The 103,133-nt window shown below is 43.6% G+C and overlaps 1 protein-coding gene and 1 long non-coding RNA gene across 3 annotated transcripts; one reads left to right on the top strand and one right to left on the bottom strand.

Moving 5' to 3' along the window:
* The first annotated feature begins 3,060 nt into the window (after positions 1-3,060).
* Positions 3,061-89,481, top strand: C2H4orf19 (chromosome 2 C4orf19 homolog). 2 transcript variants are annotated; one of them, XM_045997891.1, is made up of 5 exons: positions 3,061-3,198; positions 71,030-71,079; positions 73,045-73,178; positions 86,663-86,716; positions 87,753-89,481. In XM_045997891.1, the coding sequence occupies exons 4-5, from the start codon at positions 86,685-86,687 to the stop codon at positions 88,666-88,668; spliced, it is 948 nt and encodes a 315-aa protein (XP_045853847.1). In that variant the 5' UTR covers positions 3,061-3,198; positions 71,030-71,079; positions 73,045-73,178; positions 86,663-86,684; the 3' UTR covers positions 88,669-89,481. The 2 variants fall into 2 exon arrangements, with proteins under 2 accessions (XP_045853847.1, XP_045853846.1); XM_045997890.1 differs by lacking the exon at positions 73,045-73,178 and having other exon boundaries at positions 3,062-3,198.
* LOC123937218 lies at positions 10,628-17,692 on the bottom strand. The gene is made up of 3 exons (XR_006817437.1): positions 17,020-17,692; positions 10,805-11,045; positions 10,628-10,689 (listed from the first exon to the last, which is right to left on the bottom strand). It is a non-coding gene; the product is annotated as an uncharacterized LOC123937218 (long non-coding RNA).
* Positions 89,482-103,133: the final 13,652 nt, after the last annotated feature.

The raw sequence follows: 103,133 nt of genomic DNA, 5'->3' as shown, positions 1-103,133 counted from the left end.
CTGATAATGGCCTACAAAATGTTCTGCAACTTGCAGGTTAGAGACGAGGCGAGACTCTGAGGATCACCAGAGGTCTTTGCAAACTTCCAGAAGTTTCAAGTAAACCACGAGTGCAGATGTATTCATTTAGCAAAGTTATTTGGTCATGCATTTTGCCAGGAATGCAAAGGTTAGTAAAGTAGCTTGTGCCTTCTAGGATTTCACAGTCTTAACAGGAAAACAGATAGGAAACATGTTCTATGGGTAAGTGCAAGGACAGTGTGCATCTTTCTGGGGCTTGGGGCCAAGGTAGGAAGAATTATAAGCAAGGAATCGTCCTGCTCACAAACTGCTTCCAGGTGAGAGGGCAGGACGAGAGGGAATCTTCCTCTCATTCCATTTCTTGCCTCTGGGAATTGAGAATCCTCTCTCACATACACACAATACACACACACACACACACACACACACACACTCACAAAAAATTTTTTTAAACAAGTTAGCAATGAAGAGCTTAAGAGAGGATAACTAGGAAATAATGGATGAAAACTTTATATCCAGTTTCATGAAATAACCATTCTCAGAGAAACTTAAAATCAAGATGTTAAGAAAAAAATTGAAGAAATTATCTATCTGGTTTCATCTTTATGTGACTGAGACGTATTTCTGTTTAGAGTTTATCCCCCTTGGAAACTCTCCTTAATTCCACTACCCACGCTGGGAATTCCTTCTTGGATTCTAATCTAAATCCTTTAGGCTGAAGGTTAAGTCTTCTCTTTCAGGTCGGAGAAAATGGATTGTCATTGCTTGCATAAAAGCATTTCATACACATGGAGTTTGTTGTTTAACAAACTTAAATATCTTCTTTCCCAGGGTCAGGAATGCAACAAATACCGTGAGTTTGTTTTGTCCAAGGCCTTGTGCTTATGCCCTAGGATGATCTGAAAGTGAGTCACGAACAACCCCTGCCTTCCAGAATCCTACAATCTAAAGGAGACACAACTAAATTAGATGTAAGACAGACTGTGATTAAAAAAAAAAAAAAAAAAGTTGTTAATAAAAGTGAACGGCAGATGCTGAGACTACACTGCAGAGGAGCAATTAACTCGAGCAATTAATTCAAAAAGAATGGCCAAGAGGAGGTGAGAGTGAAGGCTTAGAGGACAAATGGCACTTAGCTGTCAGAATGTCAAGAAGACATTGCAGGTGAAGGAAGCTGCGTGAGGACAAACAGGGAACAGGGAGAGTCAATATATACTATTGATGACTTCAGAAGCTATGTTGGCTTTTTTAAACTTGATTCTGGGGGCACCTGGCTAGTTCAATCCATAGAGCAGGCAACTCTCGAACTCAGCCAATACCATACACTTTTTTAAGTTCTGGGGTTTTTTTTTTAGAACCACACTGACAAATTTAGAAGTCTATCGACAAATCCACTCAAACATATTCGTTTTCCTATTTTCCATGACTCATCGGTTGGAACGATTTATATGCCAATGAAAACACGAACACACCTAAAACACTCACTGAATCATGGTGTTTCACCATGGATTTTTTTCCCCTCTGTGTTTTTCACAAGGGTCCCTTCAGAGCTGCATTTGGCATTCCATGGGATCTGCATGGAGTACAGATAACACATATATGGACATGTTGGGGGTTTCGTTTCAGTGTTTCCAAATGACAAATTATAGAACACCTAATTTAAGATTCCCGATACCACCACCACCTCCGGCTTTACAGAATCCCTGCCTTTGAGAGATGAAGGTAACCCAGCCAGCTACTTCAGCATATTCAGAGCAGTGGTTCTCAAACTGGAGTGTGCATCATTTGGCAAAACACAGATTGCTTCACCCTCCCTATCCCTAATGATTTCAGAATCTGTATGCCTGGGGAAGAGCCTCCAATATCTGCATTTTTACTGAATCCCTCCAGATGAGGCCGATTCCACCAGCCTGGGAACCACACTTCAAAATCTAAGATACATACCAATGTCTTTTTGGTCAGAGTAACTTAACTGATAAACTGATAAACGTATCAGTATTCTGTGGGCGTTACTAAAGCATCCACTAGAAGTTGGACACGACAACTTCTTTATTGTGACAAAGGATTTTACCAGAAAATGATGTAAACTAGCATGTAACTTCCCTCTAAATCTATCATTTTAAAGCATGCAGCTACTCCGCGACTGGCAAGATGCCCGAAAAATGAGTTTGCTCCCGGAAAAGGTGACAGACGTGTAAATGGGGCTAGAATCCCTAAAGTGGGCCCGTTAGAAACTAAGGACATTATGTCCTATTCTGCAGCAGCCTGTTTTATCCTCACTCTCCCTGGATAACTGGAAGGGGAAAGAAGAGGGTCAGCTAGATGGCGCAGTTGCTCAACACATTTTCCTGTCACTCCCAATTTGGGAGCACAGGTGAAAAGAACTTGCCGCACCTAAGCAGTATTTTCGGGTAAAGCCACCAGCTCGCCACCCTCCTTACGTGCGCGCACTGCAGCAAGGACGGGCGTGGAGCTCGGGAGGTGTGGACACGGTGTTGCAGCCGGGGTGCCAACAGCCCAGGAAAAGAGAGGGAAGTGGGGGCGGGGGAAGCAGGACCTCGTCGAGCTCCCACTGTGGTCTCGAGTGTGCAGGCGAGTGTGTGCAACTTCCCTGCAAGTTACATCACGACAGCGTCCGCACGGTGTCCCCGACCCTCTGTACTCGGATAGCGCGGGCAGGCGATAGCGCACACTACCAGGTCGAAACGGAAGAGGCTGGGACCCCAAACACAAAAATGCGGGGTGAAGGGGTACAGATCTATTCGCCCGGGGCCGCATTTCCGCATCTCCCCCACTGACGTCCCGAATCAGAGCAGTCTCCCCTCTCCCGCCAGCAGGACAGAGAAGTAGGCGCCCAGACGCGTCCCGGCACACACAGACGGTGGGCACGCGCCCGGGCCGTGGCTGCTCGGAGAGAGCCAGCCCGGCTCCGGGGTCGCACGGCCGGAGGCCCCCCGCGCGGCTCGGGGCGCGCAGGTAAAGGGTTACGCGTGCCGGGGAGGCTCGCCCGCCGGCCGTGCCACGTGACGCGCCGGCCCAATGACTGCGCCGGGGCGGCCGCTGCGAGCGCGGCGGGCTCCGGACTGCGCTGAGCCGCTGGCGTTTCCCCGCGCGGCCGCCCGAGGCCGGCGAAGCCATGGGCGCCGCGACCCCGCCGCCGCCGCCGCCCGGCCCCAGGTAGGGACGGTCCGTCGCCCCGCGCGCGCGGCCCCGTCGCGGGCTTGCCTCCTGCCCCGCTCGGCTTGGGGGCACTGTTTCCCCCCACTTTCTCGCAGGTCGTTTTTATTTCTTTACTTCCTTCTGACGGGGGGAAAATGGGGCGAGGCAGGGCTCAGTTTGATTGCTTCGGAAAAGTCACGGAATTCAACAAAGGCACGGAAAGGGAGGCCAGAGCTAGCGCCCGCGGGGTGCGGGAGGGGGGACGGCGGGCGCGGGCGGGACTTTTACAAATGCCCCAAACTCAACACCAGGACAGTTGGGAAAGCTGGCATCTCCGTGGCGTATGAAACAGTTCTGGTTTAAATCCCTAATTAATGGACTTCCAGCAGCGCCTGAGAACTTGAGTTGGAAAAACTGCAAGAGATTGTCCCTTATTTCTAAGTGTCTCCCTGCCCCATTTTTAAGCATCTGAGCGTTTTCGAATAAAACGGAAATGGAATGTTGACCGCCGCTGTTTCTTTGAAATGTCCTTGGGTCCCAGCATTTGCTCTGGCGGGGGTGCTGGCGCCCTGGGTGGCGGTGGTGGGAAGGGGTGGGGCGGGGAGGGTGCAGCGCTAGGAAGCGGCACGTGTTGAAGGAGCGTACCAGGTGCAAACTGTTAAATGGTCACAAACTGTTTGCCGAATATTTAATAATTAGGCAGGCATCTCCCGGGTCGATTGCTTGGGTCTCATTTGACCTTGGCAGCCCTGATGAGGTGAGATTTTCACAAACCACCACTGAAGAATTTTTCCAGTGATACAAGACAGATTTTTAAATCAGTGGGACTTTTTCCCCCTTCTCCAGGACTGTAATTTACCTTAAAAACAAAACAAAAACTCCCTTTAGTAACTTAGTACATTTTATTTTTCCATTGTGGTATAGACTTTTGCCTGGTGAATTTAGAGGAAGTCAGTGTTCCAGGAGGTGGTTCAGATCATTAAAGAATAGGGAAAAATAAAGAATTTATTTTTTTCCTGTCTCGGTGAGAATTACTGGTGGCGCTTTTCACACGGCTTATGAGTGTCCTGGGTGGGCTGTACCCACACTGTTGTGAGGAGCAAGGCTGTAGAAAAGATGAGAAACATTTGAGAGCTGAATCAGAAAGAAATAGAAAGTGGTCGCTGCTTTTAAACACAATAAATTTTGTTTATTCCCATAAAAATGTTCCACTTATTCCCACATCTAATCCTCCGGTTAATATTTTAAGGAGATAGATGGTCAGGTTCTGATGCTACACACCAGTATCTGTAGAACACCTCAGCGGTCGTGAGGCAGGTCTTTGAAACTGCGCTTTGAAGCTCTTTTTTTTTTTTTTTTTTTTAAAGATTTTATTTATTTGACAGATAGAGATCACAAGTAGGCAGAGAGGCAGGCAGAGAGAGAGAGGAGGAAGCAGGCTTCTTGCCAAGCAGAGAGCCCGACGCGGGGCTCAATCCCAGGACCCTGGGATCATGACCTGAGCGAAAGGCAGAGGCTTTAACCCACTGAGACACCCAGGCGCCCCCGCTTTGAAGCTCTTAAGGCTAAGTGGGACTCTGGGGTTCTTTATACTTCTGTGGCGTGTGAAGAATCAGATATAGGAAGCTGCCTTGATCACGGAACAGGAATGGAACAGACGTGATGAATACAGGAAGGTAGGGTTGGGCTTATTTCTCAGCTTTGCTCACTTGGTGTTCATCCTGGTCCTGCTCTGTGTGTTCCGTAAGTATGTGATAAGTGCCTGTCTCGTGGCATCTGGCCCCGGGGCCTGGTCCTTAATGGTTCGAAAAGTTTCCATTTCCAGTGACATCTAAAGATAAATGGGACCCATCTTTGCGATGTCCTAGAGTTTGTGAATATCTAGATTAAAACCAGACAGAAACTTGCATGTCATGTAAGTATGTTCAATAGCCCCAAAATGGAATGATTTTCCTGACTTCCCACCTCTTGTCTTTCTGAGCTTGGAAACACAACCTAGCCTTGTTCTGGCCAGAACCACATCCCTGCCCAAGGGCAGTGCAGATACTCGCCTTCCTTCCTCCTGGAACTGCCCTGCCTTTGGGCCCTCAAGAGCCCATGTACTGAGCTTGGAAGGGATTCCAGTCTCCCAGTAGCTGGGTTTCCTCCACCTGGCCTTGCAAATTCCTTTGGTTTCACAATGTTTCCAGTAACCCTGAATCTTGGGTTCTTTTGAGGTCTTGGTTAAATAATACCTAGCTCCTGCCTGTCTTTTTTTTTTTTTTTTTTTTTTGTGGGAAGGGTGGGTCATTAGATTACCTGGTTGCAGGTGGACTTTCTAGATACCTAGAAGAGTCATCCTAGGGGAGGGGAGACTTGAGCTGTCACCCATCTGCGGGTCAGATGGTTCACCCAGTTGTAGCCTTTCTTAATGTGGTCAGCACCTGAATACTGTTGTAAGAGAATGACATGAAAGTGAAATCTGTTATCTACTCACACTCCCTTTTCACCTGAGAATATCCTGGTCCCATAGAGTTTGGAATCTTCAGAAGCACCATATATCATCAAAATGACCCTATCCCGGGACACCTGGGGGGCTCAATCTGTTAAGCATCTGCCTTTGGCTCAGGTCATGATTTCAGGGTCCTGCGATCGAGCTCCATGTTGGGCTCCCTGCTCAGTGGGGAGTCTGCTTCTCCCTCTTCCCCTCTCCTCTGCTCGTTCGTGTACATTCTCTCTCTCTCTCTAATAAGTAACATCTTTAAAAAAAAAAAAAATGACCCTATCCTAAGACTTAACATAGCCATCAGGTGAACTTGTGTCCTGAAGCAGATATTTATGAGAAGTAAAAACACTAGCTCTGTGTGATCCAGCATCTTGGGAAGGATGTTCCTGAGCTGCAGCGAATATTAAAAGAAAAAGGAGTAGGTCTCAAATTTTACCCTGAGCAGTGAATTCCGTTCTATTCAGTGGACATGTGGCTCTCTGAAATGAAGGGAAACCCCTCCCTGACCTTGGAGACAGCAAGTTTGTAAGGCCAGAGATAATCAGACACACATTCAGTGGGGTGCCAGGGACACCCTCCTTGCCTTCAGGGACCTTGCCATCTTCAGATAAACTAGTGGAGCATTTTAGGCAGAGCAGCTCTGTTTTTAGAAAGTTCTCTCCGGCTGTGATGAGAAGACTGAAATGGGAAAGATCCCAGCAAGGCAGCTGCTGTAACACTCCACCAGAGAGAGGAGTGAGAAGTGAATTGATTCTGAAGGCACTTAGCGGGACAAAGGTATTGGGGACATCAAGCCAAGAAAATATGGGGGTGACTCAAGTCTCTGCGGTCAATTTCCATGTCTTTTCAAAATACATCTGTTGCAGGCAGGTAGCTGCATGCCACATGCTTTCCCTTCTACAGATGTTACTCTCGGGCTGCATGCCCTTTGTTTCTATCACGGGGAAAGGTGTTGATAAAGAATGAGCGAGGGCGCCTGGGTGGCTCAGTGGGTTAAGCCGCTGCCTTCGGCTCAGGTCATGATCTCAGGGTCCTGGGATCGAGTCCCACATCGGGCTCTCTGCTCCGCGGGGAGCCTGCTTCCCTCTCTCTCTCTCTGCCTGCCTCTCTGCCTACTTGTGATCTCCTGTCTCTCGCTGTCAAATAAATAAATAAAAATAAAAATAAAAATAAAAAAAAAAAAAAGAATGAGCGAAGTACAGTTCTCACTTTCAACAACCCAGCGCTGCTTCATGCAGGCTTAAATGTGTACATCCGAAGGCTAAGTTAGGATCAACGGTTACCCTCGTTTTGCATCTCACCGATTTAGCTCGACTCCTTCTAGGAATAAAAACACCCTGACTCTTGACTGGGTAGCCGTCGTCGAGGGGGACAGGCGGGCAGCGTGACCTGTGTCGCCGTGTGCAGAACTGCCGTGTCAGAGCGCCCCAGTGGGACACGTGAGGCACCAAGGGCCTGCGACAGAGGGACAGTCACCTCCGTCACTGCCCCACGCAGATCTCTGTCATGCAATATGTATTCGAATTTATGTGTGATTCACTTATTTCTGAGTCCCAGAGACCATCTCTATACCCTAGAGCTTGGACGTTCTTGTGATTTTGTTGGTATGTCTTCTTCCTTCCATTTGGTAATTGAGTGCAAACCTTGGGTCATTTACATGTGATAAAGATAAAGATAAAAACATCTGCATGTCACGGCTGTGGAGCACTAGCCCTCTTCTTCTGTGGTCAGACAGCCAATAGCCTCAGTCCTCCAGACAATGGCAAGTCTAGAAATGACTAGAAGTCTACCGGCACCTGTAAAGAGTTGTTAAGAACCACATCCTTCGACTGTCATCAGAACATATGTTCTGATATGATGTATAATATAATAATATATACATTATATCAGAACATACTTTCTGTTATAATGTATAATTTCCAAAGAGAAATAATCATTATTTCTCTTTGGACCCCAATGAGCTTGGCCATGTGGGTTCCTGCTCCATGGCAAGGAGGCTCACTTCCCAGATTCTGCATAAGGCCGTTAGGATCAGTGTGAGATGGAGTCATAACCAGCTGCTAAACACCGAAACCAATATAGCGAAGGTTGCCTCTGATGACATTCTGATTCGGCAAGACAGGAAAAACTGGGTTCAGAACCCTCTGTTAGCAAGGAAGTAAGTGTGGCATTCTGGAAAAGTGCACCCTCAATCCTTTTTAGAACCAGAAAAGAACTTTAAAAATCACTGGTTCTGAGCACCTTAATTTAGAGGAAACTGAGACTCCGAGAGGCAAAATAAGGTCATACGGTCGCTTAACACAAAAACTGCTGGGGCCACATCCGAGAATCCCAGTTCCCAGTGCAGTCACCTTCCTACGACTGGCCAAAAAGGACAGATTTTAGTGGTATGGGAAGTTGATTTTTGGTTAAGTACCTTTCCCCCAAAATATTATAACAGCCAATATTTATGGAGAAATTATTTACGTAGAATATCGATTATCTGTTGCTGTGTAACAAACCAGTCCAGAAACGTAGTGGCTGAAGATGGCTACTGTTGATTTAGTTTATGACTGTGTGGGTCAGCAGTCGGGGCCTGGTGGCGGCACTGGACTTGTCGGGCTCCCTCGTGCATCTGTCACGAGGGGCTTGTTCCCTTGTTCACCACCTGCTGGCCCGGGGCTGTATGAGGGAGCATGGAAGTCCTGCTCCTTGAAGCCCAGGCTGAAAGGGACGGGAGCTGCTTGCTTCTCCTCCAGTCTCCTCGAAAAGCCAGTGAGGAGGCCAGCCCAGATTCAGAGGGTGGAGAAGTAGACCCCACCTTTGACAGGAGGAACCGGCAGAATCAGCTTAGAGAACCGGGAAGGCTTTGGGAAGGAGTGGGGAATCATGGTCATTTTTGCAATCTACCGCATTGGCCAAGCACTCGCATAACTTAACGTAACTTAATTTTCCCAACAACGCTTGAGGTGAAGGCAGAAATCCTATTTTACAGGTGAAGACACTGCGACCCAGACATGTCAGTCTGAGTTAGGCAGGAAATGCAGCTGGCCAGAGATGGAACCAGCTTTAGGTCTCAGATCCGACCAAAGCCCATGTTTGTAGCCAGCGCACAGTTCTGCCTCTGCTGCAGGATGCGCCAGGCACAGGGAGGGATTGTGTTATCATACAACTCAGGGTTCCGTATGAACCCAATTTAACTTTAAGAATACTTCGGCTTGCTTTATGTGGTAAAAGAAATAAAATCAGGGATGACTGTGCCTTCAAAAAACGTATGGTGTGTGTGCATGGGCCCCAAGCTGTTTAAACAGTAAGATTCAGAGTAAAGAGAAATAAGCCAGCTGGATGGTCAGAGAAGAGTAGTAAGGGACAAGATAATGAGCTTAGGGGAGCCAAGGGAAAGACTGATTTGAAAAGAATCGTTATCTATTTATTAGTATCTCAAAGGATCTCCTATCACTTATATAAGACAGTTATTAGTCTCATTATACAGAGAAGTCACCCGCCCAGGGCCCCACAGTGAAGAACTGATGAAGACAGCGTTCAAGTCCATGTCTTCATGTCTCCAGAAGCAATCCTCCACCATTTTTTCCTTAGAAAGCCAAGACCTTTGTACTCAAAAGTGGTGTCCATGGACCGGCAACATGGCGGTCCACCTGGCAGCTGGTTAGAAAGGCAGTCTTGATGCTACCTCAGATCTGTGGAATCAGAACCAGCAGCTTAACAACATCCCCAGAGGACTCTTAAGTACAGTGGAGTCTGAGAACCAAAGCACATCCCCCAAGACTTGATGCCAACTTGCATTCTGAGGAAAGAAAAAAAAGAAAGAAAGGAAGTGAGATGGTTCTGGACTGCCAAGGTCTGAACTGCGTTTCCCACACTTTAAGGCTGGGATCTTACCTCTGCCTTCTTTAGCCCTGAAAAGGAAGATTCTTTCTGGTGGAATGGTAGTTTTGATTTTCTGTTTGCTTTCAGGCACCTTCTCCCACTCCTTTGAGTCATAGCAGTTTTTCAGCTTTGGCTAAGAAGTTTGGCTAAGAAGTTCAAACAAAGTTCCAAATATCTATCCCTTGTCCTTCCCTGTATATAGTGAAAGAATTGTTTTTGGCAGGCAGTGAGTTATGGAACAGCTCTTCCTATAGTTCTTCAGTTTATTAGATCTTCCCCGTGACATCTGTAGACAGGATTATTATGCTCCTTTCATAAGTTAAGGACAGTGAGAGGTCGGGATGTCACTCAGCTAAGACTTGAACCCCAGTCTATTGACTCCAAGCCGAGTCTTCTGACTAACCTGCAAAAACCCACTCTGCAGGTTTTCTGTTTGGTTTTTGGAGGAAATTATTAAACTTATCAGTTTTTGCTCTGGGGTTCCCTTCCTTCCTTCCTTCCTCATAGATACTGTGCCAAACTCAGATGCTTGAAAGTTTAAATTGGGGATTTTAAAGTAATTATTTCACAGAAACTTAAAAATGCCTCATAAAAACATTTTCTCCCTCATCTCTTTTCCTGATTGAGTTGAATCCCTGTGTTGATTGCAGTGGCAACAAATCACTTTATATTTCAAATGATGTAATTTTGCAACCTTTTCCTTTGATTCTTTCAGTGATAAAAAGATCTTTCTTTTCTCCAAGTAATTTTAAGCCAATTTTCTTAAGCAACTAAGCTAAGGCTCTGAAAATGTCTGTAGATTACAGAATCATGACCTGGAAAGGAGCTTCACTGATCCAAACACCTGGTTTTAGGGATAAGACTACCAAAGCCTGGGGAGAGAAAGCAGTTCTTTCTAGGATACCCAGCAAGTCAGAGGCAAAACAAAGGCAGGACCCCTAAGCTCCACTCCCCCGCCCCACTCCCCAAGCCCTGCACTCTTTGACTGAAAGACTTCAAAGCAATTCTTTCCCTGTTGTGTTTCCCAGCCTCTGCTGGGCACCCTGGGGAAGTTGGGAGAGCTCAAGTTTTAAGGTCAGGATGACCGACCTGGGTTTGAATCTTGGTTTGCTGCCTGTCTGGCATGTCCCAGGATGCATTTACTGCTGCAGTCATTTCTAAAAAGAATAATAAAACAGAGTTAATTGGCTAAACGGTCAAGATTTAGTTTACAAAGTCCAATTTGTCCGCATTCTCTTTTGAACTTGACGGGGCAGGCTTTATGATCCTCACCGGGATTTGGTTTTGGTGAAGGAGGCCAAACGTCCTGGAAATGGACACAGTAACAGTTTCAGTGCGGCACTGCAACCCAGGCAGAGTCCAGCCTCAGAAGATCGCTGACGGAGGCCTGACCCTCCCGCCTTAGGTTAGTTCAGCCTCCATTACTGATGGGCGGCTTTCTCTTGTCAAAGCTGAAGGCCAGCGTTTCCTGTGCTCAAGTGCAGGGCTGAGATGTGGTTCCGGGGAGGTGAGCCTGAAAACAAAGGGAAGGGGAGAGAGAGAGGTCACAGCCCACTGGTGTGGAGAAAGCTAGAGGGTTGTCTTCCAATAATACCCTGCTTAAATTCAAAGATTTAATGGGGCAAAAGGAATGTGACTTCCATGTAATCCAAAAAAAAAAAAAGCTTTAGTGTCATGAAGTAAAATTACTGAAATTGCACCCTTGATGAGCAGTTACCCTGTAAGAGTTAATTAGATGAACAAAAAGCAGAACAAGCAAACAAACAGGAAAAAAAAAAAAACCCCACTGAAGAATTTGCCATCCTAGCACTTTGCGGGCCCCTAATGGCAGGTGTGACTGGGTGAGGCACACGTCAGCGCATGCCTTAAGTCAGAAGCCGTCAGAATCATCCCCTCAAACACAGATGACAGCGTCCCATGCATGTTTGGTCCCATTAAATGTCTTTACTCACTTCTGTTTGCAAGTGCTGGCCGTCTGTTTAGTTCATGTGAGCCTTTTAGAAAGACGCTGGGAGCAAGGTTGTATTTTCTTCCGTCACTAAGCCATTTGGTTCGCTGCCCTTCCTAAGTGATCCTGGAGGAGTGAAGGCTGGGACCCACACTCCCAGAAAGCCCCGAATGACAGCTGGACCGTCATTAGCCTGAATCCCAGTTCTGCCATGTGATGTGGGACCCCAGGAATTTCACTTAATCTCCAGGCTTTCGGTGTCCTTACCCGTAAAACTGGGAAGCTACCTGAATGTTTCTCCTCAAATGCGTCCGCCCTTTGTAGACATGTAATAATAATTCTGAGTCTAAGCCTGTGGCCTCCAGTTTTCTCAAATGTAAAATGTGAGGTTTGGACCAGAGCAGCATCGTGGGTATGGAAGGGAAGGAGAGGACGGGGCTGGGGGAGGCGATCAGGTGACCTTCATCCCCCCCACAGCTCACTCCAGCTTCACCATCCATAAAAGCCACACGGAGTGACGGCAGACTTCACATTATAGATACACAGGATTTGCCCTGAATTTCTAACCAGATATATGACTTTCCTTGTTATAAAGTCACCATTGAAATGTCTATCTAGGGTCTGTTCTAAATGCTCTGTCTACCTCAAGCACAGAAAGAAACTGGGAGGGCGGGGCGGGGGGGATGGAGTCACAATTCCATGTTTATATTAGTGGGAAATAGGGAGGGTGCCAAGGACTTCATTAGAGGAGACAAGTGTGGAGCTCTTTGAGAAAGCAGAACTTAGTTACATGCTGAAATGATCATTCTGCAAGTGCCGAGACTAAAGGAAACTCTAAAATCGGGAGAAATGAGGCATGAAGATGATGACTCTTTCCTGGTCTTCGTTTCCGTGAAGGATTTTCAGAATAACCAACTTGGCATTTATAGTATTTAAAAGAGACGACCTTTGCCTCACCTTTGCTATTTTATAAATTCTGCATCCTTTACTTTGTGAGTTTGATTGGATTAGTTTAAGAACTTTATTGTAAAGTGTTTTCACTATAGCGGGCCTATTCTAGTTAGGGAACTTAGTGCCATAAAAAGCTTTTTTCCCCCCTCTACTAATGCTGTGTGGACTAAGATCTAAATGTTCTATTGAGCAAATGTCTGCGGAGCTCAGGCCAGCTGGCAGGGATACAAAGGTGAACAGAACAGACCTGGACACAGTCTCATAGTTATCAGTGTGATCACCACAGACGTGTCCCTCTACCTTCCTGTGTGGACGGCGGGGAGTGAGGTCCTGAGTGCTGCCAGGGTATGGAATGGGAGCTGGGGCCTGGACTGAGAGGGAGGAAGGGCTTCCCTGAGGAACCATGTCCACGTGAGACGAGAGGGTGAGATCGCAGGAGGCCTGGGAGCCCCCAAGGTAGGAGAGGGAACAGCGTGGTCACACGTCCAGAAGGGACAGTGTTCCTAGAAGTGTTCTGAGCACCAGGAGTACCGAGACGTAGGCAGGAGGCACAGGGCCTTGTTGGCCACGAGCTATGCGTAATCTGACCTCTACCAATGTGATCTGTCCTATTTACTTAGGGGTTTTTGGTGGATGTTGAAACCTCCACTATCTAGAGTTGAGTGAGGGTAAAGGTCGTCTTCCTACAGCCTCCCACGTGGTCCACAAGCAAATCTCCAGCCGTGCAGATTAAAAACACACGCATGCATCCCAGAGCCTATGCCAATGGATCGTAAAGCAAATTATAGACCGGACAGGCATTATAAGTCAGTGGACTTAAGAACAGTGAGAAGCTATTGAAGGTTTTCAATTTATAAGTCAAAAGATTTGCTTCTCTGGCAGTAGAGCTGGGGAGAGAGAAAACCAGTGAAGGGGCTGTGGTTGTAAGACCTGTGGTTGGACCCCACTTGAATGAAGCAGAGGTCCTTGGATGGAGAGAAGGGTACAGCTGGCTTCCTGAGACACTGAGTGACAGCACCGGGACCTGGTGCCAGACGGGAATGGGAAGAGAGGCAGGCAATGTCAAGACCGAATTTTAGGACATGGGTACACAAGAAATTTTATAGTGTTAGAATCAGTGTTTATAATCAAAAAGAAAAAAAAAGAGCAATTTATATGTTGTCAATAGGTGTTGGCTAAAGAAAGTACAGCTCACAGGCGCAGTGCAACACCCCGTACTAATAAACATAATGAGATGTATGTGATGACATGGTGGAAAGATGCCCAGGATATAATTTTAAAGTCATAAGAATTTGTTGAAGAAACATGTACTTGGCGTTCCATTTGAATACAGAGAGTAATGTTTATAATTAGCACTTAGCAATAGTAATGATTGTAAGTAGCACTTATAATTAAAATATCTGGAAGAAAAAATTCCAAACAGTTAATAGTATCTATCTGTGAAGCAAAGATTACTAGGGATATTGGCAATCTACATTTGACATTTCTGTACTCTGGGTTTTTTGCGACAGAGAAATCAGACCTTGTAGAAAATGAACGAACTACCCTAGTTCTATTATGGAAACTCTTGCTCATTCTACCCCAGAGTGATTACTCCCTCTTCTGAACACACAGGCCACATTCATTCCAGAGTGTGAGACCCAAAAAGGGCCTTAGCCGTCCTTTGATTCACTATCTCCATTTCATCTCCGAGGCTGCTGAAGCCCAGAGAGGTTAATGGCTCGGCCAAAGTCACATGACCCTGAATTAATAACGGAGCCAAGACTGGAATCCAGGAATACGCTTGCTCTTACTGTAAAATTCTTCCTCCTACAACAAGCTGAGTCTTCTCTAGCACACACTGTATCTATGAATAACTTGGCTTTTATTGGACTGTCCAGTAAATAAATCTTTGTCACTAAATGATGTGCTCAGACTCTGTCCGTGTCTGGCGTTCTGCTCTCAGTACTCTGTAAAACTCTCATTAAAGCAACGGGTAGGGGAGCCTGGGCGGTTCACTGGGTTAAAGCCTCTGCCTTCAGCTCGGGTCATGATCCCAGGGTCCTGGGATCGAGCCCCGCATGCTGAGCCTGCTTCCCTTTCTCTCTCTCTCTGCCTCCCTCTCTGCCTATTTGAGATCTGTCTGTCAAATAAATAAATAAAATATTTAAATAAATAAATGAATAAAGCAACGGGTAGACTGTAGACTTCAGATCCAAGAGGCAGGACTAAAATTTGAGGAGGACAAATACACTCACAATCCCCCTACCTCCACTCCCCCATTCTCTCTCTCACAGACACACAGAGTACGGACAAGTTGGGGCACTGAGCCACATGGCCTCCTTGCTTATACTGGGAAAATAGACTTTGGATTTGGGGAGGTTCAGCAAGTACCCTTCTCCCCTGCCACGAGACCCCCATATTTTGGACCTTCCAAAGGCAAAGGCATCCCTATTCCAGGATTCCTTTAATTAGTTGACCAATTAGCTCTCCCTCCCCTGGAGAGTGGGTTTCAGGGACTCTGACCTTATAGAAACTCAGCTGATCCTGGCCTGACTGTCGGTTCAGAGCAGTGGTTCAGATTGTCCACTGTGCATGGTAGTGGCTCAGTGAACTAGGTGATTCTGGATCAGGATTCATTGACTGAAGAGGGGATAGGGAACAACTTTGTCCTTAGACCAAGAGTTAGCTAGGGACAATTGGGGAGCTGCGTGAAGCAGCCAGTGGAGGGCTGTGTTTGGCTTTCCCACCTTCGGTGCCTGATTCTTTGCTCCTTCTCCCCTGAAGCTAATCAGAATTCTTTTGTCTATAATGAACTATACCCCGCATCTGGTGTTCATCACCTAAATGGGCCGCTGTCTCTCGGAAACTATTCTGCTCCCATTAAAAAAATTTGGTGAGCTTGTTTCCAGTGTTTTATTAATTTATTTCAACTCAGCATTTTCCATTTTTTAATTACCATCTGTTTGATTTTTTTTTTAGACTCTGTGCACTCGCCCCACCACCCCCCGACACACACACACACACACACACACACACACACACACACACATTTATATAAACTTAGTTTTAAGTTCTTCCAAATCAGTTGTTTTTCCTCCTGTTGCAAATCCAGAAAAGGATGCTGTATCTTTAAGTTTGGAGATATTTTATAATTGTCTTTGAAGTTTCAATTTTCATTTGTTTGCTTTGGGTGGGACATGGAAAAATATTTGCGTACTGTATGGTACTAACCTTCAGAATGCACATGTTCATGAATTTCCTTCTCTGAGAAAGGTGGCAGAGAGTTCATTGGTGATGCTTTCTCTTTTTAAGTGTTTGCAAGTCCGTGAATTTCTATACTAAAAATTGGTAAGTTCATTAAATATCAAGGCTGGACCTAAGAAGAGGTTTCTGAGACATTTCAAAAGTGTGAAACTTCAGAAATGAAGTTTTGGGTTTTCTAGGAAGTTCTATATTATCCCCAAAGCTACCTTAGTTATATGATCAGTATTTTCACTATAGTTATTAATAAGGCAATGATGAACTCTAATAATTTATTCAGAATAATATTTTTAGAAATTTTTGTTTATTTTTAAATAAGTTTTTTTTAATGTTTAGGTAATATCTTTAAATTATTTTTAAATTTTGAGTGACCTGAGTCAGCTATGTTTGTTTGTTTTCTTAAGGGAATTAAAATTCCAATAGTGCAAAAATTCTTAGTCACTCATCAAATATGTATCGAGCATTTCCCAGATGCCAGACCGACAGAGAAAGTGGAGGTCAGCCTGCCTGGGAACCCCACCACTGCGCATTTTTCACAGATATTAACTTTAACGGGCAAAGTTCTTGAATCCCATGCTCCCTACACCATACACTTGGAACATAAATCTGTTCATTATATATATATATATATATATATACACACACACACACACACACACACACACACACACATATATATATATATATATATTTTAAATAGGCTCCATGCCCAGCACAGAGCCCAGTGCAGGGCTTGAACTCATGACCCTGAGATCAAGACCTGAGCTGAGTTCTAGCACTGGATGCTTAACCCACTAAGCCACCCAGGTGCCCCTCATTCGTCATATTTATTGAGCACTAACTGTATGCTAGGCATTGAGCTATGTGCTGACCAGAATACAGAGGAGAACAAATAGAGTCCCTATCCTCATGGGGCTTGTAATATCTACTGGGAATGAAGAACATGACACAGTCACATAAATAAAACTAGAATTTCAGCCTGTGGTACAACAAAGGAAGGATAAAAGGGGTGTATAAGAGCCTTTGTGGGATCTGATTTAGACAGGCAGGGAGAGAGGTCAGGGAAGGCTTTTCAGCGAAAGTGACAGGCTGGAACAGGAAGAAAGAGGACAGCTTAGCCAGGGAGAGAGGTGGAGAAGAAAATTGGTTACCTTTTTTTTTTTTTTCAAGCGGGGAGCATGATTCTGGAAGCCAAGAAACCCAGTTTCTAGTTTAAGAGACGCTAGCAACTACCCTTGAGCACATCTTAACGTCTGGTTGCATTTTCCTGAACCCAGAGACTAAAGTTGAACGAAACTCTAGGATTTCTCCTCTGATCTCTGATTAGTACGGACTGCTCCCTTACCCGAAGCTCTGATGGCTCCAGTTGGGCCATTTCTGGAGCCGTCCCCATCCTGGCCCAGAATCCGTCTGTCCCCAGAAACTGTGTGTTGCGCGCCTGGCTGCCCGGCTGACCACGGGGCCGGACCCAGGCGGCTCCCTGCAGCTGCCCAGCTCCCTAGCTCCCTGCCCCACCCCCACCACACCGTATCTACCTTGCTATCAATTCTTTCCTCATTCCCTCCATTCTCAGAGGATAAGGTGTTACTTTTCCTGTTCAAGGTCAACCTGTTCACATGGACTCCTTTGCTTTTAGCCTCGGTCCTCTAGGGCATTGCTTCACCAAGTAGTAATGCTGTCTCTGTCCCACATCTTCAGGCTCTTAGCATACCCTTCTTTCCCCCAAAAAAGGAGTCCATGCTCTCCTCAGTGAACACACTCAAACCTTTTTTTTTTTTTTTTTAATTAAAATAAAACACAGACATTGCTTCCTTGGAGCCTCATTCCTCTCCCTTTTGGCTACATGCACCACCACCACCACCACCCTCCCCAGTTTCCCTTAAGTGGAATTTTAAAGAATTCTTGACTCATTGCTACCTTTAAATGCAGTTCCCAGTTTCTCACTTCTTAGTTCACTCTTTATTTATGGTTATTTTTTTCTACCCACACTGTGACATGAAAAGTTCACTGATAAAATTTAAATCTTGAATTTCAATTTATGACCATTTAGACGAACAGTCGTGGGGCACCTGGGTGGCTCAGTCCACTAAGCATCTGCCTTTGGTTCAGGTCATGATGATCTTGGGGTCCTGTGATCCAGCCCCGCGCTGGTTCCACACTCTGCAAGGAGTCTGCTTCTTCCTCTGCCCCTCCCCTGCTCATACTCTCCCTCTCTCTCAAATAAATAAATAAAATCTTTAAAAAAAAAAAAAAAAGACTAACAGTCATATTTCTTTTTTTTTAATTGCTTATTTCTTTTTTAAGATTTTATTTATTTATTTGACAGACAGAGATCACAAGTAGACAGAGAGAGGGGGGGAAGCAGGCTCCCCGCTGAGCAGAGAGCCCGATGTGGGTCTCGATCCCAGGACCCTGGGATCATGACCTGAGCGGAAAGCAGAGGCTTCAACCCACTGAGCCACCCAGGCGCCGCTAATAGTCATATCTCATCCCCGTGTTTTGTAGACTGTCCTGTGGCATTTTAAACTCCTGACACTGATGCTGCCTTCCTTTCTGAAATTCTCTGCTTCCTTGGACTTCTGTTACACGATGGCACTTCTCACTCCTGGCTTTCCATCTGCTTCCACGACCAGTCCCTGTTTGCCTGTCACCTGCTCTCAAGTTTAGAGTCATGACTGTGTCAGCAAGGAAGGGTGTGTGGAGAACTCCGAGCGCTATTGGATGGTGACAAGAATCATCAGTTCTGCTCAGTGGCAGGTTCTGCGGGAGGTGGAAGGATCAGAGGACCTGAGAATTAGCTGACTCGTAATTTGATTCTTGCCGACCGAGCTGAGAGGACTGAGACCTTTTTAAGGTATGGGTTCCGTGTTAAAGCAAATTATGTCCTTGTGAGATGGTGTTTTAACCCTGGGAAGGTTTAGAACTAAGCATAGGTATGATGAACTAAATAAAACCCAAAGTATTTAAAATTTTAGAGAAGTTTGTGAAAGAGCCTTTTATTCACTATTTTGAACATGTACAGTATTCACAGTGTGGGGTAATTTGTTATTTAACATGTTAAGCCTTATGATTCCACTTTAAAAATGTGTCATTAGCTGATTGATTTAGACTTGGGTTCCTCTAAGATGAAACTTTTCAGACAGTTTTTTTTTTTTCAAGATTAATTTTTATTTAGAGAGAGAATATGAGCAGGGGGAGGGGTAGAGGGAAAGGGAGAGAATCTCAAGCCGACTCCCCGCTGTGTGTGGAGACTGGTGTGGGGCTCAGTCTCATGACCCCAAGATCATGACCCAGCCAAAATCAAGAGTTGGGTGCTTAACCAACTGAGCCACCCAGGCCAAAACTGAGGTTTTGCTTTGTTTTATACTTGATCAAAATATTTATGACAGCTAAAGATTTACCTTATTTATGAGTTTATTAATTTTATAAAATGGCTGAAGTATTACAGAAGAGTTTGTTTATTGGTCACTGAGACACTTTTTTAAAAAATCAAATATATTACATTTTTAAATAAAATGTTTAACTGTCCTTTCCTTTAATTAACCAAGTTAGAAAACCACTCTCAAAATGATTGGCAGAGTTTAGAGAATCGCCCATAGGATATAAGATTTGCAGTTATCTCCGCTCAAGAGAAAGCTTCATTTTTTAATGTTATTTTAATAAATATCAAGCAAAAAAGCCCCAGATAGCCACCCGTCATGTTATCTGGGGCCCTGGGAGATAGCCCCACATTTTGCAGGCCACTTCCCCATTCCCCAGTATGGGTGTGCCCCGTGGCTCCTCCCTCACCCCCAGCCCTTTCCAGCCTCTAGCTCCCCAAAGGCCTGAGGCAGGGTGGGGGGGTGGACTCATCTCAGGGTGTGCACCACCACTCATGGCTCGGTGCCCTATCTCGGGCCCCACTCTCCACACACAGCTATAGATCCCTTGAGGACAGCTGCCTGCAGATCCCCAGACCCCTTTAAACTTAACCCATCTGAAACTGCAATCACCAATGCGCCCTCGCCAACCCCACTGATGCGCTCTCCCTCCCAATACCCTCAGTGGATGACGTCACCTAGTTTTCCTTCCCAGCAAGCTCAGGGACTCTGGGTCAGGGCACACTACCTGAGGAGCGCAGGCACTCAGACACAAAGGCCAGATAAGATACAGGTGACAGGATACATGTCTTATGGTGAGCGGGAAGGGCGAGGCCCCATATCATGCTGATAGTCGTTCAGATCTCTTGGTCAGGCCTGTGGGAATAGCTAACATTTACAGAGCACCGTCTACGTGCCAGGCACCCAAAATGATGTATACATGTCATCTAACTTAAAGGAGTGGCTCAGAGAAGTTAAGCAAGTTGTTCAAGGTGACAGAGCTGGGACTAGATCAAATTCTGTGTGACCGACCCGCAGAGCCCCGCCTCTTACCCCGCAGACTCCTTCCTCTGTGTCAGGTCCCTCCCCTCCCAACAGGTGCTTCCACACCAGGTCAGATGGCCCTGACACACCACTATGCCCTGCCATTACTGCTGTGCCTGTGAAGGCCAAATGACACTCAGAAATTCAGACGTTCGCTTATAATCGTCTAGCAAACGTTCTTTCATTTCCCTATAAAAGAACTCGCTTCACCATTTTAGACAGATCAAAATGCCAAAGCTTAATGATTTCAAAGATCAATACGGTCACTTCCTGAAGATACAGCAGCAGAACGTGTTCTCCCCGCTTTCCTGTTCGACCTTCTGCGCGTTTAGGAAAAATCCTTCTTAATCTTTCCATCCACTGGCTGACCAAGAAAGATGCGTTCCACTCCCTGTGGACACCAAACTTTTGGTTTAGAGGAAATGCAGCCATAACAGCACGTTTTAAGAAATAAAAATTGAGGGGGCGCCTGGGTGGCTCAGTGGGTTAAAGCCTCTGCCTTCGGCTCAGGTCATGATCTCAGGGTCCTGGGATCGAGCCCCACATCGGGCTCTCTGCTCTGCGGGAAGCCTGCTTCCTCCTCTCTCTCTGCCTGCCTCTCTGCCTAGTTGTGATTTCTCTCTGTCAAATAAATAAAATATTAAAAAAAAAAAGAAATAAAAATTGAGGAATCATCCTTCTAATACTTCCGCCTTCCCTCCTTTCTGCAACCATAGAAACAAGGCTCCTTTTCCTCGCCGCTGAGCGCTTCAGCCCCAGCATAAAATTCCTAAGAGGGGTAAAACTGGAACTGTCTCCACCCCACCCCCTCACCCCTTGGGAGAGTAAACCCTCCAAATTCAGGCTGCCGAGATTGAGACAGTGAAGATCCTTTGTTCAAAATACACATATCCCCAAAATTATGAGCATTCTAGTCTGCAGTGCTCATTCTTGAATTCACTCGGTCCCACCCCAAACTAGCTTGCTCCTTTTGTTAAGATTCTTGAAGTTGGGGAACTTTCATTTAGTTCTCTTCAGGAAACTGTGTGTGAAAATATGCCACCTTTAGCAATGTTTACAAAGTAGTTACTTAGAAGACCAGTTCCCTTCTATTTGAGTCACATATGCAAACTTGAAAACTGAAAGGAGTCTAGATAAAGATAAAAATCACATGCACAGTGCCACAGAACAGATTTCTAGAGAAGGGATTTTAGTGAGAAGGAACTCTCCTCTAATAATGTTAAACTAGAGCCTGAGGAACTTTAATTTCTAGAAGTGCTCCTGATGGTGGCCAAAACTCAAAAATAATTCTAAGTATAGCAGAATAACTTTTCTTCAAGTATGAAAAATAAAAGAAAGGAACTGTTTTATGTGAGGTGGAAAATAACCACAACCCCAAAATAAGGTAGCCTGCTGCATTCAGATAATATAGTAATTCAGGAGGAATTGGCCTCATTCTCTCAAGTGCACAGACCAAAAGGTGAACCCTTTTAGCACCTATTTTGATGCTAGTTAGGACTATAACCCTAGGACAATTAATGTCCTCATTCTTCAGGCAGGGTGATGAAGACGCTAGGTTATCCAGACTGATGTGAGACTCCTTAATCCCAAGTCTTCTTTAAATGGCTCTGAGGTCACAGAAATCTGTTCCTTAATCTCTCAACAGATAACACGTTGCCCGTTTCTAGAATCCAAAAGCCATGTCCCTTCAACATCTTACTCTTCATTACTAGATGCCAAAAATTCGTAGAGTTCACTTGATTATCCCATTTGATCTTCATATGTTTATCTATGCACCAAGTAGCCATCACGGCAGGATAACAGGATGGTGAAAAGCAGAAGCTTTTAGAAACACCCAAGGTCAAGTCCCAGCTTTCCAACTTAGCACCCCGGAGCTTCCTTCTCTTTGTAAAATTGGGGGAAATAATTGGGCCAACACTTAGGTATTATTATTGGCCTAGAAGCTGGGAATCAAATCAGTGCGTACACATGAGGAAATTGTGTTTGTTTAATTTGTATGACTTCTTTTTTTTTTATTTTTTTAAAAGATTTTATTTATTTATTTGACAGAGATCACAAGTAGGCAAAGAGGCAGGCAGAAAGAGGGGGAAGTAGGCTCCCTGCTGAGCAGAGAGCCCGATGCGGGGCTTGATCCCAGGACCCTGAGATCATGACCTGAGTCGAAGACAGAAGCCCATCCCACTGAGTCACCCAGGCGCCCAATATGTATGACTTCTGTAATCAGAAAACAATCTTAAAAACATATGTTAATAATACTGAAGTATACCACTTTATAGTAGCCACTCGTGAGAATGGCTGCCATCAAAAAGATGTGCATGACAAGTGTTTGCAAAGATACAGAGAAATTGGAACCTTCCTACTGCTGATGGGAATGTGAAATGATGTATCCACTTTGGAAAACATTTTGCCAGTTCCTTGAAAGGTTAAATATAGGGATGCCTTGATGGCTCTGTCAGTTGAGCATCTGACTCCTGGTTTGGGCCCAGGTCATGATCCCCGGGTCGTGAGTTTGAGTCCCACAGGATTCTCTCTCTCTCCTTCTCCCTCTGCCCCTCTCCACCAGGTTGTGTGTGTACATACTCTCTCTCTAAAAAAAATTTTTTTTAGTAAAAAATAAATAGGGTACCTGGGTGGCTCAATCGGTTAAGCATCTGCCTTCTGCTCAGGTCATGATCCCAGGGTGCTGGGATCGAGCTCCACACCAGGTTCCCTGCTCAGCAGGGAGCCTGCTTCTCCTTCTCCCTCTATCTGCTGTTTCCCCTGCTTGTGTGCTCTCTCTCTGTGTCAATTTAATAAATAAAATATTTAATGAATAAATAAGTACATTTTCAAAAAAAAAGTTAGACATAGAATTAACTGTATTACTCAGACATCCCATTCCTAAACATATACCCAAGAAAAATGAAAAAATATATCCACACAAAAAAACTTGAACACTCATAGCAGCATTATTCATAATAGCCCCAAAGTAGAAACAGCCCAAATGTCCGCTGACTGATGAATGGACAAATAAAATGGGATACAGCCATCAGCAGAACATAGGAATGAGAAACTGATAGGTACTACAGATGGATGAGCCTTGAAAATACCACGTGACGTGGAAGAAGCCAGACAGAAGAGGCCACATTGTACAACTCCATCTGTGTGAAAGGTCCGGAACAAACACAGAGACAGAAAGTGGACTGGTGATTGCCTAGGGCTGTGGAAAATGGGGTATTGGGAGCTCATGCCTAAAGAGGAAGAATTTCTTTGGGGGCTGATGACAATGTTCTGAAATTGATGGTGACCTTGGTCACACAAGACTGTGAGCGGTGAAGTATACACATTAAGTAGGTGAAGGGTAAGGTATGTGAATTACATCTCAAACTGTTAAAATGTAATTAGGTGACAGACTTCTACATAATTTCAGTAACCTTGGAGGCTTCGAGGTTTTTGGAGTGGAGGTCAGTAGGCATCTGTTAATTACCCCGTCAGAGATGTGTACCCAATCCACGGGTTTTGACTTGCCGGTCATTTTGAGAATCTTTGTTTGCCACAGCAGTCTAAACGTGAGAAGCTTCAACTCTGGTCTTTGGTTTTTTGGTTTTGTTTTGGTTTTGTTTTTTTTTTTTTTTTTTTTTTGGTTTTTGTTTGTTTTTAAAGATTTATTGAGAGAGAGAGAGTGGGGGAGAGAGAAAATTTCAAGCAGACTCCACGCTAAGCATGGAGCACAACTCAGAGCTCAGTCTCACGACCTTGAGATCATGACCTGAGCCAAAACCAAGAGTCAGACACTCAACCAACAGAGCCACCCAGTTGCCCCTCTGGTCTTTGTTTAATAAATAGTTTTATTGTTTAATCTCCTGATTGTAAAATTAATACATACAATTTGGAGGGAAAACTCAGAAAATAATGAGTTGAAAGCATAAGTTAAAGAAAACAAGTAACCTTGTGACTCTGAGAGCAATAGTCTTTCCTGACTCCTTTTCAGGTTGGAAAATCTGATCTTGAACTTAGGTTTTTGAGATGCAAGTTCTCACTCCATGTCCATATGCAAACTGCATTTTGACAGAACCTTCTTGAAAATGATCACTTGAATCTGAAGACCTCTTCCTTCTGAAGGTGAATTTCCAGTCCTGTACATTACACAGTGCCCAGATGTAGTGACAATCTGTAGTAATTTAAAAACACTTTGTTGACTTTGCACAGCCATTAGAGAGCTCCCCTATTTCACACTTTATACAATATTTTTCTTCCTGTGTTATTAACCTGTGTACCAGGTTGTGATCTTCTTCAAGATTTCCCTGATTTCTCGAAGCCCTAGAAGCAGACCTCTAGAAATAATGGGCTCTGAGGGAAATGCTACCCAGAGCTCCAGGCCTCTGAGACACTGGGATTCACGCTGTCCACAAACAGACTCTTAGTGTAGGGCTGACCTAATGCGACAGGTGAATATTGTAGCCCATTCTTTGTGAGGGTGAAAAAAAGGCATTATTTGGCTTAAGTCCACCAAACTAAGGTTAGCCCTGTAAGGAAACAAGTAACTTTCCCAAGCTTTGAATTGTCCTTTCAGTCAACAGCCAAAATAATTGTAAATATTGTTCAGATAAGGAATCGGCCCTCTTAACACTTCTGTTTGTTCACACAAGAAATACTTATTTGTAATTTGCCTTATAAAATTACTGTCCTGAGTTGGTTCTTTAGTACCAGGAAATGAACTGATGGTAAGGTGTGCTACTTTCTGTAGGGAACCCATTTCCACGAAGAAACTTAACTGGAAACAATCTTCTGTAACTCCCTCAGCACTTTCTGCATCTCGCTCCGTCAAGGCTCGGCCATTATTTTTATTGCTGATTATTCTTTCATGTGAGAGTGGTTTATTTTCTCATATGGTGGTAAATTTTTTCTTAAAGTATGTCCCATAAATGTCTTTTTATCTCCCACAGCATGTTATGGGAGGTCAAGCCCTAAATATTTCTTGATGAATTATTTGCCAGGAGGCATGGCTGGCGTTCCCGCAGTGTGGGCGCTGGTGAGCAGATTTCTTGGTCCTTCCTGTCTTTCTAAAGGAGCGATCAGAATCACCCTGTCTACAGTAAAGCAGGAAAGAGCAGCTTTTTTGGAGCAAAGTTAAAACATTAGGCAGGTTGCTTAATAGAGAGGTAATTGTTCATTGTCCCAGTCTTTTTTTTTTTTTTAAGATTTTATTTATTTATTTGACATACAGAGATCACAAGTAGGCAGAGAGGCAGACAGAGAGAGAGAGGAGGAAGCAGGCTCCCTGCTGGGCAGAGAGCCCGATTCGGGGCTCAATCCCAGGACCCTGGGATCACGACCTGAGCTGAAGGTAGAGACTTAACCCACTGAGCCATCCAGGCACCCCTCATTGTCCCAGTCTTTCATGGTTTCTACAGACGGAAACACTTCAGACATTTAAAAAAAAAAAAGCTACCACCCAGAGACGTGATCTTCACCTTTGGGGCACATGGGTGGCTCAGTGGGTTAAGCCTCTGCCTTCAGCTCAGGTCATGATCTAAGGGTCCTGGGATTCAGCCCTGCATCTGGCTCTCTGCTCAGCGGGGAGCCTGCTTCCCCCTCTCTCTCTCTGCCTGCCTCTCTGCCTACTTGTGATCTCTCTCTGTGTCAAATAAATAAATGAAAATCTCTAAAAAAATTTTTTTAATAAATAAATAATAAAAACAAAAAGCCACACTCCCAGTGAGCATCTGCCCATTTTCCATATTGTGAGGCTTCCCTGTTGGCTGTGCCTGTGGGATGTGAGAAACTCCATCATTGAGGTCTGGTAAACTGAAGGACCTTTTGGCCCGTTTTGTTTTCCACCAGGAGTAGTTATAACTTGCTCCTCCTGTTGGACTCTGGGTCCCACTTCAAAGGCTGGTTAGGCTGAGGCGTGCGTCCGGTCCCTCTCTGGCACCAGCGTCACTGGGATGGATAGTTGTGTTCATAGCTGATCTACATCAGTTGGGAAGCATCTGTGTAAGACCTTGCCCATTTTTTAAAATTGAGTTCTTCATCTTATTGAATGCAGGAGTTCTGGGTACAAATGTTTGGTTTAATTAGATGATATGTGCATGTTCTAAATACAGGTCTTCTGTTATTAAAAAAAAAAGTTACACACCCATATGTATCTCCAGAACTTATCCAATATCCTATTCTCTGTATATTCAACTTCTCAAATGGGGCGTTTATTTCAAAGAACGCTAAATTTCAGCAAATAAATGCATATTTATTTTTTCTTTTTTTAAGATTTTATTTAGAGAGAGAGAGCATATTCATGAGCAGGGGAGAGGGGCAGAAGAAAAGGGAGAGAGAGACTCTCAAGCAGACTCCACACTCAGCTGGGGCCCATCTGTCGTGGGGGCTTGATCCCACAACCCTGAGATCATGACCTGAGCCAAAATCAAGAGTTGGACCCTTAACTGACTTAGCCACCCAGGACCCCAACTACATGTTTCTAAGGACCCCAAACTTTTCCCTCTAGCCCTGCTCACTTTTTTTTCTTCATAAAAGTTCTTCATGTTGCGTTTCAGATGTGTCCTTCCCAAACCTCCATCAGTAATTTAACTAGCTGTTTCACATAAGATGTTCTACAAACTAAGAGTCTGTAGTCTAGAAGAGGAAGGTTCAGCTATTAACCAGATAATCCGTAAATGTAAACTTCCAGTAGTAGTAAGTGCAGTGTGAATCAGCAGTGGAGGGATTTGACCCAGTAAGGAAGGGACATGAAAGAAGCTTCTCGAGGAAGGTAAAGGGTGTTAACCAGGAAGAAAGTACAACAGGAGCAAAAGCCCTTTGGTGGGCAGGAACGAAACGATAACGTGGGTCTAAAAGAAGACCTGTGAAGATGGGACCCGGGGCGGGAGATGGTTTTAAGATAAGCTTAAAAATAGGAGTAGGGATTTTGTCTTCTTGTCTTAGGACCAGTGGGAAGCTACCAAAATGACTTTAAAACCATCAGGGTCAGGGAGCTGGCATGACCCAACATGTGATTGGCAAAGACTGTCCTGGTGGTATTTCTGCAGGGCAGGTTGGGAGTACCCTCCGGTGTGGGCACACCCGTCAGGAAGGTTTTGCAGCGTACTAAGCAACAGATGTGGGAAGTTTGGCCTGGGTCTCAGTGGCAGCTCAGTAGAAAGACATGAATGAGTTCAAGAAGTATTTCAAAGATAGTCATCAGGAATTGGTGTTGGGGGCGCCTGGGTGGCTCAGTGGATTAAGCCGCTGCCTTCGGCTCAGGTCATGATCTCAAGGTCCTGGGATCGAGCCCCGCATCAGGCTCTCTGCTCCACGGGGAGCCTGCTTCCTCCTCTCTCTCTGCCTGCCTCTCTGCCTACTTGTGATCTCTCTCTCTGTCAAATAAATAAATAAAATCTTAAAAAAAAAAAAGGAATTGGTGTTGGAGTGGAAATGTGAGGGAAAGACAGATGTCAGGGATGACACACAAATCATAAGAATCATGCTTCTATGTGAATCAGCCCATTAAAGACTCTGAGAAGTCCTGCAGCAAACAAACCTGGCTAACTAAGCCAGCAGGTCCCAAGTTCATCTGGGCCAGCATCCCCCTGCTCTTTTTCTGCTGACAGTTACTGAACTTCCTGGGAACTCTGAGTTAGCCTCTGTGGGCTTTTACTTTGAACAGTTCCAAATATTCTTTGCATTGTTTTTGTTTTGTTGTTTTGTTTTTTGAAACCCCTGCATTAGACCACTTGGGCTACCCTAACAAAACACCACACACCGGTAGCTTCAGCAACAGAGATTGATTTTCCCACAGTTCTGGAGGCCGGAAGTCTGCGAGGAAGGTGATAGCAGCTCTGCTTCTCGCGAGGCCTCTCTTCTGGGCTTACGGCGGGCATGCTCGTGACCTCTGCACGTGCTCGTCCCTTCCACCTGCTGCGTGCCCTCATCTCTTCTAATAAGGACACCAGTCAGACTAGACTGGGGACCACCCAGAGCGGCTCATTTTGCCCTATTACCTCTTTTTTTTTTTTTAAGATTTTATTTATTTATTTGAGAGAGACAGAGTGAGAGAGCATGAGAGGGGAGGTCAGAGGGAGAAGCAGACTCCCCCTGGAGCCCGGAGCCTGATGTGGAACTTGATCCCAGGACTCTGGGATCATGGCCTGAGCCAAAGTCAGTTGCTTAACCAACTGAGCCACTGAAGCGCCTGTGCCCTATTACCTCTTTAAAGATCTTTCTGAATGTGGTCTGCAGTGAAGGTGTGAGGTACTGAGGGTTGTAACTTTAACATATGAATTGATTGGGGGGCAGGGTGGGGCGCCACCTGAGCCCTGACCAGCCACAGAGGCATGGAGTTCTCTCCTAAAGGTCGCACCACCCTTGAGCCTCCAGAGCCCATACCATATCCAGAGCCCCATGTTCCTGTGTCCCGAAGAGTCCTTCTGCAAGGTTTCCATCATCTGTAGTCTCCCAGTACTCGCACTGGCAGGATTGTTGTTACTCTGTCCTGGTAGCAATTCTATTTAAAAAAAAAAAAGTAAGAAAAAGGCAACATTCAGTGCTCTGCTGATTGGCCCCATTCCCAAATCCTGAGGACATAGATGTTAGTGAAGGTTTCTGGATTTTTCTTCTAACTGGGTGAGACCAGCATTTCGCCTCGAGGGCACGGGAGTACCCAAGAGAGGTGAACAGCCATCTGCTGGGCCACACTGTGCCTGCAGCCTGGAGTGAGGCCTCCGTGAGGGCAGGCCTCTTGTTTGGGGGGTCCGGGGTGGGGACAAGCGGTTTGTGAGATGCCCCCTCTCTGCCCAGAAAGCAGGTCATTCAGCTTTTCTGTTTCCTCGGAGAGAATGGCTGAGATGACAATGCCAATAGATGATTCCATCTTTTAAAAAACAAAACACGGCCAGGACACTCTGTCCCTATAAAAATAAGGCAGCCCCCTATTTCCTCCCATCACGCTGGTATGACACAGCTGTATTGGATCAGCCACTCAGAAAATCCAGCCAAGAGGTGAATATTTTATTATCTTGTATACTATGTTATATCCCGTATTCTCCACCAAAGTCACCTTCGGTTTTCCTGTGTACCTAGTTTCATCCACGCTTTTAAATGTCATCACATCATCTTTATTGGAATTACGTCCCAGATGAATCACAAGCCAATGAAAACTGCCTGCTGATTTGCTGATTGTAGACAATTTGTGTTAGGGAATGGGCCAGAATTCCTTTTCCCGCTCAGTCCTCTGAAGTCTCAGAGTCTATCTGCTGCTTCCTGGAACCTGGATATCACTGAGTTTTTGTCTGAAATGCATCCCTCGTGTTATTCCAACAAGACAGGCAGAAAATGCTTGGTTTACATGTCAGTCAAGAATAGAGTACTTGACAGGAATAGATGGTTTGGCCTGGCTTTACAAAAACCACCCTTCTCTCCTTGATGACGGCACTAGAGGATCCTTGAGGGAAAAAAAAAATGAGGGGCGTCTGGGTGGCTCAGTCAGTTAAGCGTCTGCCTTTGGCTTAGGTCATGATTCCAGGGGCCTCAGATCGAGCCCCACATTGTGTTCCCTACTAAGTGGAGAGTCTGCTTCTCCCTTTCTCTCTCCATTTGCTTCTCCCCCTGCTCGTGCTCCCTCTCTCTCTGATAAATAAATAAAATCTTAAAAAAAAAAAAAGAACAGATTTCCCTGAAGTTGTTTGCCATAGGGCTGCTCTAGCTAGTCCAGTTCTGGTACATTCCCCTTATATGTAGCCAGTACTAATGGGCACCGTTTCATGGATCAGGTTTGATTATGGCCTCTAGCCATAGCTCAGAATAAAGTTCATAAAGAGACTGATGTGTCTTTCTAGGCTAGCTTCCTGTTTTGTTCCTAGTAGCTATTTACCTAATTCATAGATTCTTGCTAGTCCTATCCCAGCTGTGCCCCCGCTCCTAAGATCTCCCTAGTTCCAAGCCCGCTGTGATTACATTAGTGCCTTGGCATTTTGTCAGTCTCCGTTGAAGTTCAAAGGCTCTGACTCCTGGTTTGAGGTGGAGATACTGTATCCCTGCTCTCTCCTCCCATGTGCGCATGCGTGGCTCTGCAGGTGCCGGCAGTCGTGGGTTGAGGCAGCCTGGTAGTTACATTGTTTATTTACTAGTTTCACACAAACCAAAGCCATCCCAGGCAGCCTGTAGGGAAATAGATTCCAAAAAGCTTCAGTGAAACCACTTATTTATTGACCGTCAGAGACAATGAATCACTCTACTGAGCAAGAAACGCTTAGACCCAACAAGGAAAAAGCCAGCCTTTCAAACACCCGACCTTTGTCAAAGGTTTATTGAGAAGGGGAAGCCACAAAAGGGCTGGAATCCAAATCCAGGCAGCCTTTGTTCCCCGCCACTCTGCCAGGTGACAGGATCCTGCATGGGAAACGAGCTTCAGAGAAAACAGAAAAGGAACCAGGTTTATTTCTCTGCGGAAATTGGATTCAAGTTACTGTTCCTTTTTATGACCTACGGTGTGTATCTTCTTCCTAAAATATATTTTCCTCCTCCCGCTTCAGCTCACTACACCCAAATATACACATGCGCGCGCACGCACACACACACGCACACACACACGCAGTGCCATAGCTTCACAACACATTTGAATAATACATTCTCCTAAAAATACCTACCGTCACAGATGTTCTCTTCCTGTTGGACATCTGCTTGTTGTAGTCCATGGCTGTCTGGAACTTCTGAGACGTGACTCAGCCCAGAGCTTTTTGTTAGATGATCAAAAAATCCACTAATTTCTCTATGTGAAAAGAACGTGTAAAGTAATTAGTGCAGTGCCTAGGACGAGCTCCTGTGATCCAGAAATCGTGGTAGTGGTGGACACTGGTTGTCCCTCGGTGGAGCAGATGCGTGTGGCATTGTAGGACCCGTTTGTTAACATAGGACAAGAACCAGATGAAATGCTTTGCTTGTGTTAAAGTAGCGTTCTTTGCTCAAAGATGAACAAAATACTTCAAAAGGCAAAAAGAGATTCACCCCCACATGTTCTGGTTTTTCCATATGAATTTTTTTCAAGCTGCAGGGAAGTTGGAAGAATGGCGCACGAACCACCTCACCATCTAGAATCTGCAGTTAACATTTTACATCTTAATCACCTATTCGACCAGCTCGCTATCCATCAACCCATTTTTTTAGCTGCATTGTTTGAACTTTTTTCAGAGTAATATAGCCATCAGTTCATTTCAAACATTTCAGCATGTATTTCATTAACCATGAGTTCAGTTTTTCTTTATGGTTCTCTCTTTTTTTTTCCCCCTCTTCCCGACCTCTTCCTCTAGTATCATTTGCATACAGTGAAATACACAAGTCTGAGTGTGACATTTGTGAGTTTGGGCAGCTGCGTGCAGCCGGGTACCACAGATCCCCATCAGGATATACAGAGAATGTTAATGTTGCCCCAGAAAAATCCCCCTGTCCCCTCAATCAATCCTTGTCCCCACCTGCAGCAAGTCAAACACTTTTCTGACTTTTTTTCATCACCAGAGATTAGTCTGTTCAGAACTGCATATAAATGAATCCTACAATCCATACGTCCTCTTTTGTGTAAGGCTGCTTTTACTCAGCGTGTTTTTGAGTTTCATTCATGATGCTGCATATTCCTTTTTATTGCTCAGTAGTACTTCATTTATAGTATTTCAGTGTGTTATACTGTTGATGGATATCGGAATCATTTCCAGGCTGGGGCTGTTATGAATGAAGCGGTTGTCAACACTCTGGGACAAGTCTTTACATGGATATATATGTTTTCCTTTCTCTTGGGTAAATACCTAGGAGTCAAATTGCTGAATCATAAGGTTGTTCCATAGCCTTCATATCCATGCCTCCTGGGCTCAGATTTTCTCAGAATAGCAAATACCAATACATTTAAGTCCAGAATATTCTTTTCCACATACAGTAGCAGAACAAGGGGCAACAACAGTTGTTTTTAGACTCGAAATGTTCTCATTATCCTTTTGCTTGAAGACGGTGTATATCCCACCCATTGTGTTAAGACATGTTGGTAGGGGGGGTTTGGTGGGAGAAACAGTTCTTTGGACTGTAGGTAACTCTCATTTTTAAGAAGCCTCTACTGCACAAATACTGTTGATGGTAGACTCTCCATCATTTGGATATTATTCATCATGTATGTCAAGCAGAGAAAAGCAAACTGAGAACCTCTTTCTTCTATCCGAGGGCTAATTGTGGAATTCTGCTGGTCCTGCAGCATTGCTCAATGACATGTTTCTTTTGTCAGATCTCTCTGTCATCTTCTGTTGCATCCATTTTAAAACCTCCCTGATCAAATCTCAGAGCTGGTCCCCTTCCCTCCTTCACTCTTAGCACTACTTCATGTTATCGGAGCTTAGCCATGGTCCCTTTTGCCCCCACACCCAAGTGACAACGTCTTTGATTGTCATGTAATCAGGATGGCCGCTGCTAGCATATTAGAGAGACAAGGCTGTTGAACATCCTACAATGCAAAAGACTGTTCCCTGCAAGGAAAAATTAGGCATCCTAAAAAGTCAATAGTGCTGAAGTTTAGAAACGCTGCTTTACAGGGAAAATAGAAGACATTAAAACAGCCTTCTTAACATGTTTTCTGCTGTGGGCTGTTTTAGCAGTCTGTTGAAGCCTATGGACCCCTTCTCAGAATAATTTTTGTAAATGCATAAAATAAAATACAGAAGATTGCGACAGAAATAGAGTTACCGAGTTTAAAAACTTATCATATACTAATATGTGCTTCTTTATAAATGCATTAAAGAACAAGATGTAGCAACAAGTCTAATAACTATGACAGTTAATGAGGATAAACAGTATTTTGAAATTTACAGCAGCTTTTAATGTAATATGCAAACATCTGTGATTTCTATTAGAGACAAAGTCACGGGGACTGCTGATGCTGCTGTAGTTTGATGACTACCTTCAGAACTGAAGAAGAGCCAAATTTTAGTTAGTGGTTAGTGAAGAGGAGATGCGACTTTTTCTCGTTTAAGTTCACAGATGCCCTGAATTCTATCCCTGAACCTCCTGGGGGGCACTGCATGCCCCAGCTTAAAAACACCTACATTTGAGATGACCATCACCAAAGAAATGAATTTATCACATCTACACCCTTGTTTTCCTTCTCTCTTCAAACAAGAATAGATGTCCCTTGCTGCCAGGGTTGACTTGCAGAAAACAGAAATTACATTAGCGGTTTCAAGCGAAATGAACTCAATACAGGGAACGGAATGCTTACTACAATATCCTTGGAAGGGCTGGACTAGCAAGCCCAGGAACACTAACGACGCCACCACAGAACGATCTCTTCAGGACCCCATTTCCTTTTACACAGTCAAAAAGGAGGGGGATTGGGAAGGAACAGTGGAACACTTGACCCCAGGAACACTACCTTAGTGGGTATTAGCCACTGAGCTATCCCACCATCCCTGATGGATCCACCTTGCCACAAAACAAAACAAAAGAAACAATGCCCAACATTCTGCCTTCTGAGAGCAGCAAAGCACTTGCATGCTGGAACAGGACTGAGGAAGAGCCCAGCGTGTCCACAGAGGACCTGCCGGCAGAAAAAGCAGAAGTGGCCTTGGTGTAACCTCCGCCTCACTTCCTTCCACTTTCCCATCTGGTGGAGGATTGTCTGAGTCTAAGTCTGTACGGGCCCTTCCTGCGAGAGAGTCTGGGAGATGTTCCTTCTCTCGGTCTAGCCTCTGCAGAACTGGAAGGCACAGAAGACCAAGACACCGAGCAGTTAAGGTCCCTCTTCTACCTCCCCCATCCCCCTCCTAGGGCTCCTTAATACTTTAATCTTCCCTCCCGCCTGCTGATGGACCTTCATTATGCTCTTCATTATGCTCTGTGTTCAGCTCCTTTCTTTCAACAGACTCCTACCAGTATGTCCAAATAACTTGGAAGCTCTCCCGGCATAAGCAGTCCTCCCCTTAATCCTACTTCCTTCTTCCTGTCTCTCACCTTCCACACGTGGCCCACTTCCTTCTGAGGGTTGTGGGGTTTTTTTTTTCTTTTTAAATATATTTTTAAAGATTTTATTTATTTAAGAGAGAGAAGACGAGAGCATGAGCAGGTTGGGGGGAGGAGCAGAGGGAGAGGGAGAAGCAGACTCCCCTTAAGCAAGAAGGATGCAAGGCTCCATCCCAGGACTTGGGGATCAGGACCCAAACCAGAGACAGACGCCCAATGAACTGAGCCACCCAGGCTCCCCTAAGGGTTGTTATGCTTAGTGTTTCCTCTTCCTCCCCTCCTACTACTGGTAAATGGACAACCCTCTAGCTTCCAGAGGCACTCCTGCAAAAAAAAAACCTGCCTTCTCCAAGTTACCACTTACATAAACAGGTACACTTTGCTTTACTGCCCTTCTCCTTACTGCATTTTGCAGATACTGTGTTTTTACCAACTGAGGGTTTGTGGCAACCCTGTGTCGAGCAAGTCTATTGGGCACCATTTTTCCAACAGCATTTTCTTACTTCGTGTGTCTGTATCATATTTTGGCAATTCTCACAATTTTTCAAACTTTTTATTATCATTGTATTTATTATGATAATCTGTGATCAGTGGTTATGACTTGCTGAAAGCTCAGGTAATGGTTAGTATTGTTTTTCTTTTTCTTTTCTTTTTTTTTCTTTTTTTTTTTTTTTTTTAAGAGAGATTGAGTACTCATACGTGAGAATGAGCAGCAGGTAGGGACAGAGGGAGAAGGAGAGGAAGAATCTCAGGCAGGCTCCAAGCCCAGCACAGAGCCCAATGGGGGCTCCATCCCACAACCTCAAGATCATGACCTGAGCCAAAATCAAGAGTTGGATGCTAAACCAACTGAGCCAATGGTTAGCATTTTTTAGCAATAAAGTATTCCTTAGTCAAAGTATGTATTTTTTTAGGACATAATGCTGTTGCACACTTAATAGGCTACATATAGGGTAAGCATAACTTTTATATGCACTGGGAAACCAGAAATTCATTTGACTTGCTTTATTGCAAAATTCACTTTACTGAGGTGTTCTGGAAGCAAACCTGCAGTATCTCTGAGATTTGGCTATACAGCCCTTTCCTTACTTGACCCTTGAATGTCATTTAACAACACTGGAAAATCCTTACTCCCTAAGACACTTTACCTTCTTCATTTCTATACTTAATTCTCTTTAATTGTTTTCAAACCAATGATCTCATATATTTATTACTGAGCCAACCTACTAATACAGAGGCATAGAAACAAAGAGAAAAAAAAAGCCATTTTCCCAGTAAGACTTACCCAGCTGCCCAGATAGAGGTAATGTTTTCAGCTTGATATGGAAAGATAGATGCTAGTGACCTTGATAGAGCATAAATACTACCCAATTGGGTTCTTCTCAACATCTCCTCTTGGAGTCATACTAGATTTTCTTAGCAGGTTTCATCTGAACACATTGCAGAATGGGACAGTCCTGTTTTAGTTTCTGGGTCAGAAACCACTGGATCTTGAAAGCCTTATAAGAAGACATGGCAAGGAATGGAGTCAGCCCTCATTTTTTGCCCCCTACTCTTCTGACTGCAGTTGTGAAGCTCTTTGTGATTCTTTTGGTTTTTTGCTTAGTTTTTAGGTTGGTTGGTTGGTTAGTTTTTACATTAAGCAGTGTTCTTCAGGAATCAGTTTTTTCTTTACATACTTACTGCCTCTATTTTCTTCCTCAGTCTCATGGCCCTATTTATTACCTATGTTGTTGATAACTATAAATCTTTATATCAAGCCCACAGCTCTTTCCTAAGCTTTTGGCCATTGTATGCAACTGCCAACTGAACACCTACCTTTGAATGTTTATCAGTCACTTTAGATAAGGAATATACCAAAGTGAAATCTTCTACTCACCCCAAGCCTGCATCTCCTTATTCCTATCACCCAGAGATAGAGTGACCACAATTCTTGTTTACGTAAGATGCTTCCCTTTGACACTTGTCCTTTTCTGATTAATGTAAGTGCTGCCTTTATCCTCAAAAGCCACCCAGTTAATGCTGCACTTGAAAGCTCTCATTAGAACTTCATTTGGGCTCCAATTTATACAAATAACTTTTTTTTTTTTAAGATTTTATTTATTTGTCAGGGACAGAGAGAGAGTAAAGTAGGCAGAGTGGCAGGCAGTGGGAGAGGGAGAAGCAGGCTGAGCACTGAATAGAAAACCTGACATGGGGCTCAATCCCAGGACTCCAGAATTATGACGTGAGCCAAAGGCAGACGCTTAATCAACTGAGCCACCCACCCCACAAATAACTCCTTTTAAAGAGGAGGATAAAAAGAGAATATTTTCTCTCTTGAGGATTTTTAAAACACATACTTTGCAACATGCTGGAAAAAATTAAAAACAAAGCAAAAATTAAAAGCAGTCTGAAATCTGAAAATACAGGAAACAACTAGGAGGCATTAAGAAAATGGTGAAATAAGATAACAAAAGAGAGATTCAGCATATACCATAAATGTAAATGGCTTAATCTTCTTTATTAAAAGGCAGAGACTTTTAGGTTAAGTCAGAAAGGAGTAATGTCAGTTGCTATTCACTCAGAATGTGACAAAGAAAATAAGTAATGAAAGGAAAGACAAGATAAGGCAAATAAATGCAAAAAAAGAAATTAGGGACTGCATGTTAATATCAGAAGACATGCATTCAAGGAGAAAGAAAACATAAAATAAGTATTCTTCCAATTTTTGATCAAGAGTATAATGTCAAACAAAAAATAAAATTATGATTTTGTATATGTCAAATAATTCTTTCAAATACAAACGAAAAAAAAAAAAGTAATAAAGAAGAAATTGAAAAAAGACATGTGGAGGGAGAACTTAACACAACTCTCCCAGTATTCCAAGATATTGCCTGAATCTGTGTGACAGACAGGTATTTTAAAAATCATGCTTATTAATTCTGTCCAAAATGTGTTTTAGAAGAGTATTCTCATCCAGCATCATTTGATACATGCTCTCTTTATGTAGAGATTCCCAATAAGAATATTTCATGGTTGGGACACCTGGGTGGCTCAGTGGGTTAAGCCTCTGCCTTCGGCTCAGGTCATGGTCCCAGGATCATGGGATCAAGCCCCGCATCAGGCTCCTTGCTCAGCAGGGAGCCTGCTTCCCTTCCTCTCTCTCTGCCTGCTGCTCTGCCTACTTGTGATCTCTCTCTCTCTCTCTGTCAAATGAATAAAAAAAATCTTCATTAAAAAATATATATATATTTCATGATTAAAAAGAAAGTTTGCACAAAAATTATGAGTTCATCCTATCTACCCCCATGGGACTTTTGTTTTCATTTGGGTATATTCTCCTTGATTATTTGCATATGTGTTTATATTCACATATATGAATTGTGAAAATGAAGTTGAAATTACATTGTATATACATATCTGTTTTTTTCACCTAATACTACTTTTCTTTTTTCCAATTTATGAACATACCATTATTTATTTAAATAAATAATGTTTATTTAAATTATTAAATAAATAATGTTATTTAAATGTTTTTGAGCACCAAAATTGTTCAAAATGTCCTATAGTATTAAAAATAAAAACTAAGTGGAACACCTTTTTCAGAGATCTTTGTTCACCTCTTTCAGTCTCTGATTATGTTTTTTGGTTAGACTCTAATAATTGGAGTTTTGTTTTTTTTTTAATTTGTTTATTTACAGCATAACAGTGATAACTGGAGTTTTGAAGCAGAAGTTATTGATGTTTTAAAGGCTCTTTAATACTGGCTGTTATAAAAAAATGTCAATTTATTAGGCAAAAGAGTTATTTACATTCATTTATTTATATTCATTTATATCTGTAGTTGAATAATTTTTCATATTATTGGCTATTCTTTTAGTCTTTTTAAAATTATGTCCTTTGTTATTTTTTATTGGTATCTTTAATAAATATCCAACTAAATATCCTTTTACAGTTAAGGATAGTAACCCTTTATCATCTGTGTCAAAATATTCTTTCCTTTGGTCTTGCATTTTTGCTAGTGGTGTCTTTTAAGGCAGATAATGTTTACTTCTTATGTAATCCATTAATCTCTTACTTTGTGTTTTTTTCCAGACCTTTAGTAACTGAAAAGGTCCTCTTTGTTCCTAAATTAGGTAAATAATCACTCATATTTTCCTCTTCTTAATTTTTGTCCTCATATAATGTAACTCAGGATCTAACTTCTTCCTAATAGCCTATTGTCCCAGTACCGTTTATGAAGCAATAATAAAAGTTCACAGGATTTTATATATAGAGAAGCCTAAAAATTCCACCAAATAGACAAATCAAAAAGCCTGTTAGAACTGGTAAATTAATTCAGTAAAGTTATAGGATACAAAATCAATGTATAAAAATCAGTCTTGTTTCTATATGCTAATAACAAACTATCCAAAAAGGAAATTAAGAAAACAATTCCGCTTACAGCAGCAACAAAATAATAAAATACTGATGAATAAACTTAACCGAGGAGGTGAAAGACTTTATACTGAAAACTACAAAATACTGATGAAAGAAATTAAAGAAGATACAAATAAATGGAAAGTTAATACCATGTTCATAGGTCAGAATAATTACTATTGTTGAAATGTTCTTAATTCCCAGAGTGATTACAGATTCAGTGCAGTCCCTGTCAAAATCCCAGTAACATTTTTATTTTTACAGAATAAAAGAAAACAATTCTAAAATTTATCTGGAACCACAAAAGCTCCAGAAGTGATCAAGAGTGATCTTGAAAAAGGGAAACAGTGCTGTAGGCATCACAATTCCTAAAATCAAAATATATCACAGGCACCTGGGTGGTTCAGTCAGTTAAGTTTCTGCTTTTGGCTCAGGTCATGATCCCAGAGTCCTGGTAAGCAGGGAGTCTGTTTCTCCCTCTCCCTCTGCTCCTCCCCACCTGCTTGTGCTTGCTTGCTCTCTCTATCTCCCTCTCCCTCTCATGCTCTCAAATAAATAGAATCTTGTATATATATAAGATTTTATATCACAAAGCCATAGTAATTAAGCCAGTGTGGTACTAGCATAAAAACAGACATACAGACCAATGGAACAGAAAAGCCCATAAATAAACTCGTGCATATAGGGTGTCTTAGTCCATTAGGGCTACTGTAACAGAATACCATAGACTGGGTGGTTTATAAAGAATAGAAATCTTTTTTCCTATGGTTCTGGAGGCTGGAAAGTCCAAGATGAAGGCATCAGGAGTTCAGTGTCTACTGAAGGCCTGCTTCCTGATTTATAACTCTTTTCTGGCTATAACGTCATATGGTGTGAGCGGCAAGGGAGCTTTCTGGAATCTACTTTATAAAGGTACTACTCCCATTCGTTAGGGCTCTTCACTCACGATGTAATCACCTCCCAAAGGCCCCAGTTCCAGACACCATCATCACATTGGGGATTAGATTTCAACATGTGAATTTTGGGGGGACACAAACATTCAGTCCATAGCATGTGGTCAACTTATCTTTGGCAAGGGTGGTAAGAATACACAGTGGTGGGGTGCCTGGGTGGCTCAGTCGGTTAAGTGTCTGCCTTTGGCGTGGGTCATGATCCCCGGGCCCTGAGATGGAGCCCTGCATTGGGCCCCCTGCTCACTGGGAACCTGCTTCTCCCTCTCCCTCTGCCACTCCCCCTGCTTGTGCTCTCTCTCAGATAAATAAATAAAATCTAAAAAAAAAAAAAAAAAAAAATACACAATGGTGAAGGGATAGTCTTTCCAGCAAATAGTGTTGGCAAAACTGGATATCCACATGGAAAAGAATGAAATTGGACCTTTATCTTAGTCAACACCAATTAAAATACAGATACAAACATAAGACCTGAAACTGAAGAAGTCCAAGAAGAAAACACTGGTCTTAGCAATGATTTCTTGGATATGACACCAAAAGCCCAAGCAACAAAAGCAAAAATAGACAAATGGGACTACAGCAAACAAAAAGCTTCTCCACACTAAAGGAAACTATCAACTGAGTGGAAAGTCAACCTACAGACTGGAAAAAAAAAATTTGCAAACCATATATCTGGTTAGGAGTTAATATCCAAAATGTATAAGGAATTCCTAGGACTCACAGCAAGTTAATTGATTGATTGATTGATTGATTGATTTTTAAAAGTGGGAAAGGCCTGGGGTACCTGGGTGGCTCAGCCATTAAGCATCTGCCTTCTGCTTAGGTCATGATCCCAGGGTCCTGGGCCCGAGCCCCACATTGGGCTCCCTGCTCAGCGGGGAGCCTGCTTCTCCCTCTCCCCTATCCCCCTGGTGTGTCCCCTCTCTTGCTGTGTCTCTCTCTGTCAAATAAATAAAAATCTTTTATAAATAAAGGCAAAGGACTTGAACGGCCATTTCTTCAGAAAAGACATACAAATGGCTAACAGGTATATGGAAAGATGTTTACCATTACTCTTCATCAGGGAAATGCAAATCAAAACCACAATAAGATGTCCTTTCACACTGATTAGATTGTTCTGAAAAAAGCAAGATGTAACTAGTGTTGGTGAGGATGCAGAGAAACTGGCATCATGTGCGCTTGCTAGGAATGTAAAATGGAGCAATCACTATGGAAAATGGTATGGAGGTTCCTCAAAATCTTAAAAATAGAACTACTGTATGATCCAGCAATCCCACTTCTGGGTAAACAACCCAACAGAATTGAAATCGGGGTCTCAGAGAGGTATCTGCACCCCTGTGTTCTTTGTAGTAGTATTCACAATAACCAAGCTGTGGAAACAACCTAAATGTTTGTTGATGAATGAATGGATTAAAAAAAAACAAAAACAAAAAAAACCTAGATGTACATACAATTGAATCCTATTATGCCTTAGAAGGAAATCCTGCCATATTAAGAAGGAGCCTGGAGAACATTATGCTAAGTGAAATAAGCCAGTCACAGGACAAATATGGCATGATCGCCCTGACATGAGGTATCTGATTCATAGACTCAAAGTCCAATTCATAGAAACAAAGTAGAATGGTGGCTGTGAAGGTCTGGGGGTAGGGGAAATTCAGGAGTTGTTGTTCAATTGGTATAAACTTTTAGTTTTACAAGATAAATAAGTTTTAGAGATCTGCTATTGTTAACGATTCTGTGGTATTCTCAAAAATGTGCTAGGAGGATAGATCTCATATTAAGTGTTCTTCCCATAGTAAGTAAATAAAGTTCATGGATTCAAAATTCTGTATTTTTTATACACTAAATTCTTATATATTCCATGATCTCATTTTGGGGGAGGGGAGAAATATCACTAATATTTCACACACAAAAAAAGATGTCCAATCAATGTGTTGAATTAAACATGGAAAAATACATTAGTGTGCCTCTGAAGACTGGGGATAATAAAAAAGAATGAAAGGGTGCCCCTGAAAAAAAAAAAAAAAAAAGGAAGGGTGCCCCTGACGCAATCACTGGACTCCTTGACTTGGCACTAGCATGAGTTTGTCCGTGAATCCAGAGTGCCACGTACCTCTGGGAACCAAAGGAAAGCTTTATCGTCAGATCCAAAATGTTAGTGCAAACGAGTAAACTGAGATTTTTACCAAACAGGATTATTATAGTCAGTGAACAATATGTTCCTTGACTTTTTGAGATTGACTTTACCAAATTTGTTGTGGGACATTCTCTCCTCCCAGGTCTTCTTTTGTTCTAAAGACCAGGTTGCGTATCTTTAAAAAAAGAGGGAGAGAGGATGCCATGAATCCAAGGCCCTTGTGAATCCATTATGTTCTTTCAGTCTCTTTTAAGAGAAAGTATATTGGGGCACCTGGGTAGTTCAGTGGGTTAAGGCCTCAGGTCATGATCCCAGGGTCCTGGGATTGAGCTCCACATCGGGCTCTCTGCTCAGCAGGGAGCCTGCTCCCCCCCCCCCCCCGCCGCCTCTCTCTCTGCCTGCCTCTCTGCCTACTTGTCTCTCTCTCTCTTTCTGTCAAATAAATAAATAAAATCTTAAAAAGAGAGAGAGAAAGAGAAAGTATATTGAGGCACTGTTTAAATGCTCTACAGGTGTTAACACATAAAATTATCCTAACAACCATATGGAATAGTATTACTGTTTGCAATTTATGGATGAAGGACCCAAGGCCTAGAGAGATTCAGTGATGAATCTGCCAAGGCTAGGAAGTAATAGAATATTTGAACTGGGCAGTCTTCATTTTTCTCTTTAAGTCAGAGCTCTCTACTCACCCTCCCCATATTAATGTTGGTATTGTTTCGAGTCCTAGCATTGATCTTCCGTGACATGTGCAAGAGAGAATGTGAGTAACTTGGCTAGGCTACCAAGATCAGCATTGATTTTTAGCACAAATCTCTACCTGAATTTGTAGGGCTTTCCTCTCTTGTTCCCCCACCAAGTTCTCAAGCTGAGTTTAACCCACAAGGATGGATAAATATTAACTTTCAGGTCAGCACCAGCATGCGTCACAGGCCAGAGTCTAAGCATCAGGGATCTTTAGTCTCTTCCTCTGTGTGCAGAGAGAGAAATGCAGCCTCACATGTTTCTCTACAAACGGGTAGATGGTTGTGCCGCTTTATTCTCCATTTGGTACGATTAGATCATATCTCTGTAGATTGTAGATAATGCATACTAATTTTTAATGATCAGAATAATCAGAGGAATTCCTCCGTTGGTCATCAGGTCTCTGTGTGTTTGTTTTCACAAGTACAGAAACATGTTCAAAGAAAAAAGGCACACGTAGGGGTGAAGGGATCTCCGAAATTATTTAATGCAAACCTTTCAATTGATAAAAAAAAAAAAGGAAAATAAACAGCCAAAATATTATTTACCAAAATCATGTAGATGTTATTTTGAAAAATCACTCATGTGTTCACTCTCTGTATACTTTAAATTATTTTTTTTTAATTTTTCATCAAAGCTATATAGTAGGGTACAGTAAAAGGACCTCCTAGTTCTACAGGTTTCTCAAGAAAAAGAACAGTCCCAGTTCTCCTGTTCCTCAGTTCCTCTTCCCCAAAGAAACCACTTTCAACTCTTTGCCTGGTATTATGTGCACATACCTTAATGGCAAGCAAGTACCTCCTGACTTTTTTTAGTCTGGGGCACTATACTTGATATTCCTTTATGGAAGAGGATGTCTTAGCTCTTTATTCTTTTTATCCACACCATGCACAATCAGTTTCCATCCTCACAATATAGTTATATATTGGTTTTGATTAGAAAAATATTGAAGGTTTTGGGGTGCCTGGGTGGCTCAGTCAGTTGAGCGTCCGACTCCTGATTTCAGCTCAGGTCTTGATCTCAGGGTCGTGAATTCAAGCCCTGCACTGGACTCCATGCTGGGCGTGGAGTCTGTTTTTAAAAAGAGAGAGAGGAAGGAAGGAGGGAGGGAGAAGGAAGGAAGGAAGAGAGAGAGAGAAAGAAACAAACAGAGAAAAATATTCAAGGTTTACATTGACAATGCAGATGATCTTTGAACAACAGGAGTTTGAATTATGCGTGTCTACTTGTAGGCAAGGGTTTTTTTGACAGATACAGTACACTACTGTAAATGTATTTTCTCTTCCCATTCATTTTCTTAGTAACATTTTCTTTTCTCTAGCCTGCTTTATTGTAAGAATACAGTGTACAATGTATGTGTTAAAAAACTAAGTTTTAATCAGTAAGGCTTCAAGTCAACAGTAGGCTATTAGTAATTAAGTTTTGGGGGAGTCAGAAGTTATACATGGGTTTTTCAACTGCACAGGGGGCCAATGCCCCCAGTCACTGTATTGTTCAAAGATCAGCTGTATATGTTATTCAGAAATGGGGCGTATGCTAAACTCTACTTTTTTCTTGCACTACTTATCCTGAGAGTTTATAATGTTCTTTTTACCTGTTTATTTATTTTTGTATGTTTGTTTCTCTTGAGTGTGTGTTTTTTATGTACTTAACTATCCATCCAGTACTAAAATATTAACTGGTTGTCTAACAGTCTCTCAGGATGTTCCATGGTTCTATCAGTTTTATGTCAGGTGTTGTATCAATTCGACTAGGTTTTTACTTATGTGTTTAGGTTTTTAATTTCTGAGAGGTTCTTTTGTTTTGTTTTCTGAATGCCCTTTTTTTAATAACGTCATTTTCTTGCTTCATGATACAGTGTGTTTTCTTATATCTATAAGGTTTTTTCCCAGGATTGATTTCTTTATTTTAGAAAGAGGTGCAACTGGGGGAAAGGGTAGAGAGGGAGAGGGAGAGAGAGAATCCCAAGCGGACTCCGGGCTGAGCAGAGAGCCTGACACAGGACTCCATCCCTGGACCCTGAGATCATGTCCTGAGCTGAAATCAGGAGTTGGACATGTAACTGGCTGGGCCCCCTAGGGGCCCCTGCATGAGGTTTTTAATAATAATTTTTGAAATTTTCTTTTTCCCCCATAGTTCCTGATCCCTCTAGCTTGTTTCTGGTTTCCCGCAGCTGTATGATAATCATTGGTGTTCTGCTCACATGTAAGAGCAGAAAACTAAAAACTGAAGTTCTGAACATGAAGGGGATGAGGCGGGGGAGGGAGGGTTCACGGATGGTGGCTCGTAACAATCTGGCTGAGCAAGTTGTTGGGAAACTTCTAGTATCAGCATCTTTAGGGCTTTCCTCATGGATCCATTACATCCTCTTCTTAAGAAAAGTCCTCCAAGCTCTTCCCTGGAGGGTTGAGAGCCTGTCTGCCTGTTTGGGAGATGAGGGTGGAAAACAGACTAGAAGAATCCAACTGTACCTAGTATCCCACCCTTAGTATTACCTGGAACATCCCCCATTCTGGTTTTGCCCCCACCACAGGACGAGCTTCCAGGCTCCTGTGACACAGAGTAGGTGTTGTCCACAGGGAACGGCTGGGGAAGGAAGGGATATCAACTGCCTTTTTTTTTTTTTTTTTTTTTTAAGATTTTATGTATTTGAGAGAGAGTATGAGAGGGGAGAAAGTCAGAGGGAGAAGCAGACTCTCCAAGGAGCAGGGAGCCCGATGTGGGACTTGATCCCAGGACTCTGGGATCATGACCTGAGCTGAAGGCAGTCGCTTAACCAACTGAGCCACCCAGGCGCCCCTCAACTGCTTCTTAAACATAGTTCAGCCACGACTAGCATTCTGGCCTCGGCCTCCCTCTGCCTGAGGCACCTGCTGCCACCAAGCACTGGCCTTTTGAGGACTGTGCAGTATAAACTGGGAGGGCACAGCTGGCCCACTTCCAGTTTCTGGTCCAGGTTTCTCAGGTCCACTGAGTGAGTGGTCACTATCCCCCTGCTCTCCAGCTTGCAAACTGCCGTTACTGTCACCTCTCCGGGTTGTAGTAGTAAAAAGAGATACATGTATATAAGCATACATATATAATTATTTAGGTTTTTTTTTTTTTTAAGATTTTATTCGTTTATTAGACAGAGAAAGCAAAAGAGTGCAAGCAGGGGGAGGGGCAAAAGGAGAGGGAGACGCTCCCTGCTCCCTCCTCAGCAGGGGCGCCTGAATCCGGACTCAATCCCAGGACCCTGGGGTCACGACCTGAGCTAAAGGCAGATGGTTAACCAACTGAGTCACCCAGGCACCCCCAAATTATTTTAGTTTTAATAAGATTCAGGAGTAGACCAAAATTGTCCTTACTTGATGTTCTTCCAATACATATTCATATTTAAATAAAGATCGTAGGAGCGCCTGGGTAGCTGCGTCAGTTGAGCTTCTGACTCTTGATTTCGGCTCAGATCATGATCTCGGGGTGGTGAGATCAAGCCCCACGTCTGGCTCCAGGCTCAGCAGGGAGTCTGCTCAGGATTCTCTCTCCCTCTCCATCTCTTTCTCTCTCTCTCAAATAAATAAATCTTTAAAATAAACACACAAATAAATAAATAAATGCAGTATTTACCAAAGTATTAACCACACAGAGGTCCAAGAACATGTAATTATCTGCTCTAAGTAGTGATGAATTACAGGACTCCAAATAAAAAAAAAAAATTTTAATTGTTTATCAAGAAAAAAAAACTAATTTACCTGTGACCGTAAATTTTTCTTCTCTCTCACTTCTTAACATATGAGTCGAACAATCATTCTAGGCTTTATCAATAAATCCTTTCTTGTGCATCTGTTTGGCCCATGGCACTGTAGCAGGTTCTATGGAGCTTAAAACCCTCTCTCTCCCCTGCCACCCCCCTGAGAGAGATGTGTCACTATGCGGGTGATGACGGTGTGAGACTGTGTTTCATTCATAAAATGGCTTGGGAATTTTTACAGCTGAGAGGAACTATTTCTGTAACTACAGATAGTGTCAAGAAAATGAATACTGGCATCTCTTACCTGCCAGAGTCCCTTTGTAATTTTTTCTGTTTCCTCAGTGGGTACAACCAGCATTTTGAACAAGGGAATTCGCTGTTGTGATGGACAAGCCCAAGCATTATAATCTGGTTACACATAAGCATTAATTGCCATTAGTGTCCTGTCATTGAGACACTAAAACACCAATCCCCTCACACATTTCCAGATGTCCTTCCCATATTCCCAAGTGTCCCCTGTGGGGACAGAACATCCCCGATATTTTATACAGTTCTTTGAAAGGGAACTCGTGTTTTACAGCCAAGATCACAAGGACCCTGAGAGGTTAAGTAAGCTCCTCATGTTCACCACAAGCCAGCCCCTGATGTGAAAAGTCTGACTCCAAAGCTTGTTCCACCTCCTGCTCCCGTTGCTGGGGGAGTTCACGGAGGTTGTATTAGTCAGCTTGGCCTCCAGAACAAAATATCAGAGACAGGGTGGCTTAAACAATAGAAATTTGGGGATGCCTGGGTGGCTCAGTCAGTTGAGTGCCTGCCTTTGGCTCAGGTCATGATCTGGGGGTCCTGGAGTCGAGTCCCACGTCAGGCTCCCTGCTCACTGGGGAGTCTGCTTCTCACTCTGCCTGCCGCTTCCCTACTTCTGCGCTCCCTTGCTCTCTGACAAATACATAAATAAAATCTTAAAAAAAAAAAAATAGGGCACCTGGGTGGCTCAGTGGGTTAAAGCCTCTGCCTTTGGCTCAGGTCATGATCTCAGGGTCCTGGGATCAAGTCCCGCATTGGGCTCTCTGCTCAGCAGGGAGCCTGCTTCTCCCTCTCTCTCTGCCTGTCTCTCTGCCTACTTGTGATCTCTCTCTGTCAAATAAATAAAAATAAAATCTTTTAAAAAAATGTAAAAAAAAAAATAGAAATTTGTGTTCTCACAGTTTTGGAGTCTAGAAAGTCCAAGGAAATGGGTCCTGACGAGGTTCAGTTTCTGATGAAAACCTTATTCCTCCTGGCTTGTAGATAGCCATCCTGTTGCTCTGTCCTCCTGTGGCCTTAATGCTTGTGCACTGAGAATAGAGAGAGCAAGGGTTCCCTGGTGTCTCTTCTCGTCAGGGCATTAATCCTGTCAGACAGGAACCCTACCATTGTGACTTCATTTAACCTTAACTATTTCTTTAGATGCTCCTTCTCCCAGAAGAGCCAAACTTGGGCGGGGAGGAGTTAAGGCTTCAACATGTGAATTAAGAGGGGACACGAACATTAAGTCCCTAACAGAATTTGAAGACTGAGAACACATAAGACCAGTGGCTGGAATCCAGTCCTATCATTTGTATTTATCCTTTAATTGTTCATTCAAAGAAAGTTTTTGAGTATGGACTCTGGGTTCTTGTGACAAGATGTCTGATTACGTGAGCACATGGTACCATGGAAATCAGAGGAAGTATGATTCAAATCCTTGTTCCTCTGAGTGAGTCTGTGGGTTAGTAGCATTGGTATCACCTGAGAGCTTGTTGAAAAGAGAATTTGGCGGGGGGCGCCTGGGTGGCTCAGCGAGTTAAGCCTCTGCCTTCAGCTCAGGTCATGATCTCAAGGTCCTGGGATCGAACCCAGGGAACCTGCTTCCCCTCTCTCTCTACCTGCCTCTCTGCCTACTTGTGATCTCTCTCTCTCTGTCAAATAAATCAATAAAATCTTTAAAAAAAAAGAGAGAGAGAGAGAGAATTTGGGGCCAACCCTAAACCTTTAGAATCAGAACTTGCATATTAACAAGCTGCCTGAGAGATTCTTGAACACATTCCCGTTTGGGAAGCAGTGATCTAAATCAGTGTTTTCCAGTGTTTGGATCGTGTAGCCTATCAGTAAAAAGTTTGGCACATGTGTACGTTTATATAATACACATGTACTGCTAATATTTTTTAAACAATGTTACACACTGAGTAGACATTTTTAAAAAAGATGAGATAAATAATAGGAGTTATAAGTTTTTCTCCCAACCCCCATTTACCTTAGTAGCTTCCAGAGGTAGGAGTCCCCTGTCTGGACACCCACAGGCCTGAATCATACCAGGAGCTCACATGGGGCAATCCCGTGTGAGTCCCACTGGCCAGACACACGTGAAGACTGTCATGACACACTGTAGCATAATGAACAATTCACAAGGTGTCGTATATTTAAAATCCTTTCCTCACATTCTTAGCAAATATTGGTTGACAAATCTAACAGATCATTATATTTTGGCTTTCTAGAAATTAATATCCGAGTTTAAGGAACCATGATAGCCATTGTTCATTGAGGGGAATGGGTACTTACTCGCCTACAAATTGAAAAGTTGGCAATGACTTTTAAGAGACTAATGTAAAAAAATGTCCAGAGCTTCCAGTTCTAAGGATTCTAATCTATTAAAAATTATAAAGTGCTTATGTCTATGTTCTGATATGGAAAATATTCATGATATAATTTTAGGTAGATAAAAAGGCTAGAGGTGACTACAGTCGAGGATGATTGTCTTTGACTGGTATTTATTACACTTTTGCTTCCTCTGGATTTTCTAATTCTTTTGCAGTGACTATGTCTTATTTGTATAATAAAACAGTTGCTATCAGTGACTTCAGGGTACACCTTTACCCTTGAGTGCCTAGCAGGCGCAAAGAACAGTCCATTCTTCGCAGAGTTCTTGGAGTTTACCAGTCTCCACATAAGACTTAGTCTCAGTCTTTTGGGGCTGCTGTAAGAGAATACTATACACCGGGTAGATCATAAAGAACACACATTTATTTCTCAAAGTTCTAGAGGTTGAGAAGTCTAAGATCCGGGAGATTTGGTGTCTGGTGCAGGTCTGCTTCCTGGTACACGGCCAACCATCTTTTCCCTGTGACCCCACCTGGCCGAAGGGGGAAGGGAGCCCTCCAGGACCTGCTACAAAGGTGCTAATCCTATTCATGAGGTCCCAGAGGTCCCATCTCCAAATACTATCACACTGGGGTTTAGGTTTCAACATACGAATTTATAGGGGTGGGGAGGGAGGGGACAAACCTTCCAAACATTCTGTATATAGTAGAGACCAAAAAGAGGGTTCTATGCTCTCTGTGTTTCCCTGTACCAGTAAACAGAAATTGCATACCCGTGTATTATATGCATGTACAGGTCGCATTCCCATCTTAGTTGGGGCTGCTACAACGAATTACCACAGACTGGGTGGCTTAAACAACAAGCATTTCTTTTTCATTGTTCTAGAGGCTGAAAGTGCAAGGTAGGATCCCAGCTTGGTCAGATTCCTGGGAGGGTGCTCTCCTGGGTTCTGTGCTCACATGGCCTTTCCTTGCTTCCTGCCCAAGAGAAGGCAGGAGAGTGATCCTGGTCTCTTCCTTTCATGAGGGCGTTAATCCTTTCCTGCAGGTTCACTCTCAGGGCTTGACCTAGACCTAATCACCTCCAAAGGCCCCACCTCCAGATACCAAGGCAGTCAGGGTCAGGGCTTCAACTTGTGAACCTGGGACACAAATATTTAGCCTGCAACACTTCCCTCACAACTCAGTTAGCATTTGCATTTCAGAAAGAGAAAGTGGCAAAAAGAGTAACCCGTCAAGCAACAAGTAGTTCCTTCTTTAAAACACTTACCCTGCACTGGATTCTTTCCATCAGGAGGCCTTGGGAGAACAGGAAGCACATTCTTAATGTTTTGGTTTTTGATTGCTGCTAGTAAGTTCTCCCCAAAGTAGTGGTTTCAAGGACAGTCAACACCATCTGTGACCGTCTCTGTGGGTGAGGAGTGGGGAGTGGCTCCAGGGGGCCTTGCTGTCTCAGGATATCTGTCATCTTGCAGTGGACCCTCAGCTGTGGCTTCAGTCACTGAGGCGGGACTGGGCGCGGAACACACACTCAACTGCCAAGGTGGCTCAAGTCGGTGCCTCGCCAAGGGGCCTCCCGCCGCTGGTGTCCTCACAGCGGAGCTGCAGGCTTCCCTCAGAGTGAGCAACCCGAGAGAGCATCCCCGAAGCTGTCCTGCCCTTCCTAACCTAGCCTTGACTTACCCACCCTCTGCCATTGCTGCCATATTCCTTTAGTCACGCAGACCAGCCCTGGCTCAGTGTGGGAAGGGGACCACCCAGGGGAGGGGGTTGCTGGATATGGACAGGGAGGCAAGGGGGCCAGCAGCAAGGCTGGCTGCCACACCTAAGAACGCCCTGCTGTAGTTTCTCACCTTCGACTGCTTCGCAAAGAGATCTTTCAGGAAATGAAGGTTAACTAGGTACCCTCTTCCTAAGTGTATGAAGGCAGGTGACTGAGGTGATGTTGAGAGAGAGGCCAAAGCAGCAGTCGCTCTTGGAACATCCAAGAAGTGTGAAGGAACAGAATTTGGTTCCAGAAGGGTAAAGAGGGATGCTCCGTACTAGAAAGAGAAGGTAGAGAGGCCAGAGGACTCCAGCCTGTCTGCGGATTCAAAGGCATCCAGATTTAAGAGGGGGTAATTGTCAGTGCCAAGTCCACAATTCCAAATTTGTTCTGTCCAAAGACACTAAAATTGGACAGTACAAAGAGGTTATCCATGTCAGTTCTGCAAACATTTGTGTATTTCCTCTAGGACAGGAAAATGGGCCGTAATGGGACAGCAATGGGACAGTAACACAGAGGAGGGAAACTAACAACGCGTAGCTAACTGGGGTATATACACAGTTGTTTTTAATTTCTGTGGTATCCCTGGGCGGTAAGTGTTGTTATTCTCATTTAACGGGAGTAAAACAGAACCCGGAGGACCTGTGGTCAGCCACATAACCAGTGAGCAGGAGCCCAAATTGCCCTTCACTTTAAAATCATTCTTCCAGCATCTAAAAATCAAACTAAATTAGATCAAATATAGGTAACAGCAGCCACAGGAAAGCTGAAAGTGGATGAGAATTAGCCCCTTTTCAACATCATCCCTGCTGAGATGGACTAAAAACAAGTCTCAGACCAAATCCCCACACATGTATTTTTGAACCACATTTATTAGCAAGTGGGCACAAAACAATAGATGAGTCCATTTCGGAGACTTAGAATCCCAGTCCTCTAACTTTTAGGTTCTCCCCCAACCACCCTGCAGGAAAAACATCCTTGAGTCAGACCTGACAGTATTCCAGACAGTGTTCTGTTACCCTTGGAGTCAGTATCAGGCACCAGAAATCAGGTAATCCAGTGGTGGCTCCAGGACCAGGAATCTGGCTTCGGGCAACACGCCCAAGGGTGTAGACTCCAAGCTTCACTAGACTCCTACTCTCTGTTCGAATACACGGGGCCTGGAAAGGCCTCAGGCAAACCTTAAACCCCACAGGCAGTGTCTCTTTCTCACATTAATTTCCTGATAAATAAGCCGTGAATTTCACCACTGAAACCCCTCCCACTTGCGCCATTCACTAATTCATACCTTAATCAGTGGATAGCTGGCATTGCCTTTGGGGTGGTCTTCCTGATTAGATACGAGTTGATCACCTTTGGAGTGTAAGATTTTTACTACCCCTAGGGTTTAATAAACTGAGCATTTATATTGTACTGTTGGTAGGTAAGCTATAGACATCAAAGCAAAAGAGACCTGTAAATTCTTGGCCAGAGAGTGGCTGGAGACAGAGCTGAGTTGAGGCCTGAGCCCTACTATCCCATTGGTATCTAGAACCATACTGGATGTACAGTTGTCCTCACACTGCCTCATTATGTTGAGTTTGGCCTTTTATTCACATTATGAAATTCTTGGAAAAAGTGGGTCATACATAGGATTTTTATTTTTCCACAAAGGCTGTCGTGGTGCTGGATATATATAGGTACATGTCCGTGTAGAATAAATATTTTTAATGGTTAAAATCGACAGCAATATCTTATAAAATATTTGGGCCCGAGGATTCTGTATTTCTCTGGAAATTCTAAAGTGCCCCAATGGATGAATAAAACCTAATGACATTTAAAATACTGCCTGGCTTACTTGTGAAATTTAGGATTGCAATGAGTAATAGAAATGTTTGTGCATTTTGTATGGTTTTCTTTCTAGGTCAATTCGCAGCCTGGGTTCCAAGCTATATTAAGCTTCATCAGGTGATAAGCATAACGTATGAATTGTAATATCTAAATATAAATGGTACTATTTGGTTTCACTTCAGAATTTTTTGATTGAGTTTGTCCTTTTCCACCAAACTGAATCATGTCGATCATTGACCCTGGGGAGACGGAAGTTAGGACTCGGTTTGTCTTTATTCCAGGTACTGCTTGAATGCTAAGTTGAAAGGCACTGTAATATTTGACCCCAAAGAGCGTTGACTAAAGGGATTTCTTGTTTTCACTCCGGTCCCCAGCAAGGGGTGGCATCCACGTCCTTCTATTTAATATGTAATCACCACACCTGGCCTCAGTTAGTGCTGAGTGTTTGGTTTTGTTACACAATAACCCTGAGCCCAGCAGCCAACCTGAAGTCACACCCGGGCCGAGAGGGCTCAGGACTGGATTTTCTGTTTGGTTTTTAACCGTTGCACAATTGTGACAAGTCCTGAGGACCTGCTGGGACTTTAGCCTTGCCATTAAGCTTGTGGGGTGCCTCTGCACAAAGAAAGGAGAAGAATCAGCAGCACAGCCCTGTATAGGTCTGATGAGGTCAGAAGCCCCGCGAGGTAAGAAAATGCTTCAGGGAAAAAAAAAAAGTGTCTTGCAAGTGCACCGAGAGGGGAAGAAGCCCATATTGCTTCACTGAAGCGTTCTCCTACGCAGGAAAGCAGCCCATTACTTTGGGGAAGGAAGAATTTGAAGCTGAATTAGAAAGACGATCCCATAAATGTACTTTCCATTCCTTCCAAAGTCACATAAAACCATACAGCAGTACGTATTCAAATTTAAAAATACCATAGTTGAAGGAACTGTTCTCATGAACCGTTTTAGCCCAAGTGTACATTACGTAAACTCCATCAGGAGAGGAAAACTTCCTACTTTGTTCCAGTTGAAGTTTGCACATAGAAATACACACACGTACACACACTCATTTTCGTATTATTAATTTCAGAAATTCAGTGTAGGTCATCTGGTTCAGTGCTCATGGTTTGAGATTTTAATACTAACATTTGATTTATCATATTGTGAAAAATTTTTTCCATTTAGAATGTTTTCTCTGCAGGAACCTAGCTTGAGTTTTTAACGAAATGGGACGATTTAACAACTCAAGTGGAAATCTGAGTTTGAGTAAACTAACCTAACAATATGTTACCTGAAGTCCTTATACCTTAAAATGTTTCTAGGCTAAATTCTCTGATTTCCCCAGAAACCCATTATCAAACTGTCTTCAGTAACATGCCACATAAATATATTTATTATAAATCTAGAAACTTTAGAGTAATCTTTTTAATTTAATTTTTTAATATTTCTACCTTTGAGACTCGTATGTGTCCCTTCCTATGTATTTCCTCTCCAACCATATGATCATTTATTACTGATATCATAAATATCTTATACCTAAGGCAATGCTGACTCCAGGTGACTCTCTTATACCTGCGGTGCTCAAAACACTTCATTTTTGCTGACATTGCCTGTGACTTGTCAATTAGTCCTACATGTCCCTGAAATCCAGAATAAAGAATCGGGTTTATAACTGTGCATAAATAACAGGACAAGTGAGATTTAGAATCTCTGACCTCCTTGAGATTTGATCTGGTTAATAACTATCACAAGTGGGACAGTTCTCTTTATTCTTGGAAGACAATACCGTCTTCAAGAGAAGGAAAAAAAAATGGAGCCAATTCAACCTGCTTACCCAACCATGTAGAAGACAGGAGGAAGCTGACCTCTTCATAGGTGTTTTGTCTGTGCCCTGCCCCCCAAACCCTGCCTCCTCTCCGCCATTGACCTTAAGTTGATTTTGAAAGGAGGGAAGAGAGCAGTGTGCTACATCCAACAGCTGCCATAGGCGTATCCCACCCACGGCGCCCAGATGTGCTACAAGTATTTCATGCACTAAATCCTTTAGTTCATTGAATACAACCAACCTGTAAGATAGGTATTATCACACCCGAATCCATATATTTAAAAAGTAATGTAAGCCTTTTTATATATTGTATTGTTTCCCTTTGCTTTTTAAAGGTCTGCTTCAAGGGGAGAAATAACGAGAAAGAAAGGAACTAAAGAGGCTGGATTCTCGGAAGTCACCATAATTGTTCTAGGGCACCACATTTTTCAAAGTTATCAAAAACTCTTTAAAAGAGTTTATCTTTTATCTAAACAGGAGGGTCCCAAACAGCTGCTACCTGTGGTGATGTCACAGGAGAAAAATGAGTCTTCCTAACTTCTATATTCAAATAAAATGTGGAACTTTGCTGAGTCTGTAGGTGTTACATGGGAATAACACAAAAAAAAAACCCTGAAGACATTTTTCATCCAGTATTCAAAAACTACTCTGTGATTCAGAAAAGAATTTTCTCATGTCATTGACAAACAAGTGGCATTCCCACACGTGAATGCAAACATTCTTGTTTCACTTTTGTCTAACTTGTCAATTTAAATAATTCTATCAACTAACATTCATATTAGAACTATACTTACCAGTCATAACCATAAGTTAAATACTGATAGAAGAGTCTGGCAGGGGGCACCTGGGTGGCTCAGTCATTAAGCATCTGCCTTCGGCTCAAGTCATGATCCCAGGGTCCTGGGACGGAGTTCCGCATTGGGCTCCCTGCTCAGCTGGGAGTCTGCTTCTCCCTCTCCCTCTGCCCCTGCTCTCTCTCTCTCTCTCTTTCTCTCTCATGCACTCTCTCTAACTAATAAATAAAATCTTTAAAAAAAAAAAAAGAGTCTGGCAAAGCTCCGTTAAAGCATTCTGTGAAAGCCAATGGCCTACATAGACTTTATAACAGGAAGTATTATTTTATTATTATTTACAAATTGTGTTGCACACATCCTTTTTTTTTTTAAATGATAAACACGTTTTCCTATAGAACCAGTTGTTAAATACTTGCCTGTGGGGCATCACTGGTCTGCAAACTTGGCACCTGTCAGAACCGCAGAGCAAAATTCATGCCTTTCCCCAGAACATTGACATCCTTTTGGACATAATTGAAATAGTTACACAGCTTTTTATACTGCTGTTAAAAAAGAGATGCTAACAAGCATGCTGACTCCTTCTGGTATTGAATGTTCTGCATCTATCTATGAGGAAAAGAGAAGACTATCAGGAATTCTTTAAACTATCCCCCACCAGGTCACAGATAAGTGTCTTCTGAAGTGTCATGCATTTTGTTGCTGAGTGTACATATCTGTTTTTGGCTAATGAAGATTGTAGATCCATTTCCAGCTATCTCTGGCTTAAGCAGTAGGATTTTTACCCCCCGAGACGATAAGTCAATATACATTGCATGTTGGTGTATCACACTATGGAAACATTAAGGATGGCAAAAATGAGAATTGAAGCCGGTCTCACATTCACATAGTTGAGTGAATTCAAGGTAGGGTAAGAGCTTATCAGTTTCTGGTTTTGTTTTACTTCTACCTTTGCCACTCTCTAAAATACTCTAGAAATCTGTGGATTGTCATGCACATTTTTATATTCTCAGTTACTTAAATCTACTTTAATTGGTTCTGGACCGTTTCCACAAAGTGGGATTCTGTATTACATTCCACACTATAGAAGGTGGTCCTGTCCTATCAATTTCAGCTAATTAATAAGCAGATATTCTTTGGCCAAACCATATTTTCTTTGAGCAAACTGTAATATCCAAAATTTTGAGAATTATCATCCTTTTCACCTTACTATTATGAACATATAATGTTTGTTAATGAAAAAAAATGAAGGAAGGCAGGTAGGTAAAAAGGAGAAAAAGAAGGAAGGAAACTTAAGAAAAAAAAAAAAAACAACTGGGACCCTTCCAATATTTTGTGGAAAATTTCTTATATAGGATTAGGAATGCTGAAATAGAAGGGATAAAAATAACTGGTCAATATAAATATGGCTTACATTTGAAGAGTCATCTTAATGGAGGCAGATCCTGTCTGCAGAGTTCTTGGTTCCCTTAGAAAAGTAGGTGGAATGCCAAGTAATGGTGGGAAATACTTACAGTGCACATTTTCCTGGTGATTATTAGGCAGGATTTTTTTTTTTCTGGTCTTATTAAGAATACATCAGGTTCTTTATTTTCTTGAGATGTCTATTTTACCTAATTCATCAGAAATGATGTGGAAAAAAACCCTGACAAAGTTTTTATCTTTTGGGATTTTGTTGGTTGAAGCAATATGGATGTTTGTTTGTTGGTTGGTTGGTTTTGGTGACATTGAGGAAGCAAGATGAAATAAGTAGTCCATATAGAAATAACAATCTTTTTGTCTGTTTGTTTTTTAACTTTTGAAACTCACTGCTTCAAGAAACATACAATTTATTGGCTGCAGTCTAGACAAATAGATACAACTAGATAGTATAATAGATAATAGGTAGGTACCTATATATGTACATAGATACATAGTTAATAGATAATACTTGTCCTAGGGGATGAATGAACCTTGCTAAGGATAGGACATCGTGAAGAATTTAAGTCACAAAAGCCGTTGTCCAGGAAGATTCTGTTCTTTCTTTTTTTTTTTTTTAAAGATTTTATTTATTTATTTGACAGATGGAGATCACAAGTAGGGAGAGAGGCAGGCAGAGAGAGAGAGAGGAGGAAGCAGGCTGTCCACAGAGCAGAGAGCCCAATGCGGGGCTCGATCCCAGGACCCTGGGATCATGACCTGAGCGAAAGGCAGAGGCTTTAACCCACTGAGCCACCCAGGCGCCCCCAGGAAGATTCTGTTCTAATGTGGCCACAGTCGGGGCCTTGACCAGAGTCAGATGTCTTCCTAACCTTGAAGCCCATCTCTGGACTCTACTTTCTTTGATCTGACCATACTGTCCTGAATCTAATAGGATGAGGCCAGATTTTTAGGGTCAGTCATTTAACAAATATTTACTGAGTACCTCCTACCTTACAGAATTTGCATTCTCACATAGAATGGCCAAGAAGCTAGTGAAAATCTGTTCCTTTATTCACCTAAAATCAGTCGAATGCCTGGCATATGTCAGACACTCTTCCACATACCAAGGATTCAATTGTGAAAAATTCAGTCTTGTGTGAGAGGTGCAGACCCTGCAGTGAGAGTTGAAAACCAGAGCATCTAATCCAGCCTGGAGGAATCCAGGATGCTTTCCTTTCTGGAAGAGGCCTAGATGGAGTGAGAAGTCACAGTCAGGTAATATAAGGCAGGAAGGAGAGAGCTCATAAGCAACCTTAGTAAAACTCCCACAGTGGATGGGACACCTGCGTGGCTCAGTCGCGTAAGCGTCTGTCTTTGGCTCTGATTATGGTCCTGGGGTCCTGAGAGCGAGTCCCGCATTGTGACGGGGGGGGGGGGGGGGGGCACCCCTCCCCACTCTGCCCAGCAGGGAGCCTGCCACTCCCCCTGCTTGTGCGCTTGTTTTCTCTCTCCCTCTCTGACAAATAAATAAAAATCTTAAACAAAAAACAACTCCCACAGTATAAAAGTATGAGATATTTTTTAATAATTTTGAGGATTTCTTCTCATTGACCTGGTAGCTCATTGGGGGATTTCTGCAGGTGGAGTGGAGAGCTGCAGTGATGCTGAGAGCAGAACAGGGAAAAACAGGAAGTGGAAAAGAGGTAGGAAATGGATTTCAGTGAACCTTTTCCCTTCCCTCAGGCTCTCTTCCCTTAAGTAGCCCCTCACCTCTGTCCACCTCTGTTTGTTTTCTCATCTTCTTTCAGGTCTGCCACAGCTAAGGGGTATTTAGTCAGAAGATCAGTAAATCCCTTTGTTTTGATTCCACATGTACCGTGAGCTGAAAGTCGCTCTTTTAGGACATGCGCTTTTCCTCACAATAGCCCTGGGAAATAGGAAAGGGGCATCATCATCATCTTCTTCACGGCGCTATGGGTGAGGAAACTGGTTTCTTCTCCATGAGTGACTTTGCCGAGTCCACAGTTAAACATGGCGGTGCCAAGACTGGAGCCACGTATCCTGCAACTCTGGGCCCCAGGCAGTAGAGTGTGGCAGCTTCAGGGTATGTCAGAGCTTAAGTCCTGGTGCTGTCACTTGCTGGCCAAATAGTATAAGGCAAGTTCCTTAACCTCTTTAACTTTTGCTTTTTCCCTTATTATTAAATGGGCTTTAAAATAGTACTACCTCCTAGGATTGTTATAAGGGTAAAATGAGATAATGTAGATTAAGTGCTTGACACATAGTCAGGACTCAATAAACATGTATTATTATTATTCTATTAAAATTACTAGGCACTAAATCAGATTCTGACCACATGGCTATGGGATAGACTTGGAGTGAGCAGTTGGCACAATGCATTGATGTGGTACCATTTGGAGTTGGGGACAAAGGGTCCAAAAGTCCCTACAGAACAGATCACGATGAGACTTTGACCTGGGAGATAGAATTTCACTCACCTTGAAATAGTGAGCCCAGCCAAAAAGATGCAGTTGTATTAGTTTATTGCTGTGTAACAAACTGCCCCAAAATCAGCACCTTAAAACAAGAAACATTTCTTATTTCACAGTCTCTGTGGGTCAGGAACCCAGGCACTGCTTAACGGGACATCTCTGGCTCAAGGTCTGTCATGAGGCTGTAGGCAAGCTGTGGGACAGAGCTGTGGTCATCTCTGGGCCAAACTGGAGCTGGAGAATCTGTAGCCAAACTCACTCAGGTGCCTGTTGGCAAGCCTCCAAAGATCCACTTCCAAGTTCACTCACCGGGTTGCAGGAATCCTTTGGTTCCGCCTCACAGACTTTGTTTATCCTGTAGGGCTGGAGTCGGCCCTTTTTCTGTTGGGAGCCAGATAATAAATACAGTTAGGCTTTGCAGGTCCAATAACATCTGTTGCAGATATCAGCGCTCTGCTATGTAGCTCAAGGCAGCCCTAGACAACTCGTAAATGAATGGGCATAGCTGTCTTCCAATAAAATTTTATTTGCCAGCAAAAGATGGCCTTATCCTGCTCCAGATCTCTACAGGGACAGCAGCATGGTTTAGCAAAACTAATATGGGTAGTCACTTAGCTTCTCGGGGCTTCAGCTCCCAATCTATAATACATGTGGGTTAGATGAATATTTTCTCGCGGACTTCTCACCCCACAAATGCTGTGATTTTTATCTTTAATCTTTATTTATAGCCATTCATTTGTTTTCTGTCTCTGCTAAAACCAATAGCTTAACCAGAGTGTCAAAATCCTTCTCAAATCTCGTTCTAGAATGGAAGACATTTAAGGCAAGAGTTCAATGACGTGTTCAAGTCCCTCCCATTAAAGCAGGTGGTCTCAGGGACTCATGGTGTGACAGGCCAGCTTTGGGGCAGAGTAATGGACTCTGGGCAGCAAGGTTCTCGCCCACCTACATGAGAAAGAAAAGGCCCAGAAGCTGGAGGACCAGTAGCATCGTAATAACTCCTGGTAATGGATTGCTGACCTGTGCCCATTTAAAGCATGTCATCCATAAGATACGAGCTCTTGAAGCTTTTAAAATACAGATACTTAAGGAATTACAAACAGTGGAGTCTCTACAAGAGGTGAGAGGTGACCCCCACCCCCAAGAATTTCCATTAAAGTAACTGCTTAGAAAGCTGTCTCTAAGATTTACTTTTGCATTATACTTAATGGTGAACATACAGTCCGGTTTTTCTAGAACTGAAGGATAAGGGCAGGGTCTCTCAGACGTTGAAAGAGACCTGGATTCCTTTTCTGTTATTTCGGAGGCTCTCAATATATGAAAGTAGTAAAATAATGACAAAACAGGATTAGAAAAATTAATATTTTAAATGCTTACATGTACAAATGTGCGATTTTGCACACATGCATCGAGGTGATAGAATTTTCCTATTCCTAAGATAAAGTATTAGTTCATAGGGAACTATGGAAAAATGAGACTGAAGTTCGAAGCTGTGTGGTGAGTATTGTCTTCCCTCAACCCCGTGCATGTGTAGTTCCGGGCATGTACTTGGAGATACTAGTCAAGCGTCTACATCCGAGGCCCTTCATGAAAGGGAAGCCCCAATAAATGGGCCTCCTGTATCCCATATTCCCTGCCTGCACCCCCACTACGAAGCTTGGTTCATACATCCCGTCATGCGAAAGACTCCATGGCGTCAGTGAAAAAAAGCTTAAACTGAATCCTTGCCTCACCATGTGCTGGTTGTGAAACCTGACGTGAGTTAGTCGAGTTTGCTAGTCATAAAATGGAGCAAGTAATACCTAGTTCCCAGAGCTGCTGGTCAGAAACTGAGGCAGTAGGTGTACCATATCAAACACGTAATGGACGCCCAAGCGTCGGATGGCAGCAGTAGCTCCAAGTGCGCATGCGCAGGGACGCGCGCCTCCGTGCGTCAGATCTGCCCGTGCATCAGATCCGCCCAGAGCCCCAAGTTTGGGCATTGAAAATGCGCCGATTTCAAACGCTGCGTGCCAGGGCCCAGGGAGGAGGGTTGTGGCGACTCCTTCCATGAGCTCCAGTTCCCTGAGGAACCGACAGGACTAGGCTGAGGTGACATGGCCCCGGGGCTCTGCCTCCAACATCCTCCGCTGCTCCCCTCATGTGCCCCTCGTAAGTGAACGTGTGTGAGACGGTTAGCACATCTGAGAAAAATCTCTGATGCCACAAATGTGAGAAAATTGAGACGAAATAGGACTTTACAAATAGCAAACACAATCTCCAGAGGGCATTGGCGCGCCTACCTAGAGATTTCCAGGCCCACTGTGAGCCATACCTGCCTGCCTCCTCTGGGAACAGCTCCTGTGCAGAGAAAGAGGAGATTAATTTAGTGGGAGTGAGACTCCCGGGGTCTGTTGTGTGCAGCGTCTTTAACTGTCCGGGAAAGGAGGATTTCCGCTCTTTTCCTGGACTTCTGAATCTGAATTAGTAGTGATGCCTTGTGGAGCCAGCATTTCCGGGTTCATGATGGAGACAGTTTCCTGGCTGCCCGCTGAGGGCTGGGTCCTATGGGCTCATCTTTGCTTCGCATCAGAAGAAAATTTTAAACAGGAAAGGCAAGGAAAATCAAAATCATCTCACACATTATAATTATGTCACGTTTTTAGTCAGCACTGTAGACTTTAAACTTGGAAACTGCAAGGAGGGTGACATTACCAAAAATGGAAAGTTCCAGAAATGTTAAGTTTGGGAAAAGAATGGTTAATTAACTGCCTGAGGGTCACTCTCGGAATGATTTGCGCCATTTTAAAACAATCATTATGGACGTTATGGGTTGTCAAGGGAAAGGCTAGAAACAAAATGTTTAGTGAAAAAAAAAGCAGGGCATGAAGTTATTTATATATTGTGTAAAAATCAGTATGTAGATGGACATGAACTAAAATCCTGGGGGAGAAAATGAACACATAACACAGGATTAGGTTGCTGTGATTATTGCTGATAATTTTTTGCACTCTTTTACCAAATTTAGTGTGCTTATATGTCGGTGTATCATATCTGTCTTTATATATGTACATTATATGAATATGTATACATCCAAAAGTACATATCATTTTTTAATGAAAAACTTCTTTAAGCATTTGGAAAAGCTTGGAGATATTTGTGAGCAGAACAGATGCAAAAGGAAAAAAAAAGTTTTTATACTTAAAAATAGTACTTAGAATTTGTACCAAGCACTAAACTTTACAATCCATCAAATAGATGAGTTAATTTTACACTCTATACTGTAGATGATTGTGCTTTACTGAGGTAACTCGGATCTTTCTTTTTTTCTGTAGAGATTTTAGATATAAATCATGTTTTTGGTGTGGGGTTTTTTTTGGTTTTTTTTTTTTTTTTTTTGCTTTTTTGTTTTGGGTATTTTTGTTTTTGTTTTCTTTTTCTTTTTTTTGTTTTTTGGGGGTTTGGGGGGTTTTGTTTTTGATTTAAATATTCCTCTTTGATCACTGCTTCACACAATGAAAAGATACTTCCTTGTGCGAAGTCCTGGTTAACTTCTCATAACCTCAGACAACAAAGGGCCCCTGTGTGAGGACGCAGAAATTCCTCTGGAACACAGGGAAGGCCCCCAGCTGAATAGCATCCAAGGAAGATGTTGCAAAGCTTGCAAAGCCTGTTCGAAGAAAGGAGCCCAGCTGGAGATCTTTTCTTTCTATTCAGATATTGGCCCTGCCTGGGGGTGGGGGTGGGGAAAACCCTTAAAAGAAAACCTGAAAACAGGCCTGAATGCACTTACAAATTACCAGGAAAAGTTAATTCTGGCAACCGGTGTTGGTGCCAACTCAGGCTTATCAGATTTAGAATTTAACTCCACTTGGTAAGAAACTTTGTCTTTCTCCTCATGGAAGTTAAAGAAGATAACAGGGGTGGACTGCCCCCTGGGTTGTATAAACTCTGAGCAAAGGCTGGTTTGCGGCTGAGAGACAGGCTGGGCAGGCTCAGCTCACCTCAGCCACCTCTACTTGCCACCTCCGCTCTGGGCCCACCAGGGAGTCCAACACGCTGCCCCCTCGTCTCATCACGCGGGGCCCTTAGCACAGCATTCATTCCCACCCCAGCAGATGGAACTGCTGCCCATCCCTGGTGGCTTTATGTCCCACCAGGCTGCCTTTCCACACTCCCCAAGCCTTCCCCTCCAGCCACTTCCTCACATCCTTCCACTTCTCCTAGACCTTGGGAGGATTTATAGAAGGACATACAGTAAGTGCCACTGGGTCTGGTATGTCCTGGGCTTTCGATGAATGTCAGTGCCCTTCTCCCTTCCTCTCTTTGCCCTGCTTCGAACAGAAAATCTCCTTCCTGTTATAGGTGCTTCTGTTCCTGGTCAATGATGGATCCTTTAACAAAAGCCAGAAACCAGGGTAGTGATGCAGTGAAATGTGGAGAACGAGACTTCTCCTCCAATGTCTTCAGCAGCCTGCTTATTGCCGGTTGAAGATTAAGAACAGTGAGAAGACTGGCGGCTGCCATCTTGTGCTTCTTCCACTTGCTTATCCAGATCTATGCTTTCCCTGTGCTCCTCACATGTAAAAAAAAAAAAAAAAAAAAAAAAAAAACACAACAACAAAGGCCCAGAGAGTTTGAAAGATTTGCTCAAGGCCACAGAGCTAACAATTAGTGGTGCCAGAATTCAAACTTGGGAGTTTCTGTGTTCTCCGGAACTTTCCCCTTCTTCCACTATGCAAAAGTGTGTTCCCAAAGACTCACAGAGTGTGGTCACCAGCAGCATTTGTTCCCAAAATCTCTGCGTGATAAGGCAGGATCAGGAAATGTAAGAAATACCCTTTACTGGCTCCCTGAGTGGCTCCAGTTGAAAACTCAACCTCTAACAGTAAAAATTCCTTTCCATGTTCAGATAACTTAGCTGGTTAAATATCAAGCTCTGGAAAGCTTTATTTACTAATAGACCCATGGACTGTGATCCCTTCAGGGGTTTAATGTACTTGAAAACACCGTAAAAATCACCATTTAGAACCTCTAGATCAGCACCATCCGTGAGGAACACATTTTCTACCTATTTTGAGCAGTTGAGCAGTTGAGCTGGTATAACTGAGGAGTTGAACTTTTAATGTATTTAATTTTAAGTGATTGAATTAGCCACATGTGGCCAATAGTTACCATATTTGTACACACTGCTCTGGAATATTCTGAAAGTTTGATTGCTGGTCCCCACATTTTCATAATACTTTACGCTCTAGCATATCACTGGATCGTAATCACTTATGTTTTGCCTACCTCACTAGGTTATAAGCTTTATGTCTTACTCAGTCGGCTGTGATCATCTACTAGCACATGGCCTGGCCCACAGTACTAGATGTAGAGTAATTAATATAGGCTAAGTAAATGGACATGACTCGACTTTCGCAAAAGCATCGTTGTTACCGCTTGCTACCAGCTTACCCTGTCTTGAGATTCTGCTCTTAGGACTAGATTGAGTTCCACATCTTCAAATGAAGCCCAGACGGCCAACTTGTGAGCACATTTTTCTTTCGTCCAAGGAAAACCCTCTTTTGCGGGGAAATTTGCCTCTGTTTCTCTATATGAATGCTTCTGGTACCATATCTTGGTTTTCTTTTCTGTTTTAGACATCATCTTTCATTATGGAAGTTGCTTCAGCTTCGGTCCCCTGCCCCATTCCACCTAAGAAATGTTCCCAGGCCCCGCTGGGTACCTCCTCCAGCTTTAGTTTGGTGAATATCTATTAGAATTCTGTAAACACTGTAGATGCCAACCCAGGGAGAGAATTATAATTCCCTTCCCACATAGCTTTTCCTCTGAGGTCACAAATGGCTCACTTTTTCATTCGTTCAGTATTCTGTCTACTTCACTGATTCAAACCCCGGATTCTTTTCTTACTGTATATATCTGTCTCTTCGGGATCCTTAAGTGATTCTATCGATTTCCTCTCTTAAAAAGAAACTGCCCGGAGCCTTCTTGCCTGTCCAGTCTGAATGAGCTGTCCTTGAGGCTGTGTCCACTGCTGGTATTCTGGGACCTCAGCCACTGTCATCCTGGGGGACACTTTTGTCCCTTTCCTATGTTTAATGTCCTGTTTGCTATATCCCTTCCCTTCCTGTCTTGGTTTACTCCTTCATTTGTTTGTTACATTTTCCAGTAGCTTCATTCCCAGAAGGGGAAGGAGTATGAATGGTAAATATTTTGAGACCTTTCATATCTGAAAATGTCTTTATCCTACCCTCTCACTTAATTGGTCGTTTATCCTGGTTTAGAATGTGTGTGTGTGTGTGTTTAAGGAGTCTAAAAACCATTCTCTAAAACCATTTTGATCCCCAACTCTTTGCATATGATCTGGTTTTCTCTTTCTAGAAGTCTGTATAGGATCCCAGTTCTAAAAATACCACAACGGTGTGTCGTGGTGTTTAGTCTGTTTTTATTGATTGTGTTGGACACTTGGTGATTACTTTCATCTAGAAACTCATGTCCTTCAGTTACATGACGTTTTCTCAAATTACTTTGTTGATGAATTCCTCCCCTTTTATTTGTTCTTTATTTTTGGAGCTCTTATTACTCAGATGTTGGACTTCCTAGACTGATCCTCTAATTTTCTTTCATTTTTTCTATTTGATTTTCTATGTCTTTATCTGTTTTGCTACTTTATATGAGATTTCCTTATCTTTTCCTTCCAGACTCTCTATTGAAATCTTCATCTTTGTTGTCTTATATTTTTTAAATATTTATTTATTTATTTGAGAGAGAGAAAGAGAGGGTATGGGGGAGAGTGGGAGAGGGAGAGAGTCTCAGGCAGACTCTCTGCTGAGTGCAGAGTCCCATGTCACCACCCTGAGATCATGACCTGAACCAAAATCATGAGTTGGACGCTTACCCGACTGAGCCACCCAGTTGCCCCTGTTGTTTTAATTTCCAATTTAGTTTTCTTCTCCTTACTTCTTAAGTGGTTTTTTTGTTGGTTCATTGGTTGCTTGGGTACTTTCAGTCTGTCTTTCCTATTCGTGACTTTCCTCAGATGTCTGGAGCACAGCTGGAGGGTGAGTGCCAGCATTTCCAGAGCCAAGAAGGGGAGCAGACTGAGGCTCTCGGTGCTGCTGCATGTGCATACGCTGACTTAACTCCCAGGTTTGGATTCAGCACCCCTGCCTGCTGCTGTGTGTTCTCTGCAATGTTCCTAGTCCAGAAACCCTGCCTCATCCTTTCTGGACACTAAACTTACATTCTTTGGGGTGCCTGAGTGGCTCAATCAGTTAAGTGGCTGCTTTTGGCTCAGGTCATGATGCTAGGGTCCTGGGATCAAGTCCTGAATCAGCCTCCCTGCTCAGCAAGTAGCCTGCTTCTCCCTCTCCCTCTGCCTGCTGCTCACCCTGCTTGTTCTCTCCCTCTCTCTCTCTGTCAAATAAATAAAATCTTTTAAAAAATTTTTTAATAAAAATAAATAAATAAATAGACTTTCATTCTTTGGGTGGGATAAAGAGTGGCAACCACCCCAAAAGCTGGGTGGGCAGAAAGAGATTTAGGAACCTAACTGCTTCTTACTCACCTTCCAAATCATCCTGATTCTTGCCCTCCCCTCTGTCCCTACTGTCTAAAACTTTGAAGGAGTCTGCTAAATTGGGCTGGTTCTTGGCTTTCCACACTGCTGACTTGCTGGGTCAGTTACATCACATCCACGGGCTTTCTGTTTTTATCGACTGTTGCTGTCTCTGGGAGCATATGTGTGCCTCTTCTTGTTTTGTCATGGAAGGTAGCCAGCTGCATGGGTTCTGCCTGCACCTTTTTCTTACTGTCTCCCCACCCCTCACTCCGACTCAGTTGGCTAAATGCTGAACTCAGGCTCTCTCAAATACTACACATGGGCTTCTCCTTCCACCTGCCCTATTTGTGGAAACACTTTCTTCCCATTTGTCAGCCTCCAAGAATAGGAGTAATTTCAATAATTCCATCTTTTGTCCCACAGATCCCTTCTGTCATGGAGATCTGGCTTTTTATTTTTCATAAAACTCAGCACATATTTGTGGAAGTCCTACTTTGTATTTCTTTTTGAAGAAACAAAGATAGTGAGATGTAATCACTGGACTCAGGGAACTTCCAGTGAGTGGCAGGGAGAAAAACAGAAACTGACTGGTGGATGATGATGATAATGATGATGGTTATGATGATGGTGATGATGGTCGTGAGATGATGATGATGGTGATAATGTTGATGGTGATGATGATGGTGAGGATGATGATGGTTATGTTATGGTGATGATGGTCGTGAGATGATGATGATGGTGATAATGTTGATGGTGATGATGATGGTGAGGATGATGATGGTGGTGTTGATGGTGATGATGATGGTGGTGATGGTGGTGATAATGACAGTGGTGGTGATGATATGATGATGATAGTGGTGATGATGATGTTGGTGATGATGGTGATAATGATGGTGATGATTGTGATGATGGTGATGATGGTGAAAATGGTGATGGTGATGATGATGGTGGTGATGTTGGTGAAAATGATGGTGATGATGGTGATGGCAATGACCATGGTGATGGTGACAGTGACAGTGAATGAAAAATAATAGCTAACAATACTCTGCTGTGTTCTTCCACTTAACCCTAACTACTCTCTGAAAATACTATCGTAATTGTTATTTTATGCATTAGAAAACTGTTAGGCAATATAACTTTCCCAATACACTGTATATAATAAGTGTGTATATATAAACCAAATTGCTAAGAGAAATCAGGGCCAATAGAAATCAATGCTTAACTCAAAAACAAACCAAGGAAAGCTTAAAAAAATAGTTTTCCAAACTTGCTCTTTGCTTTGGATTTCTCTTTGATATCACCACACATCAGGCTCTTTTTATCTCATCACTTAATTCAAAGGATCAATTCTTAGTAAGTCTGTACATAACTCTTGTAATTTTCCCCATTTGCTGCTAGCTGGTGGTGCTTTCTGATATATTGTTGCCATCCTGCCATTTGCTGTTCAGTCACCAATCATGTCACATTTGGTCTTCTGTGCCTACTTTCAAGGGCCCCAATAACTTCACCACATATGCCATTTCCATCCCAAACCCACAAAATGGGCCTTTCCATTGTCCTTTGTATAAGTCATATTCTTTTCTACCCTTTTGCTTTTACTAAAACTGTCCTTTCATTTCTACCACCTCTTATGCCCCTATTTTCCCATAAAGCCCTTTCTGGCATCTCAATTACACTGGGATTGCTTCTTCAGAACTCCCATGATACCTAGAACTGATTGGCTTTACTAATCCTTGGGTCCTCACACATGTACAGCCCAATGTAATGTCAATGCTGTCTTGCCCAACATATAAATTAGTCATGTACCTAAGGCACCAACAAATGAGGTGTACCTAAATATTTTCTTTTGAAAGAATTTATTTTTAAAAAGTCATTCTGGGAGGGAAAGTAGAGTTTCTTTGAAGTGTCTTGTTTATGGTTATTGTTTTTGCTTTAATACATGGTCTTTATACAGTGCTTAGAGGTGATAAAATTCTTACTTCATCTCTGGATATTCTTAGTTTTCATCTTAGAAGTTTCTTGGGTAAATGGACCATGTCTTATACTCATAAAATATTCATATATAATTGGCTCCAAGACAAACACTCATTTAACATAGGATATAATTGGTAAAGTGTATGCATAATATATTCCTGAGATAACAAACAATAATTAAAATACCGTATTTTGTTGAATATTAGATGTCATAGATTATAACAGGTACTATTATCTTATATACCACAAAAATAGAAAATAATGCCACCAATTTAACCATAACATGCCAGTGATTGTAAGATACATTTCTGTTTCAGAAGTGTTAAAAGGCAGGGGCGCCAGGGTTGCTCAGTGTGTAAAACAGCCACACTGATGTTGGCTCAAGTCATGATCTCAGGGTCCTGGGATGGAGCCCCAGGTTGAGGTCCCTGCTCAGGGGGGGAGTCTGCTTCTCCCTCAGCCTCTGCCCCTTCCCTTGCTCTCACTCTCTTTCAAATAAATAAATCAATCTTTAAAAAAAGAAGTGTTAAAAGGCAAATGAATGCATATATGTCTTAGATTTGATTAAATACGTACACTGTTTTATAATACATTGGCATTAAGCATCTTAACATTTTCAGTGATACTTCTAACTCAATGATGAAGCCATGACCCCTCCCTACTAAAAGTTTACAGTCTAATGGAGGGCACATTACATAAGTGAATCACTATAACCAAAGACAAAAAGTGATCAGAGCCATCCAAGAAGTTAAAGACTCTACAGAAATGAAAAGAATGGAGTAACTACCTTTAATTGGGTTTAAAAAAAAAAAAAAAAAAAAAACCTATATGGAGGAGGTAGTATGTGCAATGAAGTTTGAAGGATCAGAATTTTGCACAAGATTAGTGGGCGTAGAGGCATACTAACTGGGAGAAATAATACATGCAAAGCCATAGAAACAGGAAAATATAAGCAGTCTTTAAAAGAGCAAAAAATCCAGATGGACTAGAAATAGGAGTAGCTGGAGAAGTTGCAGAGATAATCTAGCAGAGCCAGTGGTACCATATTGTAGAAGGCCCTGGATGCTGAGCTGAGGATGTGAAAGATTTGGTAGACAATGCAGAACTACTTAAGGCTTCTTAACCATGAGATGCCTTGTTGAGAGCTATTGTTTACATGGCTGGCTCCACCTCATTCTGTGGATCCAAGTCTAAATGCTCTGTCTTCAAGGTCCATTCCCCACTCTTAATAGGTTCTCATCTGTAACTCCAAACTGCCACATCCAGTTGGTTTCCCACAATGCACTTGGCACATGGCAAGTCTACCAACCACATGGCAGGGTCCAAGTTCTTTAAACACCAAGCAAACCAGAATTGTCCCTGTTTTGCATGTAAAACTGTCATTTTATAGGGCACACAACACTCCCATTCACCACAGTTTCCTGGTGCCTGGCACACAGTAGGAATTCAATTATTTGTTCACTAAATAATACTCCATCCTTTCCTGTGTCCTCTTTGTCATGTTCCCTCTACCTGAAAGGCCTTCCTTCCACATCCCGCCATCATTATGTTTCCATCTACCACGGTGTCTCTCAAATTTCAGTGAATGCCTGCTTCAGGTGCTGCCGGCCCCAGTTACACAAACCCCAAGCCCTTTTGTCTGTGTGCCTCTGATGGCATTATTTGTACCCTGCATAATATTTTAGTGATTTGTAAACTCTTCTTGTCTCCTTGGCCTCTACCACAAGATGGCTATCTCTCTGAGGGCTTGCCTTTCTCATGTCATCCTTACCAAGTAATATTTGAGTTGAATTATGAACACTGTGATAAAAACTAAGAATAATAGAATCATGGGGCACCTGGTGGCTCAGTCGGTTAAGCATCTGCCTTAGGCTCAGGTCATGATCCCAGGGTCCTGGGTTCAAGCCCTGCATTGGGCCTCCCTGCTCAGTGGGGAATTTGCTTCTTCCTCTGCCCCTCCTCCTGTTCATGTTCTCCCTCTCTCAAAAAAAAAAAAAAAAAGAATAGAATCATGTGGCATTTGGGCAGTATATTCAATTTTAACAAATTATTCAACAATAAGCAACAATACTTAGTGAAAACACATTACTGACAAGAAAATGAAAATGAGTTACCAAAAGGATATAACCTTTCTGATACTGCATGCCAAATCTGAGGCAGAAGTCATGATCTCACGAAGTGATTTACTTGCGAATGGGCTAAGAGCATTTCTTGAAAAAGTTGTGTCTGTATATAAGTGAGTTATTCTAATAATCACTGAGAAGTTGGTAAAAATCTGAACATTAGTTTTACTTTCTCAAATCTTATGTATCATTAGTTTCACTAAGCGAAGCTGTTTTCTAAATTATGTATTTTATTAAAATATTTCACATGTATTCATTGAAACTTTGACTGATATGTCTCTAGGAAGCAAATTCTTTGAATTATTTCTCTGTTTAGTTGAAACTTTACCCAGCAGAGGTGTGTTGTCATGTGATGTTTATTAAATAACAACTGTAATTTTCGGTTATTGAACAATCCCAGCACGCCCAGCCCGTGATAGACTGCTTCCACATCGTGCCCTTTAACTTTCACAACATTATTTTGTAGAGGAAAACACTGAACTTTGGGTGGATTGTTCATTGATTGCTGATTGGCAGCAGTTAGGCTATAGACCCAGGCCACTTGTCTTCCTGGGCCAGGAACGCCATTCCGCCACATCCCTGCCTAGCACCCCCTCGAGATGTGCTGTCTGCTCTCACTTCCAAGACGTAACTTGGCTGTGAACAGGAGGCAACTTGCAGACTCAATTTGCAACTTTTTTCTTGTTGCAGGAAGAGAAGTTAAACTTTGAGAGAAACCTAATGGACAATCTCCACAACAGGTAAGCTATTTTCTTCTTAATGCTTTGGGAAGAAGGTTCTGGTCTTTCTGTTTTCCATTAAATTTTCTATTATTCAGTCTTTCGTGACAGTTTTGTTTTTTTTTTTAATCAGAAACTTTAAAGCCAGCAAACTGAGCAATCCCTTAAATCCATTTCTCTCTGGCTTCATTCAGATTTGAGTAGAATTTCGTTATTTCCTTTTTTACTTGTGTTGTTTCAGGATACAGTTATAGAACATGTGAAATGAGCATGACCCAAATAAGTCTTCCCACTGAAAGATTTATATTATGAGGAACTGAAACAAGGTGGTGGAATATCGCCTTGTTTGAGTTTAGTAGAAACGTGCCCATCAGACAACTCAAATGTTTTGCCACTCGGCCCATGCCTGTGAGTCACCGTAAAAGCACAGTGAATATTTCTTCGTGGATTGCAGATAAATTTTAGCAAGTTAGATGAATTCAAACAAATAAGGAATCCACAAACAATGGGGATCAAAAAAAATAATGGGGATCAATTAGACCCATAGAACAAGTAGATTAACACCAGGTACCTAGGAAGCTCTATGTAAGTTTGATATTTTTATCATCATCATGATTATAATATGTTATTAATATCCTGAAGGCATTGGGCACCTTTGAAAAGTTTTATAAGTAAGGAGAGTGATATGATTAGGATTTGTGTCCTAACAAGATCATGTGACTTCTTTATGTCCAATGTGTCGGGTGGATGCTGGTGAGGAGAGGATAATGTTATGGGCGGGGCAATGGCAGTGCACATGGAGAGAAGAGGGTGGGTCTAAGAGAGACAGTGTAAGAGGCCGCATTCCTGCCTTCAGGTTGCATCCCCCCTGGAATATGGTCCTGAACTCTGCCAGCACCATTATCTGCTCTGCTCACCTTTCCCATAAGCCTTTCTTAATCTTCCCAGGATACTCAGGTGCTCCTTAATGCAATAGTGGGTGACGCGTTTCAGTTGTGTTAACACTAGACTAGTCATCTGCCTATGTTTTTTTTTGAAGATTTTATTTATTTTATTCGACACAGAGAGAGAGGGCACAAGCAAGGAGAGCAGCAGGCAGAGGGAGAGGGAGAAGCAGACTCCCCACTGAGCAGGGAGCCCAATGTGGGGCTCGAACCCAGGACCCTGGGATCATGACCTGAGCCAAAGGCAGATGCTTAACCGACTGAGCCACCCAGGTGCCCCATGCTTGTTTGTTACTTATACATTTTTCCCTTGCTAGACTGTAAATTCTTTCCAGATTCCTGAAATTGAATTCAGCGCTTGGCACATAATAGATGCTCATAAAATATATGTTGCATGATGGGTGGTGTGCCCTTTAACCAACAGCAAATATCTTCTGTCTCTTTGTGTCCTAATAACTAGCAGGGTATACTGCTCCCAGTTTGGTGCTGAGGGATAACTGAGGCCTTAGAACCATGTTTAGTCTCTTCAAGTGCACAAACTGTGTTTACTGTTCTTCCAAGACACCTTGGGGATTCAGTTCTGCGTATGGAGGAGTCATCTAAAGTATGAGACCTTCTGTTTTTTCTTGTCCTCTGACCAGTTTTTGCTTCCAGCCTTGAGTCCGGAGTACATGTGTAAAATGAGGTGGCTGAATGGGATGTTCTCTAAGATTCGTTGTGGTTTCGGGCAGTTTTTTAGATACTAGGACTTAGAGCTAGATGATTCCAAGCATCAGCTCTGAACTAGGCTTGCTCCTAAAGCTGTCGTTATCAGTAGCAGTACAAGACTGACCGTATGGTATAAACTTGGGTCCACATCGCCTCCTCATCATTGCCAGAACTTAGCTTTTTCTAAATGCTTCATGTTTATTCCAGACCTCTCCCCACTCCCAGATAAAGCTGTTTCCCAAGTAGGAGGCATACCGTTTGTCAGAGATATGCCCTGATTCCCATGCGGTTCCAGGGCGGATTCGCTCAGAACATCGCTCATTTCTATTCACAGTGCCTAAACACAACTAGCAGCCCATGGTTCCAGAATCTTCTCACAGACGACCATGAACATGAGAGCAGTCAACATTTAAGAACTTCCTGCTTACCAGACATGCTCTACCAGACCCATCACCGTGTTTAAATAATGTGTGTGTGTGTGTTTTTTTTAAAGGATTTTATTTATTTGAGAGAGCTTGAGAGAGAGAGAGCATGAGCAGGGAGAGGGGCAGAAGGAGAGGGACAAGCAGACTCACTGCTGAGCAGGGAGCCCGATGTGGGGCTTGATCCTAGGACCCCGGGATCATGACCTGAGCTGAAGGCAGACAGTTAGCCAACTGAGCCATCTGGGTGCCCATAAATCACGTGATTTTTTTTTTTTTTTTTTAAGATTTTATTTATTTGACAGAGGCACAGTGAGAGAGGGAACACAAGCAGGGAGAGTGGAAGAGGGAGAAGCGGGCTTCCCGCTGAGCAGGAAGCCGGATATGGGGCTTGAACCCAGGACCCTGGGATCATGACCTGAGCTGAAGGCAGGCAGCTTAACGACTGAGCCACCCAGGTGCCCCTAAATCACGCAATCTTAAAATAGGAACCCTGCGAGATTACCTACTGTGTTCGACATCTGATAACTGGCAAATTGAGAAGTTAAATGGCTCCCTGGAGGTAACCCAGCTATGAACAGGCCAATCCAGATTCTGACTCCAAAGCCCATTCCCATAATTACAGTGCTAGACTGTCTTCTGCATACTGGATTTCCAAGTTCTTCCTCTTCTTCTCCTAGACCCCCTTTATGATTTTATACACGTTCTTTGTCCGATCCTTCTGGTAATGTGGCCAGAAAATGAAAGCAATTATGTGCTAATGCCAAGGATGTCTCTTATGTTTCTTATGTTTCTAAGCAGATACCCTACTAAAGATGGGTGATGCTGGGCTTCCTATGCAGCTTGAGCCAAAGTCAGAGGAGCCCAGCACACTGAGTTGAGAAAAGTTTTGTCCTTTGATACTGTTACCATGATGGTCCAGACTGTGCCAGAAGGGGGGTCCCCTGATCACACATGAGAAAGACAGAACTGCACGTGTTAAGTGAAAACACATCATCTTCATTTCAGATTTTTAAAATCTTCTCAAAGAAACTATAATGCTATTATGTGAAGATGCTCCAAAATGCACTTGTTCAAATTCTTGGAAAGTAAAAGCCATTCAGAAGGTCGTGGTTCCCGCCCCCACCCCTACCCCCACCATCCTGAGTTGAGTCTGAATCTTGGTGCTGCAGTGATTATCCCTGACCAGCACACTTGGTTTGGTTTTCAATGGCATGGTCTATTAGCTCATCAGCCAACAAGATTCTACCCAAGGAACAGAATTTGGGGGGAACATCTAAGTCCACATCACCAAGGAAAATCTGTTATTTTCAATGAGATTATGTAGCCATTAATTGAGTCCATATATGGTCCCAGTCACTTTCTCCTCAGAGCTGTCTGTGATAATCTGCATTGACTTCCTCAGCATACACTGCAAAAGCACTTTGATAAGCCCAGGGGGATATCTGGATTACTGCTGCTAAGAGTTTTGGATATTTGTCTCAAGCTGTTGACTTGGAGCCTCACTGAAGCATTTAGGGGCATATTACAAATCAACTTCCTGACACTGTATTGATGATGGGCAATGGGTCGATACGGCCCAGTGCCTATACTAATAATAGGGAACAACTTCCTTATTTTACCAGCCATAAAGAACATCTGTAAGCTTATTATTAACCACCATCACCCACACCCATCAATGATGTTGAGTATTTTCATGAGATTACAAAAATAGCATGAAGGTTCTTCTTCCCTAATCCCTTTTCCAGTGGCAGTTTTAGAATACCCGTATATGGATATAGGAGAGGTTTAAGAGCTTGAAAGGGACGATAGGAGACTTGTAAGAAAGTCACATTGTACAGAAGACAGACTGATTTGTGCTGAGAAAGGGAAGGGAACTTGATGACAATGATGGAGGGACTCACGTCCCTTCCCCAGCCACTACTGACATTCCCCACGAGCCGCCCTGCATCAGGCGTGCAGCAAGCAACCATATCTACATTCGAGAGTACCAGTTTTTGCAGAATCCAATGCTGTCACCGGATATTCTCCGGTGGCTGAGCTAGAAAGCCTTTGAGCGGGATACTGTTTGTATGAGTCTAGGTCCGGTCAGAAACAGGAACCTCTCCTTTCAAACAAAGGGAAGTTAGAGCCACTTGGCAGAGCTGGGAAACCAACTGGTGAGGCAAATACAGAGATGGTCAAGGCAGGAAGACAGGAGCACCATAGGGGGAGGTGCAGACCCGGGTGCTGGGCCAGTAGCCGGAGCCCTGGAGGGCTGTGAAGGAGATTCGGTCCATGCCAGGATGGACTGGATACCGTCCACACAGCGAGAAAGAAAAAGAGAGAAATATCCTGCCTTCTCCCTCTTCCGCCTCTGCTCTTCCACCAGCACCTTCCATCCGTGGGACCCACCCAGACCCAGAGGGCCAGGACTCCTAGGCATTGCCCTGCCCTGGGATGCGGACCAGCAGGAGGAGGCAGGCGTGGACTCACAGCAGACAGGCCGTGGACCAGCCAGCCCCATGTCATGATCTGTGCCAATTATGTCCCAGTTACTAAACATGAGGTCATTCAAGTGGATCCCATATTTTGAGACACTTGGTTATTTTAGCTTTTCCCTGTTACAACTCCCATAGAGAAGGATAACAGACTGAATGTAATTTAGAAAGTGTTTCAATGCAAATTCTGAAAAACAGAGTTTTTAGAAACTTAAGAAGTTTGGAAAACTGCCCCAGTTGGGGATGGGATTGGGAACAGCAACGACAGGTATGAGTTTCTGACGAAAATTAAGAGGCCTAGACTGCCTTGGTATCCTTATAGCAGTAAAGCACCGGTTCTCGAAGTGTGGTCCCCAGAAAGCATGAGCATCACCTGGGTGCTTGTTAGAAATACAGGTTCTCGGGCCCCACCTAGACCCAGGTGTAGCCCGGGTCACTGCGGGATCCACCAGGATCCCCTCGCACACCCCAGCCTTGATTCAGTAAGGGATCACATCGCATCTGCTCCACACAGAAGTCTACTCTTAGGAATGTGCACTCCAGAGAACAGAGCAGAGCTACTCAGACTTTTCCCCTAAAACAGTTCCCACCAAGGGTTCAGGAGGATGGGGGCCTAGTGAGGTATCTAGAGGGCTGACCCAGACTACTCACAGACTGGAAGTTCCTGTATGCCTTCTGTCTGTTTCCAGTAATGCATGCCGACTTTGACTTTCAAACCCACAATATCCTGAATTTATGTTTAATTAAAAATAATGAGCTGCGTCCCCCCAAACATTCAAATTGACCCATGTGTTATTTTGTGGCTTGTCTTCACTTCCTAGTTCATGGCCACGTACCCTCATCCGAAAGATGGGTCTCCAGAACCAGCTCACACATGGGCTAGCCCGCAGGGTCTTGGGGGTGCACAGGGGTGGCCACAGGGAGAGGCAGCCACATGGACTGCCCAGCAGCACCACATCTAGGGGGAAGGAATTTTAACTCTGTACTCCACAAGCTCCTTCTTCCCTGGCCACTTCCACAGAATTATTCTCCAGACGTACAGGTGGGAGGGAGCTACCCAGACTCTCCGATTTGGGGATCTGATGAGCAGTCTTTCTGTCAACAGTGGTCTGTCTGTGTAGAATTGCGGGAGCCCTTTGACCCTACCACAATGTGGCCAGATTACAGAATAAACCTCGTGCTGGGCTGGAGATGCAGGAGGCCCTGCCATACAGTGGTGCCACAGCCACTGAGACTTAGAGGTGATGGTCCACTATCTGAAATATTTACCGCATCACCTACTCCCTAACTTTGCCCCAGAGCAAAGCGCCTACACTATTTATGCCCTGCACCCTGTCTCAGAGACCTTTCCCATACACAGTCCCCAGCCGATGTAGATTAACCAACTGCTCTGTACTGCCATCTGGTGGTCACAGAGGCAAGCACACCTCTAAAATTCTGTCCCAGCCCAAATTAATAGGATCTAGCTCCCTTTTGCAAAAGCTACTGGATTCCCAAACCGCAGCTTGTTGTATAATCCAATGGACTCAGAAATCAACAGAACCTACCAAGACAGATGCCAGGAAACGTTAACAATAATGAGAATTAGAACAGCAGCATTAATAGCTACACTGTACCACCTTCTAACTTATATCCCTTGACTTATCTATAAAACAGTGGTTCACGCCTTAAAGGATTGTTGAAAAGTTAAAATGAATGAGTACACGAAAGTTCCTAAAACAGGGGCGCCTGGGTGGCTCAGTCAGTTGGGTGTCGGCCTTCAGCTCAGGTCATGATCCCAGGGTCCTGGAATTGAGTCCCACATCGGGCTCCCTGCTCAGCTGGGAATCTGCTTCTCCCTTTCCCTCTGCCCCTCTCCCTGCTCCTGCAAGTGCACGCTGTCTCTCTCTCTGAAATAATTAAATAAAATATTTTTTTAAAAGTTCCTAAAACAGTACTTGATGCATAGTAAACACTGAAACTTAGAACTACCTGTTCTAAGTATTCGTAAGTACTAACAATATGCCAGACACTATAGTAAATGCCTTACAAACTTCTAGCTCATTTAATTTTCAAAACTGTCCTGGCAAGCTGGAACAGTTACCATTCCCATGTTGCAGATTCGTCAGCTAAAGCTTAAAGAAACTAAGAAGTTTGCTTCAAGGTCACAAAGCTAATAAGTGGCGGTGGGAGAATGGAAATTGGCAACTCGGCACCTAGATTGCTCCTTTAAACACCAAGCTGAAATGCTGATATGCTGTGATGAACCTTCCCAAACATTTATCTAAATCCTATCCCACCCCACCCAGATACCCCGCTGCCACCACCACCATACCCACACATTCTAGACTAGAAGTTCTCTCAGGGAGCACCTGGGCACCATTGTTTTCCCAGAACCTGGTCCAGTGCCTGGTACACACTAGGGATTCGTTGGAGAGCCATGGAATCAGTGGAGACACCATGTAATGACTGTGATCATTCACGAAACGTCTGTCTTAAGGACAGCAGACCAGTGACCACCTCAGGAAAGAAAACATGGCATCAGATTTTGAACAGAAGGAAGGGCCATAGACCTGTGTCTGTTTGTTCCTTTGTTTGTTTTTAAAGATTTTATTTATTTAACAGGGAGAGAGAGATCACAAGTAGGCAGAGAGGCAGGCAGAGAGAGGAGGAAGCAGGCTCCCCATTTGAGCAGAGAGCCTGATGTGGGGTTTGATCCCAGGACCCCAAGATCATGACCTGAGCTGAAGGCAAAGGCTTAACCCACTAAGCCACGCAGGCGCCCCATAGAATTGTTTTTAAGATCCATCAGAGAGATGCGGTTTGCCAGTCTATGGACCACAAGAAGAGGAAAATGGAGTACATTATCATTGTTGGAAAAGTCTTATTGTTCCACATTTAACACAGACACCCAGGATCCTGTGGCCCCAGCAATAGTGAAGTTATGGGACCAGGACCTGGCTTGTTCCCCAGAGCCGGTGCAATGAAGCACCGCAGGAACAGTGTAGACACCCTCCTCGGGTAAACACACCAGCAAGAACAGCCGTAGGAAAGGCCAAGGAGGCAGCCCTCTAAATAATACGATTTGAGTGGCCCCAGCACAGCCTCTCATCAAGATAGAGCTGTTTCAACCTGACATTTCATCCTCGGAGACTGACTGATTTCTTGGCTCCTGCGAACTTAACCTCCAGCCCCGGTGCCCATGCCTCCTCCCCTCCTGCATTCTCCAGTAGAGACTGGGGGCCCAGCAGCACACCTCCTCCAGCCTCACAGGGTGGTCCCCGAGATCGGAGTCCTCACGTCTCCCAGGAGCTTTGCTGTTACACGTCCTCTCCCCCGGGACTCTCTGGACAGAGGCTGAGGAGACCCCTGCCAAAAAGCCGCACATATGAGGGAATGAGCCAGAAAACTCGGGGCCTGAGGAAGCACAAAAAAGGAAAGCTTTTTGTATTTGGTCAGGACCCTAGGCTGGGCTGAGTGTGGACCTGGGACCAAGCATACCTCAGCAGGATGGGCATGATGTAGTTTACAAGCTACGAGAGAAACCTAACCCGCACCAGCATCCTACTGGTACCCGCCTTGCCTCAGGATTCACGGGGGCAACCGTGTGTAAACCAAGTTGAGAAGGGGGTCATGAGGGAAGTCCCCTTTGTTCACTGAGTCACCTTTTAGGTTATCAGATTAGGAGGAGAGCTTTGAGGTCATGGACTCCTTTTGCAGATAAAGAAACTAAGGAGTCGAGAGACCACAAAATTTCCCACGTCTGTGCACATGGTGCAGGAGCTGCTGCTAACATGCAGCTTTGCCTGGCCTGGCTGGTTCCCACCGGACGCCATATGACACTTTTAGTCTGAGTCATAAAGCTTCCCCTAATAATTAGAACTGTCATCGTTCTTACTAAAATACAAAACAGAAGTCTTGTTGGTTGTTAGTAAGTCTTTGGGCAGGGGGAATTCTGTGGTCAAATAATTTGGAGAGATACTGAGGTCAACAAAGTGAAATCGTTCTTTTTCAAAACCATGAATGTGTTCACCTTTAATTTTTTTTTTTAAGATTTTATTTATTTGAGAGAAAGAGAGGAAATGAGCAGGGAGAAGGAAAGAGGGAGAGGGAGAAGCAGCCTCCCCACTGAGTGGGAGCCCGATCCCAGAACCTTGGAATCATGACCTGAGCAGAAGGCAGATGCCTAACCGACTGAGCCACCCAGGCACCCTTCATCTTTAATCTTAATCTCTATGATTCCTAAACCTATCTGACCTGGGACCCCTTTCTGAGGGGAAAAACCTACAAAGACATCTCTGCACATCAGTATCCCATCGAACCCAGTTCTGGGCGATGCTAACATATATTGTAGCACATTGACTATAGAAGATTTTATTTATTTTTATTTATTTGAGAGATAGAGGGAGGGGGAAGGAGAGGAAGAGAGAATCTCAAGCAGACTCCCCACTGAAGGCAGAGCCCAGCTCAAGGTTTGATCTCACGACCCTGAGATCATGACCTGTGCTGAAACCAAGAACCAGGAGCCTAACGGGCTGAGCCACCCTGGCGCCCCGTACATCAACTATTGAGGATGTATAAAACAGACTCTTTGATGATGCTGGTAATACAAGGTCTTTGTATAGTTTTTCAGGTTCTCCAAAATCAGCCAAGCTCTGCCTCTTCAGGAGAAAAGGAAACACACCAAGAGTTTTCCAAGGCTATCCAGAAAGGAAGAAACAGATTGAGTAGTCTTAGAATGTAGCTTCTTGTCCCTTTTCTGTTGTGAATTCAGTAGTCAGGGAAGTTGGGCAGGCCATCTCCTATTTAGCCTAGAAAGCAGATTATTATCCTTCATTCCTCTTGAGCCCGGGAGCTCAGTACCCAGAACGACTCACTAAATATTTGTCAACTTCACCTGCTGCCCAGGTTACGTGAAATCCCACTGTTTTGTAAACACTGGCGAGTTGGTTTTTCAAAAACGGGAGCTGGAAATTTAAGTGTTTAATTTCGTGCCTCTCTCCCATGCATTCCAACTTCGATCAACTCAGACCACTTCCCCGAAGCTGCCTCTACCGCTCCTGGACTAGAACCCTTGGAGCAGAAGGCCCTTGACCCTGAGAATGACCCAAGGGAGGTTTTTCGGCTTCCCAAGCTGAAAGAGAGGAACTGAATCCCACCCATCTCTCTCAGCTCCTGCCCTCTGCTCTTTGTTTTGGGCCACTGGGTAGTGTGACCTCAGGTAGAAAATCTACTCATCCTTCATTCACTCACACCTATCACTCAGCAGGCACTCCTTCATTTGAATAGCAAGTTGCGAAGGGCCTGTGGGTGCTGGGTCCTGCCGGGAGTTAGGCGTTGCCTGTGAGGAGCTTGGGATGGGAAGGGGAGGCAGAGGGCAGAGGACACCAAAGCACTCGTCCCCTCGAAGAGGGCAGCGGAGGACAGGAACCATCCCTTCTTGGCCTCCAGCGTTCAGGTGCCTGGTACTGGTTACTGAGGGAAGGTCTTCAGGATATACTCAGAATAACTAAATCCAGAAAAAATTGGAGGGCTTTTGGAGAGCTCCATTTCAAAACCTTTCCCCCTGTGCTTCCTTATAGGGAATATCTTAATATCAGTGATTTCCCGCCAGTGGTTGGTCCTAGTCTAGGGATACACAGAACAAGAGCTGACATTAGATTGGGGCTTTTTTTTTTTTTTTAATTTCCCTTTTTTTTTCTTTGAACTTTTCATTTTGACAGTACGTCAGGTTTACTGAAAAGCTGTCAGAAAAGTTCAGAGAACCTTCCTATACACTCGACTCACAGTCCCCAAAAGTTAACATTTACCACATTAGCTTGGTCCTCTCTCTTTCTCTACACATGCACACACGCACCCAATTTTGTATCTAAATCATTTTAAAAATTACGGACACCATGCCCTTTCCTCCTTAATCCTTGCTTCTGTGTTTCCTAAGAACAAGGATGTTCTCTTATATACCCCAGTGCTCTGGTCAAAATCAGGAAATTAACACTGGCTTAATACTGTTACCTAATATATAGGCCTTTTGCAGATTTTAGCAACTGTGTCAATAATGACCTTTTAGCAAAAAGCGTGTGCATTTCATTTGGGCCATCGTATCTCCTTAGTCTTCTTTAATCCAGATGGCTCCTCGGTCTTTGCCTTTCTACTATAATTATTATTATTATTATTATATTCTAATATATTAATATAATAATATATTATATTATTATTATATTCTACTACTATTAAGAGTTCAGGCCAGCCGTTTTGCAGAATATCCCTCCATTTGGGCTTGACAGATGTCGCTTCGCTCTTCCACCCCGGTTACGTTCTTTTGGCAGGAAGACCAGTGACATGGTGCTGCGTTCCCAGCGCGTCCCATCCGGGGCACCTGGAGCTGGTTGGTCTTGTTGATAGCAGGCAGTGCTCCCTTTGGTTATTGGTCGCGGGTGCTGCTTGCTTGGTTTCTCCACGGCCCACAAACTGTTTGAGCCTGAAGCATGTGCCGGGGAGATGCTGAGACTAGCCTTTCTGCTCCCCTCAAACTCTTGCCCACTAGTCTCCGCACGCACTGGTTCTTGCTGGAATCATGCATTGTTATGATGGTGATTGTTCTGGTCCCATTATCCCTCGTGTGCGTGTGTCAGCTGGCTTTCTACTTATAAGGCAGAAGTTTCCCTTTTTAAAATTTCTATCAGCGAGATTCACAAGTCCTCGTTTTATGCAGTGGGTTATAATCCTTTGTATCCATAGTATTTATTTTGATTCTCAGTTGTTCCTGATTTGGCCAGTAGAAACTTTGAGAGCTGGTTCCTCTTTCCTTTGCCTCTGTCACTCCTTAGGATCGTCCCTGTACACAGGCACTGTGTCTCTTAAGTCAGATGAAGACTCGGTGTCTCTGCCCAGTGGCAGAAGACTGACTCTCCATGGTCTTCCCACCTCCCCCTACCCCCACCACGTTCCCGCTCATGGAACAGGATTTTCCAGCAAGGACACTTGACTAGTAACTGACAGAGCATTAGCGAGTCCATCCTCAAACACAGGACTGTTTAACTTCAACACAAAACGTGGGGCAGAGTCAACCCCCAACACAGGACTCCGCGGGCGGGCGCCTGCGGCGGGTGGACATACCATCCTAATGGTATTTGCTTTTCCCCTGTGTAAACCAGGTGATGGTTGCAAAGGATTTGCCCTTTGCTTCTCTGTTGCTTTTTTATACTCCAAAGAGAAAGCAGATTTTGATTCTGCTAAGTCATAAAAGGCACCTGACAACTTAGTCCTTCCCTTCAAGCTAGCTGTTGTCAAAGTTGAGGGGGAGGAGAAAGCAGGTAGACTGCCCATTTTGAACTTAGTCTTATTTCGAAAGAGCACGTATTCTGCCCCACTTCCCCCCAGCCCCCCATTTCCACATGTCACACCAAGCAAAGAATATTCCCTTTTCACTCCTGGAAATAGGAGAGCTCCTTACTCAAAGCAAGATGTGGATGTGGACGGGACATATGAAAAAAGAAATATATTGGATTTGTTGTTGGGAATCTTCATATAAGGAAGGAAATCCTAGATACGGGCAGGCAGGGGTTAGGTGTAAATACATTAGTCCCCACCCTTTCCGTCTGCGGTCACACAGCCTGGGACGCAGTTGCCTCAGTGAGGGAAGGAATGCCACTGGGGAGGGAAAACCCCGGGTGTGTGAGAGAAGGCCAAGCCCTGACCAGGAAGAGGCTGTGTCTGCTGGCCAGAGAGGCTCGGAGCATGGCCCTCAGGTAGGAGACCAGGTCCGGAGGAAACCCATACAGTGTGCCCCGAAGGCCAGCGGTGGGGGAGAAGCCAAGCTAGAAACTTGTTCCGGAAAGGGGAAAACCATCAAAATGTCCTTCACATTCCATGGTTTTGAAGAAAAAAATAGAGATCCTGTGGTTTTCCTGGGGGAGGAGAAGGAGAGCCTAAAAGGCACAGGTGACTTGTAAATCCTACAAGGAAGAAGGGATGTGGTGGCCCTCCATTTGGCCTCTTCAGTCTCAGTAGTCATTGCATTTCCGCGCGCGTGGCTCACAGGCCCAGCCCCCTGCAGCAGGGGGAAGTGAGTGCCAGGCTTCTCCAGGTCGACCTTGGTCAGCCTCTGACACCTGCAAACACAAGGTGTGGCTCAAGGCCTGCTCGTTCCTCACCTCCTCCCATCTTTCTTCTCTCTCCCTTCCTGAAAACCTTCCCTCCTATACCTCTTGAGCTCCCCATCCGAAAATTGACCTCCCAGATATTTTTACAATGATTAATATTTCACGATGGCTGGGTTATGGACATTGGGGAGGGTATGTACTATGGCGAGTGCTGTGAATTGTGTAAGACTGATGGTTCACAAACCTGTGTCCCTGAAACAAATAATACATTATATGTTAATTTTAAAAAAGTAAAAAAAAAAAAAAATGCTGAATTATCAATTAAAAACTTTTATGAGAGGGGCGCCTGGGTGGCTCAGTGGATTAAGCCGCTGCCTTCGGCTCAGGTCATGATCTCAGGGTCCTGGGATCGAGCCCCGCATCGGGCTCTCTGCTCCGCAGGGAGCCTGCTTCCTCCTCTCTCTCTGCCTGCCTCTGCCTCCTTGTGATCTCTCTCTCTGTCAAATAAATAAATAAAAAATCTTTAAAAAAAAAAAAATTTTATGAGATTGTAATCAATTAAAAATTTTCTTAACAAAGGAAGAAAAATATCTCACGATGGCTTCAAAGACATTATGATGACCCACGGTGGGTCCTCTCTCAAAAATTTCAAGGCCTGGTTTTTCCTTTTTTTTTTTTCCACCACCTATCCTCCTAACTAATTGTGTTTTTAAAGAGTCCAAGATAAATAAAGTATTGCAAGTGGGAAGAGGGGCAGGGTTTTGGAGCAGGGTCAGGGAGGGGTGAGAAGGAGGGAAGCGGGGCTGATGGAGGGGAGGAGGGGCATGTGGTATTTGTTATCTATCCCGTGTGTCCAGCTGATATGTGAATGATTAGCAGAAAATAGGCCCAAGTGGGAGCAGAGGCTGGGAACAAAATTCCAAGCTCTGGAAGTGGGGTCATGGAATTGAGAGCGCTTTGAAGAAGGAAATGCTTGTACGCACGGACTACTGGCTGAGCTCCCTGCGATCTCTCCCTCTGAGGAATTTCTGTGGCACTTGGGACTTATATCTTTCAGTTGGTGCCACAGTTGATAGAAATATACCATTTGACCCTTATTCCAGAAAACAAGTATTACTTGGTGTTGCGAATGCGTTTGTTCATGTGTGTGTTGTGGCAACTAGATTTTATCTTTCTTTAGTGTAAGGCTTCCATCCTTTTTTAAGATTTTATTTATTTATTTGACAGAGATCACAAATAGGCAGAGAGGCAGGCAGAGAGAGAGGGGGAAAGAGGCTCCCCACTGAGCAGAGAGCCCGATGCGGGGCTCGATCCCAGCACCCTGGGATCATGTCCTGAGCCAGAGGCAGAGGCTTAACCCACTGAGCCACCCAGGCACCCCCATCCTTTTTTTTTTTTTTTTTAACGTGCTGTGTCCAAATAGGTCTGAATAATAAGTATGTGGTTCTTGTGAAAATTAACTCATATACTCTCCAACGATGCTATAAGGTAAACATATCATCATTCCCATTTACAGATGGGATAGCTGAGGCCCAATATCATACAGCCAGCTGGAAGCAGAGCTGGGTTCTGAACCATACAATCCAAGTAAATCTCCCCATCTCCAATCTATGATCCCATCGGCAGACTTTTTTTTTCTTTTTTTTTTTTTGGTCATAAGCAGTAACATTCGCAAGTTCCAGAGATTAGGATAGGCTATCTTTGGGGGGCCACTTTTTCAGCCCTCCATAGAAGGTTGTTTGTGGATTATGTAGGTCCCGTAACCTACCCGTCTCTAACCTCTTAAAGAACACCAGTCATGGGGCGCCCGGCAGGCTTAGTCGAAGAGCATGCAGCTCTTGATTTCAGGGTTGTGAGTTCGAGCCCCACATTGGGTGTAGAGATTACTAACAACAACAAAAAAAAAACTTAAAAAAAAACAAACAGAGCACAGGTCATTTCCCATGTGGGTAAAGGCTCGTGAAGCGGTTGTGAGGGCATCCTGGGAATCCAGCCATGACTAAAAGAAGACAGAAGAAGGGCTGGGAGGCAGCGACACAGCCAACAACGAACCACTTGTCCCTCTTCCTAGCGTGTGTATCTTACAGGGAGGGAGGGACCTGGGCTGTAAATTCTGTTATCCGCCTTTTAAAGGCTGTGGGTTTTAGAAATGGGAAGTGATTTAGAGGTTCTTCCACACCAGTGTTTCGGCTCTTTAGAGGCAAGATAAGAACAACAGGATCAGTTCTACATGGAGGGAAGATGTGAGTCAGAGGGCAAGCATCGGGAAACACGACACTCGGAAAGGGGTAGGTGGGAGATAAAAGCGGCCCAGAGCTGAACCCACCTGCTGCCAGGAGGCCCCCAGGGGCCCGTCCTTGAGCTGTAAGAGCCTGGAGCCCCTGGACCGGAGCCAGGCGCAGCCCAGTTGTGGGAAAGGCAGCACAGGTGCACTCTAGTCCGGGTGGAGCTTGGAATGATGACCGCAGCTGTGACCTCCTTGGGTGTCTGCTGTGGAACATGCCCGTCAGCCACCTCACGCAGATGTCCTTAAACACTTGCGTGGCTAATCCCTTGGTAAGGAATGCTCTCACCTCTCTTTCACCTCCCGATGCGGACACATTCCCGCATCCCCAGCACAAGGCGGTGAGGGAGGAAATGGTACAGACCGTTTTCAACCCCGCCGTTCTCCCCCAGCACTCTTCAGCCTGTGTTGCCTCCTTTGCCGACATATGACACAGGGAACTCCCCGGGTTGGTGAAAGGGCCTGGCACAGAGACCCGTGTCCGTAGGTGTTCGAGAGCTCTGAATCCACGGTTTGGGATAACGGAAGGGGTTCCTAGGAACCCTGGCCTCCCTGACTCGCATGTTATCCTTTTGCCAAAAACTGTGACTCAACGAACTTGGAGTCTCTGGGGAAGAGAAAGCAAATGTAATTCCTATTCACATGTCATTCACTGTGTTCTTTCCTTTTTAACTTTCTTTTCCAGATGGTAACACAAAATAATCCAGATGGGGTGCAGGTGCTGTAAAATGATACAAAGGTAAGGTTGAAAACATAACCTGTCAGTGGAGGAATCTGGGATTACCACGGAGGCCCTCTGAAGACCAGGCATGGGTTTAGTGCGTTTATCCCGCTTTGGGGCATGACCAGCATCACCAAGAAATTATGAGTTTGGAACTGCTTTGATACCATTTAAGGGGACACGTGGCCCCGATTTTTAAATTTATTTTGCTCACCGCTCAGAGCGCTTTGGGAACGACATCATCCTCTGAGAGCGAATTTGGTTTAGGCTGAATTTCCAATTCCCCAGCGAGCTTCATGCAAAGAAAAGCTTGGGTTTCAGAAATGGTGCCTGAATGAAATGACATCGCTGAACAAAATCACACCCGTCACATACGTGTTTTTAATTTTGTCCAGATTCCATTTCAGAATAATTTGGATCCCATGAGACTTCTACACAAACTAACGGGAAAACATTAATTAATTTGCTTCCTTCACAAATAACACTTTTTATCATTCTAGTTCTATATCTGTAGCTAAATGGCTGTCTCCATTTATTCATACGTATGTGTGTATAAGTTCTGTTCTATTGTAGTCACAATATGATGGCAGTCTTTATCCAAAAAACACTATAATAAATATTATAAGTGTCACTCATTCAGTTCAGACTTCATATTTATTATTGTAATGACTGCACAATATTCCATTAAGGGGATGTGCTGAATCATTTATTCCCCTGTTACTGCACATCTGTTTTATTTCCCTGTTTGGTTGTTTTAAACTCTATGAATCACTTTGTGCTTTACTTTGTTGCATGCTCTCTTGGATCTCTTCTTAGGATCTCTTCCGGGGGAGGGGGGGTACACGTTTACACCAACTCTATCTAATTGGTTTAGATACATATATAGGCTTAATGGAATAATCCCAGAAATTAACAGGAAGAGAAGAAGGAAGAAGAGCCTGCAAAAAAAAGTATTAATGATGGAAGTTAGTCATTCATAAAGGTAGTAATGAATAAAGTGAATTAGTGTTTAGCCTGACCCTCATTCTTGTCTCCCCCCCCCCCCCCGCCCCAGCTATCTCTTTGATCCGGTTCAAGTGCCCTCCCCTGGCTATGTCAACGAGGTGAACAGCTACAAGGTGGATGAAAGTAACACTGGTAAACTGAAAGGCAAACAGAGCAGCCAAGTCCTCGTGCACAAAAATGAGCTGCAGATCGAGGGCCTGAAAAGGACAGCCAGCAGAGGCCGAGCCTTCGGCGGGCAGGAGCCCCACTGGCCTCCTCCAGGACAGCCCCCTCAGGGTGATACAGCGGGAGGACACTGTGCCGGCAAGGCCAGCAGTGCCATCAATGGCATTGGCCCTGCCCTCGCCCCCCTGCAGCCCACTGGGGGTCATGGGCCCCACCAGGGTGACAGAGGCTCACAGCCTGCGAACAGCGTCGCCCCAACTCACCCCTTCCCAGAAAGAGGGGGTCCAGGACAACAGGACAGTGCGCTGCTGGCCTCGCAAGAGACCCCGGTCGTTGGAAATGGGAACTCCAGAGCTGCTTCCCCGGTGGAAGGTCCTGCCTTGGAAGTACTAGACCATGACCTCCAGATCCCGGCCCCAGATTACCCTCCCCTTTGGGGCTCAGTTGTAGACAAAGCTAATCGGGAAGAAAAGGACTGTCTTTCCAAGAGCCAGACTGAGGAGGACCCCTTGGCAGGAACTCACCCCAGGGCGGGGGAGCGCGGTTTGAACATGGCCTTCCCCTTGAAGAGAAGTTGGGATTCCTTGAACGAGGCTGTGACGACAGACGGCCTAAGCATCTGCTTTAAAGAGGAGGCTGTTGCTCAGGCTGATTCGAGAACCGAGCGGGAGGATGCACGTGGCTCCCCCGGCGAGCCGGGTGGGGACGCAGAGGATGAGGATGCGGCTGTGGCAGAAGCCCTTGCGGCCTTAGAAGCAGCTACCGCCGGAGAAGACGTGGACATGGACGAGGCAGATTAGGGCCCTGAGCAGGTGGCGCAGTGCGCACATCGGGTGCCCCTGCTCTGTGGACAGACTGGCACCCCCGGGCGGCCGTACAGGTTATTTGCTCGGCGTCGGTTCTGATGATCGCTGGGGGGGTCTGCGCCCCAGGCGTTTGTTGTTCAGTACAGACCGCCCCGCGGTGCCTACGGGCCGGGCTGTCACTCAGGACTCTGGAATAAAAATCAGAGTGGGCAGTGCGCGACTGCGCACAGTGCATGCAGGAATTATGCAGCCTGCTTGTCCACCCACAGATGTCCCTGCAGAACATCTGGGACAGATGTTCTTGAGAATGCTCTGAAATCCCAGCGCTTAATCTCCTCCCTCCTCCCCACCCACCAAGGGCGCAGAATCACAGAACATTCTGTCTGTAACTTCTTTGTCTTGCTTTTGCGAGCCAGACATTGTACCCAACCTGGAAAAGGTAGCTACCCCCACTGAAAGTGCCTAGTGTGTCCCCAGAGCATGGCTTGCCTTCAGGGACAGTCACCCAGGGAACTAATCACTAACCACTTGTTTGACATCGAGTTGAGCTCAGCAGCCTTCAGGATGGAGAAGAAGCCACCAGTAAGCAAATGGTTAGTCATTAGCTGCGATATTAAGACACCTTGACCTTAACTTTTTTACATTATTACTTTTTAATCTTCTCTGGGACTCGGGGAAGCCGGCCAAAATAATTCTGCAAACCGCTTATATTGTATTTGAGTTTTAAGTTCATGAGGTTGGGAAGAGCCAAGAGATAGACATTTTATGCCACTTAATGTCTGATTCTGATTAAAATATAACAACATATGTGTCTGTCTGTTGTAACTCAAAGGTAGTTCTGATTTCCCCAGACCGAGTGTCAGTAAACCTCGATGTTTCTTTCCATTTGGAGAGCCGCACTGCCGAGTTGCAAGTGAGGAGAACCAACCCGTTTGCTGAGGATGGCTTCGGCTATCTGTCCCTGCCATTCAGACTCATGACACCACATGCTCTGATCTTACTGAAGGATGAACCACAGCCCTCTCTGGGTGCCAGTCTTTTAATTTATAAAAACAAGAACTGCCCTTCTGACATGACTCAGTGGAGAATTTAGAGGATGGTCCAGTCTCTCTAGAAAAATACGAACACGGAAGATGCCATCATATGGCATTTCATAACACAGGCTCTGAAATATGGCTGACCTCGGTTTGCTTTCCAGCTTTGCCACACGACCTTGGGCAAATAATTTACGTGAGAATAGTAGTATATATTTGTAACGATTAAATGAGATTGTGCAAGTATTTATCACGATACCTGGCACACAGTAGGCACTCAATAAAAAGCTAAATCTTATCAGTTAGAAACAAATCCTTGAAAAATGGTTTTATGTCCTCATACCTGAAAACTCTAATACTGTCAAGTGTCTATAATATCATCACTGTGCTTTGATGATCCTTTAAATAAAAACTTGATTTCTGAGCTTCCCAGCATCTTTAAGGATGGCAGATGCTTACTGATGCTTACCAGACGTACATTACCCTGGGTTGGTTTGGTGGCATACCATCTCTACATACAGGGTCACACTGAGTGCTTAAAACATCGTGAATTGCATCATAGGTGGATTTGCTGTTGTACTGAGTGCTTCCTGTTTGAGAGTGATCCCTTCAACAGTTTCCCAAAGTGTATCTGTTGGGATTAGGTTCAGCTGCATGTGATAAGTGGCTTATATAAAAATGGAGATGCGAAGTCTGGAGTTAGCAGTCCGAGGTACTAGAGTTCCATCCCATCAGCGACCTGTGCTCCCATCATCTTAGCTTCCTTCTCAAGGTCACTGTGTCTTCAAATCCTTACATTTGCTTTCCATGCAGGAAAAAGAAGGAAGGGAATCACCCTCCCTTCCATTTACACCTCCTTGGTCAACATCTAGTCACGTGGTCACACTGAGACACAGGAAAAGGCTAAGAAAACTAATTTTTCTGTCTGGCTGGATTTTCCAATTAAATTCGGGATTCACGGGGGCGCCTGGGTGGCTCAGTGGTTTAAGCCGCGGCTCAGGTCATGATCTCAGGGTCCTGGGATCGAGTCCCACGTCGGGCTCTCTGCACTGAAGGGAGCCTGCTTCCCTCTCACTCTCTCTGCCTGCCTCTCTGCCTACTTGTGATCTCTCTCTGTCAAAATTAATAAATAAAATCTTAAAAAAAAAAAAAATTCGGGATTCACTTACTGAGAAGAGGGAGATTAGAAATTGAACGTTGAGGTGGTCAGCTTGCCGTGTCTGCCACATCAGGTTCTCAGAATGCAAGAGCCCTGGAGAGAGCCAGTTTGCAAGAGGTATTCACAGTTGGTATATCAGAAGGGCATTGAATTTTCAGTCCAGTGGAAGGAGGACTGGACAGTGACAGGCATCCTGACTTCCTTCTGCTGTCTCAACAACAGGAAGATGAAAGAAGACAATTCAGACGGAAGAGGGGTAGGGTAAGGAATGAGTGCAGACAGTCTCTTTGGCTTACGTAGAAACACACTTCTGTGCTTGGCATGTGTACCTAATTTCCCCATTTTGAGACCGCCACAGATATTTCACCATGTTAATGGTTCACCCAAGTTTTAAAGATTCTTTCTGTGCAAATGACTGCTTCAGAAATGTTAGCAGATGACCAAGATTTTCAAGAGTTGGTTTTTTTTTTTTAAAGCTATCATGGCGCCTTTTGTCTACCGCCATATCCAGGCTGTACCAAAGGATGTCCAAGGATAGAATCTACAGGTTGAAAATAAATTCCAGATTTTACCTTTATCCACCAGGTTGTCTAGCAACTGACTAAGCATCCCACTCTGTGTTCCTTCTAGAGCCTGGTGCCAGCCCATATCAGAAAAGTGGTTGATTGGCAATAGTGAACTTTTCAAATATTCTGGACAACTTGAAAGCACGGACGCACCCTGAACAGAAGACAGGCTTTGAGGGGACATCCTGGTCTTTCATGATCTAAGCAAATTGTGTCATGTGGCTATTTGCCATGTTAAATCTTGATTTTGATACAAGATTATTTCTGTATTGTGTACATGTGCGCACGTGTGTGTGTGTCTACATTTTTTACTGGGGGAAGTTGGACTATCATGTAAATGAGAAAGTAAATGTTTTTCTCTGGTTTCCAAGGCAGATAGTAGCAAACTGTCATAACTGTCAAACCAGATCTGTAGAGGAATGAGGAGAATTTGAGGCCGCTTAGCACACGCCCATTTTGCCCATGCTTAGTAACTGCTAGCCAGTCACCTATTCCCCCTCTTGGCTTCGCTCTGCCTCTGACCCAAGGAGTCAGACTGTCTCTTTCTAAGTCTTCCATCAGCATCTCCAAGCGGGAGGCCCTCGGAAGAATGAAGGAGGCACAAAATCAAGCATCTGAGCTTCATTCTGAAGTTACAGGAATGAGGCCTCCAGTTTTGGACATGAACTTTTATGATGAAAATATGGAGATCTTTGCGCACGCGCTCGCTCTCTCTCTCTCTCTCTCTTTCTCTCTCTTTTAAACTCCAGAGTAAACCTCAGTCATTCTGAAACCTTCTATTTTGGAATGGGTGATAATTAAACAGAGACAAGCTGACATTTGTTTCTCCTGGTAAACGCTTTCCCTGCTAATGTATGGGAAAAATAAGTTGCACGTTGATTGAACTGAATTGGTGAGCTCCTCCAATGCAGGAGGTTATAGTACGCAGCTATAATACGTCTGACCTTCAGAGCACCCTTGGCCACTTGAAGAAACAACCCTTTAGACACCCCTGTTAAATCTGCTGATTATGGATGATTTTTTTTTTTAAAGATTTTATTTATGTATTTGACAGAGAGAGACTGTGAGGGCAGGAACATAAGCAGGGGGAGTGGGAGAGGGAAAGCAGGCTTCCTCCCCACCCCAGCAGGGAGCCCAATGCAGGACCTGATCCCAGGATTCTGGGATCATGACCTAAGCCGAAGGCAGCCGCTTAACAACTGAGTCACCCAGGTGCCCTGATTACAGATGATTCTTACCTGACGCAGTAAATCAGTCAGCTGCAGTTGACTAGTAGCAGTGGTTTTCAACTAGAGTAACTATACCAAACCAGTGCCTTGTGCCTCAACATAGGATAATGTATGGCACAAGGTGGGAACACAATTCATGATGTGTTGAGCAGATGAAAAATAGCTCCCCGCGGTAGAATTAGGAGACCTCCTGCATCGGGAACTCTGACTGCTTATTGGGAGTTTGTAGTATGTGGTTGTCAAGATATAAATGCAGTGCCACAGGAGCACAAGTCTATGTGAATCTGAGAGAAAAGAAGTCACGTCTATTCATGCTTTTCACTCTCAGATTGCCTGCTTCTTTTGAAACACAGTGCTTTACAGTGGTCCATGGAAAGGGAGTCAGAGAGTAGAATTTGAGGACTCGGTGAAGGTTTGGTCTCCAGACTGAGGGCACGGGACTCTGAGGAGCTTAATCTCTAATTGAGACAAAAGCCTTCAAGAAAACCAATGTTTGGGTGGAGGAGTCAAGATGGCAGAGAAATAGCAGGCTGAGACTACATCAGGTAGCAGGAGATCAGCTAGATAGCTGATCTAAACATTGCAATCACCTACAAATCCAAAGGGAGATCGAAGAGAAGAAGAACAGCAATTCTAGAAACAGAAAATCAACCACTTCCTGAAAGGTAGGACTGGCGGAGAAGTGAATCCAAAACGACGGGAAAATAGACCACGGGGGTGGGGGGGGGGGGGGGGTTGGCCGGCTCCCGGCAAGCGGCGGAGCAACGGAGCACAAAATCAGGACTTTTAAAAGTCTGTTCCACTGAGGGACATTGCTCCAGAGGCTAAACCAGGGTGAAGCCCACGCGGGGGTCAGCGTGGCCCCAGGTCCCGCAGGGTCACAGAAGGATCGGGGCTGTCGGAGTGTCGCAGAGCTCGCAGGTATTAGAACGGGGAAGCTGGCTACAGAGACAGAGCCGAGGACTGAGCTGTCAGCTCAGGGTTACCTTGAACCGGTCGCAGGCTGGGTGAGCTCGGAGTGCGGCTGGAGGCCAGGGATACGGGAGTGATTGGGCGCTGTTCTCTGGGGGTGCACTGAAGAGTGGAGCCCCGGGCTCTCGACTTCTCTGGGCCGGGGACTGGGAGGCCGCCATTTTCATTCCCGTCCTCTGGAACTCTACGGAAAGCGTTCAGGGAACAAAAGCGAACCCGAGCCGATTACTTAGCCTGGCCCCTGGTCAGGGTGGTGCAATTCCGCATCGGGCAAAGACACTTGAGAGTCACTACAACAGGCCCCTCCCCCAGAAGATCAAGAAATCCAGCCAGGACCACGTTCATCTACCAAGGAAAGCAGGTTCAATACCAAGGACAGCAGCGGAATTCCAGAGGAGGAGAAAGCAAAGCACGGAACTCATGGCTTTCTCCCCATGATTCTTTAGTCTTGTGGTTAATTTAATTTTTTTTTCAATTTTTTTTTCCTTCTTCTGCTAAATTTTTTAAAACTTTTACCCTTTTCTTTTTACCCTTTCACCCTTTTTAAGGTTTTTTAACTAGTTTATCAATATATATTTTTTTCTTTCTTTTTTATATTTTTTCTTTGTTTTCTTTTTTAAATTTTTTTCTTTTTTATTCTGAACCTCTTTTTATCCCCTTTCTCTCCCCCCCCCACGATTTGGGGTCTCTTCTGATTTGGTTAAAGCGCATTTTTCTGGGGTCTTTGCCACCCTTTTAGTATTTTACTTGCTCCTTCATATACTCTTATCTGGACAAAATGACAAGGTGAAAAATTCACCACAAAAAAAAAAAAAAAAAAAAAAGAACAAGAGGCAGTACCGAACGCTAGGGACCTAATCAATACAGACATTGGTAATATGTCAGATCTAGAGTTCAGAATGACAATTCTGAAGGTTCTAGCCGGGCTTGAAAAAGGCATGGAAGATATTAGAGAAACCCTCTCTGGAGATATAAAAGCCCTTTGTGGAGAAATAAAAGAAATAAAATCTAACCAAGTTGAAATCAAAAAAGCTATTAATGAGGTGCAATAAAAATGGAGGCTTTCACTGCTAGGATAAATGAGGCAGAAGAAAGAATTAGTGATATAGAAGACCAAATGACAGGGAATAAAGAAGCTGAGCAAAAGAGGGACAAACAGCTACTGGACCACGAGGGGAGAATTCGAGAGATAAGTGACACCATGAGACGAAACAACATTAGAATAATTGGGATTCCAGAAAAAGAAGAAAGACAGAGGGGAGCAGAAGGTCTATTGGAGAGAATTATTGGAGAGAATTTCCCTAATATGGCAAAGGGAACAAGCATCAAAATCCAGGAGGTGCAGAGAACCCTCCTCAAAATCAACAAGAATAGGTCCACACCCGTCACCTAATAGTAAAATTGACAAGTCTTAGTGACAAAGAGAAAATCCTGAAAGCAGCCCGGGAAAAGAAGTCTGTAACATACAATGGTAAAAATATTAGATTGGCAGCAGACTTATCCACAGAGACCTGGCAGGCCAGAAAGAGCTGGCATGATATATTCAGAGCACTAAACGAGAAATACATGCAGCCAAGAATACTATATCCAGGTAGGCTATCATTGAAAATAGAAGGAGAGAGAAAAGGCTTCCAGGACAAACAAAAACTGAAAGAATTTGCAAACACCAAGCCAGCTCTACAGGAAATACTGAAAGGGGTCCTCTAAGCAAAGAGAGAGCCTAAAAGTAGTAGATCAGAAAGGTACAGAGACAATATACAGTAACAGTCACCTTACAGACAATACAATGGCACTAAATTCATATCTCTCAATACTTACCCTGAATGTTAATGGGCTAAATGCCTCAATCAAAAGACACAGGGTATCAGAATGGATAAAAAAACAAAACCCATCTATATGTTGCCTACAAGAAACTCATTTTAGATGTGAAGACACCTCCAGATTTAAAGTGAGGGGTTGGAAAACAATTTACCATGCTAATGGGCATCAGAAGAAAGCTGGAGTGGCAATCCTTATATCAGATCAATTAGATTTTAAGCCAAAGACTATAATGAGAGATGAGGAAGGACACTATCTCATACTCAAAGGGTCTGTCCAACAAGAAGATCTAACAATTTTAAATATCTATGCCCCTAACGTGGGAGCAGCCAACTATATAAGCCAATTAATAACAAAATCAAAGAAACACATCAATAATAATATAATAATAGTAGGGGACTTTAACAGTCCTCTCACTGAAATGGACAGATCATCCAAGCAAAAGATCAACAAGGAAATAAAGGCCTTAAATGACACACTGGACCAGATGGACATCACAGATATATTCAGAACATTTCATCCCAAAGCAACAGAATACACATTCTTCTCTAGTGCACATGGAACCTTCTCCAGAATAGATCACATCCTGGGTCACAAATCAGGTCTCAACCAGTATCAAAAGATTAGGATCATTCCCTGCATATTTTCAGACCACAATGCTCTGAAGCTAGAACTCAACCCCAGGAGGAAATTTGGAAAGAACCCAAATACATGGAGACTAAACAGCATCCTTCTAAAGAATGAATGGGTTAACCAGGAAATGAAAGAAGAATTGAAAAAATTCATGGAAACAAATGATAATGAAAACACAACGGTTCGAAATCTGTGGGACGCAACAAAGGCAATAAAGTCCTGAGGGGAAAATATATAGTGGTACAAGCCTTTCTCAAGAAACAAGAAAGGTCTCAAGTACACAACCTAACCCTACACTTAAAGGAGCTGGAGAAAGAACAAGAAAGAAACCCTAAACCCAGCAGGAGAAGAGAAATCATAAAGATCAGAGCAGAAATCAATGAAATAGAAACCAAAAAAACAATAGAACAAATCAACGAAACTAGGAGCTGGTTCTTTGAAAGAATTAATAAGATTGATAAACCCCTGACCACACTTATCAAAAAGAAAAGGGAAAGGACCCAAATTTAAAAAATCATGAATGAAAAAGGAGAGATCACAACTAACACCAGAGAAATACAGACAATTATAAGAACATACTATGAGCAACTCTACGCCAACAAGTTTGACAATCTGGAAGAAATGGATGCATTCCTAGAGACATATAAACTACCACAACTGAACCAGGAAGAAACAGAAAACCTAAACAGGCCCATAACCAGTAAGGACATTGAAACCAGTCATCAAAAATCTCCAAACAAACAAAAGCCCAGGGCCAGACAGCTTACCAGGGGAATTCTACCAAACATTTAAAGAAGAACTAATTCCTATTCTCCTGAAACTGTTCCAAAAAATAGAAATGGAAGGAAAACTTCCAAACTCATTTTATGAGGCAAGCATCACCTTGATCCCAAAACCAGACAAGGATCCCACCAAAAAAGAGAACTACAGACCAATATCCTTGATGAACACAGATGCAAAAATTCTCATCAAAATACTAGCCAATAGGATTCAACAGTACATTAAAAGGATAATTCACCACGACCAAGTGGGATTTATTCCAGGGCTGCAAGGTTGGTTCAACGTCCGCAAATCAATCAATGTGATACAACACATTAATAAAAGAAAGAACAAGAACCATATGATACTCTCAGTAGATGCTGAAAAAGCATTTGACAAAGTACAGCATCCCTTCCTGATCAAAACTCTTCAAAGTGTAGGGATAGAGGGCACATACCTCAATATTATCAAAGCCATCTATGAAAAACCCACCACAAATATCATTCGCAATAGAGAAAAACTGAGAGCTTTTCCGCTAGGGTCAGGAACACAGCAGGGATGTCCATTATCACCACTGCTATTCAACATAGTACTAGAAGTCCTAGCCTCAGCAATCAGACAACAAAAGGAAATTAAAGGCATCCAAATCGGCAAAGAAGAAGTCAAACTATCACTCTTCGCAGATGATATGATATTATATGTGGAAAACCCAAAAGACTCCACTCCAAAACTGCTAGAACTTGTACAGGAATTCAGTAAAGTGTCGGGATATAAAATCAATGCACAGAAATCAGTTGCATTTCTGTACACCAACAACAAGACAGAAGAAAGAGAAATTAAGGAGTCAATCCCATTTACAATTGCACCCAAAACTATAAGATACCTAGGAATAAACCTAACCAAAGAGGCTAAGAATCTATATGCAGAAAACTATAAAGTACTCATGAAAGAAATTGAGGAAGACACAAAGAAATGGAAAAATGTTCCATGCTCCTGGATTGTAAGAATAAATATTGTGAAAATGTCTATGCTACCTAAAGCAATCTACACATTTAATGCAATCCCTATCAAAATACCATCCTTTTTTTTTTTTTCAAAGAAATGGAACAAATAATCCTAAAATGTATATGGAACCAGAAAAGACCTCGAATAGCCAAAGGAATATTGAAAAAGAAAGCCAAAGTTGGTGGCATCACAATTCCGGACTTCAAGCTCTATTACAAAGCTGTCATCATCAAGACAGCATGGTACTGGCACAAAAACAGACACATAGATCAATGGAACAGAATAGAGAGCCCAGAAATGGACCCTCAACTCTATGGTCAACTAATCTTCAACAAAGCAGGCAAGAATGTCCAATGGAAAAAAGACAGCCTCTTCAATAAATGGTGCTGGGAAAATTGGACAGCCACATGCAAAAAAATGAAATTGGACCACTTCCTTACACCACACACAAAAATAGACTCAAAATGGATGAAGGACCTCAATGTGAGAAAGGAATCCATCCACATCCTTGAGGAGAACACAGGCAGCAACCTCTTCGACCTCAGCCGCAACAACATCTTCCTAGGAACATCGCCAAAGGCAAGGGAAGCAAGGGCAAAAATGAACTACTGGGATTTCATCAAGATCAAAAGCTTTTGCCCAGCAAAGGAAACAGTTAACAAAACCAAAAGACAACTGACAGAATGGGAGAAGATATTTGCAAACGACATATCAGATAAAGGGCTAGTGTCCAAAATCTATAAGGAACTTAGCAAACTCAACACCCAAAGAACAAACAATCCAGTCAAGAAATGGGCAGAGGACATGAACAGACATTTCTGCAAAGAAGACATCCAGATGGCCAACAGACACATGAAAAAGTGCTCCACATCACTCAGCATCAGGGAAATACAAATCAAAGCCACAATGAGATATCACCTCACACCAGTCAGAATGGCTAAAATTAACAAGTCAGGAAATGAAAGATGCTGGTGAGGATGCAGAGAAAGGGGAACCCTCCTACACTGTTGGTGGGAATGTAAGCTGCAACCACTCTGGAAAACAGCATGGAGGTTCCTCAAAACGTTGAAAATAGAACTACCCTATGACCCAGCAATTGCACTACTGGGTATTTACCCTAAAGATACAAACGTAGTTATCCGAAGGGGCACGTGCACCCGAATGTTTATAGCAGCAATGTCTACAATAGCCAAACTATGGAAAGAACCTAGATGTCCATCAACAGATGAATGGATAAAGAAGATGTGGTATATATACACAATGGATTACTATGCAGCCATCAAAAGAAATGAAATCTTGCCATTTGTGACGACGTGGATGGAACTAGAGGGTATTATGCTTAGTGAAATAAGTCAATCGGAAAAGACCACTATCATATAATCTCCCTGATATGAGGATGTGGAGATGCAACAGGGGGGTTAGGGGGATAGGAGAAGAATAAATGAAACAAGACGGGATTGGGAGGGAGACAAACCATAAGTGACTCTTAATCTCACAAAACAAACTGAGGGTTGCTTGGGGGAGGGGGTATAGGAGAGGGTGAGGGGGGTTATGGACATTGGGGAGGGTATGTGCCATGGAGAGTGCTGTAAAGTGTGTAAACCTGGTGATTTACAGACCTGTACCCCTGGGGATAAAAATATATGTTTATAAAAAAATAAGAAATAAATAAAAAATTAAAAAAAAAAAGAAAACCAATGTTTGGGACCAAGCAATGTGGAAACTTGGCTGACCATATTTTTCACTCATTTTGAACTCAATCTTTTTTTTTTTTTAAAGATTTATTTATTTATTTGGGCAAGAGAGTGAGAGATAGGCAGCATGAGCAGGGGGAGGGTCAGAGGGAAAGGGAGAAGCAGGCCCCCTGCCGAGCAGGGAGCCCAATGCAGGCTAATGCGGGACTCCATCCCAGGACTCTGAGTTCAGGACCTGAGCAGAAGGCAGACGCTTAATTGACTGAACCATCCAGGCTCCCTTGAACTCACCCTTTTAAATCCTGAGGGAGAAGGAGGGGATGTGTGTTTGTGTAATGGAACTCGGATGTCCCCCGGGGGCTGACTCTTCACTTAGCGCCTGCAGCTACGACTCCTGGGCTCTGGGTCTCAGGGGTTACCAGCATGTGGCATGTGCCAAGCACTTTCACATGCACCTCTGCAATCCGAAGAAATGGTGGAAGCAGTCTGTGCCTCTTGCTCACTGTGTGACCTTGAGTTTGCATCTCTTAACTTTCCTGACCCTCACTTTCCCCACCTGGAAAATGGAGATCCTTCCCACCTCCCACGCCGAAAGCAGACGTTCTCCAATTTCAGGGTGCTTGTTTCCAAACAGATTTCTGGGCCTTACCTCCCAGAGATTCGGGTTCTGTAGGTCTTGGGCGGGGACCTGGCATCTACCTGGTTGATGCAGGTAATTCTCCAGTTACCAGTAAGAAAACCGTGTGCTCTTAGCCCTAATAGAAGCACACTTAAAATTGTACATACTGTCCTCTTGCACTATGTCGTATACCTGACAAACCAATATTAAGATGGGTTAGGCCAATATCGAAGTTTTGTGGGGTTTTGTGTTTTTTTTTTTAATTTGTTTATTTACAGCGTAACAGTGTTCATTGTTTTGGCATCACACCCAGTGCTCCATGCAGTATGTGCCCTCCCTATTACCCACCACCTGGTTCCTCAACCTCCCACCACCCCCGCCCCCCGCCCCTTCAAAACCCTCTGGTTGTTTTTCAGAGTCTGTAGTCTCTCATGGTTCATCTCCCCTTCCAGTTTCCCTCAACTCCCTTCTCCTCTCCATCTCCCCATGTCTTCCATGTTATTTGTTATGCTCCACAAATAAGTGAGACCATATGATACTTGACTCACTCTGCTTGACTTATTTCGCTCAGCATAATCTCTTCCAGTCCCGTCCATGTTGCTACAAAAGTTGGGTATTCGTCCTTTCTGATGGAGGCATAATACTCCATCGTGTGTATGTACCACATCTTCAATATCGAAGTTTTAATATTTTCTTCCCATATCCCTTGGTTCTGTGAAAGCTACTTTGAAAAACCAGTGACTTAGAAGCTCAAATGAACTATCTGTAAAAGCACTTCGTAAATAGACAAAACTGGAGTAATGTTTTTGACAACATACACGTGAACCATAACCATATACACTTAAAATGCACACTTAGCTGTACACAAGCAAACGTGAAAATGTACACCCCAGTACCACTCGTTCTCATCCTTTTGAGCCTGGTTTTTAGGAAACTTCTATATTTTCTGCTTTTAAGCATTTTGGAGTAGTTAATATAAAACTGGAGTTTGGTCTGGAGAGACCAGAAAGTAAACAAAGAATTTTATGTATCTTCCTAATCAAAACTACACTTTCCCAACCAATCTGAGCAAGACAGTTCGGCGACAGGCTGATGGGAATATTTGTGTGGTCAGGATCTCGCTAGTTTGAAAGCAAAACCGTAACATTTTCTCTTGATATCAGTCACCAACTTAAAAAAAAAAATCACAAAAATAATTTCATTTCCAGATCCTACTCATCATTTTCCAGAATACTCCTAAAGCTACAGAGAATGGTGCTTGTAAACTTTGGTACTCATATAAAGAAGGACAATTTCACAGTCAAAAAGAGGGTTAATGGTCTCTTCGCATTAACAAATGTGCTTTCCTGGTCCTAAATATCGATGCTTAGAAACGAATCAGAAGTTTTAAATTACCCATTTACAAAGCCATAAGATCATAGGCTCTCAAATTTTCATGACATCAGCCATTAGCCAGGAGACAAGCCAAGGACTGTTACGGTATTTAAAATTCTACAGAGGAAAAAATTCCTGACCAGAAAAACTTATCAGCAAAGACATAATTTCATAATAATTTGCCAAATAATACAATTATTAATATGGAAATCTTATTTGGTGATAATTTGTGAGAGCCATCAAGTTATGGGTTTGGGTTTCTTATAGGTGCAAATATAGCTTAACTTTTTTCAAAACAACTATTTGTTAGGTGTTTCATAGTCTAAATTGTGCACATGCATCATCTAAGTCCCACCATGACCAGGTGAGTTGCAGGTACAATTATCCCCATTTCACAGATGGGGAAATGGAGGCCCCAAAAGCTATCTAATTCATCCATGGTCACACAGATGGAACAAACTGGTCCTTGTTAAGGATTACATAATACAGTCTCCCCGTGGAGACAGCCATGTTGCCATCAAACAAAAAAATGGCTGAATCAAATGTGAAATCTAAGAAAAGAAAGCCTTTGGTCTCCATTATTTCAAGGAACACATCAATCACAGCAATAAAGTGAATCTGAGATCTGAAAGGGGACGGAACTTTAAAACAAAATGCTGGAGAGAAAGACAATGCAATTTTGGAAAAGTAAAATTATATGTATTGTCAGTTGTGAAAGAAAGGTCATTTTCTGGTTCTGAGGATGATTTTAACAAAGCGTTGAAAAATCAGTCAAGGCCTTTATAAAGTCGCTAAGACTGTCTCTTACCAATGACACTTGTGTTTTAAATGATCATAGGACCATGAATTTCTTTTTTTTTTTTTTTTAAGATTTTATGTATTTACTTGATAGAGGCCGCGAGACAGGGAACACAGGCAGGGGTAGTGGAGGAGAAGCAGAAGATGTGGGGCTCGATCCCAGGACCCTGGGATCATGACCTGAGCCAAAGGCAGCCGCTTAATGACTGAGCCACCCAGGTGCCCCTGAATTTCTTATCCTACGAAGTCTGAGGTGGAGCCAGGGACATACATGATGCTTGTCACGGGAATAGCCAGTACAATGATGTTGAGATTCCTTTCCTCAGTTTGGCTTCAGGACAGTGGAAGTGATGGCTGTGCCTGCCTCCCTGTGATGAGATGTCTGTGAGGAAAAGTGCTTCACACACAGCCGCACTGGATGAAAACTCAGTGTTAAATCTGATTTTACTACCCAGTGAATGTCATCTCCCACTGGACCACCTCTTCTTTATGCGTCACACTCAGCACTTTGATTGCTGTGACCACTAATGAATCATGGTTTTTTTTTTAAGATTTTATTTATTTAAAGAATCTTTACACCCAACATGGAGCTTGAACTTAAGAGCCCTGACATCAAGAGCTAAAAGCGCTACCGCCTGAGCCAGCCAGCTGCCCCAACCACTTCTAATAATTTTAAACCAATTCCAAGCTGAGTAAATCCTTGTACATCGGTAACAACCAACTCAAAAATGCAGCCTGGGCGCACTTCGAATTTAGTAGATTTTTTGACTCATATGATTATTCTTTATTTTCATTATTT

Source organism: Meles meles, chromosome 2 (genome assembly GCF_922984935.1).
Source record: "Meles meles chromosome 2, mMelMel3.1 paternal haplotype, whole genome shotgun sequence".
Taxonomy (NCBI): Eukaryota; Metazoa; Chordata; class Mammalia; order Carnivora; family Mustelidae; genus Meles; species Meles meles.
Note: the sequence above shows the minus strand (reverse complement) of the source record. Positions and strands in the feature narration are given on the sequence as shown.

Excerpts from the sequence above, each read along its gene's own strand:
- C2H4orf19 (XM_045997891.1), top strand. The coding sequence starts at position 86,685 with ATGGGGTGCAGGTGCTGTAAAATGATACAAAG. Across the intron at positions 86,717-87,752 it reads TGCTGTAAAATGATACAAAG|CTATCTCTTTGATCCGGTTC; the intron begins GTAAGGTTGAAA and ends CCCCCGCCCCAG.